This window comes from Armigeres subalbatus, chromosome 3 (genome assembly GCF_024139115.2).
Source record: "Armigeres subalbatus isolate Guangzhou_Male chromosome 3, GZ_Asu_2, whole genome shotgun sequence".
Classification (NCBI taxonomy): domain Eukaryota; kingdom Metazoa; phylum Arthropoda; class Insecta; order Diptera; family Culicidae; genus Armigeres; species Armigeres subalbatus.
The window spans coordinates 210,135,653-210,249,050 of record NC_085141.1 but is presented as its reverse complement, the minus strand read 5'-3'; the positions used below and the strand labels follow the sequence as shown (position 1 = coordinate 210,249,050).

General features: G+C 41.2%; 3 protein-coding genes and 1 pseudogene across 3 annotated transcripts; 1 reads left to right on the top strand and 3 right to left on the bottom strand.

The window, feature by feature from the left end:
* The first annotated feature begins 8,684 nt into the window (after positions 1-8,684).
* LOC134228023 (protein Red) lies at positions 8,685-87,329 on the top strand. The gene is made up of 6 exons (XM_062709787.1): positions 8,685-8,784; positions 14,283-15,070; positions 86,132-86,372; positions 86,429-86,627; positions 86,692-86,898; positions 86,970-87,329. The coding sequence occupies exons 2-6, from the start codon at positions 14,379-14,381 to the stop codon at positions 87,179-87,181; spliced, it is 1,551 nt and encodes a 516-aa protein (XP_062565771.1). The 5' UTR covers positions 8,685-8,784; positions 14,283-14,378; the 3' UTR covers positions 87,182-87,329.
* LOC134228025 (vitamin K-dependent protein C-like) lies at positions 39,912-41,034 on the bottom strand. The gene is made up of 4 exons (XM_062709788.1): positions 40,904-41,034; positions 40,681-40,844; positions 40,346-40,611; positions 39,912-40,281 (listed from the first exon to the last, which is right to left on the bottom strand). Exons 1-4 carry the CDS (start codon positions 40,952-40,954, stop codon positions 39,998-40,000), a joined length of 765 nt encoding a protein of 254 aa, XP_062565772.1. The 5' UTR covers positions 40,955-41,034; the 3' UTR covers positions 39,912-39,997.
* LOC134228024 (chymotrypsin B-like) lies at positions 64,119-65,127 on the bottom strand (annotated as a pseudogene).
* A 15,141-nt stretch (positions 87,330-102,470) lies between the features above and the next one.
* Positions 102,471-103,554, bottom strand: LOC134224791 (collagenase-like). The gene is made up of 3 exons (XM_062704369.1): positions 103,456-103,554; positions 102,944-103,400; positions 102,471-102,885 (listed from the first exon to the last, which is right to left on the bottom strand). The coding sequence occupies exons 1-3, from the start codon at positions 103,513-103,515 to the stop codon at positions 102,566-102,568; spliced, it is 837 nt and encodes a 278-aa protein (XP_062560353.1). The 5' UTR covers positions 103,516-103,554; the 3' UTR covers positions 102,471-102,565.
* Between the last annotated feature and the right edge of the window lie 9,844 nt (positions 103,555-113,398).

The following is a 113,398-nucleotide window of genomic DNA, read 5'->3' as shown; positions in this document are numbered from 1 at the left end:
TCCGGGTTCTCTACTGAATATTATCTTCCGAAGGATTACATACCCGGAGTTTCGTGGTGTGGCCTGAACGAACGCTAGCAGCACTCAGGTTTCCCATAGATTACTGCAACTTATACGTGACCAGATTAAGTCACAAACAAGTTGCAGCAATATTGTTTGTCTGACTTGTCCTGCTCGGGGGCGACAGCATTTATCAAGGATGGCCTGTTTGTTGCTTCAACGCTCAATGATTGAGCGCCCACTATTAGGCAGTCATAGTGTACAGTGTGCATCTATCGATAGGCATTTGCCCGGAATAAGGCAATGGTGGGTGTGATTCCTTCTTTAAAAATATGCGTTGCCCGGATTATGGCATCGATGAATGTTTTTCCTTCTTTAGAAATATACGTTTGCCCGGAATATGACCTTTCAAACCCACGATCCCTTCTTCAAAATCAGTCAATGTTTCCAAAAGCCTTCTTTTAATCAAATGATAAAGCTATTTATTATATTAATTATATTAATATAAATAATTAATATAATTATATTAATTATTTATATTAAGAGCTAACAAGCTATTTATTATTATATCGTAAAGAAAAAACCTTATAAGTTATGGCAAAAACCTATAATGCAATGTAGTTTTTTCTTATACAGTTAAACCTTAAACCTCCATGAGCCGATGTTTTATGATTCGATATCGGCTCATGGAAGCAAATTATGCTATCTAATCTAATCTAATCTAATCGAACACAAACGCAGCCAGTACAAAGAAAGCATCCTGGAAAATCATTGAGTTAGATGACGCCCAATAATTTTTCTTGTCAATATTGAGGCTTACAGCATACCAGTGATATGACATAAACTTCAAAGCGGCCAGGCCCACTGCGTTGTGTTTGCCGCAGAGATGATTCTTCGAGATGTATCGTGTTCAAGTAGTCACTTCAACATGATACATATCACGAATCTACAGGGGTTGAAGGATGCGTGGACATACCGTACCATACGCACCGCGTTCTTTTTAAGTTCTTATTTTGGTAGTTTTTATATAAATATGTAGTGAAATGAATAACATTATAATAAGAAATTATATCAAATTTTATATATATATATTTGTAGAACATAACATCAATTGGGAGCCAAAGTTAACTCGGGATGCACATCTCTTGTAGAAAAAGCTGGAAATTGTAAAGAATTTGATTATTATTTAGAATGTTATAAGTATCAGATAGCAGGTCATGTGCCAGGACGTCGTCTGCATAAAGGTTACATGGCAGGTTGTGAAACTTTCATTCCTGGGATGTTTTGTAGTGTATTATGAAAATGTTATATCATGAAAATTCGAAGATACATAATACAATACATAAGATACGTAATAAATATATAAAAGCATGCAATTATGAAAATTTTATAATATGAAAATAAGAAACATAAAAATATAATGTAACAAGAGAATAAAAATTGCTATCCAGCTTTTTACGCTAGCCATAAATTAACAAGGGGTAAATCAAATTTGACATATGCTGTGAACTTAATGTTTTATAACATCTTGGTAGCCATGAAATTGAACTTTGATTTTCCTCGTTACCAACGAGATTTATTAGGTTGTTTGTTTATAATCAACAAATCAAAATTCAATTGAAATATCCGATGAACAAAACAAATTCAGGCATTCACATTTTCTAATATTATATTTACTAACTATTCTTTTGTTTTAGGATTTCATTTGATGGATACAGACATATGTTTGAAAAATGGCTAAGTAAAGAAACATTAGTGTTGTATTCACCCTGTGTGGAAAACATTTACGATACTAGCATTGGACTCAGCAATAAATGAATAAGCCATTAGAGTTTGTGAATTGCAACAGTAAACGAAGCCATGAATACTGTAGAATGCTGTCCTTTCTGTATTGGAATCCGAGGCTCCCGCTATTCCTCTGTGAGGAAATCATTCGCAGCTATTTTTATGTTTTATTCCTAGCCGTTCGTTGGTTCTATTTAAACCTTGCGGATGTAAACAAAAGGTTTACCTCATTGCACTCTTTCTTCTAGAAGCCCTTCCGTAATATGTGCGTATTGTATTTTATCTGTAAATAAAGTCAGGGATCAATACGATCATTAGTCGCCCAGCTCATGTTTTAGATGAACAATAATCTCATTCACAAATCTGTTTGAGAGATGCCACTGTTATTCGAATAACTTTATGTAGCCCCAAATTCGAAGATTTTACTCTCAAAACTAAATTTTTACGAGGTTCCTGAAGGTTCAGATCTGCCGGAGGATCACATAATAACCGCCCGGAATTATTAACTTTGCGAAAGTGATACAGCGGCATTGCAATACCCTATTTATGTGGAACGCGTGTTTCCTTATACATTAAAAATAACCAATTATCCAAATGCGTTGACACTTGCCAAGCTTATGTTTTTATCGATACCTAGAAGAAGCAAAAAATAATTATATGTTTTGATACGAGCATGCTCGAATTCCAAGCAAAATTACGACAGTCTAATGTTGTAAACAAACATGTTTTAGCGAAGCCCCGATTGCTAAGATCCATCTATAAAAATTATAGTGGACACAGCATGTGTCAAAAGGGGTGATTCAAAGTATTATGGCACTGGCTCGTAAAAAGCTGGATATGAAATGAAAAAATATGAAAACATGAAATTAAAAAATGAAGATACAAAAATATGAGTACTAAAAAAACCTAAAAGCATGAGAATATGAAATTATTGAAAAATTTGAAAATATAAAAAGTGATATTGAAAATATGACAATATGAAGATCTGAAAATAAGATAATATAAAAATATTTAAACACAAAAATATATAACATGGAAATATGAAAGTATAAAAACATATGAAAACATAAAAACATAAACATAAAAATTATAACAACATGAAAGTATAAAGATATAAGAAAGACAAAAAATTTAAATATGAAAATTAAATATACGAAATTATAACAATATGAAAATATAATGGCATAAAAAACGAAAATACAAATATATGAAAATACAAAAGATTAAAATATGGAATTTGAAATTAAAAATACAAAGACATAAAAATATGAACATATACAGGAACAACAAATGTGAAAGCATGAAAATATAAAAATATAAAAGCGTCATAATGTGAGCACATAAAAGTATAAAAATGGGAAAAATATAAGAATATGGAAAATATAATAATATTATAATATGAAAGTGTAATAACATGAAATTATATAAATATGAAAATACAAAAATACAAAATATAAAAGTTTAAAAATATTAAATCATTAAATATCAAAAAAGAAAGTGTAATGTTAAATTTAAATAGGTATAAAAATATGATAATATAAAAACATAATAAAATTAAAATTTTAATGCACAGAAATAATATACATAAAAGTGTTAGATTAGGAAGGTATAAAATACGTAATTAAAAAAATATACAATGTTAAAATATAAAATTATAAAAATATGAAAACTTAAAAAATTAAAATGTAAAAATATGAAAAATAAATATAGTGAAATATAAAAAATAAGTATAATGAAATATGGAAAATAAATAAATTACTATAAATTATTTCGTGGACTAGAAACTAGTGATACTCATGTTTCCTTTGAAATCTCTGTCCAGATTGCTATCAGAAATCAAGGTGGGTGTAGTCCTTAATTTCAATCTATGACAAAATGACAAAAGCATTAGAATAACTATTTCTGGCCACGCTTATCTGTACCGTCACTAGGGAGAGAAGGAAGAAGTACCACGGAGTTGGATATTGGGAAGGTATTCGTTGGATCAGGATGTGCCTGTAGCTGGCAATGTGACCATGGTAGAACTTACCCCGTAACACACCACGAAGAGGTATCTACCCAGCGTTACGGGTAGCTCATGGAAGCAAATTATGCTATATTTAAAAATATTTTCTGGATTACTGTGATGGTCCCTTCGAACAGCTTTCAAAGGATTTTCTTTTCCACATCTCGATATTTCCATGAGTCGATGGTCCCTTCGATATCGACTCATGGAGGTTTTACTGTACATATCATTAAGCGCCTGTTTTGGCAAACAAGTATTAGGAATCTAAATAATAAATAACATTACATTTTTTACGTGTACGCATTGCAATAATCTTTGTGGAATGCAACTTGTTGCGCGAACATCAGATGAGTAGAAATTCCAAAATGTGATCTTTTTCTATAAGAGCTTCAATAAGTATTTAGGACATAACTTTCAAATGCCAATTTAAGCCAGTAAAATTTACATTTAATGTTCGTATATAAGTCTGTAACTGAAGTGCAAAATGTATAATCCGTTATTTGTATGAGATCTAAATATCAAAAGCCCGTATAAATCCTTTCATCCCTGGCTCAGCAACACCGTTTATATTACAAGACTGCAGTCACATGTCAACAGGATATCATCACTTACCATGTAGGAGGTACTAAAGCATAAATGCATGTTTAATTCGTTTGGATTACAATCAACGTTCGGGACTCCTATCAACCACAGTACCTATATGTAATTACATACACTCTGCTAAAACATATTAAATTTTACATTACCATTCAAATTCAAAATTATTTGCGTGGTTTACGCGCGCGATCGACTCTCTTCTCTCGCATCTCTCTCAACCCGAGTCGAGACTCAACACGCTTAAAGTCATTCACACAATTTTGTGTTTCGATCACACAAAACGGGCCTAATCTGGAACAACACATTTTATGAGTAACTGCCATGTTACTCATTTTAGTGTAATTGACGGTTAACGATTTCCGATGAGTTCATTTCACACAGTGAGAGAGCGGTCGGAAAACGGACCTTGTGAATACTAAAATATTCCAATCCGTAAAACACATGCATCTGCTGGCCAAAGGACACGTCTGGTTTGCACTAAACTTCACAACACAATGATGTCACGGTCGCCAAAAGGAAAAATCGCGTTGCGCTATTTTATGGCTTCTCGGCAGACCCAGCGGCTGCTCATTCGCTGGTGTCTGCACCAATCAGAACGTGGTAATGGAATGATGCAAGAATTATGCGGTACCCATATTTATAGGTTCCCTTGATCTCAATGTTTTTCACTGAAACAGTTTCATGCCTATTGAAACAAGTTTTTCGGGTCTTATCAAGCATGGACATGAAAGGCATACTTGAAATCTGTCGATTGAGGGGCTTACCGCAGAAATTCGTTCATTGAGACGAACGCTATTAACGTTTAAAATCTTTCAACACAGCGTAACGCGGTTGATTCGAATATTTTGGAATGACACCCGGTATAGTAAAGAGAGACGTAAGTCCTACGTCAAAAATAGAGCTTTTAGCTGATTTTTTCATTGTCAAATGCAAGTTTTGACAGTATTATTCATGTATGAGTGAAAAACATGTATAAAAGGTCTATCGGGGAAGCAGTCGCTGAAGACAAATGTCATTGTCTTCAACGATGAAACGAAAAGTTTCAATGCAAAAAGCAATACCGAAAATACCGGTTTTTGAAACGGAAAAATACCGGTATTTTCGGTATTTCAAATTATGCTCTCAGTATAAAAAATCACGAATGGTTTTCACCTACTATCAGCCTAATATTCACCGTGAGCTGAGCTTGAGCTTGATTGACTGCTCGTAGTTGCTACTCCATTATGACCAGATCAGCTGTTCTTGCACAGGGAACCAACAGATGTTTTTGCTTGGGACTGGCTCACATCTTCAATGTACAAGTACTGGTGATATCATTTGTTAGGTCATACTGGCACCTGCCACGTCAGAATGCAAGGAAGGGGAAGGAAATGATGATGCAATCACTCGCCCACTGCAAGCCGAATATACCTCTGTACTTGCCACGATTTCATGCGGAATTTGTTGGAATTTTTGGGTTAGGTTCAAGAGGACCGTCTTGGTTAAAGGCTGCCTCACACCTCGGGAAAATTTTCTTCCGGATTTTGATCCCCGTGCATTTTAAATGGGGCCGGGATTTTGATTTTCCGTGCCCAAATCCCGAAAACATCGCATATGCAAAAATGCATGGGGAAAAAATCCGCGGATCAAATTCCCGAGGTGTAAGGTGGCCTTAACGAGCTGCCAATGTGATACACTCAGAAATAAAATAAATCCATGAAGGGTTTTAAATTAATCTTTGTATTCATTTTTGACAGTTATACATTACATAGTATAAAAAGTATACTATCTGAAATTAAAATTTATACTTAAACGGAATAACGCGGGAATATATTTGATTGCATACTGTCTCCTGAAAATGTTTTTAATTTTGTTCAATTTACTTGAATATTGTTGCCGCGTTTTTCAAGCCAACGGGAATCCCGTAAAATAAAATGAATTAAAAACAAAACATCCACATCGATATAATCGTGAGTAACTTTAAAAAATAATGTGTAACAAGACATAATGTATTCCGATTATTATTTTTTTTGTAGAGCCATTCAGCGAGAAGCAGGGTAAAAAAAACAACCGTTGCAAATCTTGTCCTTACGGGGTTGATTCCACCAAAGCCCCGTGTCAATATTTAAATAATGACACCACCAGCGCTGGAACAAGCAGGAGCTACCGCATCCCAGGTAGACATCTCGGACAACACCATGGCCTGTTTGCTCATTGACACGGCCCACATGCTACCACAAATGACACGTGAAACTTTGGCCAACAGTGAAAATTTCGACTACCGGAACCACCGGCAATTATCATCGATGTTCCGATAACGGATCATTCCATTGGATCGATCACTACCCTGGAGAGCGGTGTCCCGAAGCATCTGGATTATCCGATCATGCCTGGAAAGCAACAGGTACTGAACAACAACCATGGCAGTTTGCAACACCTGATATCAGAACTGCACTACCCGGATAAAAGCGTACCATAGGCTCAACAGTGTAAACAATTGAATTACCATATGCTCTACGGTATACAATAGGATATATTGTTTCTCGATAGTTGTCCATATTGTATCAACACCATGGATATAATACATCAACATTGTTCTCAAATGTAACAATACTTCCAATTGTTTTTAGAACTTGTTAGTGCATAAATTTTAATCGTTGATAGCTTCTGAAAATTTTATTCAAATTGCATATTAGCAATATAACAATATTCATCCTATTGCCGCAAATATGTATCATTTTTTTTTTAAACTTCATTTTTGACCGGTAAAGCCGTCATAATTAAGAAATCCAATATCGTATTGTTTTACTATAAAAATACAATTCAACCTAATGTAATTTGAATGGTTTTCTTCGCATATTTCAACAATATATTTACGATACACTCTATTGTTTGACAAAAAATAGTGTATGAAAAATCTCAAATTTTGTATAGTTACGATACTTAACAACCCGTACGTTCTAATGCGAAAACTTAAATTACAATTTAATGAATGGTTCATAACAATACATTCTAATGTATTTCTATTATTTCATCTACATTTAAATTTATTGTAAATTTATTGTGTTTTATAGTGATGTTACAATACATTGTATTGTTTTTCTATAATATTTTTTATTCGGGTACACATAGCGTCGGAGCGAAAAGATGTACTCCAGCACCTGCGAATAATTAGATTGAAAAATCGGCCATCATTTGGTTTACATCTAGTTTTGTCGTACTATTAATGTTGCTTTGGTAAGATAACTTTAATTTTCTGTGTTTGTTCATATCCAATTCATATCTTTTCTCCCTAGATTGTAGAGCTCGAAGCGGAAGAGAAATGAAATGACCTATTTACACTTTTTATCTGGTCATGCTCCGGATCATCAAAAGCCGTACGCATCCACTTTCAGCTCAGCCAGTCAATCAGCTATTGGCTTCGTATCTCCTGATGATTTCCGCCTGTTTCCAGTGGTATTCAACAAAATAAACACCGCTACAGAAAACGACGGATTGCCGAAAATGTAGCAGTCCCAAACTCACGAAGGAACAAAATTATTGACTTCTAAAATTTTCATCTCCATTAATCTACGGCTTAACCAATTTATTAAATCATAAGTGGTCATACAGCATTTGAATAAACTTTAATAAAAATAATAAACATTCTTATTTTATCTTTTAGAAGAAAAAAAAAACAATAACAAACTATCATAACCTAGAAAACATACACAAATCCAAAATAAACTAAACAAAGTATAAAGCCTACCTATACTAGCGAACGATTTTTTCAAAGTTATACTAACACAGTATTTTTGGAACGAATACGAATTTGGGGTCAACCAGGCGAATAGCCATTTAGAATGACTTTTAATCTATTTAGTATACATTTTTTCCAGAGTGTAGATAGGAAACTGATGCAATAAGGCTGGTATACACCTCACAGACCTAACCTCAATTATATTTTTTCATGTAAATTGAAAATTTTCGCTACATTTTTATACTATTTCAGAGGAGTCCCCATTTGTTTCTATATGACCAAACTAAAGTGTGATGCTTATAGTCGCACATTTTAGTTGTATCGTATCGAAACATGACGAAAATCCTCAGAAAAAGTAATTTTCGTTGCGATGCATGCCGGACGCAACCGCCATCATGGCGATCAAAATGGACTTGACAGTTTGAAGCAAAGTTTCTTACACATATTAAAAGAATAAAAGACATTACACAGCGACTGTGCATGTCTTACACATAATTTTCACACAGATTGCTATTCTCTCGTGTCATCATCGTCATGTGTGAAAATTATTCATGCGATGTGTAATTTACTTTAAGCGTGCAAAGCGGTGAATGCTTCATACTTTTGTTCACAGTGAAAGAGCTCGCGATAATGTTGTCAAAAAATGTTTGTTTTGTTTGGTGTTGTGCTGACTGCTGAGGTGTTGTGCACACATTCCGTTCGAGAACGTTGTAACGAGAGGTTGCAAAAATCTTTTGGTGCGAGTTTAAGAGTGGTGATAAAAATAGTTTGGAAGTTTTTTGGTCGTTTAATAAAACCTAGCTAGTAAATACGAATAAAAGGCCTAGTGAATTAATCAGAAGAATATATAGAGAAGAGAGAAATCAAAAGTGTGATCAGCGGTTTTTCGGCGTTTCAAGATGGCGGAAGGAGGCGGAGGCGGTAAGCCTCCGGATCCGGGAACAAAGAAGAAAAACAAAATGGAGGAAAATGCTCACAAACACGCAACGACAAGCGACGGAATACATGGAAATGGAACAACGGTGCAGCAGAAGTATCTGTACACGAAAAGTGACCATGGACCGTATCGTGTTTATGTGGAATTGACGGACAAGACAAACAAAATTAACAAGTTCACACTGGGAGCATGGTTAAGGAAGCTGGACAAATATCGACGAAGCGTGACGGAGATGAAATATCTCGGCAGGAATAAAATTATCGTTTTTATGAGCTTTATGACAGCGGCAAATGCAATGGTGGACGATGAAAATCTACTGGAAGCAGGATACAAGGCGTACATCCCACGGCATCTTGTGTGCATATCAGGTGTATTAGCAGGAATCCCAACGGACATCACGGAAGACGAAATCCTAAACGACATTGAAAGTCCAGCTCCGGTGATGAGTGTATTTCGACTATCTCGTTTCGTGGATGGATTGAGACAACCAAGCAACAGAGTGAGTGTGACATTTCGATCAAAAACCCTACCAGAAAAAGTGAGAGTGCTTGGATCATCGTGCAAAATTAATCCATTCATTCGAAAAGTGGAGTTTTGCATAAACTGCCACAGGTTCAACCACAAAGCAATCAACTGCAAGGGACGGAAAAGGTGTGAAAAATGCGCAAAAATACATTCACCTGAGGACGAGTTTTTCCGAAACTGCAACGAGGAGATCAAATGTTTCCACTGCAGGTCAAGCAGTCATCAGACAACGGACCCAAACTGCCCCGAACGTATGCGACAAGCAAGCATCAACGCGATGATGGCCAAGAAGTGTATCACGTACGTGGAAGCTAGGGAACTGGTGGCACCAGTACCAGTGCATAATTCGTATGACTTACTGGCGAATTATTCAGAATTCCCAGTGATCAAGGAAAGCTACGCAAAAACAACAGCAGGAAGATACACAAAGAGAGCAATGGAAGCAAGAGATGAAAGCACAACGGTAAACAAGGCAACAGTCAGCAAAGTTACACCGGTGGAAAGCAATGAAAGCACAACTGGAAAAAGAATGCGGATTGAACGACGGCCAGGTACAAGCCAGAACAACGGAACCGGATTGAAGAACACAGAAGCAGTAACCGAGAAAGAAAAGTGGGAAACAGCGTTAGCCGAAGCGTATAAGAAAGCCGAAGACGGTGCCAACCGGAATGCAATGACAAATGCCGTGAGCTTCTACTCAGCTCTCATGCAAATCCCTGAAATAACAGAGCTTGGTCGCGAAAAATCAAAGATATATCGAAAAAGTTTTTAAAATTGATGATTATATAATGTAAATGCAGTTCAACTTTTATAAAAAATATTTTTTTTTTCTCTTCACAGCAATCACTGATAAACTGGACTTTGTGCAATGCAATATACAAAGTGTTGCGAAAAACAAAGACGAACTGCAACGTACATTGTTGGACAAAAGCTATGCCGCCGCATTTTTATCCGAAACATGGACTCAAACATCTTTAGAAGGTACTAATAAATATAATATAACCGGGTATAATAAGTTTTTAAAATCAAGAAACGATAACTATGGAGGAAGTGCAATATACCTTAGACAAGATTTAGCATATGTAGAAATAGACACTCCACCTACCTCTGAATTTATACAGTTAGTCATGGTTAGGTTGATTTGCTTGGATTTGGTCATGGTGTCAGTATATATCGCTCCACAAATCCCAAATAATTTACTAGAAACTGATTTGAAATCTATTTTCCATTGTTTAGCGAACTTTACTAAAGTAGTGATAGGAGGGGATTTTAATGCTCATTCCTCAGTCTGGGGTAATGACTACCAAGACTCGAAAGGAGAAATTATATTGGATATTATAAATAACAGCAACATGATACTATTAAATGATCAATCTAAAACATTCGTTCCCATTCAGTTAAATAGAAAAGCCACAGCAATAGACCTAACCTTATGTACTGCCAATATTCACAATTCATTGATTTGGAAAACATTACAACACAGTATTGGAAGTCATCATTTATTAATAGAATTCTCTTTTCAACGCGATACTCAAATATCTAGGCCCCGCTACTTTTATAACCACAAAAAAATTAGTCAGAAAGTAGGTCAAATCTCACCAGAAGAGTTTAACTCAATAGAAGAATTGCAAAAAATAGTTTTGGCCATTTTCGAAGAAAATAGAAAAATAAATAAGTTTACCCCAAAATACTGGTGGTCAATAGATGTTGAAAACGCTTGGCTCGAAAAAAATCAGGCACGATCAATTTTTAACAGAACATCTAGTGTGGAGAATTTGATTGATTTAAAAAAGAAACAGGCTGTTTTCAATAAACTGAAAAAAGAGTCAAAAACAGAAAACTTCAAAAAATTTGTTGAGGAAATTAACCCCCAAATGAGCTCGTCAGAATTGTGGCAGAAAATAAACAGATTAAGCGGAAAAAGCAAAAAAGCTCCAACTAATAACATTCTTTTTGAAAACGAGGACATGGCAAAAACATTTTTAAATAAGCATTTTGGCCATAACGACCCAATAAATTTAACAGACGATCAATTTACAATAAATTATAACATTTTAAGCTTAGAAAAGTTTAATGAAATTTTAAATAATAAGAAAAAGTCAAGCCCTGGGGAAGATAAAATTTCTTACGAATTACTCAAAAGTTTTAAAAATGGAACAAAAATCAATATAGTGAAACTTTTAAATGAAATTTGGAAAGATTGTTATTTACCCATGTCACTTAAAACAATAACAATAGTAGCTATTCCCAAACCAGGTAAAAACCAAAGCACAATAGATGGTAAACGCCCAATATCCTTAGTTCCCACTTTGACCAAAATTACTAATAGTGCCGTATTAGAGAAAATCCAAAGTCACATTTTCCAAAACAAAATAATACCTGAAACTTCATTTGGTTTTCGCAAAAATTCATCTACTATAACTTGTACAAATTTTTAGTAAATACAGTCAAACAAAATAAGAGGCAGAATTTCGTAACAGCTTGTATATTTCTAGACTTATCAAATGCATTCAATGCTGTAATCACAGACAAGCTTATCAATATCATGCAAAACTATTATTTTCCGGGAGAGCTTAGTTCGTGGGTTTCCCAATTCCTCAAAAACAGAAAAATAATATTCAATACGAAAAGTGGGAAGATTGAGAAATTCGTAAGCAATGGTTTACCCCAGGGTGACGTCCTCTCCCCAACTTTATTTAATATTTACACATCCAATCTGCACAATAATGAAGACACAGAAGTTGTACTAGTTCAATTTGCGGATGATTTTGGTATCATAGTAAGGGCTAGGAACATAGAAAACTTAAATAGTAGAATGCAAACAGTTGTTGATAATTTTTGCTTAAAAATGAGCGAGCTGAACTTTAAAATTAATCCTGAAAAAACTAAATTAATTTTATTCCAAAATTCTAATAATCTAATTAACATTACTATTGACAATATAAATATAGAAAATGTAAGAATACACACGTACTTAGGTTTAACTTTGGATAAATATTTGAGCTTTGGAGTTCACATAAAAAATACCAAGACAAAAGTTACTGATCGACTAAATATGATAAAAGTTTTGAACAACATGAAATTTGGAGCTCACCCACAAACTATGATCACTATTTACAAGTCAATTTTTAGAAGCATTATAGAATACGGAGCATCCGTCTTTAACAATAGTAAAAAAACAAACAAAAAAATTTTAGAAACAGTTAATAATACATGCTTGAGGAAAATAACAGGGTGTACTAAAACAACGCCATTAAATACTTTAATGGCTATTAGTGCACAACAACCTATACCACTAAGACATGAGTTTGTTGCATCTAAAGAAGTAGCTAGAATAGTTCATCAAAATAGTATAATAATGAAGCAATTTAATTCTCTACCCACGGATGTTGATACTGAAAAATTGACGTATATAGAAAATATATTTACTAAGTACAGACACATTTTTGAATTGATATCACCATGTATACCCATTAACATTAAGATTCAGGACAGGTTGTTAGAGATTTACCCCACATTAGACAATATTTGTTCATCCAAACGAAATACAAACCCCGTGCATTTGAAGCAGGCAGCACTATGTGTCATGAATGGTAAATTTAGAAATAGGCCTCAGTATTTACTGATGCATCTAAAGATCAGGCAAGTTGTGGAATCGGAATTTACGTAGAACATACTAAATCAAAACATTTTTATAAATTGCAAACTGAAACTAGTATAGCAACTGCTGAGTTAATTGCAATTAGCGAAGCACTTAACATTATAGAAGAACAAGAGATTCATTTTGCTGTTATTTATACTGATTCTAGAACCGCGTGTCAGATATTACAAGAAGCTTTAAATTCACTATCAGCACCCCAAATAGTCGTTGAAATTATAAAAAGGGCTATTCATTGGAAAACTACTCTTCAATGGATCCCCAGTCATGTGCAAATTTCAGGAAATGAAACCGCTGATACATTAGCTAAACATAGTCTAACAGATACTAAGACCAAGTCCAATCAAATATTGCTCAAAGATGCTTATTGGAAATTTAAAAATATTCTTATCACAAATAGTAGTAACTGGTATAAGGAATATGCACTTGAAAAGGGAAAGTATTTTTTCGAATTCCAAAATGAAATTCAGGCGGAGGCATGGTTTTTTAACAAACAATTATCGAACGAACAAACAAGACTGCTAAATAGACTAATATCGGGACATAATCTGTCGAACTATTGGAAAGCTAAAATGAAAATAATTCAAGATGAGAACTGTGACCTTTGTGACGAACCCGACACCAGTGACCACGTTATACTGCATTGCCTGAAGTACGGTCGAATCAGAGCCCAATATTCATTTGATTGCAAATATCATAAATTAATTGACTTGTTCAAGACAAAAAATCTTGATTTATTCATAGAAGTAACTAGTTTCCTAAAACACATAAAAGTTGAACTATAGTTAACGCGCAATCGATAAAAATAAAAGTATTGAAATATATCACTGTTATTAAGGGATTAGAGAGAGTCTGAAATATGGTCAAAACCTCGACCGAAACACGATCTACGTACGTGACACCATGGACTATATTGCCCTGTTGCTTTCCTCATTTCGTTTATGCATAAACGAAATGAGGAAAGCAACAGGGCAATATAGTCTTGGTAACTACGCCCTTACACTGCTGTCATCGGACTGACGGCAACAGAGAAGAAGAAGAAGAAGAAGAAGAAGAGGTGTTGTGCTAGATTTGTTTGGGATTCAATTTCTTCAAGTTTCTAGTAAAAGTGCATATTTCATAGTTTACAAAAGGAATAATAATCAAAGTGACGATGCCTGGCGATGATTTACATGAGCCGGAGACCCCGGCCACCCAGCGGCTAACTAATGACGATTTTCGGAAGCTGCTTATGACTCCCCGCGCCCCGGGTGGGTCAGCTCATGCCGTGGGGTCAGTTCGGGATGCCATGGCCAAATCTTCCGCCGCGTCGGCCACATCGGCGATGAAACCGCCGTCCTCCGAGCGGCACGAAGCCCGTCGAAAGAAGAAAAACTTCTACGCCCAGCTAAAGAAGCAGGAGGACAACAAGCTTGCTGAGCTGGCGGAGAAGTACCGTGACCGAGCTCGGGAGCGGCGCGATGGTGCCAATCCGGATTATCAAAACTTGGATCCCACCAGTTCTACCAGTGGCTACCGAGCGGTGGCTCCGGACATTAAATCCGGCCTGGATGCCGCCGAACGGCGTCGGCAGCAGATTCAGGAATCCAAATTCTTGGGCGGTGACATGGAGCACACTCACTTGGTCAAGGGTCTCGATTATGCACTGTTGCAGAAAGTGCGGAGTGAAATTGTAGCCAAGGAACAGGACCAGGAAGAGGAAATGGAAAAGCTGGCGGAAATACCGCCTGCTGAGCCGGCTCAGGTGAAGCAACCTGTGCAGGAAAAGGAACAGCCGAAGGGAGACGAGATAGAGTTTCGCACCGCGATGGGGAAAAATATTCACCGGATTCTGGAAATTCAAAGGTAGGTGGATTCTTACTTTCTAAATTTATTGTACGATAGTTGGAAAAATACGTGACGTGATATTAAAATTATGATTTAAATGCACACATTTATGATTTAAATGTACATATTAGATATGTTATACCGTCATCGGGGGTGACAATTAGCCTAGGGGTGGAATTGGGCCATCGCTCTTACTGATAGTCCGCAGGTCAGATAACCAGAACGTCCCAAAAGGTCTCTTGTAATTTGGATTTTTCCCTTCAGCTATATTTAATCCATTCTACTACAGTCAATTCACATTTATTTATTCCGCTTATTACCTATACAAAGTGGGCCAAGATCGCCATGTGGGGCAAGACAACCAAAGTTAATTATGACTTGGTTAACAATAGTGTTAAAGGGCTATACAACTGAAAAATGCGCTTTGACAACCTCACTTGTTCTTGAAAATATTATTTTAACATGATTTAGTGGAAATTCGAATTTTCTTATATTTTTATAGTTCCATAATTTAAGGTTTGAAGCCAAAATCACCCATTTTTCAGCATAAATTGATATTTACCAAGGCTTATATATAAACATAGCCTACCTACATTAATAATTTGAGGGAATTTACAGTAATTATGATCGATAGGAGATAAATCTTTGGATGTATTTCGACTTGTGCCGGTATTGCCAACTGTATTAGGGAACAACGCATCTCCAGGATTAAGATTCACCTAACCCTAAAAATGCATTTCATAAATCAATTTAAGTTTGTATGGCCTTTTATGTCGAAAAATAGCTCGTCGAGCATTATTCTCATGAATTAAACGAAATTAAAACAAAAACATTGTACGCCATTTGAATGAATGGTGGGCAGGCGTATTAGGCTTCTCTTCAGTCCCCTGGTGTCCATTGTCCATGTTGCACTATATGATAAATATAATAAGCATCATAAAAACACTTCATTTAAAACCTGTTTATAAGCTACTGAAACGTCATTAACCAATGTTTATGAATACATATGTCAAAGACAGGTCATCATAAAAGTTTTTCATTGACCAAATCAGCAGAATTCGAAGGAGCTCCACTGATTTATCTAGCTTTGGGTGGCGATCTTGCCCCACTTTCCCCTACATGCATTATTTATCCTACATTAGCTTTTTCGTGTTTATTTACCACTATCATGCTTTGCTTTGATGAAGCATTATTTATTATTAATAATTAATACATATCAATTGCCTCTAGCAGTTAAGATTTTTCCACTGTTGTGTTTCTAACTTAAACCAAATGTTTCCACCTTATGTTTCCACCTATTATCCACCAAATGTTTCTAACTTAAACCAAACTTATTAAGTTGATAACCTAAGTATTGCTAAGGGTACAAAGTACAAGGGTAGAAGATTGCAACGATTTTTGCCTTAAATTAGAAATTATTTTATTAGACATTTTGTTGCAGCATCTCATTATTTAAAAAAAACAATGTTGGTAGTTCATTGGTTTGCTAACTGATGGGCTAACCAATGTTTTGAATTGCTCTTTCAAAAACAATCGAAATATACAATAGTACACAAATAGTTTGCCAATTGGGCGAATCTAATAAAATGCAAATAACCCAAGTTATAATAATTCAGTTTTAATAATTTATATTTCACACTAAAAAACATATTTATAATTTTCTTTCAAAATTATTCATTTGTTAAAGACGAGAAGTTATTTTATTCAAACAACTAAATAAGTCAGTCTTATTCTATGACAACAATTTTAATACAGTTAGCAGGATTTGCATATTTTGGGGGATTTGAGATTTTAGTATCACTAAATTCTATTATAAAAACTGAGTTTTTCAAAAATAATTTCAAGGTTTCATGAAATTTTGGTGCACTTGAGGTACTTTAGACTAAGTTCGTACTTGATTTTAAACTTCAAAATTAAATAAACAACTAAACTTCTTCTACTTGCGAAAGTAAAATACAGGTTTACCTCGATTATATGGACTTCGATTATATGGACTTTTTACCTCGATTATATGGACATTTTTTCAGCTTAATTTTTTTTGGGTTTTGGGGTTTTAAAAAGATGTTGAATATTGCAAGTCATATTTTGCATTGTTTCTATATTTATTATGGTACATTGGGGCAAATAAAGGCCCGTAAGGCATGTTGTGATGTTATATATGGAGATGCACTCTGAGTCATATGTTCGATTGACTTGATTGATTTACCATTTTCGCGTTGGAAAATTTCATTGTATATAATGATAAATATACAATTCTATAATCTGCAATAGCCACGGCCTCGTCCTTACAACAAGGTGGCGAAAAATAATGCGTATTTTTGGTGATCTATGCCATACGAAAACGTGAAGTGAATTGTCAGACTGACAGTATGCGGAGCAAGTGATAACATGAGATTGTTAGATCTTTGCTTCCAAGTTTTTTACTGCTTTTGGTGCATGGAATTAAGTATAGAAGGACGGATGATGCATTAACATCCAGAAAATCGGACCCACTGAGACTGACTCTTCGAGCAGTCTTTATATTTAAATAAATGTTGTCAAATATCCTGGTAATCACATTTGTTCAGCACAAGGCTTAAGAATTATACTGACGTTCAACGGTAGGAAAAGAAATTGAATATCTTTAGAATGTTCTTGTTAACAGTTCTTAAATCAAGGTGTAGGTGCACTGTGCGATTGACCTTTCCCGTCAACAATTTTTATCCGCTCAATCGATTCTTCAATTTTTTGAGGACAACTTTCCCAAAGAACCCATACTTTTTGACGCCATACTTTTTGACGAATAGTGCTGGTTTCCAAGCTTGACCTAACATTCGCCCGATTTTGAATTAAAATAAGGCCAATTCCAATTCTTCAAACGTGCGGCACTTTTCCGATTTTTTTTATTCTAAAATATGAGTTCTGTGAAAAAGTTGAACTTAAATAAGTCAAAGAATTGACTGAGACAATAAAACGAGATACATTTTTTGGCGGGAAATGTCAATTGGTTCTTGTAAAAATGACACTGATACGTGGATAGAGCCCCTTATTTACATTGATTTAAATTCTTTTTAAGAATATCAATCAAACGCAACTTGTTGCAAGGAGATCTTTTAAAGATAAGTGTCAGAAAAGTGAGACTGTTTCTACGCGATTTTTGCATAAACAAATGCATTTTGGCCATATCTTCTGAGCCCATAGTCCAATCCAGCCAATTTTAAATAGGAGACAAAAGGACAAAATTTTCCATCGTTTTCAATTTGTTGCGATCAAATCAAAAGAGGACAAGTGCCAGTCCTTCTATATAAAGCCAGTTTTTGAATCTAACATGTACCTTTTTCGACCACTCAGTGTTTGCTTTGTTGCTGAAACAGGAAGGCACTGTAGATAGAATTCGTGAATAAGTATATTAGTGTGCTCACATTGAGCTGGGCGAAGTCTTCATTACTAACGTAATCTTACAAACTAGCGGCTGGAAAAAACGTTACGTTCTTATAGAAAATCATAATTTACTGAGTTATCATAAAATGAGCCCAAACATGCGGATTAGACTGTAAGGCGTAATATATGGATATTTTCTTTCAACTCTTAAGACTTATTTCATCGTGTAACACAAATTCCGAGAAAAAAAAATTTGCTTCGATTATATGGAAAATTCGATTATATGGACTTTTTTGCATCGAAAAAGTCCATATAATCGAGGTATACCTGTAAATTGTTCATTCGATAAAACTTTGATCTTTTTCGTCATAACCGCAATACTTTTCGGTCTGCAACAATAACGATGTTGATTTGGCTCATAAGTTGACAGATCGATTGCCTCAGATGGCTGCTCTCGTATATGCTCTGAATGTAGGATCAACCAGTTATTTACTGCGAAGTTTCTAAGCAAAGTTACGATTTTTGCATTCGTATATCATGAGCCTAACACGATGCTGCATTTATTCTGGCACCGGGAATCGAACCCAGCCACCCTCAGCATGGTCTTGCCACAGACAAACAGACGTAACACTAGATAAATTACAATCGACTATGACTTCAACGATCAATTTGAATTTGGTTTATTGTACGTTTCACAACTAGAGGCGCTAGCGTCGTAATCCTTCGAGTTTGACATTTCACTCAAGCGCCTACTGGTGACAATGTCATACGAAACATTGTTTCGTTTCGTATAACATGCTCGCATGGATTTTGACGTAGAACTACGTCTGTTTTTTCTATAATGGGGTACACTTTACGGTTGCAAAACATCAAAAAACGTCACGAAAATATGATAGACTTTGATCACAGACAAACAGACGTAACAGCTAGAACAATTTGTTTCAAAATCCATTGCCCAGTTATTTTACCACCACCTAACGTGCATGTTGTACGAAACAAAGTTTAGTACGACAATGTCAACAGAAGGCGCTAGCACAGACAAACAGACATAACACTCGTCGAATTTCCATCGTTCACTGATTTACTGGTCGATTCAAATAATTATTAGTTGGCCAATCAGACACTCGTGGCGCGCGCATCGGATTTGCTGGAGTTTGACGTTTGCTCACTAGCGCCATCTGATTCGTGATTTGCCCAACTAACTGAAATCAACAGATGTCGTTAGTGTTTGAATGACGATGAATTTAATGAGTGAATGTTCAATGTGTTATGTCTGTTTGTCTGTGGCGCTAGTGTAAGATGTCAAATACAAAGGTATACGATGCGCGCGCCCCTGGATGTGAAACTCGCAAGCAGTTGAATTTAAAACGACCGTTGAGCTAATGGTCGATGGGAATTTTCTCAGTGTTACGTCTGTTTGTCTGTGCTTTGATCGTTAATATCTCAGCCGTTTCTCGATGGATTATCAATTTTCTTGGACCATTCGATCAAGGAAGAATCAACGCTTCATACACGATGTACAATGAAGTAGTTTTTCGTCGTTTTTTACACAAATTGCTTTTTATGCGATTTTTCCCCTCAAATTTCGGGATTTACACGGTTTATTCAGACATATTTTTGAATTTGCGCGTTTTTTTACGTTGATTTAATTTACGCCATATTCTGACCGTCATAACATAAACACAGACAAACAGACGTAATAGCTAGAACAATTTGTTTCAAAATCCATCGCCCAATTATTCTACCACCACCTTACGTGAATGTTGCACGAAACAAAGTTTAGTACGTCAATGTCAACAGAAGGCGCTAGTGTGAGATGTCAAATACAAAGGTATACGATGCGCACGCCCCTGGATGTGAAACTCTCAAGCAGTTGAATTTAAAACGACCGTTGAGCTCATGGTCGATGGGAATTTCCTCAGTGTTACGTCTGTTTGTCTGTGACATAAATATAACACCGACTTCAGTGTGTTGCAATTTTGAAAAGTTAAGCAAGAAATCATGTGCAGTATAGCACTACATCCCAGCTTGGAACTCGGCTTGTTTTTTTTAACTTAGTATCCTTTTTTTTTTGCCGCTTGAGAACAATTTATGTTCAATCAAAGGTAATTGCCTATTTCCGGGGATTAAACCACCCGACTTGGACGTTAATTTACAATGTTATGAAAACTCATATGTGAATATGTACGTTATGTGGAAGATATTGATTTGGAAAATGTATTGGAGGTAACCACTTTCCCTTCGATGGGACTCGAACCCATGACCCTACAGTACGCTAGACTGGTGCTTTAACCAACTAAGCTACGAAGGACCTCCGTCGGCCTTCGCAACCTAGCGGCTACGTACATATATTCACGTACATATTCACATATGAGTTTTCATAACATTGTAAATTAACGTTCAAGTCGGGTGGTTTAATCCCCGGAAATAGGCAATTACCTTTGATTGAACTGAACTTGAGTTGCGTGCTCTTGCCTACGCAATGCGGTCGGGTCTGAGCTTGACGACCGACTGGCAAATAGCTTACACAACCTCACTTGATCAGTACCGTTGCTGATGAAGAATGTGTATAGCCGCCAGACATTCTAAATACTCACGCTCCTCTAATGTGGACGTGTACAATACACATGTGGAAGTATTGGCTTGAGAAATGGATTGCGAGTGATTTGACTATGCGTCCAATTTGGGAATCTCGAGCTCGTTCAGTAGCCGCTAGGTTGCGAAGGCCGACGGAGGTCCTTCGTAGCTTAGTTGGTTAAAGCACCAGTCTAGCGTACTGTAGGGTCATGGGTTCGAGTCCCATCGAAGGGAAAGTGGTTACCTTACTATGTCTGAAACTTGATTATGCATATGTACAACATGTGATAGATTTAGTTCGGAAAAGGTATTGGAGGGTAACCGCCCCTTCGGTGGGGTTTGATCCCACGACCCCAGTTCGCATGACAGGTGCTTTCCCTACTAAGCTACGAAGGACCTCCGTCGTCCACCGCAGCTTAGCGGGTACTGATGAAACCAAATTCCCAGCACCAGGTACCAGCCGATCTCTCGCAATACATTTTCAGAACTAACTCTCTCAAATGTATTTTTGTACACATCATGTCAACCAAGTAGGATGAGTATTTAGTATTGTCCGGCTCCTACACACTTGCTTCATCAGCAACGGCGCTCAATGAAGTAGGGTTGTGTGAGGTTGTGCCAGTTTGGTCGTCAGATCCCAACACGACCACACAAGCGAAGAGAGATCGCCACTCGAGATCAGTACATTCAAAGTTAATTGCCTATATGCCGGGTACATCCTACTTGGTTGACATGATGTGTACAAAAATACATTTGAGAGAGTTAGTTCTGAAAATGTATTGCGAGAGATCGGCTGGTACCTGGTGCTGGGAATTTGGTTTCATCAGTACCCGCTAAGCTGCGGTGGACGACGGAGGTCCTTCGTAGCTTAGTAGGGAAAGCACCTGTCATGCGAACTGGGGTCGTGGGATCAAACCCCACCGAAGGGGCGGTTACCCTCCAATACCTTTTCCGAACTAAATCTATCACATGTTGTACATATGCATAATCAAGTTTCAGACATAGTAATTAATTTCCACTCCGGGTGGCTTAATACCCGGCATATAGGCAATTAACTTTGAATGTACTGAAGTGGTTACCTCCAATACATTTTCCAAATCAATATCTTCCACATAACGTACATATTCACATATGAGTTTTCAGAACAATTTATATTTTCTTGGATTTTTTTTGCCAAACTTCTCAAGTCTCAAGGATCAAGTCTCCTCATAGTGTGGCAACAAATCAAAATCCAATTATCCGGAAAATTTATTTTTATTTATTTATTTATTTATTTCGTCAACCGACGTAGACATATACAATATACATGTTTTTCTTTATTTTCTTAATGCTATAAAAACGGTATTATAGTGTATAAAAATAAAAATAGTTTGGTTAAGTAGTGTTTAATTTTGGGATTTAATGTAAATTTAGATGTGTAGGTTTCGAATTGTGACAAAATATTTTTTTAGGTTCTGCCGAGACATTGTAAAGTCAATAGTTTCGCAGTGTTGATTATAGATGGCCATCATCTGTTTGAGAGGTCCGAATTTTGCATAATTTGTACGGCAGTGATTAATTAAAAATGTATGTCGATGACGCAATTGTCGAGATGGTGTGTAGAAATTTAATTTCGATAAAATGTTTGTTGAATCAATACGCTGCGAAACTATATCGTTAATAAATGAAACCATTGCAGTTTCACGACGCTCTTTCAAAGATTGAATGTTTATAAGCTTGCAGCGTGCCTCATATGATGGAAGTGGGAATGTTGTCCAACCTAATTTACGAAGAGCAAATAATAGGAATTGTTTTTGTACTGATTCTAATCTTTCTTCGTGTGCTTTTGAAAATGGAGACCATACAATGCTGCAATATTCCAGTATCGACCTTACATAAGCAATATATAATGTTTTGATTGTGTATGGGTCATGAAAGTTATAGCAGAAACGTTTTATAAAACCCATCATATTATTTGCTTTATGAATAATGGTGTTGTAATGGTCGATGAACGTTAGTTTGGAGTCCAAGATAATTCCTAAATCCCTAACTCTATCGCATTTCTCTACAACCTGGTTTCCTAATGTAATTGAGAGATTTGATGCTGTTCTTTTTCTGCTGAATGATGTAAGGTTACATTTTTTTTATTGCAGCATTCGTAGAATGTGCATATTTCGTTCTGGAATAAGTTGAGGTCATTTTATTCCCTATTTCCAAAAAGAGCTTCATGTCATCTGCATAGATTAACACTTTAAGTTTGTCAAGAATGAAGGAAATGTCGTTTACATATATTATGAATAATAGAGGCCCCTAATGAGTGCCCTGGGGGACACCGGAAGTGGCTTGAATGGGTTTTGATCTATTGTTGTTAAATTTTATAATCAATTGGCGATCAGCTAAGTAGGATTCAAGCCATTTGAGTAATCCCGGCTCAATTCCAGTTTTTTTTCAATTTGAATAGAAGCATGGGTATATCTATGCGATCAAATGCTTTACTGAAGTCAGTATAAAGAGCTTCTACATGGTTTCCTTTATCCATTGCATTCAGGGTATAGTTAACAAATTCAAGAAGATTAGTTGAACTTGAACGCCCTTTAAAGAAGCCATGCTGTGCGTCTGTTATTCGGTTTTTTACTTGTGGCCTCAAAAAGTTTTGGAATGCAAGAGATAATGGCTATTCCACGATAATTACGTATGTCTGATTTTTCTCCAGATTTGAAAATGGGTATCAAAAATGAGTTTTTCCATTTATTTGGGAATTTTCCTGATTCTAGTAACATATTAAATAGCCAAAATAATGGAGTGGTTAGTTCCACTGCTAGGGTTTTCATAAATATAGGAGGGATTCCATCAGGACCAGGACCTTTCGAAGCATCTAAACTACGTAGGGCCTGCAAAATGTCATGGACATGAAGTTTTTCAAGCGAGTTTCAAGCGACCAAAATGGTATTGGTGAAAAATTGACTGTTTTTGATATCCCATTTTGATTGAATGCATTTAGATCATTTAACCGATTCAATACGGATGGGTCATATATGACCCAAGACGAAAATCAGTTATCGAAAATCAGTTTTAAGAGATAGAGCCTTGCTTTCTTCAGCAAAAATGTTTAAAATTAACTGTTCCATCCAGGAAAAATATTGTCCAGGTCAGGTTATGGTCACTAGGATAATCTAGAGCATCCAAACTATCTTTGAGTTCTAATTTTGATCTTCTAAGGAATCAACACCATTTTTTACCACATTCTGATTAAATAATTGAAATTGAAATGCTTTATGATAATATCCCGCACCTGTCCAGTAGTATAACAGATCTTTTTCAATACCTAAGATACTGCAAACAGTTCTTGAACTCAGATCTTAATATTCAAATAGGTCAACAAAAAGATCTACGATGTCCCCACTATTTTTATGAGTTTTGACAGCTCCACGGTTCTTCATTACACTATTACAGACACACCACAGAATTCGTTCGGCATCTACGGCACTCCAAACTATCCTTGAGTACAGATCCTAATATTCAAATCGATCAACATGCAGATCTTTGATGTCCCCACTAGTTTTATAGGTTGGAATAGCTCCGCGATACCTCGTAACACCATTACAGGCACACCAGAGTTCGTTCGATATCTACGGCACTCCAAACTTTCCTTGAGTACAGGTCTTAATATTCAAATCGATCAACATAGAGATCCTCGATGTCCCCACTAGTTCTATGAGGTGGAATAGCTCCGCGATACCTCGTAACACCATTACAGGCACACCAGAGTTCGTTCAACATCTATGGCACTCCAAACTATCCTTGAGTACAGGTCTTAATATTCAAATCGATCAACATGAAGATCTTCGATGTCCCCACTAGTTTTATGAGTTGAAATAGCTCCACGGGATTTCGTGACACCATTATAGACACATCACAGAATTCGTTTGACATCTACGACACTCCAAACTGTCTTTGAGCGCAGATCCTAATATTCAAAACTATCAACATGAAGATCTCCGATGTCTAAACTATTTTTACGAGATGGAGTAGCTCCACGGAACTTCGGTACACAGTAAAATATACACCACAGAATTCGTTGAACATGTACGACACTGCAAACTCCAAACAAGCTCAGATCCCTATTTACAAATCGATCAACTAGAAGATCTTTGATGTCCCACTATTTTTATGAGTTGGAATAGCTCCATGAGACTTCATTACACCATTATAAATACATAGCAGAATTCGTTGAACATCTTTTATACTCCAAACTATCCATGAGTACAGATCAGAATATTCAAAACGATCAACATAGAGATCTTCGATGTCTCAATTATTTTTATGAGTTGTAATAGCTCCACGGGATTTGGTTACACTATTAGAGACACGCCACAGAATTCGCTCGACATCTACGACACTCCAAACTGTCTTTGAGCTCAGATCCCAATATTAAAATCGATCAACACGAAGATCTTTGAGGTCTCCACTATTTCTATGAGTGGAAATAGCTCCACGGGACTTCGATACACCATTATAGATACATTACAGAACTCGTTGAACATCGACGACACTCCAAACTGTCCATGAGTACAGATCTCAATACTCAAATCGATCAACATGAAGATCTACGTCATCCCATCTATTTTTATGAGTTGGAATAGCTCTACTGGACTTCGTTACACCATTATAGACACATTGTAGAATTCGTTGAACATGTACGACAATATAAATTGTCCATGAGTTCAATTCTTTATATTCAAATCGATCAACAAGAAGATGTATGATGGTCTAGCATGAATTTACCGCCAAAAAATTGTATAGTGAAGGACATCTAGGGAAGATCGATATAGTACGTACAATTACTATTTTCAACACCCCTCTCCCCTTCGCCACTTCTTGTAATGAACCTCTAGTTTTTTTTATTATTCGTCACGCACTTTGTGAATAACCACCTTACACAAATTTCATCAATAATGAGAGCATTTCTCGAAAAAAATACAATGACCTGTTACCTGTTAGTCTACTAAATATTTTTTCGATGAAGAAGATTATTATTGAGAAACTTAACTATTGATTCCTTTTGGTACACTGCTTTCAAAAAGTTTACTCCTAGTGTGCTGCATGTTTGCAGCAGTGCACCAGAGCTTAACATGTCGATTCGAAAGTTTTACTGAAACGCCTTCTGTTGACGATCTCGCAGAATCACATCAAATGGTTGCAGACGAACTGAGAGAGAGATTTTTTTAGCAACATGATTTAGCTATTACATTTAATTTTTTTTTTCCAATTTCGCTTATTTGGTAGGCTCAGGCGTGTATAACACTTTACGGAGCCACGTTTCTTTGAGATATGTACAATCGACATAATCTTATTATTAAATTAGTAAGAGAGGGAAATAAGCCAACGTACTCGTGGTGACTCGAGGTTAGGTTCACAATGTTTAAGGATGGACGGGGATTAGGATTCGGTAATCAGGGAATCATCATAATCAAGGAATTTCAGCAGCTCATCCGGTCATTTGGCGTCGGACACGATGTGGTGTGTCGTCGTGCTCGAAGAATGGTTCGAATGGGAGCATCTTCCGGACGGCCAGAGCTACGGCGCTCTATGGGACAGAAAGACAGAGACAAAACAAAAAAAAACTTTGAAAGAAAAGCAAAAAAAAAACAAAAGTATTAGACTTTTATGTCAGAGGAACAAAGAAAACTATAAATGGCTTGCATATAGACCACATCACGATCCCCCAAAACACCTCTTATCTCCTGGAAGGGTTGTTTACCTCGGGCCACTAGGGTATCCAATAATTGCTCTCTGGAGACGTCGTTTTCCGAGCAGAACCAAACTACGTGATCGATGTCATCATAACCGGCTCCGCACCTACATAAGTTGCTATCGACAAGGTTTATTCTGTACAGATGTGCGTTTAGTGAATAGTGATTAGACATAAGTCTCGACATCACGCGAATGAAGCCTCGACTTAAGTCCTCACCTCTGAACCACGCTCGCCCAGAAACTTTTGGAACTATAGAAAATAGCCACCGTCCAAGTTCGTTTTTTGTCCAATTCCTTTGCAAACTCTGAAGAATACTCTGACTGACTAATGGGAAAAACTCGTTGCTCGAGAATTGTCTATCATAAACCTCACCTTCCTGTGCGCCCACCTTTGCCAGCAAGTTTGCCTTCTCATTGCCGTAGATTGAGCAGTGAGAAGGGACCCAAACAAAGGTAATCTTGAATAATCTTTCGACCAAAACACGCATCTGCTCTCTTACGCTTGTAAGAAAGTAAGATGCGTGCTTAACAGGTTTCATCGCCTGAGTGCCTCGATAGAACTAAGACTATCCGAGAAGATGAAATAATGGTCTACGGGCTGATTGGAAGCGAAGTTAATTGCTGCCAGCTCAGCAACATAAACCGAACACGGTTCCTGAAGTTTTCGGAAGGTGGTTGAAGTTACATTGAAAACACCGAAGCCAGTGGATCCGTTAATGCGAGAACCATCAGTGAAATATCTGTTGTTGCAATTGACATGTTCATATTTTTCAGAAAAAATGGAGGGAATTGAAAGATTTCGAAGATGATCTGGTATTCCTTGAATAGCATGTTTCATGGACAGATCGTATTCAATTGAGAAACTGTCATTGGTGAAGTCAACTCGAGGGGGAGTATAACATGGAAGACAAAGATCTGACGATATGTAGTTGAGATAAACTCTTAAGAATCTTGACTTATGAACCAGTTCAAGCATATTATCGAAGTTGTGTAAGACAAGTGTGTTATTTGTTCCACATTTGATTAGTATTCTTAATGAGAGCTCCCAGTAACGGTGCTTTAAAGGAGTGACTCCAGCAAGCACCTCCAGGCTCATGTTATGCGTTGAATGCATACAGCCAAGGGCAATACGCAAACAACGATATTGAATTCGTTCCAATTTAATAAGGTGGCAATCAGCTGCTGAGAGGAAGCAGAAGGAGCCGTACTCTAAAACAGAGAGAATAATCGTTCTATAGAGTTTGATGAGGTCTTCCGGGTGAACACCCCACCATGTTCCGGAGATAGAACGTAGAAAATGGATCCTTTTCCGGCATTTCTCTATCAAATACTCAATATGAAGTCTCCAGGTGCATTTAGAATCAAACACGACCCCAAGGTATTTAGAAGATAAAGATTGGTTGATGTCATCATTCAACAGCTTTAGTTTCAGTTGAGCAGGGTACCGCTTCTTAGTAAACACAACCAACTGAGTTTTTTGCGGTGAAAACTCGATCCCCAAATGTCTGGCCCAAACAGTCAGATTATCTAGGGTACTTTGCAATGGTCCTTGCAAGACAGCTGCACTTGGACCTCTTAGAGAGACCACGGCATCATCTGCAAGTTGTCTGAGCGTGCATTGTCCTTCCAAACAATTGTCAATATCTTTTACATAGAAACTATAGAGAAAGGGACTTAAACATGAACCTTGGGGAAGACCCATGTAGCTATTTCTGGAAGTTGTCAGAGTGCCGAGTGTAAAATTCATTTGTTTTTCTGACAACAAATTGTACAATAAATTATTCAAAATAACGGGCAATCCATTACTGTGCAGATTGTCTGACAGCACTTTTATGGAAACTGAATCAAAAGCGCCCTTAATATCCAAGAATACTGAAGCCAATTGCTCCTTGTGCGCAAAGGCCAGCTGTATATCTGAAGAAAGCAACGCTAGACAATCGTTTGTTCCTTTACCTTTACGAAATCCAAACTGAGTATTTGAGAGTAATGCATTTTGTTCAACCCAATGGTCGATTCTTGAAAGGATCATTTTTCCAATAATTTTCTCATGCATGAAAGCATGGCAATCGGTCGGTAGGAATTGTAATCAGACGCTGGTTTCCCAGGCTTTTGAATAGCTATTACTTTGACCTGTCGCCATTCTGGTGGTACGATGTTGTACTCCATGAAACAGTTGTACAGGTCAAGTAACCGTCTTTTTGCGATATCTGGGAGATTTTTAAGAAGGTTGAATTTGATGTTATCGCATCCCGGAGCAGAGTTATTCGATGAAATAAGAGACATAGAAAGTTCCAGCATTGAGAATGGCCCATCCAAAGAACCGGGATCAGTGACTGATTCTCGAAATAGCGGTTCTGCTGGTACGGAATCTGGACAGTCCTTTTTTGCGAAATTGAATATCCATCGATTGGAGTATTCTTCACTCTCGTTGGTGGAAACGCGGTTCCGCATGTTGCGGGCCGTTTTCCAAAGTGTTGTCATTGAGGTTTCTCGCGATAGTCCCTCGACAAAACGTCGCCAGTAGCTACGTTTTTTTGCATTGAGAAGATTTTTGAGCTTTCTTTCGAGCCTCAAATACTCTTCAAAAAGCTCGGACCTTCCGTGTTTACGGAAGGCCTTGAAGGCATCAGATTTCTCAGAATACAACTTAGTACATTCATCATCCCATCCAGGAGGGGCTGGTCTTCTTATGACAGATGTACTTGGAACGCGTCGTTTCTGAGCTTCCAGTGCGCTTTTATGAATCAATTCGGTAAGGAATCGATACTCATCCAGTGGCGGAAGAATATCAGTTGATTCAATACCAATTTTTACCGCCGATGCAAATTTTTGCCAGTCAATGTTCTTCGTGAGATCGAAAGGAACATTAACTGGCTCAGATTCTTGATAGCCACTTTTAATGGTGGTAGCTATCGGCATATGGTCACTACCGTGGGGATCTTGGATAACCTTCCACGTGCAATCTAACGATAGTGAATTTGAACATAAAGACAGATCAATACGGCTTTGTTGACCATTTGGTCCTATTCGAGTTACTTCACCAGTGTTCGAAATATTCAAATTGAAATCGTCACACAAATCATAGAAAATAGGCGCTCTATAATCGTCATACGTTTCGCCCCATCCAATACCATGTGCGTTCATATCACCCAATATCAATACTGGAGATGATAGAAGGGAGACTGCGCTCCACAAATGTCGACGATCAGACCGCATCGTGCTTTCGTGCTGTGCGGTTCTTTCTCTCTTTGCGGAAGGAAGTTTTTAATACTACCCGAAGCTATATTAATTTCAACGGTGCTTCTTAGCGCTATTTGTACCCACTGATCCCGTTACGATCTTTGCAAGGACCCGTGCCTTCGTTTTACGTTGGACCCGTTTGCGGAAGTAAAATTCCGACAAGCGGTGGTAATCCTGCAGGGACACCGTTCTGGGAAAAACCTCTTAGAAGGTCACGTCTCCACGCTCAGCCATGAGCATTAATAAAAACAAGAGGTAGGGGGAGTCTCTGAATTCTCCACTTCCTTCAAAGAAACAAGGTTTCAAGACCGTCCTGCCTATGCGCGGAAGAAATAGAAGGAAGCTGGAGAATTCAGATATTCCTTCTAACTCTAATATCGGAAATAATTCTTCTCCAATCGAACTGAGCAATCAGTTCGATTTGATTAATGATGAAATTGAGCAAATCGAATATACCTCTAGCCCAGGTGATTCGATTCATGCGAAAAAGCAAAGGATTCCGCCAATTGTGGTATCTGTTGCCGTGTTTTCTGGCTTTCGGAATGAAATCTTAAGTAACCTTCAGGGGATCAAGGTTTCATTTCAGATTGCTAGGAAGGGTGACTGCCGCGTTTTGCCGGGATCCTTTGACGATCGCAAACGTCTTCTTCAGTATTTAACTGAGAAGCGCCATAAATTCTTCACATACGACGACAAAACTGAGCGATTGTTCAAAGTCGTCTTGAAAGGTCTCCCCAGTGATGATAAATCACTGGATGAGATTAAAATTGAAATTTCTCAATTACTTGGATTTTCACCAGTCCAAGTAATTAAGATAAAAAAGAAATCCCACTCTGGTACTTCCCAGAGGGGCATTTCTCAAGAATTTTATTTAGTTCATTTTAACAAAAGTGAACTAAATAATATGAAAAGTTTGGAAAAGGCCTGTATTATGTCTCATGTCCGTGTTACATGGGAACATTTCCGCAGGCCTGGGGGAAATTTCCAAAACCCCACCCAATGCCGTAAGTGCCAAAAGTGGGGTCATGGAACCAAACATTGTCACATGGATGCTAAATGCATGATTTGTGGTGGAACCTCTCACGCCAAGGACGCATGTCCTGTGAGAGAAGATTCCAATAAATTTTAATGTGCAAATTGTGGGGGCAATCATAAATCCAATTTCTGGGAATGCCCTTCACGCAAAAAAGTTTTGAATTCCCGTGCAAAATTGATGACGGGAAATTCCAATCGGATCCCAGATTCGACGGGTAGAAATTTTCCAAACGCTCAAATTTCGAAACCGGTTACCGGTCGAGCAATTCATACCCACCACAATTCACAAACAAATTTTGCCGCTCGTCAACGGGTAGCAAGCACTTCAGTAAATTCAAATTTTTCGAATGTACCTACATATGCAAACATCGCTGCTGGTAGACAAAATTTCTCTTCTCAAAATGAGGTTTATACCCATGTCCCAACGAAAAATAACGGTCATGTTGCCGATTCAGGTAGCATGACTGCTTCCGATTTTGATTTTTTAACTGAACAATTGCATCACATGAGGGGCCGTTCAAAAATTACGTCCAAGGTTTGAGGGGGGGAGGGGGGTCAGAGTTTTGTGACAGTTTGTGACAGGGGGAGGGAGGGGGGTTCGTCTTATGTGACGTCCGTCCACAAGAAAAAAATACTGAAAGCATTTTAGAAACAACTTGCATTTTAAAAACATTCAAACTGTTAGTAAGGGACATAACTCACTATGTTATTGTGAAAATAGTGTACGAAAAAGATAAACCACAGTAATCGCTAAAATATAAATGAGACATGTACGTACAGGGGGAGGGGGGGTCAATTATTTGTGACAGGAGGGGGGGAGGGGGGTTGAAAATGCCGAAAAACGATGGACGTAATTTTTGAACGATCCCTGATTGATGCAATGTTCAAAGCAAATACCATTCCTGAAGCTGTTCAGGTTGGTATAAAGTACACACAAAACATTGTTATCGGACTTCGTTTTAATGGATCTAAATAATTGTGTGAAAGTTCTAAATTGGAATGCCCGCTCTCTAAAGGGTAAGGAAGATGAATTATTCAACTTCCTAACAGTTCATAATGTGCATATTGCCATTATAACAGAAACTTATTTAAAGCCCGGACTCTCCATTAAAAGAGATCCAAATTATGTTATCTACAGAAATGATCGTCTTGACAGCGCCTGTGGTGGGGTCGCCATTGTCATTAATAGACGTATCAAACATAAATTATTTTCTTCGTTTGAAACCAAAGTTTTTGAAACCTTGGGAGTTTCTGTTGAAACAAATTTTGGTCAATTTTCCTTCATTGCAGCCTATTTGCCTTTTCAATGCAATGGGCAGCAAAAGAATTTGTTGAAAGCTGATCTTCAAATTCTGACTCGCAACAAATCAAAATTCTTCGTAATTGGTGATTTCAATGCCAAACACCGTTCATGGAATAATGCTCAAAGCAATTCCAACGGCAAAATTTTATTTGAAGATTGTTCTGCGGGATATTATACTATTAAATATCCCAATGGCCCTACTTGTTTTTCTTCCAGTCGAAATCCTTCTACAATTGATTTAGTTTTAACGGATTCAAGTCAGCTGTGTGGCCAATTGGTAACTCATGCTGACTTTGACTCTGATAACCTTCCTGTGACATTTGAAATCTCACAAGAAGCCATTTATAATCCAATCAGCTCTACTTTTAATTATCATAGAGCTGATTGGGATTTATATAAAACATATATCGATATGAATTTTGATATTAATATTCCTTTGGATACCAAAAGTGATATTGACAATGCGCTCGTATCTTTGACAAATTTAATTGTCGAAGCCAGAGGCATTGCAATTCCTAAATGTGAAATTAAATCCAACTCCATTATTATTGACGACGATCTTCAGCTACTGATCCGTCTTAAAAATGTGAGGCGAAGGCAATACCAGAGAACTCGCGATGCCGCGTTGAAAGTTATTTGGCGAGATTTGCAAAATGAAATTAAAAAACGTTTTGCTATTCTGAGAAATACCAACTTTGAGAATAATGTCTCGAAGTTGGATCCCAGTTCGAAACCCTTTTGGAAATTAACGAAAATTCTTAAAAAACCTCTAAAGCCAATTCCAGCGCTTAAAGAGGGAAATAAAATTTTATTAACAAATGGCGAAAAGGCTCAAAAATTGCTCAGCAGTTCGAGAGTGCCCATAATTTTAGTCTAGGTCTCACTAGTCCAATTGAGGATCAGTTTCCACGGAGCTTCGAAGACATTCGCAACGAAGATAATGTTTTAGACCCTTCGTAGGGAACTAATGTGGATGAAGGGAGATCTATTACTAAAAATTTAAAAATATGAAAGCTCCGGGTGATGGTATATTTTCTACATACTTATCAAAAAACTTCCTGAGAGCTCTTTATCCCTTTTGGTTAATTTATTTAACAAATGTTTTCAATTGGCATACTTCCCAGATAAATGGAAAAACGCCAAAGTTGTTCCTATTTTGAAGCCGGACAAAAATCCAGCTGAGGCTTCTAGTTATCGCCCAATCAGTTTGCTTTCTTCAATAAGCAAACTGTTTGAAAAGATTATTTTAAATAGAATGATGGTTCATATTAATGACAATTCTATTTTTGCTGATGAGCAATTTGGTTTTCGCCATGGGCATTCAACCACTCATCAGTTATTAAGAGTTACGAACTTAATTCGGCTCAACAAATCTGAAGGATATTCGACTGGAGTTACTCTTCTTGATATAGAGAAAGCATTTGACAGTGTTTGGCATGAAGGTTTGATTGTAAAATTGATGAATTTTAATTTTCCTCTGTACATTATTAAACTGATCCAAAATTATTTATCAGATCGCTCACTGCAGGTAAACTATCAGAATTCTAAATCTGATAGATTACCTGTAAGAGCTGGTGTTCCCCAAGGCAGCATACTGGGACCCATTTTGTATAACATTTTTACTTCTGACTTACCTGATTTACCACCAGGGTGTCAAAAATCTTTGTTTGCAGATGACACAGGTCTCTCAGCCAAAGGGCGTAGCCTTCGTGTCATTTGTAGTAGATTGCAAAAAAGTTTGGATATTTTCTCCACTTACTTGCAAAAATGGAAAATTTCCCCAAATGCTTCCAAAACTCAGCTTATAATTTTCCCACATAAGCCGAGAGCTTCTTATTTGAAACCTTCTAGCAGACATATTGTCACTATGAATGGGGTTCCAATTAATTGATCTAGCGAAGCTAAATATTTAGGACTTCTGCTAGATCAAAAATTAACTTTTAAAAATCACATTGAAGGCCTTCAAGCCAAATGTAACAAATATATTAAGTGTCTATATCCACTTATAAACAGAAAATCAAAACTTTGTCTTAAGAACAAACTTTTGATTTACAAACAAATTTTTAGACCTGCCATGTTGTATGCTGTGCCAATATGGACTAGTTGCTGCAATACCAGAAAGAAGGCACTTCAGAGGATTCAAAATAAAATTCTGAAGTTACCTCCGTGGTATAGTACCAATGAACTTCATAGAATTTCTAATATTGAGACATTGCAACAAATGTCCAACAAAATAATTTCCAATTTTAGACAAAAATCGTTGCAATCTTCTATTGCAACGATTAACTCCTTGTACCCTTAGTATAAAATAGGTTAAGATTAGTTTAAGTTGAAAACATTGTAATTCCTACATGGTTCAATTCAACCAGAGGAAAATTCTAACTGCCAGAGGCAATTGAAATGTATTAATAATAACTAAAACTATAACATAGCAAATAAGGATGATAGTGTTAAGAAAACACGGAACACCTAGTCTAAGAGATGAATGCATGTATTAGATAATTAGCAAATAAATAAATAAAAAAAAAAAAATGTCGACGAGTAATAGAGGCATTTGGAGGAATGTACACTGAAGCTATGCAAAGGTCTTTATTCTTCACATTTACTTGGCATGCGACGATTTCTAAGCCGGGAACAGTCGGAATGGGAATTCTGTAGAAGGAGTAGCATTTTTGATCCCCAAAGAACGCCACCGTAATGATCATCCCGATCTTGGCGAATAATGTTAAAATCGTGGAAGTTGATTTCATCTTCAGAAGAAAGCCATGTTTTGCAGAGAGCAAATATATCGCAATCGGAATTGCGAATCAAAAACTTGAACACGTCCAATTTATTTTTTAGACTATGACAGTTCCACTGCAGCACAGTGATTGTATCTTGGGTATTGGCCGTATTATCCATCGAAAGATACAATTTCTGCAAGAAGGGGCCATGAAACAGTCAATTGCTTCAGATAACTTTCTACTGTTGGAATAAAGAGGTCAATGATTGGCCTCAATGAATCCGGAATATTGAAAAGATTCAAAAAGCGGTCCACGAGGTCCTTAAAGGATATCAATCCTCGCTTGGACGAGATTCTCTTTTCGGAAGAGCGAGTAGCATTTTCCTTTTCATTGATAATCCTAGCCGGATGTTTCTTAGGAACATCGGTTTTAGGCAATGGCGGGAATGTCTTAGAGCAGCAGGGATCTGCAGTGAAGACTGGTTGCTTCGGGATTTTAAATAATTACCTTCAGATTTTGGATGACTTTTGTTTTCTTTCGGCGCGATCCCGGGGAAGACGGTTGCTTCCTCTTTTCGGGCGCGTGTACCTCGAAGAATCATCCATGTCGGCTGCGTCAGAGTCCGATTCATCAATGGAGATGGAATCATAATAGTCACTTACTTGAACGGCAGCTGAAAAAGCAGTCTTTGCGGTGGCAGTGGCGGATGTGTCTTGCGCTTTAACCATTTCCGCATAAGACTGGTTGGAGCGTTGTACCAACGAGCGCTTCACTTTTGGGTGCGTCTTTTGTACACCGGGCAATCTTGCAAATCATGGGCAGGATCCAAACCACAATAAGCACATTTTGTGGCTTGTTGCTGGCAGGTATCCTCCCGATGTCTTTGGAAACATTTACCACAAAGTGGTTTGTTGCCACAAAACTCGGCAGTGTGACCTAATTGTTTGCAGTTGGTACAATTAAATACCCTTGGTACAAACAAACGCACCGGAAACAACATATTCTCGATATCTACATATTTTGGGAGCATCGAACCGGCGAACGTCACCCGAAGCGAGCCTGACTTAGCATATACCTTTTTACCATCTACTGTGGTTGCTGAATGCAATTCCTTGCAGTCCAGGATATTCACGGTAGATTGCAGGGCATTCTTTAAGCGACCTTTTCCTGCAAGTTAAGCTCGCTGCGTTGATCACACCTTCAATTTCGACCTCCCGCGAGGGGACATAAACTAAATATTCAATATTGTATGCCCTGTCGCCAGCAATTTCATTCGCCACCTGGTATGTAGGTGCGGTGATGCGTAGCTTGTTTCTGTTGATTTGATTGAATTCAAGCTTCGTAAAACGACGCGTCAAGTCTCGTTTGATGCCGAGAAAATCTAGGTTTTTCGCTTTCTGCCGAAAGTAAACAACCCAAGGGCCAGGCGAAGATGCCTGGTAAAACCGTGTGCGAACCTCTTTTGGTGGCTCACCACCTCCCATAGTCTCTGCTTCCATTCTCACCCCGAGAGGTGGAAGGACAATTCTGTCTTATACTAACTTAAAACTATTGGCAAATCAGAAAAAAAAATAATGGGAAAAAAAACTAATTCAATTGATTTTAATCAGTCCCGCTCCAAAAGGGAGAACAATAAAACAAAATCTGCCACTTATCTGTGCTGTTGCTGTAGGTAGCAGCAGAAACAATAGCCTGCTTTACTGGCGTCGACAGAAGCAGCTACTTCGCTCGCCGACAGTGATCGCCTTGGATCCGTAGGTAGGCACCACACAATAGACTCGCACTACCGAACAAACACGCGATGAGACACAGCACACACGTTTGGCTCGTTCGAACTATCGGCACGGAATGACATTTAATTTATATTGGGATAAGTGTGGAGAAAAGCATTTGAAATGAAATATTGTGATATTATTCATACTTAAATTACTTTACTCTTACATATAAATGTTAGTCTTAGTAACATCCACTTCCGTGCAATACTGAAACCAATTATATTGTCGATTGAATGTATTGCAAGCTTTATTCAGTTCATGGTACGCAATCCTAATTTATTGGTTAGACTGTCATCTCATGATACCCCTTGGTGGTTTCAATACGTATAGAAATGGTAAACATTTGGGTAAACATATCGTATAAAATATATAATATGTATAATAAGTATGAAACAAGTAAGTATGAGAGTACCAACGCCTTCAGGGTGCAACTTACTCTAATTCTGATCGATTATGGAGTAGCAATAATTCACATGTATAGCCCAGCCGGTCGTCAAGAGACGCCGTGGTACCCGTAGACCAAACACTATAGACGATAAAAGGAACGAAAAAATTGTGGATGCGATGTTTGTGATCACAATAACACGTTTTTTTCGTACTTACGTATTGTGTACGTAATGATGTCCATTTGAGCAATTCCAACTAACAAGATTTTTATTTAATGGTGTAATGATGTTCCATGACGGTTCTCCAACTAACAAACAAGCTTCAGAATCCATGAATCACTATGTTGGTTTTTTAGACCTCCAATATCTGAACTCATGTATGGCGCCGTAAATATTCTGGGAATGTTATGATTTGTATATACTGGTATATTGATGTCCCATGGGGTTTCTACAACTGACACACACGCTCAGGATCCTATGATTCACTCTGTTGGCCTCGTAGACCTCCAATATCTGAACTCAAAAATCGTTTGGAGTACCGTAGATATTCTTGGAATGTTTCAATTTTCATATACTGGTGTAATGATGTCTCATGGGGTTTTTACAACTAACACATAAGCTGAGTTGCCTTTGAATCACTCTGTTGGTCTTGTAGACCCCCAAGATCTGAATTCAAGAATGATTTGGAGTACCGTAGATACTCTGGGAATATTGTATTTTGTATATACTGGTGTAATGATGTTCCATGAGGCTTCTCCAGCTAACACACAAGCTCGAAAATCAATGAATCACTCTGTTGGTCTTGAAGACCTTCAGTATCTGAACTCAAGAATGACTTACCCCAGGAACTCTGAGAATGCTGTGATTAGCATATTCTGGTGTAATGATGTCCCAAGGGGTTGCTCCAACTAACGTACAAGCTCAGGACCCTATGAACCACTCTGTTGGTGTTGTAGAACTTCAAGATCTGAACTCAAGAAAGGTTTGGAGTACCGTAGATATTCTGGGAATGTGGATGTTTTTATATATTGACATAATCACGTCCCATAGGGTTTTTACACACAAGCTCAGGAACCTATCAATCACTCTGTTAGTCTTGTAGGCCTCCAAGATCTGAACTAAAGAATTGTTTGGAGTACCGTAGATATTCTGGGTTCTTGTATTTTGTATATACTACTGTAATAATGTTCCATGGGGCTTCTCCAACTATTACACAAGCTCGGGAACCTATGAATTGCTCTTTTGATCTTGTAGACCTCCAAGATCTGAACTCAAGAATAGTTTGGAGTACCGTTTATGTTTTGGTAACACTGCGATTTGATAAAAAAATAGTTTAATTATGTTTCAAGTAGCAATGCCAACTTCAAATAAGGATTGAGGCCCCGTAAAACGCTTTGTTGTTTATGTAGATAATCAAGATCTGAACTCAAGAAAGGTTTGGAAGCCCTAGAAGATCTCAAAAAATATTTTACCCCATATTTCTACTTTTTCATGATTTGCATACGTTTTTGAAGCAGAATGTTCAAAATTTATGTTGAAATACGACGAAAAAAAATTCGGATTGAATCGGTTAAGCTGGTTATGATGATGATGATGATGATGATGGTCCCGCCACATACCTCTACAAAGGTTTGAGCTGGACGAGTTATCTTTAAGATAATTAAATAAGATCAATGTAATCGGTTATGCAAATAAACGATCCGATTGTATATACAGATATAAAATCCAAAATAAAATTCCATGCTCTACAGCAAAAAATAAATTGGTAAAACTATAGAATTACGACTTGAATTTTCGTAATCATCAGTAGTGATACATGGAGCTATCAAAGGCTAAACTTGTGAAACCTCTCGCACAGATTCCAAAAGCTCCGCCAAATCGCGTTCTAAATCACAAACCAGGATAACACTCTAAAACTCACATGTATCTCTCAATATGAATCATTAGGTCCGACAACCAAACGCCAAAACCTGTGTAACCGCTCCGTCGATAACAAAAGTTTCGGGACATCCGCGAGTACAAAATAATCTACCAGATGGTTTACTACTCATTCAAAAATATTGTTCAACCGATCGAATTATACAAGTTTTCATTAAATTCAAAATCATTCATATCTGTAATCCGCGCGCGATACTCAAACTTTTGTAGACTACACAAAGAAAGGTTCAGAACTAAACTACGTCAATAAAATAAAATCCATCGTCATCATCGAGGCGAAAGCTTATTAATGCCTCAATAAATGATAAAAATAAAAAACTTGTCCATAATAAATCATCCGTTGTAAAAACTTCGTCAAGATATATTTGTTAACGGGTAAAAATTGCCAGGTAGCTGTTCAAAAGGCAGCTTTACGTGTGAAATGCATTGTCTCTTAAACTGCGTTAGTGTGACTGCACGTTCGATGTGTGAAGGCATCGAATTAAAAACATTGATACCTTTAAAAACAAAGAATTTTGTGAAGCGCCATTCAGAAAATAGGGTGTTCTCACATTATCCGCGTGTCTAGTATTATATCTATGAATATCATTTCCTCTTTCAATTCGATCACACAATCACACTAATTCAAACATGCACAATCGATTTTTCCTATTCCACTTTTCCCAGTGTACCACTTTTACCAAGATTCTTCAGGTCAAATTTAAGCTAAGTAGGTTTTAACAACTTCTTGACAATAAAAGGTCGAATCCTGTCAAAGCCGTTATTTCCGGGTGAAATGCGAAAAAGGCGTCAGGTTGTTCGATGACTATAATTTCTAACGTAAATGACAACTTTTTTCGTGGGCAAAAATTTATTCGCGTATTTTCCGCAGTACATCAGACCTGTGTGTGATTGTTGATCCAAGATCTGTGGGATTCGACGCGGGTGTACTCTGTTGGGTTTGTGTTACTACACATTGCAACAATGTTCGAGGCAATTCCGGTTAGCGTCGGCTGTCCACGTACTTCTGTGATAAAACCTGCACCAATATCGCCAACACAGATGTTGGTAGCTCTGTCAGCGTCTTCGGCACAGAATGCCTGTGGATTTGTGATTGAGCATCGAGTATTCGCAACGACCCGTTGGAAGGCGCGTTTCAGGAAGCTGGCTTGACCCGTTGCTGACGTGGTATAAACGAATTAATATTTAGAATGTTTTGCGTTCAATTAGCATGTTATACTTACAAAGTTCGGTAGTGAATCCAAAACCAACAATGGACCCTTGCTCATTTTCATAAGGGAGATTATTTGTATCGACCGCAGAAAGTGGCGGAAGAGCAACTGGAGCTACGCTGGTTGTGAACACAAGAGAACTCGGTAACTCGATAATGCCTATATCGTTTACCCGATTTGCTGCATTGAACGATGGATGCTGAATAGCTCTCGTTGAGGAGATTATAGAGAGGTGAGCAAAAACATTACTTCCCACGCCTATATCCCATCGAGAGAATCTGTTGAATATAAATAACAAACTGGTTAAAAAAATACTCACTGCATATAGTAAAATGTTGCATAGTTACCCCTCAATGTTTCGAGCAGAAGTTATAATGTGACGATCAGAAATAATCGTACCACCACCGAAAAATCCTGCATTTGCAGCATTGACATAAAGGATGTAAGCGTTATATGGTTGATGATGAGCAATTTCTCCCCCGAAGATACGTGCTGTACGATCCGGGGCCGCCTGTAAATTAATAGAACTCGATATAACTAGAATTGGTTGTAATCGCTACTGTGACCTACCTGCGCACCCAGAACACATAGAATGGCTGTGGCTAGTAAGAAACACTTCATTTTCTCTGCAGAGCTGGTATTTACCAATAATGGGAATACCTCTGATGGGAAGTAAGCTAACGAATGTGTTTATATAGTCTTGAAGTAATTTCTTCTTGCTTCGGTAGATATGTAATCGTTATCAAGACAAGAACGTTGTCTTGCCGATAAATGAACACTCCAATACAGTCACATATCTAAGTAGAAAGTCGCGTAATCATAATTGTGATAAAAAATACATCGGTTTTACAGTTTGATACGCAAGCTGAAAAGTTTAAGTATTAGAGAAGAATCGGTGCAAAATTTTCTCTTTTTTTTTGGACATGAAGTATTGCTGATAGCCACTCGGTATATAAATGATTGAATAGAAACTTAGAAATTATATACATTTTTGTTGCAAACGGCTCTTGTGGGTGGCATGCTCTCTACGAAACGCGCTGATATTTCCAGTGAATGAGGACAATAAGATACTGCCAAAAGGTGGCTAGCCAATAAGTGATTTTAACACATATCAGACCATGCTGGGATTTTTTAAAAATAATTTTAATTCCTACCTCAATTTGTATGCTAAATTACCTTAGGGATTGAAATCCTTTTTATCTAGTAAGTCCGTCTTCTTCTAATTGGCATTGCATCTCCCACTGGGGCATTATCGGCTCGCAGCTTAGTGCTCATTCAGCACTTCCACAGTTATTTCGAGGTTTCTAAGCCAAGTTACCATTTTTGCATTCGTATATCATGAGGCTAACACGATGATACTTTTATGCCCAGGGAAGTCGAGAAAATTTTCAACTCGAAAATTTCCTAGACCGGACCGGGAATCGAACCCAGCCACCTTCATCATAGTCTTGCTTTTTAGCCGCACATCTAATCGCACGGCGCACGACTTATCAACAATTACGTAGGTTCTATAATCGATAAAATTTCGATTAATTAAATTTATTTTTATTATGTTAAATTTAATTTACGATTAAACGATTGCTAACCTAAGCTCTGGCCTAGCATTGAATTTCACTTTATTGAGTCCCAGAGGTAGGAAAAAGTGGAGCAAAATCGTCACCCTAAGTTGTGGTACTTGTGGAGCCTTAAAAATCCTACGAATTTTGCAGATTTGTCTCTCATCTTTATTCATATTATATTCTTTATGGTAGGGGGAAAGACGGCTTTGGCAGGTTTTGTTCTATTATTGGCAGGGGGGTTTTTGTCGACCGAATTTTATGAAATTTGGCCACAATATTCTTTGATATGCAAAGAATGTTTAGGCCGAATTTGAGCCTAGTCAGTCATAAAAAACCCCCCTGCCAATAATAGAACAAAACCTGCCAAAGCCGTCATTCCCCCTATTAAAATTATTCATTTATTTACTTTACATCTAAACTTACTTGATACTTTATGGGCTACAGCTCTTCGATGAACCTACGCCGAATAGAGTATTCTTCTTCACTGGACTCGATCCTAGGCCAATCGCTTCCAGTTGCCCTCAACATTGAGCGCCCTCATGTCCTCTTCAACTGCAAAAAAGCCATCGTTTACGCGGCCTTCCATGAAACATGCAGCCTTTTCCGGGTTCTCTACTAAATATTATCTTCGCTTGACGTTCTTCCGGCATACGAACAACGTGTCCAGCCCACCGTTGTCTGTCCCTCTTAAAAGGCACAAAAGCCTCTTCCACGGCACGGCGATCAATCCCGACAATATCGACATCGTCCGCAAATCCCAGGAGCATATGCGATCTTGTGATAATGGTACCGTTTCTTTGCACACCAGCTCTCCTAATCGCACCCTCGAGCGCTATATTGAACAGTAGATTCGAGAGTGCATCACCCTGCTTTAATCCATATAAGGTAACAAATGACGACGATATTTCATCCGCAACCCATACACTTGTTTTCTATCCGTCCAACGTTATACGAATCAGCCGTATCAGTTTTGCCGGAAAACCATGTTCAAGCATAATTTGCCGTAACTCATTCCGTTTCACTGAATCGTACGCCGCCTTGAAATCAATAAACAGATGATGTGTCTGCAAGTTGTACTCCCGGAATTTATCAAGGATTTGTCTCAGGGTAAACATTTGATCCGTCGTTGATCGGCCCTCACGAAACCTGCTTGGTATTCGCCGACGAAGGACTCTTCAAGCGGTCTCAATATGTTGAACAGAATACGGGGCATAATTTTGTACGCCGAATTAGGGAGGGTTATTCCTCGGTAATTGGCGCACTCCAGTCTGTGCCCTTTCACAAAGAGAGGGCAAATGAGGCCGTCCAACCAGCTAGCAGGCAATTCCTCGTCTTGCCATATTTTCGACATAATATGGTGCAGAACTTTATAAAGCTGCTCACTGCCATGTTTGAGAAGTTCAGTCGGGAGCTGCTGCTTCTCCGCAGCCTTATTGTTTTTCAGCTCTTCAATAGCTTTTTTAATCTCATCTAGTGTAGGTGACTCCACAGCTTGTCCATCGTCGCTAATATTTATTCTGTTCACCGATGCACCGTCACTTCCTCCATTATACAAAGTCTCGAAGTGTTGCTTCCACCTGGCAGCCACTTCGGTTTTATCTGTCAGCAAATTTCCTTCTTGGTCGTTGCACATGACGGGAGATAGCGCTGTATTTCTCCGCACGCCATTGACAGTCTCATAAAATCTCCGCATATCATTCTGCTCCATTTCCCTCGCCTCGCTAATCTTTTGTTCTTCATACTGTTTTTTATTCCTGCGGTGGGTTCGGTTTTCGGCTGCTCTTGCTTCCTTGTACCGGTCTCTATTCGATCGGGTACCCAACACCAACATCCGGCTTCTGGCAACGTTCTTCTCGTCTATCACTCTCTGACACTCCACATCGAACCAACCCGTCCTGGGTCTCCTCTGTGCAGTGCCTACCACTTCTCGTGCTGTTGTGCTCAGCGCTCCATGGATCGACTCCATAGATCGTTGATGTTGTCGCTAACGTTGATTGAACTTATTCGTTCGTCGAGCTTCTGGCGGTACTCAGCCGATACTCCTTCCGCCGACAATCGCTGGATATTTTAACGCAACGTTCGCTGTGATCTTTCCTTCGATACAGTTGACAACCGTGATCGAATTTCCCTGACAACGAGGTTGTTGAGAGGAGTTTCATAAGTTGTGTGAAACTGGCAACACTGATGATTTCAAATACGTGTATGCCTTCATACCGAGGCAATAAGATCTGATTAGTGTGATTTAGAGTTGCGATGGAACCTATAGCTAGTGAAATGAACTGAAACTAGATTGTAAATTTCTTCATTTCTAAATTAAGTTTAATAATTATTAATAGATAATAAATTCCAGTTTAGAAGCTGTTTGTAATGGACACTGCTATCAAAACTGCTTCATTCGACCCAGGAAAATCCCTTCGCAACAGAGGTAGTGATCGGAGTAAATGTTCGGACCTCTGAATGTCTGCACATCGATAAAATCCGAGAAATGGTGCCCATCCACCAGAATATGGTCTATCTGGTTGCAAGTTTTACCATTTGGGTGTCTCCAGGTGTGCTTTAGATTATTTTTCCGTGCAAAGTAGGTGCTACTGATGGCCATCCCTCTTTTTTTTTTTGGCGAAGGTAATGGAAATCTGCAACCAGGCACCTGCGGAGACGAACCCAGGTAGTATGGGGATGGGATCACCACTACTGACCCACTAAAACCATCTTCTTCCTCTCCAGTCATTCTCCCGGCCCGCAATTAAGCAATACTTCGGGGGATGACTATTGGGCATTGCGCCCCCTCCATGACGTACACAAGTGCACGTATGCGCCTCAACTCTTCGACACTCCCCATGCAACACATTTGCACAAGACATACTGGCACCACATGTGCCCCAACACTCACCTGCCTATGCCGCTTGAATGACTGCAAGGAGAAGACCGGGTACCCTGCAGGGGGTACCCCCATGCCGCCATCTCACAACATAGACAGTCCTCATTCAGTATGGTGCTCACCCCGTCCTGCAACAGAATGGCACCACTTGTCTACCAAGCCGGAGGCGACCCTAGGTTGGTGGCTCCTATGCCGCTCCTACCTCAGCTACGAGGCAGACCCTTTCATGTCTCCTATTTCTGAGGTGCCGCAGAGGCATCAACCCCCCGACACTCCTGCCAGTCATAGCGAGACTTTCGTGTCCCCTACTTCTGAGGTGCCGCAGAGGTATCTGCCCCCCGACACTCCTGCCAGGCCTAGCGAGACTTCACTCATTCCGTCCCTGACAGCCGGATCACACTACTGCCTAAGCAGCCACTCTGATCATACGAACCATGCGAGTCTGACTTGTGTGCTCGCTCATACATTCAGTCCCAATCGCTTGCGCCACTTGTGCACCACTCTCTTTGACATTCAGTCACTCACTCAGCGGGGGTTGTAATACCCCCATCTCCCATTTTTATCCACTCTGTGCACCTCCTGTGCATTGTTTGGGCGTGGAACACCCGGCACGTCATGCGTGCCTAACACTCCCCTACCCGGGCTTTGATACGGCCAATAGGTCTGGAGGACGGGTACTTTGCAGGTAGCACCCACCTATTGACATTTCGAAGCCCAGATAGTCCTCAGCCAGTGTGGTGGTCTCCCCATCCTGCAACGGGGTGGCACCACTTACCTTACATGTCTCCGATTTCTGAGGTGCCGCAGAAGCATCAACCCCCCGACACTCCTGCCAGACGCAGCGAGACTTTCGTGTCCCCTACTTCTGAGGTGCCGCAGAGGTATCTGCCCCCGACACTCCTGCCAGGCCTCACCAGACTTCAGTCATTCTAACACTACCGACCATGCGTACCATGCGAGACTTACTTGTGTGCTCACCCATACACTCGGTCCTTCGCTATGTGGGGGTATTACGAGTAATACTCCCAGCTCCCATTCGCTTGTACTACATGCGCACCACTTGGGGGTCTGTCCCTTACTCTGTGGAACCTCCATAAGCCCCGTTAACGACCTGGTTAATTGTTTCACTCCCCAGGTCATTCATCCCCTCGGAATGGGTCGCCTGACACCTTGGGATTCGGGCTTAGGGGCTTGTATGCTTTAAGCGGCACACGGTCGCTTGATAGGGTTTGCATGCGGATATGTGGTTTTTGGGAGGGAATTAACAGAGCCCCCTGTTAACCCTACCACCTCCTAGGCAGAACCCCCTGACTCGCACACAGCTGGGGAGAGGTCGTCAAGCCCTAGGACATGGTCCCTGCTGCCCCCATGGCCATCCCTCTGGCAGCAGCGAAATTGACTAGCCGTAGGCTTTATCAAGACATTCATAAAATGGTAGTACGATTCATCAGAACCATAATACCGCAATGGGATAATGCTGGTAGTCAAGGTGATGCAATTGTTCTACATCATAATAATGATGTGTTAACTTGACAAAGCTGGGGGCAGCAGGGACTATGTCCAAGGGCTTGACGATCCCTCCCCAGGCCATCTGCGAGTTGTGGCGCCTGCCTAGGATGTGGTGGGGTTTGACAGTGGGCTTTGTTAAACCTCTATAAAAAGCTGCATGTATCCGCAAGTAGGCTCCGCCAAAGCGACCGTGTGCCGCTCAAAGCGCACAAGCCCAAGTCCTGGTGTTAGGTGGGACGCTAAACAGCCCTGACACGACGGCCCTCCGACGAGACAGGAGGTTTGCGCAGGCCCAATAAGCCGCCTTTAAAAACAACTATTACGAACGACACAGAAGATAATACGACTCGATACAATCGGCAACGACCTAGGCGACGAATAAAGGATCACGATTGGAAGCTTGGAACATGGAACTGCAAGTCGCTAGGCTTCGCAGGTTGCGACAGGATAATCTACGATGAATTACATCACCGCAACTTCGATGTCGTAGCGCTGCAGGAAATCTGCTGGACAGGACAGAAAGTGTGGAAAAGCGGGCATCGAGCGGCTACCTTCTACTAAAGCTGTGGCACCACCAACTAGCTGGGAACCGGCTTCATAGTGTTGGGAAAGATGCGCCAACGCTTGATGGCAGCCAATCAACGCAAGGATGTGCAAGCTGAGGATAAAAGGCCGTTTCTTTAACTATAGCATCATCAACGTGCACTGCCCACACGAAGGGAGATCCGACGACGAGAAAGAAGCGTTCTATGCGCAGCTGGAGCAGATATACGATGGATGCCCACTGCGGGCCGTCAAAATCGTCATCGGTGACATGAACGCTCAGGTAGGAAGGGAGGAAATGTATAGACCGGTCATCGGACCGGATAGTCAGCATACCGTATCGAACGACAACGGCCAACGATGCATAAACTTTACAGCCTCCCGCGGAATGGTAGTCCGAAGCACTTTCTTCCCCCGCAAGAGTATCCACAAGGCCACATGGAAATCACCTAATCAAGTAACGGAAAACCAAATCGACCACGTTCTAATCGACGGTAAATTCTTCTCCGACATCACGAACGTACGCACTTACCGCAATGCGAATATTGAATCCGACCACTACCTCGTCGCAGTATGTCTGCGCTCAAAACTCTCGACGGTGATCAACACGCGTCGGAGTCGTCCGCCGCGGCTAAACATTGGGCGGCTGCAAGACGGTAGACTAGCCCAAGACTACGCGCAGCAGCTGGAAGTGGCACTCCCAACGGAAGAGCAGCTAGGCGCAGCATCTCTTGAAAATGGCTGGAGAGATATTCGATCCGCCATTGGAAGCACCGCAACCGCTGCACTAGGCACGGTGGCTCCAGATCAGAAAAACGACTGGTATGACGGCGAATGTGAGCAGTTAGTTGAGGAGAAGAATGCAGCATGGGCGAGATTGCTGCAACACCGCACGAGGGCGAACGAGGCACGATACAAACGGGCGCGGAACAGACAAAACTCGATTTTCCGGAGTAAAAAGCGTCAGCATGAAGATCGAGACCGTGAAGAGACGGAGGAACTGTACCGCGCTAATAACACACTAAAGTTCTATGAGAAGTTGAACCGTTCACGTAAGGGCCCCGTGCCACAGCCCGATATGTGCAAGGACATAAACGGGAACCTTCTTACAAACGAGCGTGAGGTGATCCAAAGGTGGCGGCAGCACTACGAAGAGCACCTGAATGGCGATATGGCAGACAACGGTGGCGGTATGGCAATGAACCTAGGAGCACGCGCGCAGGACATGCGACTTCCGGCTCCGAATCTCCAGGAAATCCAGGAGGAGATCGGCCGGCTGAAAAACAACAAAGCCCCTGGAGTTGACCAACTACCAGGAGAGCTGTTTAAACACGGTGGTGAAGCACTGGCTAGAGCGCTGCACTGGGTGATTACCAAGGTTTGGGAGGATGAGGTTCTGCCGCAGGAGTGGATGGAAGGTGCCGTGTGTCCTATCTACAAAAAGGGCGATAATCTGGATTGTAGCGACTACCGCGCAATCACATTGCTGAACGCCGCCTACAAGGTACTTTCCCAAATTTTATGCCGCCGACTAACACCAATTGCAAGAGAGTTCGTGGGGCAGTACCAGGCGGGATTTATGGGTGAACGCTCTACCACAGACCAGGTGTTCGCCATACGTCAGGTATTGCAGAAATGCCGCGAATACAACGTGCCCACACATCATCTATTTATCGACTTCAAAGCCGCATATAATACAATCGATCGGGACCAGCTATGGCAGCTAATGCACGAAAACAGATTTCCGGATAAACTGATATGGTTGATCAAGGCGACGATGGATCGGGTGATGTGCGTAGTTCTAGTTTCAGGGGCATTCTCGAGTCCCTTCGAAACGCGTAGAGGGTTACGGCAAGGTGATGGTCTTTCGTGTCTGCTATTCAACATCGCTTTGGAGGAAGTAATACGGAGGGCAGGGATTGACACGAGTGGTACGATTTTCACGAAGTCCGTCCAGTTATTTGGTTTCGCCGACGACATTGATATCATGGCACGTAACTTTGAGAGGATGGAGGAAGCCTACATCAGACTGAAAAGCGAAGCTAAACGGATTGGACTAGTCATCAACACGTCGAAGACGAAGTACATGATAGGAAGAGGCTCAAGAGAGGTCAATGTAAGCCACCCACCACGAGTTTCTATCGGCGGTGACGAAATCGAGGTGGTTGAAGAATTCGTGTACTTGGGCTCACTGGTGACTGCCGAAAATGACACCAGCAGAGAAATTCGGAGGCGCATAGTGGCTGGAAATCGTACGTACTTTGGACTCCGCAAGACACTTCGATCGAATAGAGTTCGCCGCCGTACCAAACTGACTATCTACAAAACGCTTATAAGACCGGTAGTTCTCTACGGACACGAGACTTGGACGATGCTCGTGGAGGACCAACGCGCACTGGGAGTTTTTGAAAGGAAAGTGTTGCGTACCATCTATGGTGAAGTGCAGATGGCGGACGGTACGTGGAGGAGGCGATTGAACCACGAGTTGCATCAGCTGTTGGGAGAACCATCCATCGTTCACACCACGAAAATCGGAAGACTACGGTGGGCCGGGCACGTAGCCAGAATGTCGGACAGTAATCCGGTGAAAATGGTTCTCGACAACGATCCGACGGGAACAAGAAGGCGAGGTGCACAGCGGGCAAGGTGGATCGATCAGGTGGAGGACGATTTGCGGACCCTCCGCAGACTGCATGGTTGGCGAAGTGCAGCCATGAACCGAGCTGAATGGAGAAGACTTTTATGTGCAGCACAGGCCACTCCGGCCTTAGTCTGATAATAAATAAATAAATAACTTGACAAAGCTAGATCAAATGGGGCATTTATCACAATAGATCTAACAAATGGTCGCGGTAATTAAGATACCCAACAAGAAAAAAGATCTACGTTTTATAATACGGGCTTCTACTGCTGTATGTCAACTGTTTCGTGAAAAGTTGGCTTCTGTTTTTTTATGAGCACCTAGCTGGATTGGAAGCAATGGTCATGTTCACATGTTCATAAAATTGGATAACTTTAGGTTTAGTTATTAACAAATAATTTTCATGACACTGATATAACAATTCTATAATATAACAATAACACATTGCTCAGGAGAGTCTGGCGAAACGGCTTGTGTGTATTTACCCTCAAAACATTTTTTTGTGCAATCGATTATAATGAATTTCTAATTAAGAAAATTATTTTGAACTTTTTAGTGGAATGTCTTCACTTGTCATAAGACGAGTTTGTACAGTACAATTTCTAATGTTTTGTCGGTCATTAACATGGTGTATGATTAGATAGCTGCAGTGAATCATAACTGGAATAAACGCCCATCGAATCAAACTGGTAGATGTGGATATGATGACTTAATGTAGGATTTGGTAATCGACACATAAAATCACTGTTAGCCATTGATCAATACGATTATCTTATCGATTGGGATTGCAACGATTGTCGTTCAAATTTTGATAAAGTCACTGGGTTTCTTAGGGTAAGTTTTGAACGTAATTTATTGCACAATGGATAATGGAATGAATTTATCTTTTTAAGGGTGATACAGCTTTTAATCATGATACATACTCGGGGAATAGATACGCAGATTTTGCCATGAGTACTGTTCACTAGACGAGTTAATATTTCAGTCCACATTGTTCTCTCGTGTTGTGCGGTGCTATTTAAGATTTTCTGCAGGAAGTTTTTGATCCTTACCTACCTATACCTACGATGGTCGTAAACTCCGTGTTGTGCAGAGCTAAACCGAATGTAATGTCTTGTTCCAGGTCGCTCGTTTTTGGGCCGCCAGTCACCAGTCTCTCTGCCCGCCGGCCGCACACGCATTTTCCTCGATTGCACACAGCCAACACAGCCGACGTCCTCCACCAGGTTCTCTGCTAAACATTACTTTTGCTGGTCTCTCTTCCTGTATACGCACTACATGTCCAGCTCACTGTACTCTGCCGTATTTTATCAGCCTACCATTTTCCACCACGCCGTCAAGTATTGCGTGCAGTATTTTCAGTTTTAACAATCGGAGAACTTGATAGTCTGCATCTTTCAACGTCCATGCTTCATGACCGTACAGCCAGAGCCGTAGCGTGGGCTCTCAGCGCCCTTGGCGAAACAGTTATTGGGCGCCCCTTATTTTCATGCATGTTAAAAACAAATAGCATGATAAAAGCTGGGATATTTTTTTAAATAAACTTTTTTTTGGGTGGTGAATTTAATAAATGTTTGCTTTATGAATGCCTCAAGCCTCTATAACCTGCATATTTAAATAGGTAAGAGGTAAGGGTTATTAAAAAAGGCAGATTATTTCTATAATTGCCTTTTCTAGAAATTTTAACAATTTTTTGAAAGATTCAATAAACTTACGCAAACAAAAAACAAATTCAGTAGTGCGTGCGTTTTCGACAATAAATCCAGACTTTCTTGTTGTGAATTCACGCACGCATCAAGAAGAATCCTGTTTTGGAGAGGATCGAATGACCTTCGAATTTCCATCACACCTTGATCGGTGGTTTAAAAGAACTACTGGACTTTAAATGAAATTCAAGGGACCCAAACAAAGGTAATCTTGAATAATCTTTCGACCAAAACACGCATCTGCTCTCTTACGTTTGTAAGAAAGTAAGATGCGTGCTTAACAGGTTTCATCGCCTGAGTGCCTCGATAGAACTAAGACTATCCGAGAAGATGAAATAATGGTCTACGGGCTGATTGGAAGCGAAGTTAATTGCTGCCAGCTCAGCAACATAAACCGAACACGGTTCCTGAAGTTTTCGGAAGGTGGTTGAAGTTACATTGAAAACACCGAAGCCAGTGGATCCGTTAATGCGAGAACCATCAGTGAAATATCTGTTATTGCAATTGACATGTTCATATTTTTCAGAAAAATGGAGGAATTGAAAGATTTCGAAGATGATTTGGTATTCCTTGAATAGCATGTTTCATGGACAGATCGTATTCAATTGAGAAACTGTCATTGGTGAAGTCAACTCGAGGGGGAGTATAACATGGAAGACAAAGATCTGACGATATGTAGTTGAGATAAACTCTTAAGAATCTTGACTTATGAACCAGTTCAAGCATATTATCGAAGTTGTGTAAGACAAGTGTGTTATTTGTTCCACATTTGATTAGTATTCTTAATGAGAGCTCCCAGTAACGGTGCTTTAAAGGAGTGACTCCAGCAAGCACCTCCAGGCTCATGTTATGCGTTGAATGCATACAGCCAAGGGCAATACGCAAACAACGATATTGAATTCGTTCCAATTTAATAAGGTGGCAATCAGCTGCTGAGAGGAAGCAGAAGGAGCCGTACTCTAAAACAGAGAGAATAATCGTTCTATAGAGTTTGATGAGGTCTTCCGGGTGAACACCCCACCATGTTCCGGAGATAGAACGTAGAAAATGGATCCTTTTCCGGCATTTCTCTATCAAATACTCAATATGAAGTCTCCAGGTGCATTTAGAATCAAACACGACCCCAAGGTATTTAGAAGATAAAGATTGGTTGATGTCATCATTCAACAGCTTTAGTTTCAGTTGAGCAGGGTACCGCTTCTTAGTAAACACAACCAACTGAGTTTTTTGCGGTGAAAACTCGATCCCCAAATGTCTGGCCCAAACAGTCAGATTATCTAGGGTACTTTGCAATGGTCCTTGCAAGACAGCTGCACTTGGACCTCTTAGAGAGACCACGGCATCATCTGCAAGTTGTCTGAGCGTGCATTGTCCTTCCAAACAATTGTCAATATCTTTTACATAGAAACTATAGAGAAAGGGACTTAAACATGAACCTTGGGGAAGACCCATGTAGCTATTTCTGGAAGTTGTCAGAGTGCCGAGTGTAAAATTCATTTGTTTTTCTGACAACAAATTGTACAATAAATTATTCAAAATAACGGGCAATCCATTACTGTGCAGATTGTCTGACAGCACTTTTATGGAAACTGAATCAAAAGCGCCCTTAATATCCAAGAATACTGAAGCCAATTGCTCCTTGTGCGCAAAGGCCAGCTGTATATCTGAAGAAAGCAACGCTAGACAATCGTTTGTTCCTTTACCTTTACGAAATCCAAACTGAGTATTTGAGAGTAATGCATTTTGTTCAACCCAATGGTCGATTCTTGAAAGGATCATTTTTTCCAATAATTTTCTCATGCATGAAAGCATGGCAATCGGTCGGTAGGAATTGTAATCAGACGCTGGTTTCCCAGGCTTTTGAATAGCTATTACTTTGACCTGTCGCCATTCTGGTGGTACGATGTTGTACTCCATGAAACAGTTGTACAGGTCAAGTAACCGTCTTTTTGCGATATCTGGGAGATTTTTAAGAAGGTTGAATTTGATGTTATCGCATCCCGGAGCAGAGTTATTCGATGAAATAAGAGACATAGAAAGTTCCAGCATTGAGAATGGCCCATCCAAAGAACCGGGATCAGTGACTGATTCTCGAAATAGCGGTTCTGCTGGTACGGAATCTGGACAGTCCTTTTTTGCGAAATTGAATATCCATCGATTGGAGTATTCTTCACTCTCGTTGGTGGAAACGCGGTTCCGCATGTTGCGGGCCGTTTTCCAAAGTGTTGTCATTGAGGTTTCTCGCGATAGTCCCTCGACAAAACGTCGCCAGTAGCTACGTTTTTTGCTTTGCGAAGATTTTTGAGCTTTCTTTCGAGCCTCAAATACTCTTCAAAAAGCTCGGACCTTCCGTGTTTACGGAAGGCCTTGAAGGCATCAGATTTCTCAGAATACAACTTAGTACATTCATCATCCCATCCAGGAGGGGCTGGTCTTCTTATGACAGATGTACTTGGAACGCGTCGTTTCTGAGCTTCCAGTGCGCTTTTATGAATCAATTCGGTAAGGAATCGATACTCATCCAGTGGCGGAAGAATATCAGTTGATTCAATACCAATTTTTACCGCCGATGCAAATTTTGCCAGTCAATGTTCTTCGTGAGATCGAAAGGAACATTAACTGGCTCAGATTCTTGATAGCCACTTTTAATGGTGGTAGCTATCGGCATATGGTCACTACCGTGGGGATCTTGGATAACCTTCCACGTGCAATCTAACGATAGTGAATTTGAACATAAAGACAGATCAATACGGCTTTGTTGACCATTTGGTCCTATTCGAGTTACTTCACCAGTGTTCGAAATATTCAAATTGAAATCGTCACACAAATCATAGAAAATAGGCGCTCTATAATCGTCATACGTTTCGCCCCATCCAATACCATGTGCGTTCATATCACCCAATATCAATACTGGAGATGATAGAAGGGAGACTGCGCTCCACAAATGTCGACGATCAGACCGCATCGTGCTTTCGTGCTGTGCGGTTCTTTCTCTCTTTGCGGAAGGAAGTTTTAATACTACCCGAAGCTATATTAATTTCAACGGTGCTTCTTAGCGCTATTTGTACCCACTGATCCCGTTACGATCTTTGCAAGGACCCGTGCCTTCGTTTTACGTTGGACCCGTTTGCGGAAGTAAAATTCCGACAAGCGGTGGTAATCCTGCAGGGACACCGTTCTGGGAAAAAACCTCTTAGAAGGTCACGTCTCCACGCTCAGCCATGAGCATTAATAAAAACAAGAGGAAGGGGGAGTCTCTGAATTCTCCACTTCCTTCAAAGAAACAATGTTTCAAGACCGTCCTGCCTATGCGCGGAAGAAATAGAAGGAAGCTGGAGAATTCAGATATTCCTTCTAACTCTAATATCGGAAATAATTCTTCTCCAATCGAACTGAGCAATCAGTTCGATTTGATTAATGATGAAATTGAGCAAATCGAATATACCTCTAGCCCAGGTGATTCGATTCATGCGAAAAAGCAAAGGATTCCGCCAATTGTGGTATCTGTTGCCGTGTTTTCTGGCTTTCGGAATGAAATCTTAAGTAACCTTCAGGGGATCAAGGTTTCATTTCAGATTGCTAGGAAGGGTGACTGCCGCGTTTTGCCGGGATCCTTTGACGATCGCAAACGTCTTCTTCAGTATTTAACTGAGAAGCGCCATAAATTCTTCACATACGACGACAAAACTGAGCGATTGTTCAAAGTCGTCTTGAAAGGTCTCCCCAGTGATGATAAATCACTGGATGAGATTAAAATTGAAATTTCTCAATTACTTGGATTTTCACCAGTCCAAGTAATTAAGATAAAAAGAAATCCCACTCTGGTACTTCCCAGAGGGGCATTTCTCAAGAATTTTATTTAGTTCATTTTAACAAAAGTGAACTAAATAATATGAAAAGTTTGGAAAAGGCCTGTATTAGGTCTCATGTCCGTGTTACATGGGAACATTTCCGCAGGCCTGGGGGGAAATTTCCAAAACCCCACCCAATGCCGTAAGTGCCAAAAGTGGGGTCATGGAACCAAACATTGTCACATGGATGCTAAATGCATGATTTGTGGTGGAACCTCTCACGCCAAGGACGCATGTCCTGTGAGAGAAGATTCCAATAAATTTTAATGTGCAAATTGTGGGGGCAATCATAAATCCAATTTCTGGGAATGCCCTTCACGCAAAAAAGTTTTGAATTCCCGTGCAAAATTGATGACGGGAAATTCCAATCGGATCCCAGATTCGACGGGTAGAAATTTTCCAAACGCTCAAATTTCGAAACCGGTTACCGGTCGAGCAATTCATACCCACCACAATTCACAAACAAATTTTGCCGCTCGTCAACGGGTAGCAAGCACTTCAGTAAATTCAAATTTTCGAATGTACCTACATATGCAAACATCGCTGCTGGTAGACAAAATTTCTCTTCTCAAAATGAGGTTTATACCCATGTCCCAACGAAAAATAACGGTCATGTTGCCGATTCAGGTAGCATGACTGCTTCCAGATTTTGATTTTTTAACTGAACAATTGCATCACATGAGGGGCCGTTCAAAAATACGTCCAAAGTTTGAGGGGGGAGGGGGCAGAGTTTTGTGACAGTTTGTGACAGGGGAGGGAGGGGTTCGTCTTATGTGACGTCCGTCCACAAGAAAAAAATACTGAAAGCATTTTAGAAACAACTTGCATTTTAAAAACATTCAAACTGTTAGTAAGGGACATAACTCACTATGTTATTGTGAAAATAGTGTACGAAAAAGATAAACCACAGTAATCGCTAAAATATAAATGAGACATGTACGTACAGGAGGAGGGGGGGGGGTCAATTATTTGTGACAGGAGGGGGGGAGGGGGGTTGAAAATGCCGAAAAACGATGGACGTAATTTTTGAACGATCCCTGATTGATGCAATGTTCAAAGCAAATACCATTCCTGAAGCTGTTCAGGTTGGTATAAAGTACACACAAAACATTGTTATCGGACTTCGTTTTAATGGATCTAAATAATTGTGTGAAAGTTCTAAATTGGAATGCCCGCTCTCTAAAGGGTAAGGAAGATGAATTATTCAACTTCCTAACAGTTCATAATGTGCATATTGCCATTATAACAGAAACTTATTTAAAGCCCGGACTCTCCATTAAAAGAGATCCAAATTATGTTATCTACAGAAATGATCGTCTTGACAGCGCCTGTGGTGGGGTCGCCATTGTCATTAATAGACGTATCAAACATAAATTATTTTCTTCGTTTGAAACCAAAGTTTTTGAAACCTTGGGAGTTTCTGTTGAAACAAATTTTGGTCAATTTTCCTTCATTGCAGCCTATTTGCCTTTTCAATGCAATGGGCAGCAAAAGAATTTGTTGAAAGCTGATCTTCAAATTCTGACTCGCAACAAATCAAAATTCTTCGTAATTGGTGATTTCAATGCCAAACACCGTTCATGGAATAATGCTCAAAGCAATTCCAACGGCAAAATTTTATTTGAAGATTGTTCTGCGGGATATTATACTATTCAATATCCCAATGGCCCTACTTGTTTTTCTTCCAGTCGAAATCCTTCTACAATTGATTTAGTTTTAACGGATTCAAGTCAGCTGTGTGGCCAATTGGTAACTCATGCTGACTTTGACTCTGATAAGCTTCCTGTGACATTTGAAATCTCACAAGAAGCCGTTTATAAGCCAATCAGGTCTGCTTGCAAGTAGCATAGAGCTGAGTGGGATTTATAAAACATATATCGATAGGAATTTTGATGTTGATATTCCTCTCGAAACCAAAAGTGATATTGATGATGCTCTCGTATCTTTGGCAAATTTATTTATCGAAGCCAGAGGCATAGCAATTCCTAAATGTTCAACTTTATTATTATTGACGACGATCTTCAGCTACTGATCCGTCTTAAAAATGTGAGGCGAAGGGGATACCAGAGAACTCGCGATGCCGCGTTGAAAGTTATTTGGCGGGATTTGCAAAATGAAATTAAAAAACGTTTTGCTATTCTGAGAAATACCAATTTTGAGAACAATGTCTCGAAGATGGACCCCAGTTCGAAACCCCTTTGAAAATTCACGAAATTTGTTTTAAAAAAACCTCAAAAGCCAATTCCAGCGCTTAAAGAGGGAAATAAAATTTTATTAACAAATGGCGAAAAGGCTCAAAAACTTGCTCAGCAGTTCGAGAGTGCCCATAATTTTAGTCTAGGTCTCACTAGTCCAATTGAGGATCAGGTTACACGAAGCTTCGAAGACATTCTCAACCAAGATAATGTTTTTGACCCTTCGTTGGGAACTAATTTGGATGAAGTGAGATCTATTACTAAAAAATTTAAAAATATGAAAGCTCCGGGTGATGATGGTATTTTCTACATACTTATCAAAAAACTTCCTGAGAGCTCTTTATCCTTTTTGGTTAATTTATTTAACAAATGTTTTCAATTGGCATACTTCCCAGATAAATGGAAAAACGCCAAAGTTGTTCCTATTTTGAAGCCGGACAAAATCCAGCTGAGGCTTCTAGTTATCGCCCAATCAGTTTGCTTTCTTCAATAAGCAAACTGTTTGAAAAGATTATTTTAAATAGAATGATGGTTCATATTAATGACAATTCTATTTTTGCTGATGAGCAATTTGGTTTTCGCCATGGGCATTCAACCACTCATCAGTTATTAAGAGTTACGAACTTAATTCGGCTCAACAAATCTGAAGGATATTCGACTGGAGTTACTCTTCTTGATATAGAGAAAGCATTTGACAGTGTTTGGCATGAAGGTTTGATTGTAAAATTGATGAATTTCAATTTTCCTCTGTACATTATTAAACTGATCCAAAATTATTTATCAGATCGCTCACTGCAGGTATACTATCAGAATTCTAAATCTGATAGATTACCTGTAAGAACTAGTGTTCCCCAAGGCAGCATACTGGGACCCATTTTGTATAACATTTTTACTTCTGACTTACCTGATTTACCACCAGGGTGTCAAAAATCTTTGTTTGCAGATGACACAGGTCTCTCAGCCAAAGGGCGTAGCCTTCCTGTCATTTGTAGTAGATTGCAAAAAAGTTTGGATATTTTCTCCACTTACTTGCAAAAATGGAAAATTTCCCCAAATGCTTCCAAAACTCAGCTTATAATTTTCCCACATAAGCCGAGAGCTTCTTATTTGAAACCTTCTAGCAGACATATTGTCACTATGAATGGGGTTCCAATTAATTGATCTAGCGAAGCTAAATATTTAGGACTTCTGCTAGATCAAAAATTAACTTTTAAAAATCACATTGAAGGCCTTCAAGCCAAATGTAACAAATATATTAAGTGTCTATATCCACTTATAAACAGAAAATCAAAACTTTGTCTTAAGAACAAACTTTTGATTTACAAACAAATTTTTAGACCTGCCATGTTGTATGCTGTGCCAATATGGACTAGTTGCTGCAATACCAGAAAGAAGGCACTTCAGAGGATTCAAAATAAAATTCTGAAGTTACCTCCGTGGTATAGTACCAATGAACTTCATAGAATTTCTAATATTGAGACATTGCAACAAATGTCCAACAAAATAATTTCCAATTTTAGACAAAAATCGTTGCAATCTTCTATTGCAACGATTAACTCCTTGTACCCTTAGTATAAAATAGGTTAAGATTAGTTTAAGTTGAAAACATTGTAATTCCTACATGGTTCAATTCAACCAGAGGAAAAATTCTAACTGCCAGAGGCAATTGAAATGTATTAATAATAACTAAAACTATAACATAGCAAATAAGGATGATAGTGTTAAGAAAACACGGAACACCTAGTCTAAGAGATGAATGCATGTATTAGATAATTAGCAAATAAATAAATAAAAAAAAAAAAATGTCGACGATTAATAGAGGCATTTGGAGGAATGTACACTGAAGCTATGCAAAGGTCTTTATTCTTCACATTTACTTGGCATGCGACGATTTCTAAGCCGGGAACAGTCGGAATGGGAATTCTGTAGAAGGAGTAGCATTTTTTGATCCCCAAAAGAACGCCACCGTAATGATCATCCCGATCTTGGCGAATAATGTTAAAATCGTGGAAGTTGATTTCATCTTCAGAAGAAAGCCATGTTTCACAGAGAGCAAATACATCACAATCGGAATTGCGAATCAAAAACTTGAACACGTCCAATTTATTTTTTAGACTATGACAGTTCCACTGCAGCACAGTGATTGTATCTTGGGTATTGGCCGTATTATCCATCGAAAGATACAATTTCTGCAAGAAGGGGCCATGAAACAGTCAATTGCTTCAGATAACTTTCTACTGTTGGAATAAAGAGGTCAATGATTGGCCTCAATGAATCCGGAATATTGAAAAGATTCAAAAAGCGGTCCACGAGGTCCTTAAAGGATATCAATCCTCGCTTGGACGAGATTCTCTTTTCGGAAGTGCGAGTAGCATTTTCCTTTTCATTGATAATCCTAGCCGGATGTTTCTTAGGAACATCGGTTTTAGGCAATGGCGGGAATGTCTTAGAGCAGCATGGATCTGCAGTGAAGACTGGTTGCTTCGGGATTTTAAATAATCCCCCATTACCTTCAGATTTTGCCAAGCCTTTATGGATGACTTTTGTTTTCTTTCGGCGCGATCCCGGGGAAGACGGTTGCTTCCTCTTTTCGGGCGCGTGTACCTCCGAAGAATCATCCATGTCGGCTGCGTCAGAGTCCGATTCATCAATGGAGATGGAATCATAATAGTCACTTACTTGAACGGCAGCTGAAAAAGCAGTCTTTGCGGTGGCAGTGGCGGATGTGTCTTGCGCTTTAACCATTTCCGCATAAGACTGGTTGGAGCGTTGTACCAACGAGCGCTTCACTTTTTGGGTGCGTCTTTTGTACACCGGGCAATCTTGCAAACCATGGGCAGGATCCAAACCACAATAAGCACATTTTGTGGCTTGTTGCTGGCAGGTATCCTCCCGATGTCTTTGGAAACATTTACCACAAAGTGGTTTGTTGCCACAAAACTCGGCAGTGTGACCTAATTGTTTGCAGTTGGTACAATTAAATACCCTTGGTACAAACAAACGCACCGGAAACAACATATTCTCGATATCTACATATTTTGGGAGCATCGAACCGGCGAACGTCACCCGAAGCGAGCCTGACTTAGCATATACCTTTTTACCATCTACTGTGGTTGCTGAATGCAATTCCTTGCAGTCCAGGATATTCACGGTAGATTGCAGGGCATTCTTTAAGCGACCTTTTCCTGCAAGTTAAGCTCGCTGCGTTGATCACACCTTCAATTTCGACCTCCCGCGAGGGACATAAACTAAATATTCAATATTGTATGCCCTGTCGCCAGCAGTTTCATTGGCCCCCTGGTATGTAGGTGCGGTGATGCGTAACTTGTTTCTGTTGATTTGATTGAATTCAAGCTTCGTAAAACGACGCGTCAAGTCTCGTTTGATGCCGAGAAAATCTAGGTTTTCGCTTTCTGCCGAAAGTAAACAACCCAAGGGCCAGGCGAAGATGCCTGGTAAAACCGTGTGCGAACCTCTTTTGGTGGCTCACCACCTCCCATAGTCTCTGCTTCCATTCTCACCCCGAGAGGTGGAAGGACAATTCTGTCTTATACTAACTTAAAACTATTGGCAAATCAGAAAAAAAATAATGGGAAAAAAACTAATTCAATTGATTTTAATCAGTCCCGCTCCAAAAGGAGAACAATAAAACAAAATCTGCCACTTATCTGTGCTGTTGCTGTAGGTAGCAGCAGAAACAATAACCTGCTTTACTGGCGTCGCCAGAAGCAGCTACTTCGCTCGCCGACAGTGATCGCCTTGGATCCGTAGGTAGGCACCACACAATAGACTCGCACTACCGAACAAACCCGCGATGAGACACAGCACACACGTTTGGCTCGTTCGAACTATCGGCACGGAATGACATTTAATTTATATTGGGATAAGTGTGGAGAAAAGCATTTGAAATGAAATATTGTGATATTATTCATACTTAAATTACTTTACTCTTACATATAAATGTTAGTCTTAGTAACATCCACTTCCGTGCAATACTGAAACCAATTATATTGTCGATTGAATGTATTGCGAGCTTTATTCAGTTCTTGGTACGCAATCCTTATTTATTGGTTAGACTGTCATCTCATGATACCCCTTGGTGGTTTCAATACGTATAGAAATGGTAAACATTTGGGTAAACATATCGTATAAAATATATAATATGTATAATAAGTATGAAACAAGTAAGTATGAGAGTACCAACGCCTTCAGGGTGCAACTTACTCTAATTCTGATCGATTATGGAGTAGCAATAATTCACATGTATAGCCCAGCCGGTCGTCAAGAGACGCCGTGGTACCCGTAGACCAAACACTATAGACGATGAAAGGAACGAAAAAATTGTGGATGCGATGTTTGTGATCACAATAACACGTTTTTTTTTTCGTACTTACGTATTGTGTACGTAATGATGTCCATTTGAGCAATTTCAACTAACAAGATTTTTATTTAATGGTGTAATGATGTTCCATGACGGTTCTCCAACTAACAAACAAGCTTCAGAATCCATGAATCACTATGTTGGTCTTTTAGACCTCCAATATCTGAACTCATGTATGGCGCCGTAAATATTCTGGGAATGTTATGATTTGTATATACTGGTATATTGATGTCCCATGGGGTTTCTACAACTGACACACACGCTCAGGATCCTATGATTCACTCTGTTGGCCTCTTAGACCTCCACTATCTGAACTCAAAATCATTAGGAGTACCGTAGATATTCTTGGAATGTTTCACTTTTCATATACTGGTGTAATGATGTCCCATGGGGTTTTTACAACCAACACATAAGCTGAGTTGCCTTTGAATCACTATGTTGGTCTTGTAGAGTCCCAAGATCTGAATTCAAGAATGATTTGGAGTACCGTAGATACTCTGGGAATATTGTATTTTGTATATACTGGTGTAATGATGTTCCATGGGGCTTCTCCAACTAACACACAAGCTCGGAAATCAATGAATCACTCTGTTTGGTCTTGAAGACCTTCAGTATCTGAACTCAAGAATGACTTACCCCAGGAACTCTGAGAATGCTGTGATTAGCATATTCTGGTGTAATGATGTCCCAAGGGGTTGCTCCAACTAACGTACAAGCTCAGGACCCTATGAACCACTCTGTTGGTGTTGTAGAACTTCAAGATCTGAACTCAAGAAAGGTTTGGAGTACCGTAGATATTCTGGGAATGTGGATGTTTTTATATATTGACATAATCACGTCCCATAGGGTTTTTACACACAAGCTCAGGAACCTATCAATCACTCTGTTAGTCTTGTAGGCCTCCAAGATCTGAACTAAAGAATTGTTTGGAGTACCGTAGATATTCTGGGTTCTTGTATTTTGTATATACTACTGTAATAATGTTCCATGGGGCTTCTCCAACTATTACACAAGCTCGGGAACCTATGAATTGCTCTTTTGATCTTGTAGACCTCCAAGATCTGAACTCAAGAATAGTTTGGAGTACCGTTTATGTTTTGGTAACACTGCGATTTGGTAAAAAATAGTTTAACGTAAAACGCTTTGTTGTTTATGTAGATAATCAAGATCTGAACTCAAGAAAGGTTTGGAAGCCCTAGAAGATCTCAAAAAAATATTTCCCCCAATATTTCTACTTTTTCATGGTTTGCATACGTTTTTGAAGCAGAATGTTCAAAATTTATGTTGAAATACGACGAAAAAAAATCCGGATTGAATCGGTTAAACTGGTTATGATGATGATGATGATGATGATGGTCCCGCCACATACCTCTACAAAGGTTTGAGCTGGACGAGTTATCTTTAAGATAATTAAATAAGATCAATGTAATCGGTTATGCAAATAAACGATCCGATTGTATATACAGATATAAAATCCAAAATAAAATTCCATGCTCTACAGCAAAAAATAAATTGGTAAAACTATAGAATTACGACTTGAATTTTCGTAATCATCAGTAGTGATACATGGAGCTATCAAAGGCTAAACTTGTGAAACCTCTCGCACAGATTCCAAAAGCTCCGCCAAATCGCGTTCTAAATCACAAACCAGGATAACACTCTAAAACTCACATGTATCTCTCAATATGAATCATTAGGTCCGACAACCAAACGCCAAAACCTGTGTAACCGCTCCGTCGATAACAAAAGTTTCAGGACATCCGCGAGTACAAAATAATCTACCAGATGGTTTACTACTCATTCAAAATATTGTTCAACCGATCGAATTATACAAGTTTTCATTAAATTCAAAATCATTCATATCTGTAATCCGCGCGCGATACTCAAACTTTTGTAGACTACACAAAGAAAGGTTCAGAACTAAACTACGTCAATAAAATAAAATCCATCGTCATCATCGAGGCGAAAGCTTATTAATGCCTCAATAAATGATAAAAATAAAAAACTTGTCCATAATAAATCATCCGTTGTAAAAAACTTCGTCAAGATATATTTGTTAACGGGTAAAAAATTGCCAGGTAGCTGTTCAAAAGGCAGCTTTTACGTGTGAAATGCATTGTCTCTTAAACTGCGTTAGTGTGACTGCACGTTCGATGTGTGAAGGCATCGAATTAAAAACATTGATACCTTTAAAAAACAAAGAATTTTGTGAAGCGCCATTCAGAAAATAGGGTGTTCTCACATTATCCGCGTGTCTAGTATTATATCTATGAATATCATTTCCTCTTTCAATTCGATCACACAATCACACTAATTCAAACATGCACAATCGATTTTTCCTATTCCACTTTTCCCAGTGTACCACTTTTACCAAGATTCTTCAGGTCAAATTTAAGCTAAGTAGGTTTTAACAACTTCTTGACAATAAAAGGTCGAATCCTGTCAAAGCCGTTATTTCCGGGTGAAATGCGAAAAAGGCGTCAGGTTGTTCGATGACTATAATTTCTAACGTAAATGACAACTTTTTTCGTGGGCAAAAATTTATTCGCGTATTTTCCGCAGTACATCAGACCTGTGTGTGATTGTTGATCCAAGATCTGTGGGATTCGACGCGGGTGTACTCTGTTGGGTTTGTGTTACTACACATTGCAACAATGTTCGAGGCAATTCCGGTTAGCGTCGGCTGTCCACGTACTTCTGTGATAAAACCTGCACCAATATCGCCAACACAGATGTTGGTAGCTCTGTCAGCGTCTTCGGCACAGAATGCCTGTGGATTTGTGATTGAGCATCGAGTATTCGCAACGACCCGTTGGAAGGCGCGTTTCAGGAAGCTGGCTTGACCCGTTGCTGACGTGGTATAAACGAATTAATATTTAGAATGTTTTGCGTTCAATTAGCATGTTATACTTACAAAGTTCGGTAGTGAATCCAAAACCAACAATGGACCCTTGCTCATTTTCATAAGGGAGATTATTTGTATCGACCGCAGAAAGTGGCGGAAGAGCAACTGGAGCTACGCTGGTTGTGAACACAAGAGAACTCGGTAACTCGATAATGCCTATATCGTTTACCCGATTTACTGCATTGAACGATGGATGCTGAATAGCGCTCGTTGAGGAGATTATAGAGAGGTGAGCAAAAACATTACTTCCACGCCTATATCCCATCGAGAGAATCTGTTGAATATAAATAACAAACTGGTTAAAAATACTCACTGCATATAGTAAAATGTTGCATAGTTACCCTCAATGTTTCGAGCAGAAGTTATAATGTGACGATCAGAAATAATCGTACCACCACCGAAAAATCCTGCATTTGCAGCATTGACATAAAGGATGTAAGCGTTATATGGTTGATGATGAGCAATTTCTCCCCGAAGATACGTGCTGTACGATCCGGGGCCGCCTGTAACAATAGAACTCGATATAACTAGAATTGGTTGTAATCGCTACTGTGACCTACCTGCGCACCCAGAACACATAGAATGGCTGTGGCTAGTAAGAAACACTTCATTTTCTCTGCAGAGCTGGTATTTACCAATAATGGGAATACCTCTGATGGGAAGTAAGCTAACGAATGTGTTTATATAGTCTTGAAGTAATTTCTTCTTGCTTCGGTAGATATGTAATCGTTATCAAGACAAGAACGTTGTCTTGCCGATAAATGAACACTCCAATACAGTCACATATCTAAGTAGAAAGTCGCGTAATCATAATTGTGATAAAAAATACATCGGTTTTACAGTTTGATACGCAAGCTGAAAAGTTTAAGTATTAGAGAAGAATCGGTGCAAAATTTTCTCTTTTTTTTGGACATGAAGTATTGCTGATAGCCACACGGTATATAAATGATTGAATAGAAACTTAGAAATTATATACATTTTTGTTGCAAACGGCTCTTGTGGGTGGCATGCTCTCTACGAAACGCGCCGATATTTCCAGTGAATGAGGACAATAAGATACTGCCAAAAGGTGGATAGCAAATAAGTGATTTTAACACATATCGGACCATGCTGGGATTTTTAAAAATAATTTTAATTCCTACCTCAATTTTTATGCTAAATTACCTTAGGGATTGAAATCCTTTTATCTAGTAAGTCCGTCTTCTTCTAATTGGCATTGCATCTCCCACTGGGGCATTATCGGCTCGCAGCTTAGTGCTCATTCAGCACTTCCACAGTTATTTCGAGGCTTCTAATCCAAGTTACCATTTTTGCATTCGTATATCATGAGACTAACGCGAAGATACTTTCACGCTCAGGGAAGTTGAGAAAATTTCCAACCCGAACATTTCCTAGACAGGTCCGGGAATCGAACCCAACCACCTTCACCATAGTCTTGCTTTTAGCCGCACATCTAATCGCACGGCGCACGACTTATCAACAATTACGTAGGTTCTATAATCGATAAAATTTCGATTAATTAAATTTATTTTATTATGTTAAATTTAATTTACGATTAAACGATTGCTAACCTAAGCTCTGGCCTAGCATTGAATTTAACTTTATTGAGTCCCAGAGGTAGGAAAAAGTGGAGCAAAATCGTCACCCTAAGTTGTGTTACTTTTGGAGCCTTAAAAATCCTACGAATTTTGCAGATTTGTCTCTCATCTTTATTCATATTATATTCTTTATGGTAGGGGAAAGACGGCTTTGGCAGGTTTTGTTCTATTATTGGCAGGGGGTTTTTGTCGACCGAATTTTATGAAATTTGGCCACAATATTCTTTGATATGCAAAGAATGTTTAGGCCGAATTTGAGCCTAGTCAGTCATAAAAACCCCTGCCAATAATAGAACAAAACCTGCCAAAGCCGTCTGTTCCCCTATTAAAATTATTCATTTATTTACTTTACATCTAAACTTACTTGATACTTTATGGGCTACAGCTCTTCGATGAACCTACGCCGAATAGAGTATTCTTCTTCACTGGACTCGATCCTAGGCCAATCGCTTCCAGTTGCCCTCAACATTGAGCGCCCTCATGTCCTCTTCAACTGCAAAAAAGCCATCGTTTACGCGGCCTTCCATGAAACATGCAGCCTTTTCCGGGTTCTCTACTAAATATTATCTTCGCTTGACGTTCTTCCGGCATACGAACAACGTGTCCAGCCCACCGTTGTCTGTCCCTCTTAAAAGGCACAAAAGCCTCTCCCACGGCACAATCCCGATAATATCGATATCGTCCGCAAATCCCAGGAGCATATGCGATCTTCTGTTGATGGCACCGCTTCTTTGCACACCAGCTCTCCTAATCGCTCTTTCGAGCGCTATATTGAACAGTAGATTCGAGAGTGCATCACCCTGCTTTAATCCATCTAAGGTAACAAATGACGACGATATTTCATCCGCAACCCATACACTTGTTTTCTATCCGTCCAACGTTATACGAATCAGCCGTATCAGTTTTGCCGGAAAACCATGTTCAAGCATAATTTGCCGTAACTCATTCCGTTTCACTGAATCGTACGCCGCCTTGAAATCAATAAACAGATGATGTGTCTGCAAGTTGTACTCCCGGAATTTATCAAGGATTTGTCTCAGGGTAAACATTTGATCCGTCGTTGATCGGCCCTCACAAAAACCTGCTTGGTATTCGCCGACGAAGGACTCTTCAAGCGGTCTCAATCTGTTGAACAGAATACGGGGCATAATTTTGTACGCCGAATCAAGGAGGGTTATTCCTCGGTAATTGGCGCACTCCAGTCTGTGCCCTTTCACAAAGAGAGGGCAAATGAGGCCGTCCAACCAGCTAGCAGGCAATTCCTCGTCTTGCCATATTTTCGACATAATATGGTGCAGAACTTTATAAAGCTGCTCACTGCCATGTTTGAGAAGTTCAGTCGGGAGCTGCTGCTTCTCCGCAGCCTTATTGTTTTCAGCTCTTTTATAGCTTTTCTCATCCAGTGTAGGCGACTCCATAGCTTGTCCATCGTCGCTAATATTTATTCTGTTCATCGATGCACCGTCACTTCCTCTATTCAACAAAGTCTCGAAGTGTTGCTTCCACCTGGCAGCCACTTCGGTTTTATCTGTCAGCAAATTTCCTTCTTGGTCGTTGCACATGACGGGAGATGGCGCTGTCTTTCTCCGCACGCCATTGACAGTCTCATAAAATCTCCGCATATCATTCTGCTCCATTCTTTCCTGCGCCTCACTAATCACTTGTTCTTCATACTCATTTGTCTTCCTGCGGTGGGTTCGTTTTTTGGCTGCTCTTGCTTCCTTGTACCGATCTCTATTCGATCGGGTACCCGACACCAACATCCGGCTTCTGGCAACGTTCTTCTCGTCTATCACTCTCTGACACTCCACATCGAACCAACCCGTCCTGGGTCTCCTCTGTGCAGTGCCTACCACTTCTCGTGCTGTTGTGCTCAGCGCTCCATGGATCGACTCCCATAGATCGTTGATGTTGTCGCTAACGTTGATTGAACTTATTCGTTCGTCGAGCTTCTGGCGGTACTCAGCCGATACTCCTTCCGCCGACAATCGCTGGATATTTTAACGCAACGTTCGCTGTGATCTTTCCTTCGATACAGTTGACAACCGTGATCGAATTTCCCTGACAACGAGGTTGTTGAGAGGAGTTTCATAAGTTGTGTGAAACTGGCAACACTGATGATTTCAAATACGTGTATGCCTTCATACCGAGGCAATAAGATCTGATTAGTGTGATTTAGAGTTGCGATGGAACCTATAGCTAGTGAAATGAACTGAAACTAGATTGTAAATTTCTTCATTTCTAAATTAAGTTTAATAATTATTAATAGATAATAAATTCCAGTTTAGAAGCTGTTTGTAATGGACACTGCTATCAAAACTGCTTCATTCGACCCAGGAAAATCCCTTCGCAACAGAGGTAGTGATCGGAGTAAATGTTCGGACCTCTGAATGTCTGCACATCGATAAAATCCGAGAAATGGCGCCCATCCACCAGAACATGGTCTATCTGGTTGCAAGTTTTACCATTTGGGTGTCTCCAGGTGTGCTTTAGATTATTTTTCCGTGCAAAGTAGGTGCTACTGATGGCCATCCCTCTTTTTTTTTTTTTGGCGAAGGTAATGGAAATCTGCAAACAGACACCTGGGGAGGCGAACCCAGGTAGTATGGGGATGGGATCACCACTCCCGACCCACTAAAACCAACTCCTTCCTCTCCAGTCATTCCCCGGCCCGCAATTAAGCAATATTTCGGGGGATGACTATTGGGCATTGCGCCCCCTTCATGACGTACACAAGTGCACGTATGCGCCTCAACTCTTCGACACTCCCCATGCAACACATTTGCACAAGACATACTGGCACCACATGTGCCCCAACACTCACCTGCCTATGCCGCTTGAATGACTGCAAGGAGAAGACCAGGTACCCTGCAGGGGGTACCCCCATGCCGCCATCTCACAACATAGACAGTCCTCATTCAGTATGGTGCTCACCCCGTCCTGCAACAGAATGGCACCACTTGTCTACCAAGCCGGAGGCGACCCTAGGTTGGTGGCTCCTATGCCGCTCCTACCTCAGCTACGAGGCAGACCCTTTCATGTCTCCTATTTCTGAGGTGCCGCAGAGGCATCAACCCCCCGACACTCCTGCCAGTCATAGCGAGACTTTCGTGTCCCCTACTTCTGAGGTGCCGCAGAGGTATCTGCCCCCGACACTCCTGCCAGGCCTAGCGAGACTTCACTCATTCCGTCCCTGACAGCCGGATCACACTACTGCCTAAGCAGCCACTCTGATCATACGAACCATGCGAGTCTGACTTGTGTGCTCGCTCATACATTCAGTCCCAATCGCTTGCACCACTTGTGCACCACTCTCTTTGACATTCAGTCACTCACTCAGTGGGGGTTGTAATACCCCCATCTCCCATTTTTATCCACTCTGTGCACCTCCTGTGCATCGTTTGGGCGTGGAACACCCGGCACGTCACGCGTGCCTAACACTCCCCTACCCGGGCTTTGATACGGCCAATAGGTCTGGAGGACGGGTACTTTGCAGGTAGCACCCACCTATTGACATTTCGAAGCCCAGATAGTCCTCAGCCAGTGTGGTGGTCTCCCCATCCTGCAACGGGGTGGCACCACTTACCTTACATGTCTCCGATTTCTGAGGTGCCGCAGAAGCATCAACCCCCCGACACTCCTGCCAGACGCAGCGAGACTTTCGTGTCCCCTACTTCTGAGGTGCCGCAGAGGTATCTGCCCCCGACACTCCTGCCAGGCCTCACCAGACTTCAGTCATTCTAACACTACCGATCATGCGTACCATGCGAGACTTACTTGTGTGCTCACCCATACACTCGGTCCCTCACTCTGTGGGGGTATTACGAGTAATACTCCCAACTCCCATTCGCTTGCACCACATGTGCACCACTTGGGGGTGTGTGGGTACTACCCACTGCCACCCGCTTGCCGCCGAAGCAGCCCTCACTCTGTGGAACCACCACAGGCTCCGTTAACGACCTGGTTAATTGTTTCACTCCCAGGTCATTCATCCCGTCGGCACGGGTCGCCTGACACCTTGGGATTCGGGCTTAGGGGCTTGTATGCTTTAAGCGGCACACGGTCGCTTGATAGGGTTTGCATGCGGATATGTGGTTTTTGGGAGGGAATTAACAGAGCCCCCTGTTAACCCTACCACCTCCTAGGCAGAACCCCCTGACTCGCACACAGCTGGGGAGAGGTCGTCAAGCCCTAGGACATGGTCCCTGCTGCCCCCATGGCCATCCCTCTGGCAGCAGCGAAATTGACTAGCCGTAGGCTTTATCAAGACATTCATAAAATGGTAGTACGATTCATCAGAACCATAATAGCGCAATGGGATAATGCTGGTAGTCAAGGTGATGCAATTGTTCTACATCATAATAATGATGTGTTAACTTGACAAAGCTGGGGGCAGCAGGGACTATGTCCAAGGGCTTGACGATCCCTCCCCAGGCCATCTGCGAGTTGTGGCGCCTGCCTAGGATGTGGTGGGGTTTGACAGTGGGCTTTGTTAAACCTCTATAAAAGCTGCATGTATCCGCAAGTAGGCTCCGCCAAAGCGACCGTGTGACGATAAAAGCGCACAAGCTAAAGTCCTGGTGTTAGGTGGGACGCTAAACAGCCCTGAAACGACGGCCCTCCGACGAGACAGGAGGTTTGCGCGGGCCCAATAAGCCGCCTTTAAAAACAACTATTACGAACGACACAGAAGATAATACGACTCGATACAATCGGCAACGACCTTGGCGACGAATAAAGGATCACAATTGGAAGCTTGGAACATGGAACTGCAAGTCGCTAGGCTTCGCAGGTTGCGACAGGATAATCTACGATGAATTACATCACCGCAACTTCGATGTCGTAGCGCTGCAGGAAATCTGCTGGACAGGACAGAAAGTGTGGAAAAGCGGGCATCGAGCGGCTACCTTCTACTATAGCTGTGGCACCACCAACTAGCTGGGAACCGGCTACATAGTGTTGGGAAAGATGCGCCAACGCGTGATTGGGTGGCAGCAAATCAACGCAAGGATGTGCAAGCTGAGGATAAAAGGCCGATTCTTTAACTATATAGCATCATCACCGTGCACAGCCCACACGAAGGGTGACCCGACGACGAGAAAGAAGCATTCTATGCACAGCTGGAGCAAATATACGATGGATGCCCACTGCGGGCCGTCAAAATCGTCATCGGTGACATTAACGCACAGGTAGGAAGGGAGGAAATGTATAGACCGGTCATCGGACCGAATAGTCGAATAGTATCGAACGACAACGGCCAACGATGCATAAACTTTACAGCCTCCCATGGAATGGTAGTCCGAAGCACTTTCTTCCCCCGCAAGAATATGCACAAGGCCACATGAAAATCACCTAATCAAGTAACGGAAAACCAAATCGACCACGTTTTAATCGACGGTAAATTCTTCTCCGACATCACAAACGTACGCACTTACCGCAGTGCGAATATTGAATCCGACCACTACCTCGTCGCAGTATGTCTGCGCTCAAAACTCTCGACGGTGATCAACACGCGTCGGAGTCGTCCGCCGCGGCTAAACATTGGGCGGCTGCAAGACGGTAGACTAGCCCAAGACTACGCGAAGCAGCTGGAAGTGGCCCTCCCAACGGAAAAGCAACTAAGCGCAGCGTCTCTTGAAGATGGCTGGAGAGATATTCGATCCACCATTGGAAACACCGCAACCACTGCACTAGGCACGGTGCTCCCAGATCAGAAAAACGACTGGTATGACGACGAATGTGAGCAGTTAGTTGATGAGAAGAATGCAGCATGGGTGAGATTGCTGCAACACCGCACGAGGGCCAACGAGGCACGTTACAAACGGGCGCGGAACAGACAAAACTCGATTTTCGGAGGAAAAAGCGCCAACAGGAAGATTGAGACCGTGAAGAGACGGAGGAACTGTACCGCGCTAATAACACACTAAAGTTCTATGAGAAGTTGAACCGTTCACGTAAGGGCCCGTGCCACAGCCCGATATGTGTGAGGACATAAATGGGAACCTTCTTACAAACGAGCTTGAGGTGATCCAAAGGTGGCGGCAGCACTACGAAGAGCACCTGAATGGCGATATGGCAGACAACGGTGGCGGTATGGCAATGAACATAGAAGCAAGCGCGCAGGACATACGACTTCCGGCTCCGAATCTCCAGGAAATCCAGGAGGAGATCGGCCGGTTGAAAACAACAAAGCCCCTGAAGTTGACCAACTACCAGGGGAGCTATTTAATCACGGTGGAAAAGCACTGGCTATATCGCTGCACTGGATAATTACCAAGGTTTGGGAGGATGACGTTCTGCCGCAGGAGTGGATGAAAGGTGCCGTGTGTCCTATCTACAATAAGGGCGATAATCTGGATTGTAGAAACTACCGCGCAATCACATTGCTGAACGCCGCCTACAAGGTACTTTCCCAAATTTTATGCCGCCGACTAACACCAATTGCAAGAGAGTTCGTGGGGCAGTACCAGGCGGGATTTATGGGTGAACGCTCTACCACAGACCAGGTGTTCGCCATACGTCAGGTATTGCAGAAATGCCGCGAATACAACGTGCCCACACATCATCTATTTATCGACTTCAAAGCCGCATATAATACAATCGATCGGGACCAGCTATGGCAGCTAATGCACGAAAACAGATTTCCGGATAAACTGATATGGTTGATCAAGGCGACGATGGATCGGGTGATGTGCGTAGTTCTAGTTTCAGGGGCATTCTCGAGTCCCTTCGAAACGCGTAGAGGGTTACGGCAAGGTGATGGTCTTTCGTGTCTGCTATTCAACATCGCTTTGGAGGAAGTAATACGGAGGGCAGGGATTGACACGAGTGGTACGATTTTCACGAAGTCCGTCCAGTTATTTGGTTTCGCCGACGACATTGATATCATGGCACGTAACTTTGAGAGGATGGAGGAAGCCTACATCAGACTGAAAAGCGAAGCTAAACGGATTGGACTAGTCATCAACACGTCGAAGACGAAGTACATGATAGGAAGAGGCTCAAGAGAGGTCAATGTAAGCCACCCACCACGAGTTTCTATCGGCGGTGACGAAATCGAGGTGGTTGAAGAATTCGTACTTGGGCTCACTGGTGACTGCCGAAAATGACACCAGCAGAGAAATTCGGAGGCGCATAGTGGCTGGAAATCGTACGTACCTTGGACTCCGCAAGACACTTCGATCGAATAGAGTTCGCCGCCGTACCAAACTGACTATCTACAAAACGCTTATTAAACCGGTAGTTCTCTACGGACACCATACCTGGACGATGTTCGTGGAGGACCAACGAGCACTGGGAGTCGAAAGGAAAGAGCTGCATACCATCTATGGTGAAGTGCAGATGGCGGACGGTACGTGGAGGAGGCGAATGAACCACGAGTTGCATCACCTGTTGGGAGAACCATCCATCGTTCATACCACGAAAGTCGGAAGACTACGATGGGCCGGGCACGTAGCCAAAATGTCGGACAGTAATCCGGTGAAATGGTCCTCGAGAACGATCCGACGGGAACAAGAAGGCGAGGTGCACAGCGGGCAAGGTGGATCGATCAGGTGGAGGACGATTTGCGGACCCTCCGCAGACTGCATGGTTGGCGAAGTGCAGCCATGAACCGAGCTGAATGGAGAAGACTTTTATGTGCAGCACAGGCCACTCCGGCCTTAGTCTGATAATAAATAAATAAATAACTTGACAAAGCTAGATCAAATGGGGCATTTATCACAATAGATCTAACAAATGGTCGCGGTGATTAAGATACCCAACAAGGGCTTCTACTGCTGTATGTCAACTGTTTCGTGAAAAGTTGGCTTCTGTTTTTTTATGAGCACCTAGCTGGATTGGAAGCAATGGTCATGTTCACATGTTCATAAAAATGGATAGCTTTAGGAAAATGTTATTAACAAATAATTTTCATGACACTGAAATAACAATTCTATAATATAACAATAACACATTGCTCAGGAGAGTCTGGCGAAACGGCTTGTGTGTATTTACCCTCAAATCATTTTTTGTGCAATCGATTAAAATGAATTTCTAATTAAGAAAATTATTTTGAACTTTTTAGTGGAATGTCTTCACTTGTCATAAGACGAGTTTGTACAGTACAATTTCTAATGTTTTGTCGGTCATTAACATGGTGTATGATTAGATAGCTGCAGTGAATCATAACTGGAATAAACGCCCATCGAATCAAACTGGTAGATGTGGATATGATGACTTAATGTAGGATTTGGTAATCGACACATAAAATCACTGTTAGCCATTGATCAATACGATTATCTTATCGATTGGGATTGCAACGATTGTCGTTCAAATTTTGATAAAGTCACTGGGTTTCTTAGGGTAAGTTTTGAACGTAATTTATTGCACAATGGATAATGGAATGAATTTATCCACTTAAGGGTGATACAGCTTTTAATCATGATACATACTCAGGGAATAGATACGCAGATTTTGCCATGAGTACTTTTCACTAGACGAGTTAATACTATTCCATTTCAGTCCGCATTGTTCTCTCACGCTGTGCGGTGCGGTGCTATTTAAGCTTTTCTGCAGGAAGTTCTTGATCCCTACCTACCTATACCTACGATACGTCGTAAACTCCGCGTTGTGCGGAGCTAAACCGAATGTAATGTCTTGTTCCAGGTCGCTCGTTTTTGGGCCGCCAGTCACCAGTCTCCCTGCCCGCCGGCCGCACACGCATTTTCCTCGATTGCACACAGCCAACACAGCCGACGTCCTCCACCAGGTTCTCTGCTAAACATTACTTTTGCTGGTCTCTCTTCCTGTATACGCACTACATGTCCAGCTCCACCACGCCGTCAAGTATTGCGTGCAGTATTTTCAGTTCAAACAATCGGAGAACTTGATAGTCTGCATCTTTCAACGTCCATGCTTCATGACCGTACAGCCAGAGCCGTAGCGTGGGCTCTCAGCGCCCTTGGCGAAACAGTTATTAGGCGCCCCTTTCTTTCATACATGTTCAAAACAAATAGCATGATAAGAGCTGGGATATTTTTAAAATCAATCTTTTTTTGCGTGGTGAATTTAATAAATGTTTGCTTTATAAATTCCGTAAGCCTCTGTAACCTGCATATGTTCAAATAGGTAGGAAGTAAGGGTTATTAAAAAAGGCAGATTATTTCTATAATTGCCTTTTCTAGAAAATTTAACGATTTTCTAAAAGATTAAATAAACTTACGCAAACAAAAAAACAAATTCAGTAGTGCGTGCGTTTTCGACAATAAATCCAGACTTTCTTGTTGTGAATTCACGCACGCATCAAGAAGAATCCTGTTTTGGAGAGGATCGAATGACCTTCGGAATTTCCATCACACCTTGATCGGTGGTTTGAAAGAACTACTGGACTTTAAATGAAATTCAACTTTGGAGTGAATTGGTGGAAGGTAGGAATAGCGATTGGACCAAGTCATATAAAAAAAACAACCCCGGACCTATTCTGATCAAGATATATCAATTCCTGGAGTTGCGCTATCAGTTGATTGGTGGCATTGGTTGACATGGCCAATAATTTCAACATTGAAGTCTATCAGTTGTCATCATTACTGAAATCACTGGATGCAGATTCTCGTATTCAGCATGTCTTTAGCTAAGTGTCTCGCTTAAAGCTTTACCAGCTTATATAGACACAAAATAAATCAAAATCAAAATATCGAAAAATCGAATATAAAATTCAAAATATCGAATATTCAACTGCTTGAAAATGTCACTGGTCACTGGGCTTGCCTACATAAAATGAGAGAATTTATCTTAAATTAAAAAAAAACTTTTCATATAGATTTATAGGCATAGATTTCTTAGTCACGAACAAAAATTATACGGATATACTCTGTGTTTCGCCTTTAGCGTATTGAAGTCCTCATCTTGAGCTTGTTCCCCAGAAACTTGTTCCATTCTTCTTTTCACACAAACAAACGTATTTGAGGTAATTTCAAACATAAGTTCAATTGTTACATTTAAAGCGAACGATAAACTATTTTTGAATCAAATATGCATTTTAAGTTGTTTCAACCAGCGGAATTATTAAAGCAAACATAGATATTATTGTTTTGGTTCGACTGCCAACATATTTTCTTATCAATTCTGCAAAATATTCATATTCTGGTAGCTTCCACAATTGCTAACGTTCATACTTCATTGACTTACCTTTTCGAACCTGAAAAATATCCCCGTCAGGAATTTGAAAGCAAGAAAAAACTTGCTTCTATTTCTTTGCGCCACTAATGTGCGCATAAAACAATTATGGATTATAATTGATTACGAATGTAGCCCCCGATGGAATCGTCTGGTAAAAGCTTGAGTCTGAACTTTGAACCGGTGAATTTGAGAATACTCTTAGGGTTTTTACATGGTTTGACCTTAGCCGATTGAGACCTCCAGCATTATTAAAGACAATGATAAAAAATAAAAAAAATCAAAGAAAATTCAAGTGGTATCCAACCGCGTAAAAAACCTTGATGAGATTGGTCATCATTTCCCATAGTGCAATTCTGGATTTCGGCAAAGGCCTGGGGCCCTTGGCGGGGCAACTTGGCAAACCATATCCCATGGCGCTGCGTACAGGGTGACTGGACGAATCAACGATGTATACAGCGCTAGTTTTGTCCGTGTCTGTAATGCTACGTTTTGACAGGGCAAGTGAATTGAACAACTCATTTGAGTTCAATTGACTTGCCAAAAGTTGCTCATTTCACTTGCCTTGTCTAAACGTAGCATAAGTCGCGAGATTTTAGCTGGCTACGCTAACTGTAGAAAACCCTACATGCAGCCGCAACACGTCTATTCACCTCGTGGCTAACGTCATTATCACATCTAATGGGTGTTTCAAGATATGTGAATTCGTCGACAACCTCAAATCGTATCCCATCCATTTCCACCTCCGGACCAACACCATTTGAACTGCCACGATCTCACCAAGTTCTTAGTTTTGACAGAGTTTCATCCGCAAAACCAAGGACCATGTGAGACTTGTGATGATGATTTAGGCAAAATAGATTAGGATATAATCAATAATAATCAGGGTTTGAATCCAAAGGAGAATGAGAAAATCTCTCACTTATCATGTCAGTATACACGCTTAAAGTCATTCACACAATTTTGTGTTTCGATCACACAAAACGGGCCTAATCTGGAACAACACATTTTATGAGTAACTGCCATGTTACTCATTTTAGTGTAATTGACGGTTAACGATTTCCGATGAGTTCATTTCACACAGTGAGAGAGCGGTCGGAAAACGGACCTAACCTCAATTATATTTTTTCATGTAAATTGAAAATTTTCGCAACATTTTTATACTATTTCAGAGGAGTCCCCATTTGTTTCGATATGACCAAACTAAAGTGTGATGCTTATAGTCGCACATTTTAGTTGTATCGTATCGAAACATGACGAAAATCCTCAGAAAAAGTAATTTTCGTTGCGATGCATGCCGGACGCAACCGCCATCATGGCGATCAAAATGGACTTGACAGTTTGAAGCAAAGTTTCTTACACATATTAAAAGAATAAAAGACATTACACAGCGACTGTGCATGTCTTACACATAATTTTCACACAGATTGCTATTCTCTCGTGTCATCATCGTCATGTGTGAAAATTATTCATGCGATGTGTAATTTACTTTAAGCGTGTACACTCTCGATTGGTAGCATACTGTGAGAGACGTTTTTCGGTAGTTCTTACGATAATAAACTGATTCGGGGGGCTACAACCCATGATAAATTTCTGTTAATAAGCCCCGATTGATGGTTCTCCCAATAGCTGATGCAACTCGAGGTTCATTCGCCTCCTCCACGTACCGTCCGCAACATGCACCCCACCATAGATGGTACGCAGCACATTCCTTTCGAAAACTCCAGTGCGCGTTGGTCCTCCACGAGCATCGTCCAGGTCTCGTGTCCGTAGAGTATTACCGGTCTAATAAGTTTTTTGTAGATAGTCAGTTTGGTACGGCGGCGAACTAAAGGGGGCTTGGTAATCATATGGCTACTGCTTCTGCCTCATATGCAGGAGGTCGTGGGTTCAATCCCAGGTCCGTTCCATTCTCCTACTTTGTATCTTTCTCTATATTTCTCATGCTCTAGCAATCGCTAGAACTGGAAATGGACTTCCATACCGTTTCCATTACTATTCCTATATCTTCAACTTGAGTATTCTAACAGTAATCTGCTATAATTGGAAATGAACTATAGGCTCGTTTCCTACACCCAATTAGAAATCCCATTAGTTGCTTTCTCCTATCTATCACATTGGCAGCTCGTTAACCAAGACGGACCTCTGCCTCTCGAACCTAACTCAAACATTTCAAAAAATTCCGTTCGTGCGGAGGTTCGTGGCAAGTGCAGAGGTATATTCGGCTTGCAGTGGGCGAGGGATTGCATCATCATTTCCTCCCCTTCCCTACATTGACTTGCATTCTGACGTGGCAGGCGCCAGTATGACCTAACAAATGAGATCACCAGTACTTGTACATTGAAGATGTGTGCTAGTCCCAAGCAAACATCTGTTGGTTCCCTGTGCAAGAACAGCTGATCTGGTCATAATGGAGTAGCAACTACGAGCAGTCAATCAAGCTCAAGCTCAAGTCAGTTTGGTACGGCGGCGAACTCTATTCGATCGGAACTTCTTGCGTACGTACGTACGATTTCCTGCTATGATACGTCTCCGAATTTCTCTCCTGGTATCGCTATCGGAGGTCACCAGTGAGCCCAAGTACACTAATTCTTCAACCACCTAGATTTCATCACCACCAATACAAATTCCTGGTGGGTGGCTTACGTTGTCCTCTCTTGAGCCTCTTCCTATGATAGGATACCTTGTACTTGTACTTCGTCTTCGACGTGTTGATAACTAGTCCAATCCGTGTAGCTTCGCTTTTCAGTCTGATGTAGGCTTCCTCCATCCTCTCAAAGTTACGTGCCATAATGTCGTTGTTGAAACCAAATAACTGGACGGACTTCGTGAAAATCGTACCACTCGTGTCAATCCCTGCCCTTCGTATTACTCCCTCTAAAGCGTTGTTGAATAGCAGACACGAAAGACCATTAAGCCAGTGTCTCACCACCGTATTTAAACAGCTCTCCTGATAGTTGGTCAACTCCAGGAGCTTTGTTGTTTTTCAGCCGGTCGATCTCCTCCTGGATTTCCTGGAGATTCAAAGCCGGAAGTCGTATGTCCTGGGCGTGTGTTCCTAGGTTCATTTCCATACCGCCACCGTTGTCTGCCACATCGCCATTCAGGTGTTCTTCGTAGTGCTGCCGCCACCTTTGGATCACCTCACGCTCGTACGTAAGAAGATTCCCGTTTATGTCCTTACACATATCTGGCTGTGGCACGTGGCCCTTACGTGAACGGTTTAACTTTTCATAGAACTTTCGTCCGTTATTAGCGCGATACAGTTGCTCCGTCTCTTGACGGTCTCGATCTTCCTTCTGGCGCTTTTCCCCCCAAAAAATCGAGTTTTGTCTGTTCCGCGCTCGTTTGTATCGTGTCTGTTCGCCATCGTGTGCTGTTGCAGCAATCTCGCCCATGCTGCATTCTTCTCCTCAACCAACTGCTCACATTCGCCGTCATTGTCATTTCTTTGATCCGGGGGCACCGTGTCTAGTACAGCGGTTGCGGTGCTTCCAATGGCGGATCTAATATTTCTCCAGCCATCTTCAAGAGACGCACGCCTAGCTGCTCTTCCGTTGGGAGTGCCACTTCCAGCTATTTCCAGTATTTCAACATAAATTATAAACAAACTGTAATATTTTTTGAGATCTTCTGGCGCTTTCAAACCTTCCCTGAGTTGAGAATTTTAACAACAAAGCGTTTCACGGAGTCTGAATCCTAATTTGGAACTGGAAAAACTACTTGTGACATAATTACAGTGTTATTATCAAATAGTATTACCAGAACATCTACGGTACTCCAATCTATTCTTGAGCACATATCTTAGGGGTCTACGAGATCAGTCAAGTGATTCACAAGATCCCAAACTCTTCTTCCTCGTTCGAACAGCTCAATTGGACATGATTACACCATTATATGGCAGGGGTCCTGCTAAATCGCACCAAGCGCTATTTAAAAAATATTCCCTTTTATTAACTATTTCTTTTTTATTTTCCAAACAAAATATCGCAAGTCAGTAAAAAAAAGTCGCTAGGTGCGGTTTTGCAGAACCCCGGCCATATAAAAATCACAACATTCCCAGAATATTTACGGTACTCCAAATCATTCCTGAGTTCAGGTCTTGAAGGTCTACAAGACCAACAGAGTGATTCACAGGTACCCAAGCTTGTGTGTTATTTGGATAAGCCTCATGGAACATTATTGCATCAGTATATACTAATCACGACATTCCCAAAAACATCTACTGTACTCCAAACCATTCTTGAGTTCAGATCTTGGAGTTCTACAAGATAAACTTAACCAGTTTATCTTGTAGAACTCCAAGATCATATGTTCTCTAACTTGCTTGTTAATTGTAAAGCTCTATGAGATAACATAACACAATAATTTACAAATCACAGTATTCCCAAAACAACTACGGAACTCCAAACTATTATTAAGTACGGAACTTGAAGGTAAATACTGCAATGCACCTATGAAGGTATAATGAAGTCCCGTGAAGACTCCGTGGATCTTGTTTATTGAATTGGATCTGAACTTGAAGACATTTTGGAGTGTCGTAGATGTTTAAGGAATTCTGTAATGTGTCTATAAAGGTGTAATGATATAGGAACAGAAAATCATAGAGGCTAAAGTTTCAGCACGTCAACGAATCTTGGTTCTGGAGAAGGAAGTGAAGTGATTTCGTCGACTAAGGGAACAAAGCAGCAGCAGCCATGGACATTAGCCTCTTCCACAATATCTCACGGCGCCTAAGCAGGGCAAAGATTAACACGACTATGCATGTGAAATACGTGACAGGCCAGCTGCTGACTGACCCCAGTTAAACCAAATTTTCCATGTGCCGGCAAGACAACCCGTATGATCAAAGTTTCCTTCCGCTCAATTGCTGCCTTCTTAATTCCACCAAATTAATTAATTTTATAACTTTTCATTTTTAGTCACACTGTTTGTATGAATCATCTAAAAATGTTGTATGGATTACACTGGTCGACAGTAAATTTGTATTCGCGACGCTTATGTGTTGCATTTGTAGTTTTCGACCTCTAGAATAGGTTACCGGCGTTAGCTGATTGATTGGGAAAATTCCGAGATTATTTGGTCACAAAATTGGGGAAGGTTCGTCGCTTTAATGGCGTTGAAGTCATTTTTATGTTTGCATGATTCCGTATTCATAGAAGTTAAAACACTAAGTTAATACGATAATCTAATTTATTACGATATCTGTATGTCCCCATAAGTGTTTTTCAGGCAAAAAAGGGCCCAGGGGAAAATGTTCAGCAGAATATAAGCATATGGAGACGCATGGTACTTCTGTGCAATGATTCGCCTTGAGACTGAACTTTTTATGCAATTTTCACCTAATTCGTTTAGTTAAATTAAATGTACAAGTGTGTGCATTGTTTTTGATTGGTAACTTGTAGTAAGAGAATCCTGAACCTAATTACTTGTTGGGAAGTACATGTTCTTGGTTAACATGTCGAATTGTGCGATCAAGAAATCATTTAAAACATCTGATTCCCTGTCGTCTTCTAAGCGATTCTCACAATCTTATCCAACTCATCTGGTTTCCTGTAGGTTGCTAGTTTGTTATGTATCTAGCGATGCTCATTTTTTTTCTGCAGGATTGGATGTATACGGATGCTGTCATAGAGAATGTACAAATTTTCGATTTACCAACTTCAATGAGAGTAATAATATTTACAGATTCAGAAGTACCTTATAAGGAAAATCAAGCTAGCATGTTCACGCAAGTTCTAGAGCCCTTGCGTATTATATGCAGATCAAATAAGTTTAATGCAGATGATCTAGGTTTTCCAAATTGTTCTAGAGTATAGATCAATTGGTTATTGGCGTCTCCATATGCTATTATGCTTATATGCTGCTGAACAGTTACCCCTGGGAGGCCCATTTTTGCCTGAAAAACACTTATTGGGACATACAGATATCGTAATATCTTAGATTATCTTATTTACTTAGTGTTTTAACTTCTATGAATATGCAATCATGCGAACATAAAAATGACTTCAACTTCATGCAAACAAACAGTTTGGGCAGCAGGGACTATGTCCAAGGGCTTGACGATCCCTCCCCAGGCCATCTGCGAGTTGTGGCGCCTGCCTAGGATGTGGTGGGGTTTGACAGTGGGCCCTGTTAAACCTCTATAAAAAGCTGCATGTATCCGCAAGTAGGCTCCGCCAAAGCGACCGTGTGCCGCTCAAAGCGCACAAGCCCAAGTCCTGGTGTTAGGTGGGACGCTAAACAGCCCTGACACGGCGGCCCTCCGACGAGACAGGAGGTTTGCGCAGGCCCAATAAGCCGCCTTTAAAAACAACTATTACGAACGACATAGAAGATAATACGACTCGATACAATCGGCAACGACCTAGGCGACGAATAAAGGATCACGATTGGAAGCTTGGAACATGGAACTGCAAGTCGCTAGGCTTCGCAGGTTGCGATAGGATAATCTACGATGAATCACATCCCCGCAACTTCGATGTCGTAGCGCTGCAGGAAATCTGCTGGACAGGACAGAAAGTGTGGAAAAGCGGGCATCGAGCGGCTACCTTCTACCAAAGCTGTGGCACCACCAACGAGCTGGGAACCGGCTTCATAGTGCTGGAAAAGATGCGCCAACGCGTGATTGGGTGGCAGCCAATCAACGCAAGGATGTGCAAGCTGAGGATAAAAGGCCGTTTCTTCAACTATAGCATCATCAACGTGCACTGTCCACACGAAGGGAGATCCGACGACGAGAAAGAAGCGTTCTATGCGCAGCTGGAGCAGACATACGATGGATGCCCACTGCGGGACGTCAAAATCGTCATCGGTGACATGAACGCTCAGGTAGGAAGGGAGGAAATGTATAGACCGGTCATCGGACCGGATAGTCTGCATACCGTATCGAACGACAACGGCCAACGATGCATAAACTTTGCAGCCTCCCGCGGAATGGTAGTCCGAAGCACTTTCTTCCCCGTAAGAATATCCACAAGGCCACATGGAAATCACCTAATCAAGTAACGGAAAACCAAATCGACCACGTTCTAATCGACGGTAAATTCTTCTCCGACATCACGAACGTACGCACTTACCGCAGTGCGAATATTGAATCCGACCACTACCTCGTTGCAGTATGTCTGCGCTCAAAACTCTCGACGGTGATCAACACGCGTCGGAGTCGTCCGCCGCGGCTTAACATTGGGCGGCTACAAGACGGTAGACTAGCCCAAGACTACGCGCAGCAGCTGGAAGTGGCACTACCAACGGAAGAGCAGCTAGGCGCAGCATCTCTTGAAGATGGCTGGAGAGATATTCGATCCGCCATTGGAAGCACCGCAACCGCTGCACTAGGCACGGTGGCTCCGGATCAGAGAAACGACTGGTATGACGGCGAATGTGAGCAGTTAGTTGAGGTGAAGAATGCAGCATGGGCGAGATTGCTGCAACACCGCACGAGGGCGAACGAGGCACGATACAAACGGGCGCGGAACAGACAAAACTCGATTTTCCGGAGGAAAAAGCGCCAGCAGAAAGATCGAGACTGTGAAGAGACGGAGCAACTGTACCGCGCTAATAACGCACGAAAGTTCTATGAGAAGTTGAACCGTTCACGTAAGGGCCACGTGCCACAGCCCGATATGTGTAAGGACATAAACGGGAACCTTCTTACGAGCGAGCGTGAGGTGATCCAAAGGTGGCGGCAGCACTACGAAGAACACATGAATGGCGATATGGCAGACAACGGTGGCGGTATGGTAATGAACCTAGGAGCACGCGCGCAGGACATGCGACTTCCGGCTCCGAATCTCCAGGAAATCCAGGAGGAGATCGGCCGGCTGAAAAACAACAAAGCCTCTGGAGTTGACCAACTACCAGGAGAGTTGTTTAAACACGGTGGTGAAGCACTGGCTAGAGCGCTGCACTGGGTGATTACCAAGGTTTGGGAGGATGAGGTTCTGCCGCAGGAGTGGATGGAAGGTGTCGTGTGTCCCATCTACAAAAGGGCGATAAGCTGGATTGTAGCAACTACCGCGCAATCACATTGCTGAACGCCGCCTACAAGGTACTCTCCCAAATTTTATGCCGTCGACTAACACCAATTGCAAGAGAGTTCGTGGGGCAGTACCAGGCGGGTTTTATGGGTGAACGCTCTACCACAGACCAGGTGTTCGCCATACGTCAGGTATTGCAGAAATGCCGCGAATACAACGTGCCCACACATCATCTATTTATCGACTTCAAAGCCGCATATGATACAATCGATCGGGACCAGCTATGGCAGCTAATGCACGAAAACGGATTTCCGGATAAACTGATACGGTTGATCAAGGCGACGATGGATCGGGTGATGTGCGTAGTTCGAGTTTCAGGGGCATTCTCGAGTCCCTTCGATACCCGTAGAGGGTTACGGCAAGGTGATGGTCTTTCGTGTCTGCTATTCAACATCGCTTTGGAGGGAGTAATACGAAGGGCAGGGATTGACACGAGTGGTACGATTTTCACGAAGTCCGTCCAGTTATTTGGTTTCGCCGACGACATTGATATCATGGCACGTAACTTTGAGAGGATGGAGGAAGCCTACATCAGACTGAAAAGCGAAGCTAAACGGATTGGACTAGTCATCAACACGTCGAAGACGAAGTACATGATAGGAAGAGGCTCAAGAGAGGTCAATGTGAGCCACTCACCACGAGTTTCTATCGGTGGTGACGAAATCGAGGTGGTTGAAGAATTCGTGTACTTGGGCTCACTGGTGACCTCCAATAACGATATAAGCAAAGAAATTCGGAGACGCATCGTGGCAGGAAATCGTACGTACTTTGAACTCAGCAAGACGCTCAGATCGCATAGAGTTCGCCGACGTACCAAACTGACTATCTACAAAACGCTTATTACACCGGTAGTTCTCAACGGACACGAGACCTTCACGATGCTCGTGGAGGACCAACGCGCACTGGGAGTTTTCGAAAGGAAAGTGTTGCGTACCATCTATGGTGGGTTGCAGATGGCGGACGGTACGTGGAGGAGGCGAATGAACCACGAGTTGCATCAGCTGTTGGGAGAACCATCCATCGTTCACACCGCGAAAATCGGAAGACTGTGGTGGGCCGGGCACGTAGCCAGAATGTCAGACAGTAATCCGGTGAAAATGGTTCTCGACAACGATCCGACGGGAACAAGAAGGCGAGGTGCACAGCGAGCAAGGTGGATCGATCAGGTGGAGGACGACTTGCGGACCCTCCGCAGACTGCGTGGTTGGCGAAGTGCAGCCATGAACCGAGCTGAATGGAGAAGTCTTTTATGTGCAGCACAGGCCACTCCGGCCTTAGTCTGATGATAAAAAAAAATTCATGCAAACATAAAAATGACTTCATTAAAGCGGCCAAATAATATCGGAATTTTCCCAATCGATCAACTAACGCCGGTAATCAGTCGATTCTAGATGTCGAAAACTACAAATGCGACACATGGACATCGCGATTACAAAAAATTTCTGATTTTTTGTCGTCCAGTGATTACACCTCATTCAACTCTCCTACATGCTACGTAAGTTATAGATGGTTCTTATTCGTTTCCCTGACTCAACAGGTATACATGAAACATGTGCAGTCCAGGATACCAGAATCGAGGAATTTGTGCGTCAATTTTTTGATTTAGTGTTATTTGGTGATCCTATTTGTGTTATCTTTATACTGCCGTAACAACTTACAGTGTTGGAAAATAAATAATTGAGTTACATGAAGCGAAAAGTGACAATAAACATAAATAAAATGACAAATGAATGAGAATAGTGAGTTGGCACAATAGACTTTTTAATTATTATTAGTTCCCTTTGCAATCCACTTCACTGTTCATAGCTCAAATTTTTTTTTCAATGTCTCACAAATAGATCCCGACACGTGGAGCGCAATGAAATGTTTGCGCCTGGAAGAATGGCTTATCACATTGAACTAGAGGATGAAAATGTGGAAACGGATATACCGACAACGGTTATTCGTTCGAAAGCCGAAGTGCCCATGGTGGCAGGTGACACTCAGACTCTTACTACTAACGACATCGTCATCAATAAGTTAGCTCAGATTTTGTCCTACCTTCGACAGGGTGGTAGAGGCAAGAAGAACAAACGAAGGGTAAATTTTGTAGCTATGTATTTGAGGGATTGTTTTATAAAAGATTTTTCTATCAGGACAAAGATAAGCCATTGTTCAAACTCCCGGAGGACAAACATATGGATGATTCTATTTATGGAGATATTGGCGAATACAAGCCATCCCGCCGTTTCGACCAAGGGGCTTCATCATCCAAGGCGGACGACAACCAAGGGAAGCACAGATATTTCGACAAATCCAACGAAGAAGAAGAGCGGGAAACAGGGACAATACAAAGTATTTAAACATAACATTTTATTTTTATCGAAAGAGGATGTTTATGTTCTTATCTATGTTTTAGTCCCAGCACCACCAAAACTATCTGCCCAGCTTATCACCAAACTAACTGCTGAACCGGAGGGCTACGCCGAATGTTACCCTGGGCTGCAGGAAATGAATGATGCAATCGATGACTCCGACGACGAAGTAGATTACACGAAAATGGACCTTGGCAACAAGAAGGGTCCTATTGGACGCTGGGATTTCGATACACAGGAAGAATACTCTGGTGAGTGGTGTTATGCTATTACAAGTATTTGAACGTCAACATATAAAAAATTTGTGTGGAATATTTTTCAGACTATATGAGCAGTAAGGAAGCTCTTCCGAAGGCTGCCTTCCAGTATGGCGTAAAAATGCAGGATGGTCGGAAAACTCGCAAACACAAGACCGAAAAGAACGAGAAAGCTGAACTGGATAGAGAGTGGCAACAGATACAGAATATTATTCATAAACGTAAAGCCAAAGAAGGTGGAGGCAATGAAGTTGAATACAAAAAAGCTAAACAATAGGTTTTTCTTCTACTCTTAAATAATATGGTGTTGCATTGTTAAAAAATGTATTACGAAATATTGAACTACCCCGGTGTCGCACATTACTACGTATCTAGTTCTGGATATAAAGTACACAATAAATTGCATGAAATCGTATATTCTCATACCTGCTATCTATTTGTTATACTTGATGACCCTTCCTTCTGTAAAAATTTCCTCGATTGATGCGACATTCTCATTAGGCAAAGTCACAATGGCTGGGAAAGTCTGTTGCTTGTTTGAATAAATGAAAAAAATCCGAGATATTTTGCTCAGAATTTAGGTTCTTCTTCTATAATGTGGGTTCATCACTTGGAACTTTTTGAATACGTTGAAGTCATTTGCGTATTTTATGTACACGTGTTTTTATCTGCCGGGGTACACGAAAATCTGCGAACAGGCACCTGAGGAGGAGCTCACCCGACCCACTAAAACCAATCGATTTATCGAAGTATTCGAATAATTTGCGACATCTCTAGGCATTAAAAACACATTGACTTCATAAGTGGTAACCTCACCTCCCGTCGATCGCAAGATATAACAGTAACCTAACCGATCTATTAGTAACTCCAGGCCTGGTAGCGAGTCACTTTTTAGTGACTTGGTCACTTTTTTCGGGTCAGTCAATAATATTCCGATTCACCTTTTCAATAAAATTCTGATATTTTCATCTGAATCCTACACAATTTTAGATGCATTTTCTGTTCTTTCGGGGAAATCATTAGTGAGCGATGGCTTGATCTAATGCTTGGGTATACAAAACTAACAAGCTTTTCAGTTTTTTCTATAACAAATATGTTTACTCACAAATATATATATTTTAAAACATACGAATATTTTTTTAAATCAAAATAAAAAAATAGAATAATTGCTTGATACTGCAAAGCACTTTGGGAGTAGAATACTTATTACGTAAAAGATCCCTCATAAACGGATTTATTTAATTTTTATTTTCGTAAGTAGCCAAATGAATGGTCTCTCGACATCTGCTCCGATAAATACTTTTAAAAAAATCCAAAATCATATTTTGATGACAATTTAGACATTCGAGACTGCCTAAACTTTGGATAGGGTAGATCATTACTTGGGCCTATGGACCCGATTCCCGGCTCACTGCACAGAAAACTAATGAATCATACTGTTTGGAAGAAGTAGGTTTATGGTTGATAATTTTGAAAAAGTCTCCTATTAATCTCGCACAATATTCAATATTCTTCAAACTAATTGTACTTCTAATTGATCCAATTATCTTCTATATAATAAAAATGAAATGGTCTGTGTTCGTATCCGCATAACTCGGAAACGGCTGGATGGATTTTCTTCATTCCTTCAGCAGATATGTTCGCCATAGTTTCCGACGGGTTTATATTAAAATTCCTAATGCTAAAATCACGAGTAAAGTTAAGTAAATCGAGAAAAACTAAAACTAATATTCGTATGGACATTTTGCAATTAAAAACGTATCCTAAAACCGAATAAAAAATCACCTCGGCTCAAGAATTTCTAGCCGTACCGTGCTGCCAAAAGCCCCGGAGTCTTATTTTAGTATAGAAATAATCGTTCATCGTTAATAGGAAAACTGTCTAATACGTTGACGCTATCATGTTATTTATAATTATCTCGATGTCAAAAAGTGGAAACAATATTTTTTTCAGTTATTGGAAGGAATTTGGATGAGTGAATATATCTTCTCAAACAAATAAAAATTATTATGAATAATACCATCTGGCATCACGTTGTCGTGGAACGTGCATGTTTTTGTTTACGTCGCATTTCTTACCGTCCCGAGAGAGGGAATGAGAGTGAATGTTGAGAGATTAAGTAAAATATTGCGTAAGCCGAAGAGACTTGGGGTATGCCGAAAAAGCCATCCCCTGTGACTGAAATGAGTGCTGCACCTTGTTAATATAAATCAAATGAAAGCATTTTCAAACGATGTTTAGTAAGAATAGCTATTCTTTAAGCAGAGGTGAACCTCATTGCAGTATTACACGGCCTACAAAATTAAGGAAAAGTTACTCCTTGTCATAAATATCAATTAACCCTTTATAAGGCAGACGAATCTAAACAATAAATTATCAAAAACAACAACAGGATACAATGTTGACATGGTATTAAACTCATATGTATGTTTGTTATACATTAAACAGTTCAGAAACATTGAAAAATTGATGGCAATATAGTTTCCACTGTCCGGCAAGCGGCAACAACAAAAATAAATAAAAGATTTTTAAAAATTAGGTTTTACGTAAAACCAGTCAAATCAAGGCACGTTACATTTTTTGGTGAAGAGTCCTAGTCGGAAAACGCATTATAAGTGAAAAAAAATTGCGCTTTTGTTCCCTTGGGAAAAAAAACACAATTTCGTCAAAAATCCAAAAACCAAATTTACAGAAAGGCAAAGCTTTTCTCACGCTAATCACGGATTAATCTAACACAGGAGATTCAAAATAATTAATACCAACGGGAAAAAATATATCTTCCACTCGAAACTTACGATCTGTTCGTAAAAAAACTGTTCTCAAATTGAAATTTCAATTTTTTTATAGCTCAAATTCATCTGGAGTGTTACTAGGAAGCAAATAAAGCCACTACATGGGAAATAATAAGTAGAGCTCTAGTTAATAAATAGAAAAAAAAATATAATTTGTTGGTGGCAATATAGTTGCCACTGCCTAATAAAGTGTTAAATAATGCAGTCGTACGCATGTTAGGCCGGGAATGGGGTAAGAAACCCTATTCCATCAAGAAAAATCGTGAATTTTTTTTAGATTTTTATTATTTTTAGTTTGATTTACCGATTGGTAGCTCAAACTTCATGTTTAGGTTATTCGAAATTCTAAACAAATTCTTCAGGTTTCGAAATAATTCTTGGGTTTCAGATTTATGAACTTTTGAAGCCAAATTAATTGTACTTATTCTGCGTCTCGAATGACTCGAGAATGGTCGATTTTGACACGGTCGATTTTCTCACGTGAGACGACAGTGTAATTTAAATGGGAGGTATCGACAATTCTTACTTCAATCGAGTCGACTCACCTTATACGAGACGCAGAATAAGCACAAATGTCGAAAAATTATTTAAATAAATGTCTATCATAGAAAAGTTGCATTTTCACACACAAGCGAAGATTTTCCGAATAAGTTTGAACCCATAATAAACATTATTGCACCTTATTTGTATGACTTGCCTCCAATTGTGTTTTCCAGTGGTGAAAAAGGCGGAAAATGCAAAAATAAATATTAAAAAGAAAACAAAACAAACTCATTAGATTTTATTTTTCAAATTTGGCCTAAACATTCTTTGCATATCAAAGAATATTGTGGCCAAATTTCATAAAATTTGGTCGACAAAAACCCCCTGACCAGTGTTGTAAAATGTCATTTGCATTCTTTTTCATAATTTTCCCAGAACTTTTTTCAGTAGTTAGCTATCAACTATCAAGTATGACAAACTTATAGCGCTTAAATGTGGCTACAACTTTGTCTAACAAGACATTGCTGTAAATATGTAATCTGGGGCGTGGGAGGCAAAATGTCATTCAAATGACATTATGTCAAATGACACGTGACATTTTGGAGAGATTTCACTCTCTAGCCTCAGATGTTATGTTTAGAGCAATGTACCTTTGGACAAAAATATAGCACTACTCAAGCGTTATGCGTGCATCTAAAATTTTGAAGTAAATTTGGCTTCCGAAGAAAGTTATGAACAAATTAGTCAAATGACATGCAGATGACATTTTACAAGCCTGCCCCTGACAATAATAGAACAAAACCTGCCAAAGCCGTCTTTTCCCCTATTCCATTTATTTCCATCACTTTGTAAACATTCTTTCCCCGCAAAAATATCCACAAGGCCACATGGAGATCACCTAACCAAGAAATGGAAAACCAAATCGACCACGTTCTAATCGACGGTAAATTCTTCTCCGACATCACGAACATCCGCAGTGCGAATATTGAATCCGACCACTACCTCGTTGCAGTATGCCTACGCTCAAAACTCTCGACGGTGTACAACACGCGTCGAAGTCGGACGCCGCGGCTTAACATTGGGCGGCTACAAGACGGTAGACTAGCCCAAGACTACGCGCAGCAGCTGGAAGTGGCACTCCCAACGGAAGAGCAGCTAGGCGCAGCTTCTCTTGAAGATGGCTGGAGAGATATTCGATCCGCCATTGGTAGCACCGCAACCGCTGCACTTGGCACGGTGCCCCCGGATCAGAGAAACGACTGGTATGACGGCGAATGTGAGCAGTTAGTAGAAGAGATGAATGCAGCATGGGCGAGATTGCTGCAACACCGCACGAGGGCGAACGAGGCACGATATAAACAGGCGCGGAACAGACAAAACTCGATTTTCCGGAGGAAAAAGCGCCAGCAGGAAGATCGAGACCATGAAGAGACGGAGCAACTGTACCGCGTTAATAACACACGTAAGTTCTATGAGAAGTTGAACCGTTCACGTAAGGGCCACGTGCCACAGCCTGATATGTGTAAGGACATAAACGGGAACCTTCTTACGAACGAGCGTGAGGGGTCCAAGGTGGCCGCAGCACTACGAAGAGCACCTGAATGGCGATGTGGCAGACGAAGATGGCGGTATGGTGATGGACCTGGGAGGAGGACCTGCGCGCAAGACATAATTCTACCGGCCTCGGATCTCCAGGAAATCCAGGAGGAGATTGGCCGGCTGAAGAACAACGAAGCCCCTGGCGTTGACAAACTACCAGGAGAGCTATTTAAACACGGTGGTGAGGCACTGGCTAGAGCGCTGCACTGGGTCATTACCAAGATTTGGGAGGAGGAAGTTTTGCCGCAGGAGTGGATGGAAGGTGTCGTTTGTCCAATCTACAAAAAAGGCGATAAGCTGGCTTGTAGCAACTACCGCGCAATCACATTGCTGAACGCCGCCTACAAGGTACTCTCCCAAATTTTATGCCGTCGACTACCACCAATTGCAAGGGAGTTTGTGGGGCAGTACCAGGCGGGTTTTATGGGCGAACGCTCCACCACGGACCAGGTGTTCGCCATTCGCCAAGTACAGCAGAAATGCCGCGAATGCATCGTGCCCACATCATCTATTCATCGACTTCAAAGCCGCATATGATACAATCGATCGGGACCAGCTATGGCAACTAATTCACGAAAACGGATAAACTGACACGGTTGATCAAAGCGACGATGGATAGGGTGATGTGCGTAGTTCGAGTTTCAGGGGCATTCTCGAGTCCCTTCGAAACCCGCAGAGGGTTACGGCAAGGTGATGGTCTTTCGTGTCTGCTATTCAACATCGCTTTGGAAGGGGTAATACGAAGAGCAGGGATTAACACGAGTGGTACAATTTTCAATAAGTCCGTCCAGCTATTTGGCTTCGCCGATGACATAGGGCCCTCCTTAGCCGTGCGGTAAGACGCGCGGCTACAAAGCAAGACCATGCTGAGGGTGGCTGGGTTCGATTCCCGGTGCCGGTCTAGGCAATTTTCGGATTGAAAAATGTCTCGACTTCCCTGGGCATAAAAGTATCATCGTGCTAGCCTCATGATATACGAATGCAAAAATGGTAACCTGGCTTAGAAACCTCGCGGTTAATAACTGTGGAAGTGCTTTGAACACTAAGCTGCGAGGCGGCTCTGTCCCAGTGTGGGGATGTAATGCCAAGAAGAAGAAGAAGAAGATGACATAGATATTATGGCACGTAACTTTGAGACTGAAGAGGGAAGCCAAGCGGATCGGATACATGATAGGAAGGGGTTCAAGAGAAGACAATGTGAGCCACCCACCGCGAGTTAGCATCGGTGGTGACGAAATCGAGGTGGTAGAAGAATTTGTGTACTTGGGCTCACTGGTGACTGCCGAAAATGATACCAGCAGAGAAATTCGGAGACGCATAGTGGCTGGAAATCGTACGTACTTTGGACTCCGCAACACGCTTCGATCGAATAGAGTTCGCCGCCGTACCAAACTGACTATCTACAAAACGCTCATTAGACCGGTAGTCCTCTATGGACACGAGACCTGGACGATGCTCGTGGAGGACCAACGCGCACTCGGAGTTTTCGAAAGGAAAGTGCTGCGTACCATCTATGGTGGGGTGCAGATTGCGGACGGTACGTGGAGGAGGCGAATGAACCACGAGTTGCATCAGCTGTTGGGAGAACCATCCATCGTTCACACCGCGAAAATCGGACGACTGCGGTGGGCCGGGCACGTAGCCAAGATGTCGGACAATAACCCGGTGAAAATGGTTCTCGACAACGATCCGACGGGCACAAGAAGGCAAGGTGCGCAGCGGGCTAGGTGGATCGATCAGGTGGAAGCGGACCCTCCGTAGACTGCGTGGTTGGCGACGTGTAGCCATGGACCGAGCTGAATGGAGAAGACTCTTATATACCGCACAGGCCACTTCGGCCTTATTCTGAATAAATAATAATTGTAAACATTGATCAGTGTCTCACTTGAGAGACTAAAAACTTCAGTACCGTCATTACTGTTTAGATCGAAATACGTATACTTGTAGAGAATGCAAAGTAATGGAATTAAATTCATTACAAGTGAAGACATTCCGCTAAATAAGCATACAATTTTCTTCATCGGTTTATTTGAATAATGTTTTGGCAATTCGTATTTTTTGCAGAACTTATTCCCCCTTTCAAATTGGAATTTTTGGCCAAAAGATATTAGAGGGAGAAATAATTTTGGAAAACTATTTGTATTGGCCTTATGACCTTCATATGAAAGTAAGGTTTGCAGAAATCGCTCTCAAAAGACATCGAACAACGATAAAAAAGAGGCAAAAACCTCTTCGAATCAATCATAACAAGCCATGAAAACAAAACTATCGCACTTGTATACAAGTATATATATATATATATATATATATATATATATATATATATATATACAAATATATATATACAAGTTGGAAAAAAACTGATTCGGATAGGCGGCCCCCATTTGATAAAACGCTTTGTTCTCGCTCATTTCATGTTGGTTACCATAAAGAGGCTGCACTCAGTTTTTAATCCAGGCTCGTTACACGCTTCCGACGATTTCCGATGAGTTCATTTCACACAGTGAGAGAGCGGTCGGAAAACGGACCTAACCTCAATTATATTTTTTCATGTAAATTGAAAATTATCGCAACATTTTTATACTATTTCAGAGGAGTCCCCATTTGTTTCGATATGACCAAACTAAAGTGCGATGTTTATAGTCACACATTTTAGTTGTATCGTATCGAAACACAACGGAAATCCCCAGAAAAAGTCATTTTCGTTGCGGTGCATGCCGGACGCAACCGCCATCATGGCGGTCAAAATGGACTTGACAGTTCGAAGCAAAGTTTCTTACACATCAGTTCAATCAAAGTTAATTGCCTATTTCCGGGGATTAAACCACCCGACTTGGACGTTAATTTATTATCGTTATGGAAATTACATATCATACAAGATATTGAATTTGAATTTTGAGAATTGGGATCACTCAGCATTAGCCATTTGACGTTAGCTCACTGCATTTTCGCAATTGGCTGTACACGTCCACATTGAGGAGCGTGAGTATTTAGATTCTATGCTATACACATTCTTCATCAACCTGAGCAACCTGAGTTGCGTGCTCTTGCCTACGCAATGCGGTCGGGTCTGAGCTTGACGACCGACTGGCAAATGCTTACACAACCTCACTTGATCAGTACCGTTGTTGATGAAGAATGTGTATAGCCGCCAGACATTCTAAATACTCACGCTCCTCTAATGTGGACGTGTATACACATGTGGAAGTATTGGCTTGAGAAATGGATTGCGAGTGATTTGACTTATGCGTCCAATTTGGGAATCTCGAGCTCGTTCAGTAGTTGCTAGGTTGCGAAGGCCGACGGAGGTCCTTCGTAGCTTAGTTGGTTAAAGCACCAGTCTAGCGTACTGTAGGGTCATGGGTTCGAGTCCCATCGAAGGGAAAGTGGTTACCTCCAATACATTTTTCAAATCAATATCTTCCACATAACGTACATATTCACATATGAGTTTCCATAACATTGTAAATTAACGTCCAAGTCGGGTGGTTTAATCTCCGGAAATAGGCAATTAACTTTGATTGAACTGAACCTGAGTTGCGTGCCTTGCCTACGCAATGCGGTCGGGTCTGAGCTTGACGACCGACTGGCAAATGCTTACACAACCTCACTTGATCAGTACCGTTGCTGATGAAGAATGTATAGCCGCCAGACATTCTAAATACTCACGCTCCTCTAATGTGGACGTGTACAATACACATGTGGAAGTATTGGCTTGAGAAATGGATTGCGAGTGATTTGACTTATGCGTCCAATTTGGGAATCTCGAGCTCGTTCAGTAGCCGCTAGGTTGCGAAGGCCGACGGAGGTCCTTCGTAGCTTAGTTGGTTAAAGCACCAGTCTAGCGTACTGTAGGGTCATGGGTTCGAGTCCCATCGAAGGGAAAGTGGTTACCTCCAATACATTTTTCAAATCAATATCTTCCACATAACGTACATATTCACATATGAGTTTCCATAACATTGTAAATTAACGTCCAAGTCGGGTGGTTTAATCCCCGGAAATAGGCAATTAACTTTGATTGAACTGAACCTGAGTTGCGTGCTCTTGCCTACGCAATGCGGTCGGGTCTGAGCTTGACGACCGACTGGCAAATGCTTACACAACCTCACTTGATCAGTACCGTTGCTGATGAAGAATGTGTATAGCCGCCAGACATTCTAAATACTCACGCTCCTCTAATGTGGACGTGTACAATACACATGTGGAAGTATTGGCTTGAGAAATGGATTGCGAGTGATTTGACTTATGCGTCCAATTTGGGAATCTCGAGCTCGTTCAGTAGCCGCTAGGTTGCGAAGGCCGACGGAGGTCCTTCGTAGCTTAGTTGGTTAAAGCACCAGTCTAGCGTACTGTAGGGTCATGGGTTCGAGTCCCATCGAAGGGAAAGTGGTTACCTCCAATACATTTTTCAAATCAATATCTTCCACATAACGTACATATTCACATATGAGTTTCCATAATTCTTACACATATTAAAATAATAAAAGACATTACACAGCGACTGTGCATGTCTTACACATAATTTTCACACAGATTGCTATTCTCTCGTGTCATCGTCGTCATGTGTGAAAATTATTCATGCGATGTGTAATTTACTTTAAGCGTGTAGGGTACCATATTTTTTTCGCACAGCTGTGTAAAACATGTTGAAATGCATCACCAGAACCGGTGCCCTCCACAATTGGGGCTTATTAAAAGAAATTTATGATGGGTTGTAGCCCCCCGAATCAGTTCATTATCGTAACAGCTACCGAAAAACGTCTCTCACGGTATGCTACCTATCGAGAGTGTATACAGACATGATAAGTGAGAGATTTGCTCATTCTCCATTGGATTCAAACCCTGTATAAAAGTCAATTTTTGTCACTGCAAATGAAATCCAAAGTCACTATTTGGTCACTTTTTTGCAGCAGAAAGTCACCATTTAGTCTCTTGTAACTCACGTAGGAGAAGAGCTTCCCGGCAACCACAACCATGCTTTCTATTGACTCAACACGATACATCCGGAATAAGCCTGTGGGTCCAACGGTATCCAGTAGTAGTAAAAGTAGTAAAATTCTTCTTTGTTTAAAACATTTTTTGTTCTACAATTAATTTTAACATGTACAGTGATCGGCCGGTTGGCCCTCCAACTTCAATTCCAATTATTGTTATTATTATGATTATAATGTTTGACTTAATTTTTAAAATATAATGTATCATGACGGCCTTCAAGAGGGGCTAGTGTTTTTAAAAATTTGATAACCTAACTACTATGTACACTAATATTTACAATAAAAATTTGATAACCTAGATTGGAACTAGCGCCCTAAGCGCTTGTTGGTCCGAGTGCAAGCAACGGACCCTAAACTTTTCTTTACACTCACCAAAGCGTTCATGTAAGGTTTTTATTCCGGCCAGACGGTGGACCTCGGATGTTCTTGTCCTGGGAGGGTGTTGAGGATCATCCTCAGGAATTTGTTTTGGACCCGTTGAAGTTTGAGGTGGTGGGTTTTAGCGCAGCTCTCCCAGACCGGCATGCCATATTCGATCACAGGGAGGATGATTTGCTTGTAGACAGCAAGCTTATTTTTCAGGGACAATGACGACCGGCGGTTGATCAAAGGGTATAGTAGTTTCAACAAGACGTTACACTTTGTCACCGTTTTGTCAACCTGTTGCCTGAAAATAAGCTTGCTGTCGAGGGTCAAGCCAAGGTAGCCGGCCTCATTGGCCCATTCCACAGTCGTGCCATTGAGGATGATTTTACAGTCCCCAGGCGGAACAAGCTTAAGGGATTTGGAGTGGGGGAAAATGATGACCTGGGTCTTCGCCGCGTTGATACAGATCTTCCAGCTGGTGAGGTACTCTGTCAGGGCATCCAGGCCTCGTTGGAGTTTTGCCACTAGCGCTCTGATCACTCTACCGTTGTAGACGATGGATGTGTCATCTGCGAACAGAGACAGAATGCCGCCTTCTGGAGGTTCTGGCATGTCGGAGGTGAACAGATTGAAAAGCAGGGGCCCGAGGATACTGCCCTGGGGAACGCCTGCGACGATGTTGTGCGCATTGGAACTCGCTCCGCTGATTGAGACCCGGAATGTCCTTGCCGACAGGTAATTGTTGATTATTTTCACCAGGTAGCTGGGAAGATTGTAGCGTTGTAGTTTGTACACCAGGCCATCATGCCATACATTGTCAAATGCCTTCTCGACATCGAGTAAGGCCATGGCGGATGTTTTCGAGACAAACTTGTTCCGTCTGAGGACGTTGGTAACTCAGGTCAGTTGGTGTACAGTTGACCGACCGCGTCGGAAACCAAACTGTTCCTCGAGCAAGATGTTGAGATTTTCGGCAGACTCAAGTAACCGATGATGAATAGCTTTTTCGAATAGCTTGGATAACCCTGACAGAAGGCTGATGGGTCGATAACTTTTGGGGGAGGAAGGATCCTTCCCAGGCTTCCGGATGGGGATGACTTTCGCTGACTTCCAGGACGATGGGAAGTAGCTAAGCCGGAGACACTGATTAAAGATCAGCGAGAGGTGCTCAAAGAACGGAGCACTCATGTGTTTGAGCTCGAGATTCAGGATGCTGTCGAAGCCTGGGGCCTTCATGTTCTTCGACGATTTGATATAGGCCGTCAATTCGTCAGCTGGGATCTCCAACTCCTCCGAGAAGTCGTTGGGAATCAAATGGATGTTGTTAGAATGCTCATTAACGGCTGCTTCGTTTGGACTAGCGATGTTCTGTCCAAGATTGTGCGAGCTGATGAAGTGACGACCTATTTCGGCGACCTTTTCTGCAGGAGGTATCAAGCGATTCTTAGAGCCATTATTGTCTAATGGGAAAAAAGTGGAATGGGCCCAGGCTTGGATTTTAGAATTTTGGTCCTTTTCCAGAACGGCTTAGCATAATCTGGGAGAGTGCGGATCTTATTCGAGAAGTCGTTATTTCTGAGGTCCACCATTCTGGCCTTGATAATTTTGTGATTCGATTGCAGCGTGCCTTAAGCTCAGGCAGTCCAGTACGCTGAAACTGCCTGCGAGTGACATTCCGCAATCGAATCAAATCTTTGGTGAGTGTATCGATGTTTAAGGAGTTGCTTACCTGCCGAGCCGTCGGTACGTGTTGCTCTCGGGCCGCCGTTATCGCCTCCTCGATAGCGCACAGCTGGCGGTCGATACTTTCCGGCGTCTCCGGACGCACCTCGTAGTCGACGGTGTTATCGACGCACTGCTGGAAACGCTGCCAGTTCACTCGGTGGTAGTTCCGCCGTAACTGCTGGTGCCGATTGACCGAGGAGCCCAGTTCCGCCACTACCGATCCGAACTGAGCTCCTGGTATACAACCGGCTGCGAGACGTGGTCACTCAGGTTTGTTACGTAGAGGTCGAGCGTTGCGTGGGCACCGGACCGACTCAGCCGAGTGGGGGAATCCGGGCTCAGGATCGTGTAGTGGCCTTCCTCCATGTCGTTGCTCCAGATGGTGCCGTTTCGATTGCCGCAACTGTTGCCCCAGGCTTGATGTTTGGCATTCAAGTCGCCGGCAATGATATACTGGCCTTGCCTCCGCGTCAGCTTGACGATGTCTCTCCGAAGGGCAGCCGATGATCCATCGCCGGCTTTGGCTTGCGTTGGACAGTACGCCGCGATGAGCGCGATTGTGCCCACCGAAGTGGTGATTTCGACACCGATGGCCTCGATGACACTGAGCTGGAAGCTTGGAAGCAGACGACAGTTGATGTTGTAGCGAAGAGCGATGGCCACACCACCTCCCCTGGTCGGCCGGTCGAGTCGCACGATGCGGAAGTCCGGGATGTTGATGTTCACCTCCGGTTTTAGGTGCGTTTCGGTGATGAACGCCACGTCTATTTCCTTCTCCTCAAGGAAATCCTTCAGCTCGATTGTTTTGCTCTTTAGCGAGCAAGCGTTCCAGCTGACCAGGCCCACCCTAGCAGCCATTTTCAATGATGAACATGCCAAGTGTGAAGACCTGGTCGAATCGGTTTTGCAGCCGCGCAGTCGAGTGGCGAGCTGCGCGAAGATCGGCATCAGTTGCTCCGGAGTGTACAGCGGGGCAGATTCTTCCGGTGGACGGCTTCGTTCTCCGACTGCCGACGGAACCCAGGAGGAGGAAGCGGGGCCATTCGCTGGTGGATGGTGCCGACGATGCTGGAGCTTGGACCGATGCAGCTGCCGCTGCCAGTCGCTTGTGCGGCTGTAGCGGTGGGAGTATTGGAATCACACGACGGGGAGCCGGGATAGCTGGAAAGTTCACCTCGTTGATTACAGGAACACGGTTCTTCTTCGGAATGGTCCTGGTGGAAGCCTTCTTCCGGATTTCCAGGAACTCGGCTCGCTTTGGGCAGCCCTTTGTGGTGGCCCTGATGTTTGTCGCCACAGTTGGCGCACTTGGGATCGGCCACCTCCATTTTGTCGCACTCGTCCGTCGGATGGGGTTCGCCACACTTGTTGCAGCGCGGCTTCATGCGGCAGTTCCTGGTGCCGTGCCCGAAATTGAAGCAGTTGGTGCATTGCGTGACATCGCGGTGCACTGGCCGATACCGCTCCCAGTCAACGACGGTGTAATTTATAACGCCAACCAGCTTCAGGTCCTTCCAGGTAGTGGAACCGTGCTCCAGATGGATCAGGTAAAGCTGGTCGCGATATTTCCTCGCCTTGTCGTGACGAGCGATCTTGTGGACGGCTACTGGCTTCAGTCCGCAACTTTCAAGCTCTGCTTGGAGCTCTTCCTCCTTCATGTCGTGAAGTCCTCGCAGCAAAGCCTTGAGCGGCTTCGTGCCGGGGTGGTCATGAGTGTAGTACTCATACTTGTGGACCTCAAGGAACTCCACGACGGATTGATGATGGTCCCTGTTTGCCGGCATCACTTTCACGCCCTCGCTGCAGAGCCGAAAAGTACATTTCAGCCCCTTAGCGATCAGCTGGCGAATTTTTGGGCGTAAATCCGGCGGATCGCCCTTCACAAACACGGGCGGGCACTTCTCCTTCCGCTCCGGTTGCACCTGCGGCAGCTGCGATTGCTGCTTCTTCCTCTTCCGGATTGCCGGCGTCATCAAGCGGCAACGGCGACAACACGTTGCTCTGCAAAAGCTGCTTGGAGGGGTTACCCGCGCCTCCAAGAGCAGTGCGCTTAGGCACTTTTCCAGCGACCGAATCGGCCACCAAGTCTCCCATGACGGGTCCGGGAGAAAATAACGCCAACGCGACAGGCGAAAACGTAAACAGCGAAAGAACGAGAAAAAACACTTCGAAAAAATGCGCGAGCAAAAAACACGTCTGTACGTGTTGCTGTCTCGAACTGGAATGATGACCAACGGTATCCCATGCTCTGTGCCGTTTGAGCAAGGTGCTGCTCTCTTATTTGGCACTCCCATTCGTTAAAGCACTCCAAATCTATGTATGTCTTTCGGCATCATCCCAGCATACGATATGGTGCGGTATGCGCTTGCGACTCGTGGACACATCAGCTAGTGTACTCTGATCAATTTGTTGACATTGTACCCAACCTCAAGTGCCTTGGACCATGCCGTATCGGATAACGCTACTCCCGTTATAAGCCGTCGATCCCTTAGACATCTTTCGTGATAATGATTTTATCGCTAGTGATGCCCTTTGGAATCGAAGTGGATCGTAAAATTTAGTTTATCGTCGATCATCAACGCCCAAAACTCATACAGGATGGATTTCAATAAGGAATTCAGTCCTATACCTCGCATTTAAAAGTTGGTGATGGCTGTGGCCGATTGGTCATGGCGCACAGTGGCAGAAACCCGAACAAAACCTCAAATTTGTTTTTCGTGATTTTCGTGAAGCCCATATAGCCCTCGAATAACATAAAAGATGGAAGATAACCATTTTAACCAAAAAAAATTCAACGTTTTAAAATTACTCTTTGGTGAAAATTTGAATGCAATCTCAGGTTTTGTCCGAGATTTGTATGAGGGCCCGCTACTGTGTGGCGTATCGGAGATATTGCGAAACTACTTTTTCTTCCAAGGGCCCCCCGTCTAGAAGAGCATAACAGAAACTGAAAATATTTGCTTACAACATAATAAATTACCAAATATGTTTTTCCTGTTGTAATACCCAGGTAGCACACATGTTGTAAACGTGTTCCTATTGCTCATATACAACCAAATTCAGTCATATATGAGTTACTGCAACAAAATCGGTTTGAGTTGTGCTGCTAGGGTACATAATTGAACCGTTTGTTTGAGAAACTGCATATGTAACATTTTTGGCCAAAATGAGATTTTTATATATTCTGAATCCTCGTCCAAAAATACGTTTTCTGGCAAAAAATACGAAAAAAAAAATTTTGTTCAGGAATGTATGAAAAAAATTTCGTTTGTTTGAGAAACTACATATGTCCACGTACTTTGAAGAGCAATTGTGGAGTACTGCTTATATTTTTTGCACTGAAAGTGCCCCAGGGTCTTGAGTTTTGCCAAAAACTATTGATCTGTATCGAAGAAATCGAAAGATTCGGTGCAAATTTGTTCAAAAACAGTTTTTAGTTGTTTTCTCGAAATAGTGTAAAATGGACTTATGCAGTTTCTCAAACAAATGATTCAATTGTATCTAAAAATTCTATTCGTATAATATATGTACATAATCCTTGTCATTATATACATGCATGATCATCTTCAATACAACACTTTACAGCAAAATGCAAACCGGCCTGTAGAAGTTTATAACAATACAATTTATTCCAAGATGTATAATAACTAAACGTAAGTTATGGGCATGCTATTACTGATGCGCATTGGAACATACTCATTACTGCACGCTCAACCCTGTATGCTGACTTATCCAATGTAGATAGGAAGTGGTCCGAATGTACCCGGACGGATCACCAGTGCTGCAACCCCGGTTTGACACAAAGGAGACGATACCGATTTGTAAAAAGGCTCCATTGTCGTTGATAACTAGTGGGCCACCCGAATCACCTTGGCACACATTCTGGTTGATCTGGTCCCACCCAATGGCGCACAGGGTCGAATCTTTGATGACTGATGTCCCATACACGGTGGAACACTCCGAGTTCGATATCAGACGCATGTTCTCGTACTTCAAGTTACTCGAAATTGATTGGCTTGCTGTAAGAAACTAATTCACAGTAATTCGAATCATATACGGAGCTATGTGTAAATATACCATCAGATGTACGCCCAAATCCGGATACTATGCCGACAATATTCTGGTAATTTTTCGCTGCATAGCGCAGAGGTGGAAGCTGAATTGGCGAGATTTCATCGCTATATGGAACTGGCGATGGAAGCTTAATGAGGGCGACATCGTTGTTCAATCTGATCGGGTCGAAATCTGGGTGAATTATTTTGGTCACGGTCGACATAGTCAGCCGCGGGACATTCAGAAGCGTAGATCCTAAGCCTATCTGGAACGCTGTGTAATCCTTAGCGCAATGAGCTGCCGTTAGAATCCATTGCGGTGCAATCAATGATCCTCCACAAACGGTTATCGAACGACCCAGAGTTGCGCGGATCGAAACTTGCCATGGGAACTGGCCAGCTTCAGCCGTTTGGCCGTTTACGATTTTCTTCAACCCATCGTGGTGAGCAACATCTTTCCTGGGAATCGGGAAAACATCGTACTTTAATTGAAACTTTTTATACTGAGATTACGTTTACTGGAGAGTTCGTACTTACAGTTGCTGCACTTGCTATAGATAGCACTGTTAGGAAAACAATTTTAATTTTCAAATTCATTCCTGCGCAACTCGCTATGTTTAACCTGTATCGACTTCTATTCCAAATGACCACAATTTGTCTGTGTAATCGTTAAAAAGACATTTTATAACGAACAGCACTTACTAAGCAATGTTGTTCACTTGCTGATTACATCTCTATGTACTCGGAGATGTGGAGATACGCAGTTTTTCAATTACAGTTCGGACGGTGATTTACGGTGAACGGTGTGGAAGCTCTGATGTGAAAAATATTGTGATTCATTCATGCAATGAATTGGGAACACTGAATACTTTGCTTTTATATTTGCTCCATTTGTACCATTTGCTCATTTAACCTTCTTTGGATATTAAGACAAAGTTACCAATAAAATGTATTAGCGTGCTTCCTTCGTCCAAGCCCCAACGATCAACATCAATTGGGTTGATTTATGTGGTCTCCAACCTAAAGTATGGGTGGGAAGACAGTGCAAATTATATCACAATTCTTGGCCAGAAGATAATTGTGGGTTCTTTCCAAGACGTTGGAGCTGCAAAAAAACCATATTTGCTACATTACCGCTTCATATTTCATACATTTATTCCACAAACATATTTACAGTTTGTCACATAACTGCTATATAAATGTTAATTATGTTATTATATAAATTATAATATAAATGTTAATACATGGGCCTTGCCCGAACACATGTTCCAACGATCGTTGCATTGCTGATTGGCTAAAACTAAATCTCAAGGGGCAAGTAGGTAACTCTAAACTTTGCAGTAATATTACTCATTGTCTCGCAATAGTATTTCGTGATATTTCTAGTATCCACGATTTTCGTCAAACAATGAAACGGTTGCTATGGCGTTTGTCAAGTTAGTTGATGAAACACAGTGCTCCCCCATATAGGAAACACCTAATTTATACCTTCCACAGATTCTAGAAAAAAATTCAAACCGCATTTTATGTTTCTAATACCATCAAACCAAAACGTGGTCCTCAAAGGTTGCCCAAAAAGTAATAGTAATAGAAATAGTTGTGAAGTGATTTTTTTTATATTTAAATGAGACTGAAATCATGTGTCATAATCATAAAACTGGGTGGACTGTATCGACTTGGTGGCGTTGTGTTTCATGCTTTCCCAACCAGGGCTCTTCGATCAATTTACCGTAGATACGACGTAGTTTTTCGCTAGTATTTGTTAGTATTTTTGGATACTGTCGAAAGTTTAGAGTTAGTTGCCCCTTGCTAAATCTTTACATTTGTTACCTCCTTTCTCATGCATATTGGGTTGAGCGATAATGAGTGGTGCCCTTTTCAATGGCCCATCAGAGTCGTTGACAGGATGGGTCTGTAATGGTACTCTCGAATAAAATGTGAGGGTAATATTGATCCAGGAATGTAAAACCTTACAGAATTTGCAGCAAATACTCGGGGGCCTTGTTGGGGTCTCCAGTTAGCCTCCAGTTAGTAAGAATTCCAATCCGAAGATGGCGAGTTTGATTCTCGGCGCGGTCTAGAATGATTTCGGGTTAGAAACTTTCTCGATACCCTGAGCATAGTGTATCCATTGTACTTGCCATCATATGCACATACTCGTGCAATGGCGGTCATAGAAAAGCTTTCAATTATCAACTGAGGAAATATTAATAGAATAGCAGTAATAGCAGTAGGAATGTAGAGTCATAGATGAAGAATAAGAAATTACTGATCATATAAGAGGAATATAAAAATTTCTCCATTTATGTCGTTCGACAGCTGATAGATTCCTATAAAATGGGATTGTATGGTCCATGAGAATGTTTTCGACCAAAGTGTCCGCTAATAGAACCCGCGAAGTGCTCTAGAGAAACCCGTAGAAGGGAACTGTGCAGTTTGTGTTATCTGTTGGCAAGCGAGAGCCTCTTGAAACGCCTAACCCTATTAAAGGTTCACTACAATGTGACTCGTGACACATTTCCAGATTGCTTTGATTGCTAATGATGTGGCTGTCAGTTGTGATCGCATTAGGCCTACTTCGATGGTTTTGTTGCAATTGAATATTTGCTTTATGTAATAAAGGGCAAGTGCATTTTCACTGCCACACAGGAACATTCCCGTTTTTACTTGAAAATATGCCGTTTTTTTTAATTGCCGTTTAATTAATTTATTTTCGCAATTTTTGGTTTTACAAAAGTTTGACAACATAAGTGGTTTGGCTAAGATCCTGCAACTTTATATAATTTGTATTTTTGATCTTAAATTTGTTTATGCAGTGTTCCTATGGGATGATACTACATTTCGGCCTTCAGAAGGCACTGATTAATTGATTCCGCAACAACCACAGTTCGATAGCCTAGCTACATTGCGTTGTTCCGTTTCCGTACCTGAAAGGGGTATACAAGCCTTGGTCTTGGTAGTCCACGATAAGAAGGCACCTTTACCTCCATTTGGGTCCACTTTGGTCAAGATAACCGATTGGTTTATATTTCTTTGCAAGGTAGTGTGTAAATCGGTGCTATAACCCAGTGTTCAACAATTTCCCACCCACAACTCCTTCTGAGCAGCCGAGAGGCTTACAAGCTTCACTAGCGCCTCTAGTAACACTTGACCGTTCCGATTGGTCCAGTGGCTGTCCCACTCCACTGCCCGATCGTTGAAGCCTCCTGCTATGACGACCGGCTTACGACCCACTAGGTCAGACGATAGCCTATCGATCATATGGTTGAACAGTTCTGTTACTGTTCTAATGACCACATTGATGGGGCATAGCAGCTACAATAGAACACCATTGATCTTGGCTATCACGACACCATCACCTCACCGTCCCGTCGTGCAAATAGTCGCCATTCTAGACCCGTCCGCCACCCAATTATCGTTATCGACAGGGACGTTGTCCGGGTCAGACATGGATCCTCGACTCCGATACCGACTGCCACAACAGTTAAGATTAAACTGTGTTACTTGCACGGCTTCTTCTTGTTTGACTCTCCGATGGGACACGAAGATCCACCGTAACGCGGTTACAAGCTTGCTTTTTGCTGGCGCAGATGAGGCACTTTGGTGCCTTATCGCATTCCTGCGCCTTGTGCCCTTCCTCACCACAACGACGACATTGGTTGTAATGGTCTGGGCCCTTACAATTTTAGGACTTGTGTCCCAACTCTTAGCACCGATAGCACCTGTCAACTGAAGGCGGCTGGAGTTTGCTTTACGGGAAATACTGACCAGCCGATCTCGCTCCATTACCTTTTTGGCTTCCGCAACCGGTAACCTAAGGTACACTACTAAAAATCCACACATATTTATTGGCAAAAATCCATAGATTTAACTTATGATGTATATCAGCGCACACATAACCATAATCCACGCGAACTACTAATAAAATATATATCCAAATAAACTTTATGTGCGGTCTCGAATCAGCAATTATTTAATTTATGTGCTGTTCTATATTGATTATATTAGGGTGGAGCTATTGCAAAAATTTATAACGGCGACACATATATCTTATAAAGATAGTTTTGGCAGTGTAGGCTACCTGCGTGCCAAAGGGACCGCCTCTTAGGCGTACAGAGGCCTTCTCGACCTCTGTACTACATGGCTCTCTGACGGCAAAGACGACGTCATCCGCGTTCGTGACCTCTTCCAGTTGCTTGAACTGGAGGGTCACTTCCGCCGCCAACGACCTCACCTCGGCGCCATCACCCAAGACCTCTTGGGCCAGCTTCCTGTAGTCTGTCCTACTAGCTTGCACTCCGCGTTTCAGAAGCAAGATTATTTCACCGGTCTTGAAGCGTCTGACCCAGCGCCGAAAGCTTTTCGGCCGCTCGTATCGATTTAAGGACTTTGGCGTACTTTTTCTTATCAGTTTTCACCAACAAGGCCTCGCCTCTTTCCTTAGGTAAAGATGCGTTTGACTTCCGTTTGCCCTACTGACCAGCCAGGGATTTGTGCCGATGACACAGGCCGGCTGGCTCCCTCTTGCGGCCCGGCGACTTGCGTCTGGTTGATGCCTTGAAAAAAAAATCTGATCCGTCCAGACGACGTTTGGCTTGTATGGTCGCACGTCGTTCGGCTTTGCTCTGAGCGGATTCGCCGGATTGTTGTCTGAGCCGTTTCGGGTTAGGCGCAGTCTTTTCTTCATTGGCCGTCAGGGCGAAATAAATCGCCTCTTGGATCATAGTCGCTCCTCCAAGGAAGGAGAAGGCATCGGTTTGTGCACATTTGTCGGCCTACTCTCTTCCCACCACCCGCCTGATAAACGAATCCTGTTCTTGTCTTGAGACTCAAACAGCCTGGCGGAGCATCCGAAGGTTCTGTTTCAGTTCCTCACTGATGTTCTGCCGTGCGCTCGCGAATTCGATGATATCATCGAGTTGCTCACCGAGCGACTTCCATCACCCATGCACCCATCACTGCTGGGGAGATTATGGTGCTGCTAGTTGCAGCCTCAGTCACTCGCGCGGCTACAAAGCAAGACCATGCTGTGGGTGGCTGGGTTCGATTCCCGTTACCGGTCTTGTCAATTTTCTTATTGGAAATTGTCTCGACTTCCCTGGGCATAAAAGTATCATTGTGCTAGCCTCATGATATACAAATGCAAAAATGGTAACCTGCCTTAGAAACCTCGCAGTTAATAACTGTGGAAGTGCTCAATGAACACTAAGCTGCGAGGCGGCTCTGTCCCAGTGTGAGGATGTAATGCCAATAAGAAAAAGAAGAAGAAGTCATGGTCAATTTTTCAAATCAATGGTTTTTCGAAACCATTCTGGATCTTATACAACTGTACAGAATTTGGGCCCGATTGGTTGCTTCCTCGCTTTCCGCATCGCGTTTTAAGGAAATTAGTAATAGTGTTTGAAGGAAATTAGTATGGGAAAACGTATATTTTTGCATTTTGCAGTGGCATATTACGTTAAAGTATAACCCAAAGGATGCCGAAAAACTTTGCTGAAGAAGGTACGTTGCTGGAACGTCCACGAAAAAAGTTATAACGCTACGAAGATTGGTTGTTCAAACCATATGCGAAAAATAGTTTATTCTGCCAGCACTGCCGAACTACGTGGACCAATAATTTAACTGAGTGTTATTTTGAAATTATTTCACAAAGTAAAAATGGCGAAAAGAAGGAAGATGGGGTTTGCTCTCTGACTACCATAGGTTGTCCGGTAGTGCTGGCAGAAACATTGATTTCTTGCATATGACGAATTTCGCGCCAACTCGACCAGCGGTTGGCAGCACCATCTCAGAATCGAATGAAACTTGGTGAGCATAAAGATATGGTATTTCTAAGCCACTCTGCATACTTAGTTTTTCAAAAATTGTCAAGAATAACATTTGATGAGGACCTAATTTTTTTTCATGGATTTTTTATAAATCGATGTAACTCTAAAATGACAAGACCTACAAAAAAGAGTTGTATGGCGGACTGTCGTGAAATTCCCAGAAGTATTTTGGAAAAATATCCAAAAAATAAAATACCGATTTCTACACTGAAAAAAAAAGTTTTAAAAATTAAAATCGATATTACAAAAAAACATCATCTCAGAAATCGATGAAATTTTTTCTGCAGATAGGTATTTTAATTATCTAACTTTTCTGGGAATAATGTTCCTGTGACATATTTAAGAAAAATAAGTTTTTCTAACAAAAACTTTTTCCATGTCCATATTGAGTGAAAATTTATCAGCGTGTTTTATGCCTACAGCGCCAATTATAGGTTCAGCAGCCTATCACCAACCAACGACACATTTTGGAAGTATAAAAATTTGTTTAGGAAGCAATTTAGCATAATCTAACATTAATGTGGACCAACATTTGGAAAGGGCGTATATTTTCCTAGATTGCTTATATTAATGTTACACACAAATGACCAGATTTACAAAATTGTGATGTTTGATGGCACATTGTAAATTTGTCTGAACTATGAAGTCTGAAACATAAAGGAGCATTTAACATAACAAAATAAACATTTTGATTCCAAACGATGAAGCTCGGTAGGTAATTTCATTAGGGGGATTTCCGGTAAACGCACATTTAAAGAATAATAAATTTTCCGCATTTTTTAATTTTTTCTTCAATTTTATTTGTTACTACATTTAATTCTTATTTCTACTTGAATACTCATTAATTTGTAAACTTAGTCGAACAATTCAAAGACTTTTGGGTCTTCATCTGAGTTGGAATATTTTTAGCCAGGATTTTATTATGAGCGATTGGTATAAAAGAATGAAGCTTTTGTGTGCCAATTATAGTTTTTGCTTTTTTGAAAAGTTCATCAAACTCTTGTTGAGTACCGTCGTCGGGGGTGACAATGGGTCAAATGGGGGTGAGAATGAGTCACTGTTTCAACTACTTAGAATGCTTGTAGAATGGATGTATCTGAGGACAAGAAGACAAAAATATAAGAGACCTTTTTGAACGATTTTGCTCTACGCCCGCCATGCTCGCGGTGAGAGCGATCACCCATTCTCACCCCCAGACCCATTGCCACCCCCGATGGCGGTATTGCTCATTCGTGATATAACAGAAATGTAATATAGTTATTTTTTTGTTTGATTGAAAACGTGCCCATTCGCCCATTCGTACAACTCCCGAGGAGTCTTGATAGTATTTCCATAATCTTTGGCAAGAGTTGCGCGTTTTGTCATTCGTTTGAGAGTGCCACCAATTGCTTCGCAAGGGCCTTTTCCGTGCGATGTTGTAAAAAAGTGCCATTCTGTTTCTAAGCCATGTTTTTAATTTAAATAACACAGACTTGCAAAGTTCCTTTTATTTTTATAATGTGCCACAGCTCACCCAGACACAAAAGTAATTTTTGTAAAATCGATCGACTGTTTCAAAAAGTCAATTAATTTGAAACGAATAAGTGAACAGCTTTTGTGTGATGGGTCATTACTTCTTATTAATAAAGCTAACGTTTTCTAATTAACCGTTTCTTTTAAGATAAACTTCGAACGGATGTATTGTTGCCTGGGAATTATTCCAACCTTGAGCAGCATTTTGGATATTGAATGAATAATTTTCAGAGAAATCTAACAGTACAAGTGTATTGCTGTTTGCAAATAATGTCATAAGTTTTAAGTTTATCAATTTTTTCAATACAATACGATACAAAATCATCTACAGGCTTTATAACGGTTTCTAAATTACACCGCTCAGTGGTTAGCCTTTGCTGAAAAACAACATCTTTTCCACTATTACAATTAAATATCACTTCAGTTTCGTTTCGGCAACATTGCCCGTTTTCAAAGTAATTATTTTTTTGTAATTGTTTTTAAGTTACTTCGATACAAAAAGTCAAATAAAACATAAACCCTTTTCAAATGTTGGTCCACAATTATGTTAGATTATGCTAAATTGCTTCCCAAACAAATTTTTATACGTCCAAAATGTGTCGTTGGTTGATGATAGGCTGCTGAACCTATAATTGGCGCTGTAGGCATAAAACACGCTGATAAATTTTCACTCAATATGGACATGAAAAAAGTTTTTGTTAGAAAAACTTTTTTTCCTTAAATATGTCACAGGAACATTATTCCCAGAAAAGTTAGATAATTGAAATACCTACCTGCAGAAAAAATTTCATCGATTTCTGAGATGAGGTTTTTTTGTAATATCGATTTTAATTTTTTAAACTCATTTTTTTCAGTGTAGAAATCGGTATTTCATTGTTGGATATTTTTCCAAAAACTTCTGGGAATTTCACGACAGTCCGCCATACAACACTTTTTTGTAGGTCTTGTCATTTTAGAGTTACATCGATTTATAAAAAATCCATGAAAAAAAATTAGGCCCTCATCAAATGTTACTCTTGACAATTTTTGAAAAACTAAGTATGCAGAGTGGCTTAGAAATACCATATCTTTCATTCGATTCTGAGATGGTGTTGCCAGCCCCATACAAGGGTTGGCGCAAAATTCGTCATATGGTTTGAACAAACAGTTTTCTAAGCGTAATAACATTTTTTGTGGACCTTCCAGCTACGTACCTTCTTCGGCAAAGTGTTTCGGCATCTTTCATAGTATATGCTCACGTATTGAGTCACGTGATTGACCATAAATTGAAGCCGCTAATAGCAAAAATGTAAAAATGTACGTATTCCCAATTCCCATACCAATCTCCATGTAAATTTAAAACGCGATGCGGAGAGATACCAGAAATGTGAGGAAGACGGTGAGACTGGACTCTATGGTGAAGTGGCAGCAGATGTGGCTAGTGGAACAATGCGGATAATGGAAAATGGACCCACCGGGTGCACCGACGTGGGTAAATAGGGAGCATGGAGAGGTGAACTTTTACCTCACACAGTACCTGTCCAGACATGGCTGTTTCCGTCACTATCTGCATCGGTGTGGCCACACGCCATCGCCATTCTGCCGGGCATGTATCAACATAGAGGAGACTCCAGAACACGTGGTATTCGATTGCCCAAGGTTTGCGGCAGTACGTAGAGGAATGCCTGCCCTACGAGCGAATGTGTCGCGGTGAGGGTACGTGGAATGCGGTAAGCAGAGTCGTGACGCAAATAATGTCAGAGCTGCAGCGTCGATGGAGAAGGGACCAGCAAATAAGCGTCGGCTTGGAGGGAAATCCAGCACAGTGAGCAGTGTTTGGTCTCGAGTCTTCTGCCAACCGGAATCGTCGGACCGACCTCGGCACTCGAACCGCCAACCTGTGCAGAAAGAAGAAAGAAGTGCTTCGGGTATGTAGGGCACCGCCAGTGCGGACGTCATCCACCACCGGAACTGTCGGACCACTTCTGCAACCCGAAGACGAAGTCAGCGCAATGCGCGGAAATCGGGGCACCATCAGTGAGGAAGTTTCTTTCACCGGAACTGGTGGATCACCCTCAATGCCGGGGAATTCAGCAAGGCAGTTGGCGATCTAGCCTAAGCTAGGGGCCGGAATTTTAGAAGAAGTGCATGAGCACATGGAACTTCTTATTGGCATTACATCCCACACTGGGACAGAGTTGCCCCGCAGCTTATTGTTCATTGAACGCTTCCACAGTTATTAACTGCGAGGTTTCTAAGCCAGGTTACCATTTTTGCATTCGTATATCATGAGGCTAACACGATGATACTTTTATGCCCAGGGAAGTCGATACAATTTCCAATCCGAAAATTGCCTAGACCGGCACCGGGAATCGAATCCAGCCACCCTCAGTATGGTCTTGAGCACATGGAACGGACAGCTAATTCTGTTTCAATTACACTTAACGGCGCTGTTATTAAAGTCACTGTACTTTGTACACGAGAAAGGCAAAAATGAACCTGCAAAGCAAGATAAATTTCTTTTATATTCTACCATGTTTCTTTCAGTGGCTTTATCCAATGTTTTTCGAGGTGGCCACCCAACAAACATTTCAATACCGAATTTTCAAAACGATTTATCTGCTTTTGTAAACAAAGATTCAAACGTCGATTTGACGAATCTGATGCACTACCACGCAAACAAACCCCATTAATAGATAGGTGAAGGTTTCTGCTATCAGATTCGACAAAATGACTTTTCAATCTTTGTTTACAAAAGCGGATAAGTCGTTTTGAAAATTTGGTATTGATTTGAGACGGGTAAAGCGCTTATATTTCAAAAAATCATCTTCGTCATGAGGTTCACTGTCCCCACTCGCATAACAGTCCCATTTGAATTTTCGTCACTTTTAAGTTAACCCAATAATAAGGGTTCAGTTTTAATGTACTTCCATTAATAAAAATAAAAACTGCGATTTTGTATGCCCATCAGTGAAAAAAAAAATACCAAGTCATGTGCGTCCCATATTGAAAGTACTCGCATAACAGTCCCACCAAGAATTTACATGACCTGATTGCACAACACTAAACAATGTTTCGATCAAACTAAATCGCTTTACGGTAATCTATCGATTGATAAACAACTCTGCAAAATTTGAGCAAGATAGGATGATGTTTCAATT

Coding starts and splice junctions, on each gene's coding strand:
- LOC134228023 (XM_062709787.1), top strand. CDS start 14,379: ATGCCTGGCGATGATTTACATGAGCCGGAGACCCCGGCCACCCAGCGG. Junction 15,071..86,131: donor CGGATTCTGGAAATTCAAAG/GTAGGTGGATTC, acceptor TCTCACAAATAG/ATCCCGACACGTGGAGCGCA. Junction 86,899..86,969: donor TACACAGGAAGAATACTCTG/GTGAGTGGTGTT, acceptor AATATTTTTCAG/ACTATATGAGCAGTAAGGAA.
- LOC134228025 (XM_062709788.1), bottom strand. CDS start 40,954: ATGAAGTGTTTCTTACTAGCCACAGCCATTCTATGTGTTCTGGGTGCG. Junction 40,845..40,903: donor TATGTGTTCTGGGTGCGCAG/GTAGGTCACAGT, acceptor ATTAATTTACAG/GCGGCCCCGGATCGTACAGC. Junction 40,282..40,345: donor TGGATTCACTACCGAACTTT/GTAAGTATAACA, acceptor ATACCACGTCAG/CAACGGGTCAAGCCAGCTTC.
- LOC134224791 (XM_062704369.1), bottom strand. CDS start 103,515: ATGAATTTGAAAATTAAAATTGTTTTCCTAACAGTGCTATCTATAGCA. Junction 103,401..103,455: donor CTATAGCAAGTGCAGCAACT/GTAAGTACGAAC, acceptor TTTCAATTAAAG/TACGATGTTTTCCCGATTCC. Junction 102,886..102,943: donor ATTTGGGCGTACATCTGATG/GTATATTTACAC, acceptor AGTTTCTTACAG/CAAGCCAATCAATTTCGAGT.